This window comes from Bactrocera latifrons, unplaced genomic scaffold (genome assembly GCF_001853355.1).
Source record: "Bactrocera latifrons isolate USDA-ARS-PBARC rearing strain unplaced genomic scaffold, ASM185335v1 scaffold_236, whole genome shotgun sequence".
Lineage (NCBI taxonomy): Eukaryota > Metazoa > Arthropoda > Insecta > Diptera > Tephritidae > Bactrocera > Bactrocera latifrons.
Genome location: NW_017535919.1, coordinates 187,152 through 312,052, shown reverse-complemented (window position 1 = coordinate 312,052; position 124,901 = coordinate 187,152). Strand labels below are relative to the sequence as shown.

Below are 124,901 nucleotides of genomic sequence, written 5' to 3'. Positions count from 1 at the left end.
TCGTGCTGTCGAAAGCAGCTTTGAAATCGACGAAGAGGTGGTGAGTGTCGATTCTCCTTTCACGGGTCTTTTCCAAGATTTGGCGCATGGTGAACTCACTACTACTCCATTATCTGTGTAAAGGTGTTCTATTTAACCTAAAAAATTTGATTTTACTCTGTACAAATGATTAGATTTTGTCACAGATTTTCATTCAATTAAATTTATGTTTAAATTTTTACATAATTATAACAATTTTGTGCACTTTACAATTGTTCAGGAAGTAGTTATTTACTGTAAAACATGCGCTTCAGTCTGCGGTCACATGCTTCAACAGACTCCGTTTTCCCTATTGGGTGTTCGCCGTCTTTTCGCAGTCTGATTTTTACTGCCTACTTTCAGGCGTGAAGAGATAACGTAAACTCGCGCCTATTTAATATCGTTTTCTGTTTCAAACAATATTCAAATCTAAGCAGATACCTAGTTATATACACCCAAGTGCATACATATATACATGCAAATATGCTTGCAATCAAATATGTGCTTACTTATTTCCTTTAGCTGTGTGTAACAAAATGTATGGTAGGTGCGAAGGGTTGGTGGGCAGCCTTTTAGCGTTTATCAATAGTCAATTAGCACAAAGTTGTTAACTCTCGCTACAAATTATTTCAGCACCCACAACGGTTCCTTTGAATTTCGAATATTAGCTTACCGAATTGCTTCGATATTCTCACCATATTGCAACAGTTATTTCAAAGTAAGTGCGATAAATAGATAAATACACAAGTGAGTGCGCAAAAACTTACCAAATTGTACTATTTTACAACAGCAGTGTAGTTTTGCAAGCAATACTGTGTAATATAATATTAGACGCAAGGATTTGTTGGTAAGTTGATTTAATTCATTTAATTTGTTAGTTTAAATATTGATCCACTTTGGCAAATTGGCAAAGTGAAAATATTTGTATTTTCATAAAACACTTCAAAAATGTTGGTTTTCTAATTTGTTAATATATTTAGAAAAATTTTATTTTTTTTTATCATAAATTGGGACACCAACCGTTTGAACTGAACTAATAATTTGTACCGTTAACCAAATACGCAAATTCACGCAATTTTTAAACAGTAATATTCAGCTATAATTTTTTCAATAATATTTTTTATATGTCTTTCACTGATTTATTAAATTTTTTTTATTTATAATGTTACTGTTATCTCAATAATTAAGATGTAGGTACTTTGTTTGTAGCAAATGCGCACATTTGGTCCGACAGTATTAGCGGGACTACACCAGCGACGTTGACAGCAGGACAACAAATGTGTCGGCGAAGTCTCTTATGCCTGCAGCCAAGCAAATAAACAGTTAGCGACATCAAACATATGGTTGCACAGTACTTATTTTTATTTTTATATTTCACTTGAAAAAGCTCCGCGCACTTTGCAGCCGCAAATGAAAAGCTCTGCTTGCCATTCGGGTATTCCTTATCAGCCAGTGGGCGAATCGCTACGAGTGTGTTATCAGTGGACGCGAACCGACCATTCCCGATGTGCGCAATGTTTCATGCTTTAGTTGTGTTGAAAACTTTTCCTAAACAACCGCTACATAAAGCGCGCCATTTTCACGCGTAATGGCGTAATTTGAAATAAATTTTGGCGCAGCCCATGGTAAGTAGTCTTATTGAAGTGATAAATGTATGTACATAGTTCCATGGTAAAATGGAAAACCATATAAGAGGGAAAGACTAATAGTTCCTGTTTAAGCAAAGCAAGAAAGGTAAAACAAGGTATTTTTCTTAATTTGATACAGAATCAATTCATATTGTATACTATATGTACATACATATGTTTGTAGCCTGGCGATGAATGCTGTACCAAGGTAAGTATAAAAAAACTCGGTGTCCTAATATCTTGTCACCTCGCTAATCCGGTAAGTGATAGCTTCTTTGTTAAAAACAACTTTATCTTTTCTACGACTGAGTACAAATCTCAGAAATAAAGATTTATGAAGGTTAAAAGTTAAGTGCGCCATATATTTGTGTGGCAAGATGCTAAATTGGCATTTCCTAGCCGAATATAATTTTTTCCTCATTCTGTCAGTGACCACGGAGAAAACTAGAATCGGTAAATCGCTGGCTAGACAGCGTCCTTTTAGACCCTATCGGTAGAGAAGTTATTGACGATCTTCCAGTGTATGTACGTCAATCTTGATAATAAATTGAGAGTTAAGCAGTTACAAATCGGCCACGGAAAACTGAACATTCTATAATTGCTAAGGATACGGTTAGATTTAGTTGCCGTAGACAGCAAAGAGATACTCGTATTATCATATAACGTGGATGGCCGAGAATGCTAGCCAATGTGATCAATAGAAAGAGACTTTTTGCTGGCCTTAGGCAGTTTTGATTCAATCATATTGCAGAAGTCCTTTGAATATAAAAAGTGCTATAATTCGAATTCGTAAATTTAGCATAAATTTGTTTGATTAAAACCCGTTATTTAGAAATTTGTTGGCCATCACAGTCAACTTTTCGCATGAAAAGTCTTTCAACATTCATGTCTCCATACTTCTTAATCGCAAATTGCATGCAAATTTAATTTAAAGACGTTCATTTTTTCGTTATTCATTTCCATTGGACACTTTCGCATCCTCTTCCTCTTTTTGCGCGATGTCTGTCTGCGGTCGTCACTTTTTACTTTTTGCTTCGCCGTCCTCGGCAATGAGGACATGCAACTAACTGTTAACTCGTGCCGTGCGTCAAGTTGAAGGCCCACTGACCATCAGCGGCAGCTGTTAGTTGTTTACTTTAGCATATGGCACGCAGGCAACATTAGTCTTATGTACCTCAATGCTTTTTCTGTTTATCTATCTTTTCCACCTGTTGTAAACACATTTGTTTACACATACATATTTGCTAAAATGTAGGAGTAGAAATACGTCCGCAAGGACTCATCTATGAGTGGAGATAAATTGATTTCAAGTTCGTTTACTTTCTTGCGGCATCCGCCTCATCTCAACACATTTCCTTTTCCTCGTATTAAGCTGAGAGCTGCAATGATAGAGTTGCTCATTCTAAAGTCATCCACATTAGAATTCTACTTTCTATATTGACGACTGCGGATTTGTAATTATGTACATTAAAATCACTAACATATTCGCCATAAAATCTATGGCCGTAGACAAGTATGTATAAATGAATTCTTTTCGCCAATAGAGCCAGGAGAATTATACGAAGTGTGTTCAAAAAGTATCGCAAATTTTGTGTTTTTTTCAAAAATTATTTACTTATTCATGAATATCTATTTTGTCCCTTCAAAGTAATCCTCATGAGATATTATACACTTGTGCCAACGGTTTTTCCAATCTTCGAAGCACTTCAAAAAATCATTTTTTTTTTTATCTTCTTCAGCTCCTCCTTCGATGCCGTCTTTATCTCGTAAAGAGAAGCGTAACGTCGTACTTTCATGGGCCTCTTCAGTTTAGGGAACAGTTAGGGGCCAGATCTGGGGAATACTGTGGCTGCGGCGTCATTAGTATGTTGTTTTTGGCCAAAAGGGCGCGCACAAGCAACGATGTGTGAGCAGGGGCGTTATCGCGGTGCAAAAGCCAATTTTTGTCACATCTTCTCGGCCATCTGAGAACATTTTGTATCACCGATAAACGTTCGGTCCAAGGTAGCGTCTCCGCATGCCACAGTCAACATTCGGAATGCATCCGCGCACTTAATTTCGTTTTTCACACAAATTTGATACAGGTTCTTTGATCCATTTTTTTGAATAGGTAAAAATCGAACACGATCCAAAACACGTGCAAGCAAAGCAGCTGTCAACAATTAAATGAACATTCAAAATGGCCGAGCTTGTCGGCATAACCGAGAGACATGAGTACCAACATAACGCCACAAAAAATTCGAAATTCGAATATACGTAACCCTCGAAAATTCAAAATTCGCGATACTTTTTGAACACACCTCGTATACAAGCTAAAATATTTATATTATATCTACATAAATTATTATATATACATAAAATTGACCGAAATTGGGCATAAACCCATAAGTTATCATATTCCATATCTGGGAACTAGAAAATGTAGAGTTCATTTTCGACCATTTTTAGATGAGAGTTGAGTTAATGTGTCTCAACTCTCAACTAAAAATGGTCGATTCTGTTTAGGGGACTTGCAAAACCATAGCCATTTGTCATATTTATTAATGCAAGACATATTTCAAATCTATATAGGGATCGAATAAAAATAATAACAATGCAATCTACTACTATATAAACAACGAGATTGTGGAAAAGTTACTGTGAACTCACATCGTTGTTAGAACTCCTCACGCGAAATATGTATATACAGTTTTGACTCCTAATATACAAGGTGCGTTTCAAAGTAAACAGGACTTAAAAAAAAAAGGTTTTTTCGGCAAAATCAATTTATTTTATTGAAAATAGTCTTCTCTTGTACGGTCCAAAAGCATGTGGAAAGCGTGTGTTTTAGCTCGTTGGCCGGTATGGCCATCGATTTTTTTGAGAGGAAAAGAAATAATTGATTCAAGCGAAATTTCTAGGCTTTATAGTTATATATTTGAACATCTTTCACAAATTTTTTGGATATGAAATCTTTGATATTCTGCGTTTGGGAAGCAATTGCCCTATGCATCTCGCATGTGCATTTTTCGGACGGCGGGCATGATGCAGGTCTCAATTTCTATCGGAAACAAAAAATTCAAAAAGATTCATATTTTTTAATAACTTATCTTTTAGTTAAACAAAGAAAATGAAAAACCGAGAAATCGAAGTTTTCGCTTTCTGCCCAAACGCTTATATGTATATCTGTTAGACGCTCGGTCACTATTTCCCTTCTAGCTTCGACAATATTTCGAATTCCAATCTATAACTGGGGAAATATTGTGAGGTAATTTTTAAAGAGATTAAGCAAAAAAAAAAAATCGAATGTTTGAAGCTTCTAAAGCAGGATCCCCCTCTTATAAAGTTTTTTTATCAGAATTTATTGATCTTTTAAAAGTGATAAATATATTAATAAAATTGAGGAAAATAAAAGCTGGAATAACTTATTAACGAAATACAAAGAAATAGATAAAAGTGCTACATTAGAAATAAATGCGAATAAATGTTCCGCTTGCCTGTCGCACATGTTTACCGTGTGATGAACGAACGAAAAATGGATTTGTATGTCGTGTATGAGCGAAACGAATTAATACAGATCGAACGCACATGTGTGTCGGGTATGCTCAGTCAAAATGCGACAAATCGATGTTTTGGAGATGTTCAATTCCATTTCCATGAATTTCAATGACAATTTCGGCTGATTTTTAATGAATGTACGCACAGTTTCAATGGTGATCGCGGATTTTGATTGACCCAAATGTTGACAGCGGCATTTGCAGCAGCTTCCCCCATTGCACCGGATTATGTGAAAAAAATTCCGAAAATAATGAACCCATCTTCTTCTGACTAACCAAACGTTAAGATAGAGATTAAGGTTTCAATATAAAAAATATTTTTTTGCGAATTTTTTTCTTAAATATGTATTGAGTAATTTTATTCGGATCTTTTGTACATTATAGAGCACACTTTTGGCAATATAGGGTAATTTTTTCGTCACTTATTTCGTTTGATTCAATTTCTACTTTTTCAAAGTCCTTGTTCACTGTCATTTCAAAATTACTTGACCAATTCATTTCAAACTTTGTACAATGACGGAATTTTTAGTGGAAAATAACAGTTTACAATTTAATAAAACAACGTTATCAAAGAACGTTGGGGGGAAGATTTGACTATAATTTAAGTAATTTTTTTCATATTTTATTTTCAAACCGAATTATATTATACCATATTTAAGAAATAAATTCACAAAACAATATTTTTTGTTAACATTGGCACCCTAACCCCCTAAGGTTATATACAAATAAGAGGTGTGTTCAAAAAAATTTTGAATAAAACGGTTCTTTCAATCGTCAAAACACTCCTCAAACTCGATTTTTTTTAAGTAGGCGTATTGCCCAAACCCGCGAAGTTTTAAATTTTCATTATTTTTGGCATACACCTTGTATAAATCAACAAAAATAAAAAACTTTTGGTACATCTCTATACAAACCAGGTGACACTTTATTATTTGTTCATTAGCATTTATTCAAAACACTTCAATTTTAACAACATTTTAAATATTTGTCTGTTTAAACATGTTTAATGTATACAAAAATATTTTTACAATATTTTCTTCCATCTGTAATAAAAGAAATTAAGGCACTTTGTGGAAGTGGTTGTGGTCTCGACAAAAAGTAAACTGAGAATTTGAAAACACAAGATCATCCCAACGAACGAAAAAAGAAAACAAACAGCCAAAATATATTTGTAATAAACAATTCACTTTAATTTAAAAAAGATGTATGTATGTATCAATTGAGATGAAAATATGTAACATAATAATAATAATACGAGTAAAGTACAAATTGAGTTAGTAAAAAATAAAAACATAAAAATAATTTGTTAAATCACTGAAACATACTCTAGTTTAAAAGTAGTTCAAGTAAAATACTGGATAATTATACATAAAACATTACGATTCGTAGACGCATAACAACGCGCGGATATGACAAGGACAATAAGAATATAAACTCCTTAACAGCTAGACTTAAACTAACGATTATGAATAAATTTACACATTATATAATTAGGTTTGATTTGATACAGAGGCTGCATGGCCAACACATGTTGCTGTTGGTTTATTCATCATGCACTACTTATTTTATGCTTATATGTATGTAAACATTTTCTTATTCCTATGATACACAAGAAAGGTAGAAATGCGCTTGACTTCACGGCTATTAGCAATACTAATCGTTATGTTAAGGGTCTTATTTGAGCATTTACAGTCATGTACTTATTGGGTAGCGTCAGGGCTCTGGTCGCACTAAAAACTACTGTTGAAAAGACTGTATACGTGGCCAATCGAATATTGGCACCGGGTTCATGTTTGTTGTAGATGTAACGCCATCGTCTACACTTCCGCCATTTAAATACTCATGAACCAGTGCTGGTGACTTCAAAGCTTGGAATTGACGCTCTCTTTGTCGCGGATACGACATTGTTGGTGGCGATTTTGGGGACGTTGTATTAACGGGGGCACATGTAAGCATTGGCGGTTGCGATGGTCTAAATAAGGAGGAAAAATATTGTTTAATAAGTTATGCATTTTGAAGTAAACCAATTGAAAATTAGAATAATAATGGTAAATATGTGAGTGTTAGCTAGAAAAGAGTAGAAAGTGCGTTTCAACTGTGAGTTTTCTAACAGATGAGAATGATGTGCGCAAGCTACTTCAAATAAGCGCTGGAGACCAACTACGGATGCAGAATGTCTACCTACTCAGATTCAACTGAAAATCGTAGAATTGGGGATTTACTCACTTAAACCTACGCATGAGAGCTATCTTTTGATTTTTTGCTGAGTTTAACTTGTAGATTAACAGTCACAGAGGGTATTTTATGATTATTAGCACTTAGGGAGATAAAAATACGTTAGATAGAAGGAAACAGCCCTTTAGAATGGCATTAAAAAATATAAGTAAACAGGACAGGCTTTACAACACTAAACTCCATTAATAACTAAGTATACGACGCTACGATTACTCTCAACTTACTTCTGTTGTGTTATTGTGAAAACTGATTTGGAAACGATCCGTTTGCCTGTGCGCCAAGTGCGGCCAATATACTTCATACGCTGGATAGCAACAACAGCCAAAGCAACAGTCCTGCAACGGAAAAGTAGACAATCAGTTTACTCTTAAACAGAAAAAATAAAATAAAACAAAGAAGTAAGGAAGGGCTAAGTTCGGGTGTAACCGAACATTTTATACTCTTGCAACTTCTAAGAATCCAATTCATTCAGGCGCTGCCCAAAATGTATGTTAGTAAATGCTTCAAAAGAATTAGGATCCATTATTCGAAGAAATTGTGAATATATGGTATGTATTACATCAACCAAAGGGGCGAAATTTAATAAATATTGCGTTGATGTGGAAAATTTCAACAAAAGGCTCGCAATTCATTTTGTTAGAGATATCCGGTTTACTCCAAAGTCTAGAGCAATTGCAACAATTTTTTCACCATTTCTATGGTTTAAAGTCAGGTGGAAAGACGGAGATCATTATGTAGAGTATTGTATTGGAAATTGGAGGCAGAGAATAGGACTGTCTCATTGTCTTCATCATTTTTACATTGCTCACGTGTACTTATGAATGTATTTTCAAGCAATATTTTAAATTTTTTAAATCGATAACTTATACAGTGAACGACATATTCTCCATAAAACTTGTAAGGAAAAACATTATGTACATACTATATATGAGAGTTGTTGGTATTGAACCGGATTTATCTATTTTTTCCAATATTGCATAAAATTAACATGTCACAGACTAATAAGGGCTTCATTAAGGTGCTTCACATACCATCACCACCCATATGGAGTCAGCCAGATGTTCGAGAATCCTGAATCAAGTTTTCGTCCGATTTTATCCATTTTAGGCACAAAGATACATTGTTATGAATAGAACACACTCTCTCATTGTCACTGAGATAACTATTGGCCGATATATGCGGTATAAAGTCACCCGGAAGTTCGAAAATCTTTGTATTAGTATATAAGAACCAAGGGAAGTATTGACATACAGACAAAATATTGTCAGGAAAAGATTATGCCTGAATTTCAATTACATTTATCACGCACCAACCGATATTTACGGTAAAAAGTGAACTATTGGTACTGGGGTCCAAATATTCGGTACCTAGGGGATTGAATAGTTTTAGTTAAAATTTGACAACTTTTGATCATAAGATGGCATACTTCAAAGGCAAAGTTTTATTCCGTTATATTAATTGCTTCTTAATTTGTGCAAAGTGAAAGTCTCAAAAGGATTATGGTTAATATTAATATGATGTTATGTCGGTTGTAGACCGATTTCGCACTGTAACATAGGAATGTCACGTACAAAATTTTGTTGAAATTGTTCTGGCGGGTCCCGAGATATGTGATTTAACTTAAGAATATGCGATGCCACGCCCATTGCCCAATTTTTACTCCGGCTCCTATAAAGGCCTCTTATATCATCTCTAGAGTAAACTTTAATATCTCTGACAAATTTAGTTATTAGTTTATCTAACTTTTAGTAGTTGTTAACAAAATCGTTATATGGCGAGTGAACAGGGTTATCATCCCACTTCACCTACTTTAACACTATCATAAGAAGGGCACTTTACACTTTTTTGATTAATTGCGTTTTGTAGGCGTGGCTGTGGACCAATTACGTCCTCTACGAACTTTTATGTCTTTACTCTTTTGCCAATAACATATGTACCAAGTTTCATCAAGATAACGTAATTTTAACAAAAGCCACGGCTTGCCGGGCAGCCAGGCGGATCCCCAGATTTCAACCCGTTTTGTCAACACGATCCTTTATATACACATAGATTAGTTTTAGGTGATACAAACAACTGTTAGGTGAACAAAACTATAATATTCTCTAGTAACATATTCCAAGTTTAAAAATTGCAGGGCGCTACTTACTTGAATAATTTCTTTCTATTGGGTTGCGTGTGTATCATGTGACCACCATTGAGGGCGGCCAGCGCGCGCTGTTCGCTCTCTTGATAACTTTGGAGCGAAATTTTCAAATAACGCTTTTGATAGACAAGCGCTTTGCGATGAGATTCTAAGCGTAAATAGCGTCCTAACAGCTGATTGCAGCGCTCTTCCAACTCTGACACGTTAGCCGCGCCGCCGAGCTGCGACTCGAGCTCTTCGCACTTTTTCTGCAATTGACGGCGCTCCTCCACGAGGAATTGTACCGTTTCGGCCATTTGACGGTTCTCTTGCGTATTCTCCGCAAGCAGCGCGTTTATTTCCTTCATTTTTTGCAAAAACTGTTGTGGCACAGACGACTCGGCGGCGCTCATATTTGCATTGGCGAGCGCTTCAGCCAGTTTGGCTTCTCGCTGCGTCGCACGTTCGACGTCGAAGCGTAGCTGTGTAATGGTCTTGAGTAAATTGTCACGCTCTGCTTCGGTAGCTAAAAGCTGCGACTTAACTTCCTGCATTTCGCCTAACAGCTGTACGCTTTCTTTTTGCTGTCGGTCACGCCGCGTCGTACGTCGGGTTTCAGCCTCCTGTAGTGTTGCAAGTCTAGCCTCCAAACTCTCTATCTCCTGCGTTTGTATAGTTAGTCGTTCTTGCAAGTGCTCGCACTCTTGTTCAGCTAAATCTTTATCACGCCCTAATTTCTCCATTTCACGCTTTAATTTCTCACAATAATCCACGCGTTCCTGCAATTCGTTTTCATAGCGCTGCCTTTCTCGTTCGCTAGAACGTTGTGCATCGGCGCAGCGCTCGCGTTCGCGATCATTCTGTGCCGTCAGCAACTTGATTTCACTGCGAAGGCGCTCAGCCAACTCTGACTCGAAATCGTTGCTTAGTGCGCGCGGCGATTTTCGCGGAGAATCGGTTGGTGATTTCAGCAACAGTGAATTACGACGTGACTCGGCGCGCTGCATGGCGGTCAATTGCGTTTGCAAACGCTCACAACGCTCGCGTTCAATATCCAGCAATTTGTGCAGCTCGTCCTCTTTTTCCAGCGCAGTCTCGAGTCGCTTGCGCATTGCCTCAATAATGAGTACATCTTGCTCTTGTATTTCCTGCGAATGTTGCTTCTCAATGAGCAACTCCTGGCGTAAATCTTCATTGTGTTCACGTTCAACGGCAATTTGAGCCTTGAGCGCCTCCAATTGGTTTAACAACTCGCGCTCGCCGGTGAAATTTTCGTCGTCTGTGCCTTGCGCTTCAGTCTTATTCGGTTCTTGCGAAGCCTTATCGCGACTCTTGCGGTCCAAGTTATTTTCTTCTTCACTCTCAATGGCTTGAAGTATATTCGAGTCTAGTTGCACGGAATAGTTCAGTTCCTTTTCCACTTGTTGTGCTATTTCATCGACTGAATATTGCTTTGAACTGTTGTCGCTGTTTGGTTGTTGCCGCAAACGTTCCACCTCCTCTTCCAGTTTTGAAATCTTTTGTTGCAGCTCAGTGGCGTTCTCATCAGCTTGTCCCAATTTATTAGTAAGCATCTGCAATCTCTGTTCTTTTGCTTTTAGTTGTTCGTTTAGCTGCACGATATCAAGTTTGCGAGCCTCCAACTCGCGCACAGTCTTCTTGCACTGTTCGTGTATTTCACTTACAGCACGCAACTCTTTACGCAAGCTCTCGCGTTCATTAACTTCCTGTTCGGTCGCCTGCAGAACTTTCTGTTGCAATTCGATAATGCGGTTTTGGAGACGCTGTTCATTCTCCTTGTAGTTAAGCAGCTCTTTCTCTCCTTTAGTCAAGCGTTCTTGCTGTTCCTTGTTCTCCTTGGTTAAACGCTCTTGGGAGCTTAAAAGCAATTCAATTTCGGCCGTCTTTTCAGCGATTTCCGTTTGGAGAAGTACGCATTTCTGCGCTTCTTTTTTCAACTCGCTGATTTCCATCTGGTGTTGCTCCAAGTCATGCTGCAGACCGCCCAAACGTACTTGTGTGCCTACCAATTCTTCCTCAATGGCTTGCATTTCTTGATCCTTTTCGCGTATAGCTCTCTCTTTCTCAGTGGAAGCGCTTGTCAGTTTCTCCTTCAAATATTGCACTTCTTGTTTTAGCTTCTGGTACATCTCTTTTTCCTCTGCTAGCCTCTTATTCATTGCGGACAATTCCAAACCGGGTGTCTTCAGTTTTGAGTCCTCTGTCAATGCGGAGAAATTAATTTGACGTGGTACAATCGGTGGCGTGGCCGTTGCTCCGGACTGATCCGTCATTGTTAGCACATTGGGATCTTGGAAGTAATGTGGATTATCGAAAGTATTCACAGGACGTAAAGTGGCGAATCCAGACAAGTCCTCGCTACGCTTATGCGTCAAATTCGCCACCACTTGTTTTGAAGTGTCCTAAAAACAAATAAAATACTAATTTCACATAATTTTTTTGCTTCACAGCTCTCTTACCAATGATTTCAATCCAATAACGCGGTTACAGTTGGCCAGCTGAATTGGTGTTGCCTCGTGCAACACAGCTGCTCGACGCATCACATCGGGCTCATCAAACTCGCTGATGGACACTATGTCACTCAATGTGTGAGCACTCAACTTTGTGCTTATTTCATCTTTGCCAGCAGCGATACCCTTCCCAGCAACAACACCACCACCTAAACTGGAAGCCTGGCTCGAGTTGAGCTCCTGTATTTCTTTATCTTTCGATTCCAATTGCTCGCGCAGATGATCAATCTCTTCATTCTTATCAGCCAGCATTGTCTCCATTAAGTCGGGCAAAGCTAGCTTGTTTATCATCTCATTCTTGATTTTCTCCTTCAGCATTTGTATGGCGGAATTTTTCTGCTTCAATTCCGCCTCTAAACGTTCCACAACACTACGATCCGGTTGATGCTCCACAGCCAACTCTGCTTCAAGCCGATCAATAGCAACCTTACTCTTTTCCAATTGCTGCTTCATTGTTACTATTTGCTTGTCACGCACAGAGACGGTTTCGCGCAAGTTTTGGACCTCGGTTTGGAGGTCATGAATCCGTACATTGAAGTCGGTCGAACCCGCACGCTGCAGCTCCATCGCTCGTTTTCGTTGCTCTTCCAGTCGCGATTGCAATGTGGAGATCCGTTGATTTTGTTCAGACATGCGATCTTGAAGAGCTTCCCGATCATGCTGGAGTTCCTAAACAATAGCAGAAACAGAAAGAGAAATTATTGCACACTATGTTATGTTATAGTTGTTATTAGATATGTTTTGTTACGATTACGATAATTTAACCAATTGAGCAAATTAACTTACTTTTATTCAATAATAATACCAAATAACTGTTATCACTCCACGCAGTTCATTGCCTGTTGATGTGTGGAGTGGCTGAAATGCACTCCAGAATCAAATAATAGTACAAAATTTCATTGCAACCATTGAAATTTGCATCTTCTCATCTGATTCAAAACACTAGGGCGCAGAAAAAAAACGTTTACACTCAATTGATTGGATTGTATTTGCCAACAACTCAAGTGGTTAATGGAAAAATTTTAAATAACCTACTGCATATCGTCATCATAATATACAAGTTCAATGAACAAGATTAGTAGACGCGGAATTGCGTGCGCATATTAAGAACTGAGGCTGTGCAAATAGCAGGAATATTTATTGTTGACAGTCCGACCTTCGGGCTGAACGCATTTGAATTCTCTCTGCAAAGAGTCTTTTAAACTATAAGATGTTTTAAAACTGAGCATCTAAAAGGAATAATGCCATTGAAATATGTTATGATAGATGAGACATAACAAAACGAAAAAAACAGACATTATAAAAATGGAAAGGTTTTTCTTTTTTTTATCTATCAGGGCATTTTATTGGAGATCCTAAATCATAGTGTAGGGAATGCCGAAAATTGGGATTGAAAAGTTTTAGCGGCGGAAGCGATGACATTGAACAATTTTTTAAATTAGAAATAGAAAGGACATGCTCAGATCAGTTCCCCAGCTGACAAAAATGCCACCCCGTAAATAGAAAATATAAAAATATAAATTACTTGTCAAAGTAAGCAAAGATTAGAACGATATTTCTAAACACCAACTTTGACACTACACTAAGATGCACAAATATTACGAATTTTAATGACAGAAATTTTGTACTTTTGTGATTGGATATCAGAATGAAATTGTTAAAGCGCCATAGCTATCATTTGGAAGGTGAATAAGAACAGAAAATAAATGACGTGGGTAATATATTATACAAAAACTAGAAGACACCGATCCAAATTTATTTTATTAATTTTATATTAATTATATATATGTATAACATTTAATATTATGAGCAAGGTAGATAGTTTAGATCATTCATAATTTTTTTTTTTTTTCAATTTAATTCATTTCCGTATTATTCAGTGCTTTAACAAATATTCAACCGAAGATTATTATGTGGCATTCCGGTTACAACTAAAAAAAATTAAAATTTTTGCTTTCATTTTCATTAGCAATTTCAGTTGTTTTAAATAAATATGTGCATCAGTTTGCGTGGCAATAATTGAGTCTTGAAATTTGTTTTTGTCAATACCTGCTTTTTTGGTCAATTAGCGAGAATACTGGTCAGTTAGTGCCCGAGAAAATACTGGCAATGGTCCTGGATAGTAAAAACAATGTTGCAACCAAGTGACATATCTCCAAATATGCAAGTGTAGATAAAACATAAATAAGCCAATTGGCGGCAATCGGTAGCCCGGAATGAAACCAAGCACGGTGCCAGAACCTGCGTTCAGGCCATTTAGGCCATTAAAAAGATGCGGTGACTGAGTGTAGTTGTGTGAGTTTATGAAGTGTTCGCTGTGACACTAACTGAACACTAATTATGTTCTTGCTTATGTACTTGCACATACAATACATATGGGCTAGGCAGCAACATTTGCATGTATATCAATTTATCCAAGTGATGCCCCAGCAGTGCAAGCATAGGAAGCTGAACCGTATGAAAATGTGTATAACGATACTGTATTATATACATATGTGCCTATGTATAAACATTCGAATTGGTACGTGTGAAGAGGGGTGAAATCACCGAGATATCGGAGACAATCTCAATTGTTATTAAGAGAGTAACCGCAACAACTATTTCATCAACATCAATGACCCGCATTCATTCACATGTAATGCCGCAAATCTGTGGATGAAATTGAAAATTCCCAAGCTATAGGGAACAAACAATGCAAACATCAAACATAGCTAGTACCAAACGCTTTGGTTCCTTGGCTTCTACAGTGATAAGTGATGGCAAACAAATGTCTAGTGAAATGCAAAAGAAAAACTCGCACCAAAAGCACGCGGTGGCAATATATCACCAACCGCAGAAAATAAAGTGAGCGCATCCGAGAATGTAAACAAGCAGTATACTGCTTTGCCCTGTGTTTGACGTTTGACGTTTGACGCACCTCTAGTCAGAAACTCACTTCCTTCTTCTGCTGCGTGGTTGCATCATTTGGCTGGAAATGCGAGTTGCAAATGTAAACAAAAACATTAGAGACTGACCTTATTTTCTCACTGCCTACACCAAGAAGTTGGCGCTGTAACAACAGATACTCATGTGTTGCGTTTAATTGCTGGAATTAACGGCAGTTCACTGAACTATTGTTTGTAAATATTAAACAACTCTCGCAGCATTCCCTCTGCACCTAATAAGCCCAAAGGTATTTTTGAAAATACTGGATATTATTGTATTATTTGTAGTAACCTTAAATGTTTTAAAACTTTGTAATTACAAATAAAACAACTTGACTTTAGTGGATGTATGCACTAAAGTCTGCTAGAGATTATACTTTACTTTCGACATAAGTTTTTTGACGCCAAACTTCACATTTAACTGTTTTACCGTAATATAGAGCTGTACTCATTGAAATAGCAGCGCAGCCAAGACGAAAATATCTATAAAGAGTTTTTTTGCTATTCCTTGTCGTTGGATACACATAGTTTTTGTAAAATAGAAAAAAAGGGTTAAGGAACAAAGAAAAACCTGCTCTGCCCTCATCAAATTTTCCTTAGTTTTTATGCTTTTTTGCGCACATCCACACATTTTTGGCTGTTCACTGAAATAGCAGTTTTGATCTTTTTAGACGAAAAGTGCCGAAATAACTTGTAAATTTGTACATAAATAGTTTTATTGAGTGGATTACAGTTATTCAAATTACAATACACTACAGCAATGAAGTTTTTAATTTTAATTTTTAGAAGACTTCAATGTTTCAAGAAAGATATGCATTTTACTGTTGACATAAAAAAGGAGGTGAAAATATATACAAAGTTACAAATTCGTTTAAAATGTTCTAGTCAGATGACATGCAAGGCCATAATTATGTCTTGAACCCCCAAAACCATGGTACCTTACACAAAACTGCAAATTTAGAAGACGGAAGCATAGTGTAATTCAGCAAAGACAATCCTTTTGCATCCTTTAGGGTAACAAAAGTGCAGCTGAATTCGGGGATCAACGATATAAATATTCGATGTCGACTGTTGAATGAACATTTGTAACCGTGACGCCCACGATGGCGCATTTCCTTAGCCAAAGAAATATCAAAGCCTTTGTAGGAGTTTGCCAAAAGTCTTTTGAATTGGCCAATTTCATAATATAAGTCCCAACTGCTCATTTTCGGTGTACACTGGAATACTGAATAATGGTTCTATACAGCAAGTCCGTGGACCCCAAACATGGGTTATCCTGCAAATTATACGGCTAGGCAGCAAAGCACAGTGGGCTTTAATGTTTTGTATCTTTCTTGAAACAGTGAGGTCTTCTACGCACTATTCCACTCACTCTATTGGTATAGTCAATTGTAACTTAAATAATAATAATCATAAAAACAAATTATACAGCTCAAAATGCATGGATGTGTGCAAAAATATCTTCAATAAACACAGCTGTATTAGAACAGCTGATTTATTTGTAAAAAGTTGTCTTAAAATTTTTAAAATAGTTTGTGTTTGGTCTCTATCGAAGATGGCAGAAACAGCATTTTCGGAATATTTAACTATCAAAAGGGTAAAATGCTAAATTTCGCTCTGGCAAAAATACGTTTTCTATGCGCCGAAATGTAGGCTGTTGAAATTGATTATATAAGTCTACAGTTGTGGAATAAGCACACGCCATTATATCTTATTTGTACCTGTTCATGTTGGTCTAAAAGTATCTTACATTTAATAAAAGCAATAAAACGCTGTGTGTGACTGTTTTGGAAACCCTTACAACGACATTCGGGATTAGCCAGAACAGAACACTCGAAAACGCTCAAAACGATAGCTTTTCCAAAATAATATTTATTGCCTATTCACTTAATAGAGGAACCGTTGTATATACAATTTTTTGCTATTGATACGATCTCATATGAGCTAAAATTCTAATACATACATATATATGTATATATATTAGTTTCAGCCGTGTGAGCAAATTAATAACATTTTCGTCTCTATTCGGCCACTGTTTAACTTCCGGTAATTTCGTACCTCACTTATGCAGTGAGTTTCATTTGTCAGTTCTTGTAAATTATATCCTAAGCAATGTATTAATTTAAGGGACTTTTTCGGTTTTTATATTGCATTCTAATCTTTAAATGTATTTTTCGAAATAAAAGATCTATATTTAAAAAAGGAACATAATTTTTGAGAGGGATATTCGAGCGAGTAACATTTTCTATTTTGGGACGAAATCTAGGAGTCTACCATATCATAAATGAATCTTTCGCACACATATACACTTTGCATAATATAGATCTTATGCATTTGCTCCATTTTTCTAAAATTAAAATTCGAATAACGCGGAAATGCGTCGCACAAAATTCTGCATAAATTCAAATATAAGTAAGAGTAACCATAAAGTACGCACTTATGTAAATAGAACATATGTTTAGAGCTTAGGAAAGCTGTGAGAACTCATGTTACATAGTGTACTTTAGTAGTAGTTTTAAATGCGAAACAACAAAAAACAATATAAAATATCCAAAACAATTTGCTTTTTACTATAAAAAAAATATGTCAAAAACACATACAATAAAAGATCGTAAATTGTATGAAATTGACTTCGAAGCGAAAAAGACAGAAATTTGTCAAATATTAATGGAATTAAAGAAATATACAGACATGATATGTAAATATGTATACCTAGGCAAACATATTGCACAAGTATTAAAATTTAGTTTCTCACTGCATTACTATATTTATGTCTTGCTATCTTACCTTCATCGGACTCAATTGGAAGGCAACGACGCCTTTGTTGGTCTTATTGAACATAACTCGTCCGTTTATAAGATCTTATCATACCCGTGTGTAAGATCTTAGAAATTCATTTTCTAACGCGAGAAGTAAATTGATAAAAAAATAATGACAACAGGAATGGTTATTGCACTACGTTTCGCGAACCAAACAAAGAATATTTTTATTTCAATGATAATTTTCAAGGCACAACAAGAAATGTGTGCAAAACAGACACGTATTCAGCATCACAATAGCAAGGAAACTAAATTGCGCGCACACAAATCGCCGACGCTAATGGTTCATGCCACGGCAGACACCCCAAAAGAGAACGCACTTATACACCCTCCTACAAGTGCGAGGAAAGTGTTCTTATCGAATTAATGGAAACAGAGACCACAGAGATCGCAACTGAAGCAATTGAGAGAATAAAGACCACCAGCGCACAGTGGTTCCGTCCATAAGTCAAAAATACGAAAAAGTAAAAGCGAAAAAATAAACCAATTGTCTCCTAAATGTTTAAACATCTTAATGGCAATTCAGTTTTATCTGGAAATCTAACGGGACTTTCTAAAAAAATAGCGTTGAAGTTGTGATTAGTTGTTCATTTTTTAAGAGCAATTCCTTGTAAAGTGAACGTTTACGAATTTTAATTATTTGGATAAAAGTATTTATTTTATGTTACAAAATTGACAAAAACTAACTTGTATTGCAGATATTCTTAAATCAACACCTTAGTTTACCCTGTATTTTATGCAATTTATGTCCAATAAATTTTTTGTAATTAACAAGGTAAGTGTAGCTGCCCAAATTTGCCTATATGCGTATAATCTACTACATATATACTAAGGTCATCCTTTTCATTAAAAGTCAAATTTGCCATTCAAACCAGCTGCAATATTTTTGTGCTTTTCAATCATATCTGCCGATATTACGGGAATTGGCCAAGATTTAAAATACAGAGCCTCAACTTTGTTGAAAGCCATGTCTGTGGGTTACAAGATTAATTAAGCAAATTTTGTGGAACTTTGATCTTGAAGCCAAATATCCCTGGTGTACATACTTCATGCTTTTGAAATTACAAATAATTCTAACTACAGCATACACGGAAAATGTCACGTGTCGATTCCAATACAGAGCCATGCAAGCGAAACCACCGTGCGGCGCTCCGCACAAAAGAGCACAAATGAACAGAATGTTGCTTTCACTTTCGTTCAGTAAAATAAAATGCTACCCGCAGCGCCGAGATACACATACATACACATCCCAATGAAGACATAACAAAAGCGCTGCGAACTTTTCAAATTTCAAACTCAATGATTTTCTGCCTTAAAAGAGCTTTCCCCACTCCAAAATTGGTATATAGTATGAAAGTTCCGTTACTCACCACACAGGCATCACGCATCTGCGTCACTTGCATCTCCAGATCACGTATACGTTTGATGGCCGCCTCTTCGACACGCGTGTGTTTGGCAACTTTATCGGCAATGCGTTGAACTCCCTCCATGGTAAGCGAATGCTGTCGTGGCGATGGATGCAACGGAGAGCCTGGAGTGTGCGTTATTGTTACTCCATTGTCTGCACCACCTGTTAAGGGCGCTGGGTTGGCGGGACCTGCGCCACTTACAGACACATCCTCGGTGACACTATTTGTATTTGAAGAAATCGAGTGATGTACAGATTCTAGCGTTTTCGTTTTCTGGTCAAGAGTGTTCTCAATGTCGCGGAGCTGCAATTGCGCCAATATTAATTACTTATTAATAAAGTGTTGAGACAATCAAAATTAGAATTGAATCATGTAAAAATAAATTTAAATTATTCAACGTAAAATTATTAACTTTATTCAGTCAACAAAATCCAATCCGTTATAGCTTCAGCACGCCAAATTTTAAACGTCTTTTTCTCGAAATTGCATTTTTCAAATCGGTCGATGTTGGTACTCGCTACTTTTTTACTACGCCTCACAGTTATTTGGTAGAGAATGCAACCTTTTATTTAAATATCTTAAGCAAAGTATACATATGTACACTTTACTAGTAATTCTATGGTATTTTCGAGAATTTAGCAAAATTTAATAGAATCAACGACGCTCATGAAATGCATTTCGAAAAAGGTTATTTCGCAGATTGGCTTTTTTATTATTTTTTTTTTAATATATTTAATAAAGCTTTATAGAGAAAAATTCGATTCCTTCCTCTTAGTCCCAGAATAAATTGTCTGAGTTAGGCCTTATATGAAAATAAAATTTTATGATAGATAAAAAAGCATATACATATGTATGTAAAATTATAAACTAAATAAATAATAAAAATTTACCTGCTCTACAACTTGATCCAACACCATGCTTTGCTCTGCAGATGGACGCATGTTTTGCATTTTCTCTTCCAAAAAACGTATACGCTCCTGGTAGCCCGCACCAATTTCCACTTTTAAACTCTGAACCTCGTGCTGAAGTGTTTCGTTTGAACGCGTTTGGGTGTTTATGTACTCCTCCAGTTGCTACAATTGTTCAAGAAAATTATAAATTTATTAAAGAAATGTTTTTATAATAAATAGAATTTTTAATCCACGTGGTAGCATTAAAATATATATATAATGTGAAACTATCCCGCTATCTCACCTTGTTCTTTTCACTCAAGACATGCTCATTTAGCGCCTTGGTCTCCACTTGGGTTTCCAATTCGGTGATAATTTCACGCAAAACGAAGATTTTATCAATAGAAGCCTTCAATTCAACTTCAAATTTGTCACGTTTCGCAATCGACTCGTTGAGCCTTTGTGTTAGTTCACGAATTTGAGCCTCCAATTGCTCCTTCTGTGTTGTAAAAATTATAAAAAGTTAATACCATTCAGAACAACTGTAAACAATTGAATACAAGAGTTACAATAGAAAATAAAAATTTAGTTTCTTGAACAATAATATCATAAAAACGGGTTGGTTATTTAAGAAAAAAATCACCCAAGTTGGCTTAAAAAATTATAAGTAAAAAATATATAATATAATAATAACAAATTTGTATAACTATAAAAATAGAAAAAAAAGAATAGATGAAAGGTCAGTGCTTATTGTACAAAAACTCTATCGTTTGTATACATATAACAATTTCGGAAGAGCTCTTTAATTCTTAAATTTATGGCTGCTTTTAGTTAATTTAGTAAATGATGAAAGTGATGAAATATTCTATGTTCTACTCAAGTAAATATATATGTACATTGTGACGAAAAAGCACCCGGAAATTGTAACTAAATTAACCGGGTAAATCATATGTTAAAAAATTGTATTTTACTAAGTTGGCAGAACTACGTATTACTATGCCAATTTGTTTACAGCAGCTGCTTAAGTCGGTATACCTCAATAGTGCGTCCCGTTTTTCATAATTTATAAAATATCGAACAAAGAATTTGTCTAAAATTTTGTATTTCTAAAGAAATTTCGTGTGCGAAATCGTTGGGGATGTTGGAAAAGGCTTTCGGCGTCAAAAACAGAACCCTAGGTGAATCGTTATGGACGACCGTTCAACTGGTAAGTGCTAGAGAGATGGCAAGAGAGCTCAACATCTCTCGCGAATTCGTTCGAATGATATTGCTGGATATTTTGCGTAAGAATTCACCAGATTTGGCTGTGTGTAATTTCTTCCTCTTCCGTGGAACCCGTTTTCAGTCGATCGAAGAGATAAAACAAAACTCGCTAAAGCAGATGAAGCTTATCACAAGCGCTTATGAAAAGTGTTGATGAAAAATAAAATATTTGCGTTTTATTTACAATTTCCGGGCATCAATTTTGCCATAGTGTATATTAAATATTACAAAATTACATGTGCCCTTATACAGTCATACATATGTATATAAAAAGGTATGTGTATGCATATTTGCCTTTGGACTATCCCGCAGTCGTGCGGAAAGTTGCCTAACACTCCTTAGTTTCAGAAGCTGTTTCACGACCACAGTACGCGTCAGAGGCAGGGTGCCATAAAATTCGAATAGGTGTTAGATGTGTTCGACAGTTTGTTTACATGCATACAGTATATAGCATAGAGATATAATGTAAATAAATAACTTTTTTTGTTTTTTGTATACTGAGACTGCACCAAGTGTTTTCTAATTGGCTGAAGTATATTTTTTTTACATAAAAGACATAATATTTCTACATATTTGCCTTATGAAAACAGTATTAAAATTGTTTGTAATTTTTATTTTTTGAAATTTCCCATACAATTCCGTTATAATTAAGAGTCTTATAGACATTTATGTGAATAATCGCCGTTAGTCCTAAAATGTGAAAAGTTTCATCAATATATGGATTACATAAGACGCTTCTTTGCTCACTATGGCAAAAACTATACATAATAAAAAACAAGAAACCAGATTTGTCAGCTACTTGTTTGATTCACCACAAATATACGAATGACTTATGTTGAATTGACGACAGCTGTTATCTTCAAATTGTATATACCGTATTGGTGTCGGTGCACATACTACTACTTAATTTTCAATCAGAATAGTTTTGGACACCCAATCACCACATCTGAATCATCTTGATTGAACCTTATCATTATTTAGTATATAATTACGTAAACATATAAAATAAACATGCAAGTTTAATTTTATTAATGAAATCAACATTTTAAATAAAATAACAATTTGTTAGTAAAAATGGAATGAAAAATAAAGATAAAATTTGTTAATTCGAGTTATGGTAATATGAGTAATTAATTGTATTATTCGTAACATTTCCGTTCATAAAATAAATTCATAATCCCATTCATAGTACTAGAAATAGAAAATCACAATCAATTGTTAGCTTAAATTTCAATAAAGTGTGAAAATATTAAATGAGAATATTTGAAAAACATTTCCTTGCATAAAATACATAAACAACAACTTAAAATACAGAATTACATCAACAACAGCAACAGAGAGAGAATGCAATGAAGAAATGAAGCACCAAACACCGAATCAATAAATCCAATGGATATAACACTGAAAGTCAGAGAGTCGAATGTGTGCATATGCCACTCACCTCCTTGGACGCATTTTCGAAAACATTGCGCTCCTTCTCTTTATCGCGTAGCTGCGCCTTTAGACACTCAATTTCGCGTTGAAACTCATCACGTTCTTGTTCCCGCTCGGCAGCCTGCTCTTCGAGGAAATGACGAGTTGCTTTCAGCTGTTTATCCGCCGCGTCGATCTGCATATTGTCCATTGAGTTGCCAAACAATAATTTTTTTATATTTATTATAAGACAAATGGTTCTTATTACACTAAACTAAAATGTGTACTTATATATTTAAAAAATAATTGCGATGTAATGTTGAGTAATATTTTCTAATGAATCGTAGTAGAATTATTTACTCACATGCCTAAATATGAAAATTAGGTATAACTGTAATGAAATTAGTAATTTATTGCATGCGACATATGCATACACGTACATACAAGTCATATATTCTACCCCATCGTATGCAACTAAACGATTATTCTAGGAAGCTACTACACTCACCTGCGACTGCAGATCGTCGCGATCCCTCTTTCCGCATTCCATCACCTTCTCGCCTTCGCGGCAAAAGTCTTCGATCATTTGCAGCAACACAACGGTGGCATCATTGTTGGGTTGTTGTTGCATAGGCGATGAGAGTATTGTGCGCGCCTTCTCCTGCAATTGTGTGAAACTGGTTGAGGAACGGTCCGAACCGGCAGCGCGTGGCGGGCTCCTAAGCGATCCGTGGCCATAACCCTCTGCATAATCGGTGTTGTTGAGTGAGTTTAGCTGTGACAATTGATCACGCAGTGCCTGCAGTTCTTGTCCCAATTCTGCATTCCGTTGGATTGTGTGCTCCAGTTCTTCCTGCAGCTTGACGCGGTCGGTTTCCGATTTGACTAGACGATTTTTCAATTCATGCACTTGGAAATTTAGCTCGGATGCATTGCCACCTGGCGTGGAAAAGAGCTCATCATTATTATTCACAAGGTGTTCAGTGCGTAGTCGATTCAAATCGGGCGGCAGCGAATTGAGCAACTGTCCTTGCTGGTGTTTTATGTGCTCTTTGTAGGTTGGTAAGTTTTGCTCATTCAGCGATGAGGTGCGTATAAAACGATGTACCTGATCGCCAATGGATGGCGATTTTTCACCATCGCTATCGCCTTCGCAGCAACTATCAATTTTCTCCAAGCCACTTGATAAGCTAGATAAACGACGCCTTTGGCGCTTGCTTAGTTCTTCCGAGAGATGCAGCAGATACAATGCTTCGGTATTTAACCGTTCCAAGCATTCGCGCAAATCAAAATCCTCATCTCCACTTTTGTTGCTAACGAATTCTACCAGACTAGGATCTTCTACCAATTCCAATAAATTGTGTACATCAGGTATGCAACGGGACTGCTTATTAGAGGAAAGTGAGGCATTCAATATTGAAATATTGAGATCCACTTCTGGCATTTGCTCGCCTAAGGTGCGATTGTGTGCTCCCATTAGGCGCTGCACCTCTTGCAAGAGTGTGCTATTTATGTCTTCCTCGCAATTCACAACGCATTTGGCGAGCTCGGCTAGGACACTGCGGAAAGTTTTGCACAGATCTCRCAAATTATCACGATCACTAATTATCTGTTCCAAGTTTCGAGCTGAATCGAACGTAGAATTGCGTTTATTCTTACGATTCAGCTGCTTTTCATAATCCATTTTTAGACGCGACATCTGTGAAATAGCAAACAGATATATTTTAAGTTTAACATACTCTATAAAACTAGTAAAAAGTCAATTTTAAGTAAATTCAAAATTTTTACTATATTTGGTGCTACTACCATTTCACATTTTCACGGTCATCCGATTCAAAGAATATAACCTGTTATAAGGATTTCTTCCTTATGATGTTGCGAAATTTTATTTTTTACGGAAAGGCAATGCTTACTAACTGAGAAGACCAGTGGACACAAAACTTAAAATTATGAAGAATTATTTCTAAACATGTGTTCCGATTACTCTTTCCATGCTCTAACGGTGGGTTAAAGGGCTTAAAAAGGTGACGATGAATAGTACTCATTAGGAGTCGTAATAGTGGTTGAGCTTCTTTGAACCGTGTGTAAGCAAAACGCACTTATTATTTGGCTCAACCTACTGTCCTAACTCAGACTGGTGTTGTCGACTGAATTTTCACAACGTAGAACCCTATGTCTTTAATAGTTCTAAGACGTGAACCGACAAGAGTTCAGAAGATCCTGGCACTATTTTTAATAAATACAGGCAGGATGAAGAATTTGTATTGTTTTTACAAGGTGCGTTCCAAAGCAAACAGGACTTTTTGAATCTAGCGCCCTCTATATCGACTGCATTAAAATCTACTATCTTTATCAATTGTTCAGTGAGAATTGCATGACATTTCAACGACTGGTAGTGTAGTTATTGCGTGTTATGTGTCAGTATGTTTGTGTTATCGGTGCGAAAATGAGCTTCGAACAAAGAGCCAACATTAAATTTTGTTTTAAAATTGTTAAAACATTTCCCGAAACGTTTCAATTGATGAAACAAGTTTATGGCGATGATTGCCTCTCCCGTAGCAGAGTGCACGAGTGGTGTCAACGATTTCAAAGTGGTCGTGAGGACATATATGGGCCAATCAAAATCCGTGATCAATTCCATCGAAACTGTCCGTGAATTCATCAAAAATCTGCCGAAATCGTGATTGAAATTCATGGAAATGGAATTGAGCATCTCCAAAACATCGATGCATCGCATTTTGATCGAGCATTTGAGCTTACGAAAGGTGGGTGCATGGTTTGTTCCGCGCAAATTGACTGACGACCAAAAATTGTTTAGAATCCAACATTCGAAGGGCATCATTAAAGAGGTCAAAAGGACAAAAATTCCTTTACAATATTGTAACTGATGGCGAAAGGTGGTGTTTCCAATATGATCCCGAAACGAAACGCCAGGGTGCTGAATGGAAGGACCCGGACGAGCCGAAACCCAAAAAATCGCGCATGGAAAAGTCAAAAGTGAAGACAATGCTGATTTGTTTCTATGATTTCAAGGGCATTATCCACAAAGAATTTGCTCCACCCTGCCAAAACGTTAATGCGGTATTCTACCTTGGACTTTTGAAGCGCCCCAATATCGCGAAGATGAAAGTTAGCGTTTGTTGCACGATAACCATTAACGACTCCCCGTATTCACCTGATATGGCACCATGCGACTTCTTCCTTTTCGGAAAAATGCATTTGCCCATGAAAGGAAAGCGTTATGCAAACGGAGAGGCCTTTAAAAAGGCTTGCACCGTCTTACTGGCCAACGCTAAAACATTCGTTCGACATACTTTTGGACCGTGCAAAGAGCTGTGCTGAAGCAGAAGGAGAGTCTTCTGAATAAAATAAATTGATTTTGCCGAAAAAACCATTTGTTCTGATTTTAAGTAGATATGATTTATATCCATCTGTTAGCATATAACTACTATACAAAGTGAACGATCAAAATCGAGTTCTTGTATGCAAAATTCTATTTAGTTGAGAAGTTATCTTCACAAAATTTGGCGGAAATTATTGGGCAAGGCAATGCTGAAAGCTCTAAATATATAGTTCAGATCAGACCATATAGTACATAGCTGCCATACAAACAAAAGATAAAAATCAAATCCGGTATGGACAAGGTTTTTATTTGTGAAGGATATTATAGGCCATAGGGTACAATCGATGTTAACATTTTTTCTCTTTTCAAACAAACTTTGCGGATATCTAATTTTATACATAAATTCAAAAAAACATGATAAACTGAATACTTTTAAACAAATTTCACAGAAAAAATATAAATACGCACGTATTTAAAATTCATACCTCCTCTTCATGTTTGATTTGAAGCTGTGCGATTTTTAATTGACTCTTAGCGGTGAATTTCTCGCGCAATAAAATCAGTTCCGGCGGCCAATGTTGATCATCCGTTGTTGTTTCCGACAATAAAGTCTGCAAGAAAAACACAAAATTTAAGATTAATATTTGGCATTCAAGTTGTTGTTCGATTTAAATATGAGCGGAAATACAACACGAGCTTTGTGAACATTTTTTCGATCGTTCCCTTAAAGTGGTAATACTCGAAGAAGAGACAGAGGAAAAGATAAAGCACTTTCAATAAGGAAATATTCTTAAAACTCTACAAACCATGATCTCAAACACTTTTCCGAAAACTTAAGCTGGCAACATGACACCATACATATTGATATATTTAGAAGTAACATGTGCCACACCGTACATGTGCACTCTGTTTACATTGCAAGAATACGAATTGATGGCCACGGCACCCATAACAAATTTATATGTACAAATACTTTTCGTTCTCTAATGTCTTCTTTCATCAAGAGATTTCAGGAGTGGCGGGATTCGACACTGAATTGTGGCTTGAGTTCACAGCAATGAAAGTTCCATTTTTACCCCCGCTCTTGTGTGTGTCTGATGTTTTATCAATTTCTTAATTAGGGTGCCGCAAATTTCCCTTTGGAAATAGTTCAACGTTCAGTTCCCCTTTCAAGTTACAGATTTACCAAAAGTTCGCTTTGTTGACAGAGGGCTGGCATACAGACAGATGCAATAACACATTGTTTACATGCGTCTTTTAGGAAAATTTACATGGGGTTTTCAACGGGTGTCAGCGAAGTAAACATTACGCTTAAACAAAGACACTGTATTGAATTTTGATAAAAATAAAACCTCAAATATGGGCCATTCATCAAAGGCTGACTGGCCCGCAGTAACCAAAGTCGTTGGCTAGAAAAGCTTGAATTATCTTTCATCATGTAAATCCATCTGAAAGACTACTTGAAGTGGGAATTTCTTTTAATAACCGCATTTTAAAGATCGTTACCTTCTTATCTTCTTAAAAAATATAGAGTAACAGGAAAATATTTAATCATAGAGTGTGTGTGTATACAAATGGCAAGCATCTATTCTAGCTGTCTTCGATTCGTCATTTCTCTGCCCACTTGTGAAAAACTTCATTTGTAATAGCAAATTTTATAAATTCAAGTCGGAAAAATATAGTATCTCAGACCGCTTTTTTAAGATTTGTTTTCCAGATTTTTAAAAACTTTTACAATTACAAATGGCCCAAACAAATATTACTTTCGAATTGACAAATGCAAATTAATACAACTGATTTGTGACAATAACATTTTTTTTTTGTCATAAAGCACTATGTATATATGTTCGTGAAATACATAGCTGGTATTTTTCGATTCGCTACTCTCTAACGTTTGGCGAAGCGAATACAGTTTATATTTAATTATACTCTCCATAGTTTCCTGAACCGATGGCAGCTCTTATAATGTGTATGGTATACAATTTCCAGGAAGATAAACAATTAAGTACAAATAATCTGGCAAGTGATACTATAAAAAAAAAAATAAATGTATAAAGCAAGTGTGTGTATTATATTCCGATGACGTTCGCAAATGAACGACTCATTAATATTATTCAGGAAAATTCACGATTTTTTATTCTTCTGTGGAATCAATTTATATCCCTTTTATTGAACAAACAAGTACTGGCAATCGAAAATATTTGATTTTATTACTAATTATACTATGTAAGTAGTAAGTAAACCGTTACGCGTTCATATAATATTGTATATAGTACATACATACAACAGGGGGCAAGGGAGTATCGAGAGCAAACGCGAGAAAGTAAGACGTGCAACTTTGGTTTTTAGAGCTTTACGTTTAATATTCTTGAATTATATACTAAATTAAACATTCTAATATTCACAATTAAATATAAATATACTCGGTTAATAAACGGTGTTTTATTTTGATCAATACCTTCACAATACTGATATATGCAAAATAAATGAAATTGCGCAATTGGGTAATGCTGTGAATTTCCGAAACATTTAAATTTTTATATTCTATGTATGTATGTATACCTATAAGTATAATAGATGAAACATTTAGAAAAACGTTAATGCGATGTACTTTTAAACTCACTGCAAATATTTTCGAAAATAAAGGAGTACATCATTACCAAAATTATGTTAGTTCTACTAAATCGGTCGAGAGAGAAGCGAAATTTTTGATAAATCTCTTCTACACGAAAACGAAATATTCAAAAGGTTTCTCTCAAGGAAAATTATATGCACATATATAAAGTCAATGGATGAAATAAATTTATTAAGAGTAAAAAAGCTTCTGACGCTCCGAGCTTTATTATTGCGAGCAGCTGATAATTTGACATCACTTCACCGACATCGAGTGAAAACATAATGTATGGGTATTGCTAATTTTGGTGAATTTTCTTACAGTTTATAAAGCAGAAAAACTCGAAAATATTTTAGTGCCTTTAAAACATAGCAGATGAAGGGTATTGAAGGGTATATACATACAATAAGGTCTAGTAAAAAGAAACCCATTATTTTTGCATTAAATTAAAGGATTTATTTAGCGTAGCTAGAAAGATCAAACCGTTGGAGGGACGGGGGTATTAGCAAAAAATTGCGACATGTGATTTTCACAAACTTTTTTTGAGGCAAATTCAACCAAATTAATCACCATAAACAGAAACAGATGCCAGGTCCGACAATAAGAATTTCCCAGCGAATGCGAGAAATCAGCTTCAAAATTGTACGCGTACATTTTTGTACGAAATCGCACAGGCAGCGCAGAGTGGACGCTGATCAGAGTAGAGGCCGAAGCTAATCCATCTATCGGAAAGTATTAAATACTACAATATAATAAGGGTGTCTTCTGCAGAGTGGACGCTCAAAGCCGAGCCGTGTGCAAAGCTGATTTTTATTAGCGTTGATCGATACTAGGTACCGCTGAGTTGATGCAAGTTCAGCGCAGAATTTAGAGCGTACCTTTATATTATACTGGTACATATTTGCTTTTTAATTTTAATTTGGCATTTTTTATGGTTATGCAAACGATAACTAAGACATAGATTCCTCAGATAAATAGTATTTTTCTTCAACAAACCCGGTATTTTGTAGGCGCGAAGACAACCGGAAAGACACTTTGTTTTCTTGTTCGTAACAGTTTATTTTAACTGTAAAAGCTTTAGTTCGAATAACATTCTATTTAAAACAAGAAATGTAATTCATTGCTGAGTATTTAACTTCCCAAAGGATTAGGAAACTTGGGTAATAAATTTGGCCTTGAAAATATTATTAGCTGGTATTCTAAATATTTTTCTACACATCCATTTCTCGTATGTAAAATATGAGATCACCATTCCAACATACAAATGCGAGACGGAACTGAAAAACGCTTCAAAACTGATTTCTCGTTTCGATCACTGGACTTGGAGTCGCCGATTTTCATTATTTTATCCATTTTTTGACAATTGGCCTTCGAGAACGTTTGGCGTCCTGTCATAAAAAAGCAATCTACCAAACCGAAGTTCGTCATGTCTGGCCGTTAAAGTGTCAGGACCATAAACACTATTCACATTTCAGCCAAAATATGACCTATTTTTTTGCTGTTGTTATCTTTTAAGCGTGTTCGAACCGTATTACTGCGTCTGTGACGTTTTTCAAATACTGTGAACTTCAATTCAGCAATCTAAATTAGCTGAAGATTGACGCAATGAAGCCATGAATAGATAAGTATGTGTACACAGATGCTGAGATATTATGCACATTTTTAACATATCGACATACATATACACATTCATCTAAGCCTCTTTATACATTTATACAAAATTGTGTATGATTTTCAACGAATAAACCAGCAGTTGCCCACCAATAATTGGCCTCTAACGGTCAGATATAAATCAAATTAAAGTATCCACACATACATATAAATATTCTATTAGGCGCATAACATTAATGAAAGCTAAGTGACAACAACGATAGAAGTGTCCGTTAAATTTCGATTTAGCACCAAAGGCACTGGGTGTTAGCAATGAAAAATAATTTAAATTAAATTTAGAACGAAGAGACAAGCAACAACAGATGAGACAAGGAAACAACAGTGACCTACTAAAGTTTGAAAGCACCAAAGTGTTAAGGGGTTTTGATGAATTTATGGCCTAATGGCCAAGGGTATTTATTTATATACAGATTTCTTTTACAGTAAATCATAGTCATCTCATTTTGAAAAATTTTGGTTTGAATTTCCACGCAATTCTTTCGAAGCACTATTTATTTAAGGTATAGAGTTCGAAAATCGGCATTTTTCAACCATTTCTAAAATTCCTCTATTATTTTTTCTCCCTTAATTTCTAGGTGATAGATATTTTCTTTATATTTTAATGAAATATTATTATTTAACCGTTCATTAAAAGAAAAAAATCTAACTACGGGCCTAAGTGACAACGAAATCAATAAAATTGCATCAGAAATTAGTGAAGAATTTCCGCCGCTTTGGCTTTAAACTATTCCAACTAGCGTCATTAAATGTTTACTTTCAAATGTCGCGTTGCCTTGATTAATAATTTCATTTCAGTAATCGCAAAACTGTTACTACCATTGATAAAAATGTATAGGAAGAACATAATTTCGTAACTATTATGCAAAGAAACTTTGATAGACTATAGTCCTAAAAATCAGCCAGAACGTAGGGCATGTGCGAGCAAGCAAACAACTGCACCAATATAGCAACCCCGTGATTTTTCTGCAGATTCTCAACTGACACTTAACTTAATCAAAGCAAGTATTTTCGCGACATTTGAGAAGTGAAAATCTTAAAATTAATTTTGCCTAGAAAAAGTATTTCAAGTAATATGCATTAGTATATGCAATTAAAACATAATAAATGATATTAATTAATTATAAATTAAAATAAACAGCGATTTCACTTTACTTTCTTCTGCCATCATAAAATTTGCTGACGACGATTGTGTCAGTTTTGTGTTCATGAAATGTCAAAAAAAGGAACTGCTCGGATAATTGGCATTTTTAAATGTTACAATATATTTAAGTCGAATATGAAAGCTTGCTATATTGCAGCAGCAGCGTTTGAAAATCTACGCTACTCCCGTAGCATTTCTTTTTCCTTTTGCTACCGCTCTCACTTCGACGGGAGCCATACAGAACAATGTAAAAGTATTTGCTCCGCTCTGAGTTTTGTTAGGTAAAAAACTATAGCTGTAGCAATAGCCAAAAATTAAGTGCTGTGCTCTGCTCTGGCGTAGCCGTAGCAAAAAATTAGGAGCAGAGCTAATAAAAAATGTTCATGTGCTACAACTCTCGCATGTGTTTGTTGTTTTTTTTTTTCTTTTTTTGCTATAAAGATATTGAGATTCATCGATATAGTATATAATTTAAAATTTGGTAAGACATCATTTTTTTGAGACCGTTTATGTTATTATGTCCGAAAAGATATACATAGATCCTGCAGCAGCTGTTTACAAAGAGAAGTGACAACATCTCTGACATTATAGCACTCGCACGTAGTAATTTAATTATGTACATGCCCTTCAACACCACAAAAAAGACACACAAAAGACCTGGTCTTTTTAACCGAGTTCTGCCCACGTGCCACTTGAAAAACTCATTCATTAAAGCGCATGTCGGCGCATGTTTCAACACCGATCAAACCCTGCTAAGCCACACATGATTGTTGTTTGTGTTATTCTTCACTTTCGTCAATTTTGTTTATTATTGTAAGTTTTGAAGGGATTCGTACCCAGGTAAATGTCAATTTCTCTTCACATCACTCGTGACATAATAAACAAAACAACGGGTTAGACATGTTATTGTTTTTCTTCATGAATGCATGAAGGCTCGTGTAAATCTATAGAGTGCAAGTTTTGTAAACAAAGCATCGAAGTGATTTGAAGAAAGAGCCATTTAAATAGTGACGTAATGCAATTGAAAGATATATAATAACGGTAAAAACAATACAAGAATAGTAATCTTAAAATAACATTCGGCTTTTGCCCCTATTTGTACTAGCTAGCGAAGCTAACTTCGATTCGTCTATATTTGAAGAGTGACGAGTCGAACCAGCAGCAAGTTAGAATAGAAAGATGAATATTCGAATTCAAGGACCTTAAATTTGAATTTGTTTTTTCTTCTTATTTAATTATATTTACATGTATTTATGTACATCAATTTCAAGCACCTTGCATATATATTTTTATATAACTGTCGAGTGATTTATAGAAAATCGAGGAATATTGGTTTCCACATACAGTTTTTTGTATAATATACATAAGTAGAAATAAATAAGTATATGAAATTTGTAAAAAACAAAACATATTATATAACAAAAACATATATACATATGTACATATTTTCTTCGTTTTTCTATAAGTGCTATATGTACATATAAGAATAACAGTCTATGATAGAAACTAAACAATCCCTTAGTTAAATTTTTCGTAGATAACTTCATTGCTTTGTCCTCGCGGCCATTTGAAACCCATTGACGGTAAGCGATCGGACCCGTCGGAAACTACCGCTGGGGAAACAGCTGAGTCAATAGATTGCAGTGCCATATCCGAAGTACTTTAGTCTTTCTTGATAATGACAACAAAGTTCTTCGGCTTTCTTTTTGGAAATTTTTAATGTTTTCGCGCATTTCCATTTCGCTAGCCATTTTCGCGTAAAATAAATTTTTATTGAGTCTTACGGACGCAAAATATTTTCTGACATTTACTTCAGAGCTATTAAAATAAACAATTTTTTATTTGAAATTTTTAATTGCACAGTATGGAAAAAATGTAACGGACAATTCTATTGGCGCAAATTTTTTACATAAACATATTTATTTATTTTAACCATTTTTAGGAATTCGTCCGAACCAACAAAATATAAGATTTTTGAGACGCGAACCCATGACCTAAAAGCTCTCAGCCTTAATGGTCGCGTAGTAATTCGTGTACGCTTAAATATAAAAATCCAAACAGACTATCCTCAATATCTTCCAACTTTTTGCATCTTAATTGATAATTTAACTGTAATTCTTATCTAAAACTTCTACTCAACCTAAAAGTCAATTAAACATTTGGCCATGATATCCCTCTAACTTTGCCTTAATTGACTTATTACTTGTGCTGCAGTATTTATTTCCTCTCACAATTAAAAAATATGATTTGCTTTTAGTTTTGAGAACTCTCATTTCGCCAAGTGCACTTTTAAGGGAAATCAATAAAAGATTAAAGGCCAAAACTTCGTGAGATTACAGCACTAATGAAATGTTCATCAATCAGGAATGGAACTTTTTGTTCTTGTTTGCAAGTTAAGTCGTGCACACGTACATACATTTTATGTACACACATGTGCAACGTGCTAGTTATGCGCACAAAGTCTTTGTTTTTGTTTTTAATTCCGCTTATCGGCTGTTTTTGTGTAAGCTTATATTCTTTGTTCAATATAATCATCAATCGATTAAAACGCATAAACGATTGCTTCAGTCACTGACTAAATTAATTTGGCGCGTTCGCACTCGCAGAGCGCTCCTTTGGACCCGGAAAATTGCATGAACTTTGGAGAGTCCAACAAATGGCTGTAGCAACATTTATTCTTACCAGCAGCATACAAATTTGCGGTATGCCGAGTGTCTTAAACACATACTTATGCTTATACATACATACTTAAATAGGCATGCAACATAAATATGTGAAGAAGAAAGTACATGCAACCGTTGCATTAGTGTTGTAGTTTTATTTATAGCTGGACACGCGGACACGGTTTGTATTTAAAGAACAAATATCCTCAGTCCACTGAATCTGGAATACCCTTCACATATTTTATGAAGATCTTTCTCTTGATTTTAATCGGTCAATTTGACCGTCAACTACATGATATAGTGGTTTGAGCTAAACAATTTGTGATTGTAGCGTTCCCTTGAACAATAATATATGCCAAATTTGCTGAAACTATCTTCCAAACAAAAATGTTTCCTTACAAGAACTTGATTTTGTTTAATCATTTTGTATAGCAGTCCGATGTCTGCACTTTCGATAAACGATCAATTTCTTGGGGAAAAAGGATACTTAAGATTTATACATACATATGTAATTTATGAGGTCCCCGACGTTTACTTCCGGTAGTTGCAAAACTTGTGGTAAATTTAATAAACCCTGTATAGAGTTAAATAAAATATATTATCAAAGGAAGGTGTGGAAGATGGGAAGACTTTAGTTTACCGTCCCACGATTTCGGGAATAAAATGGGTATGGTCGGATAGAAGAAATTCTCCAGTTCAAGAATATATATAGTTTAGCCACAGGAAACCAATAGTTGTCGAGATTTTTTCATTTAAAGTTGAAAATTACCACTATTTGAATTACGTATTCTTTCGATTTAAAATTAATATTACACTTATATTTTTCACTCGAAATCCTGGGACGGTATTCTAAAGCCGACCCAAGTCCCTTATTACAAGCAAGGAACATTGGTATTATTTGGTGTTATTCAATCCGAGATTTCAAATATTTTAAATGTCGAAATCAAAAAATTTAATGTCAATGCTGGGAAAAAAACGAAATATTTCAACACCCCTCATTTGCCGAATGTCGCTAAGCCGCTTTTACTCAACTAAGAAATTATTGTTAATTCATATAACTTTTTATGATAACAATTATGAAATTTTCAAAATCGACTAAAAATTCCATCTAATCTCCATGACAACCTATCTAACAGTTTATATTTATAAGCTTAAGAACTATCACACATTCGGCTGCCGAGACAGGATCACCGAAAATCATTTTTAAATATACGTACATATACCGGAACTTTGACTGCTAATTTTAAGCATACTTTGTGGAAATAAGCTCATAGTTTTGCTTCAAATTGAATACATTATGAACCACTAATTTTGTCTGAAAGAAACCTAAAAACTCGCTTGATAACTAGTTGAATTAACTGCAAGAAATGTCAACTCTATAAGTACAAACTATACGTATGCCTTCATCATCAAGAGATTGGCAAAAATTTATATGTTATACTCAAATGGCGATAAAATGTATTTTAAAAAATTATATTACCAAAGAACTGCCAAAATATCACCGTTAATCACAATACATCGACACACAACGTCGATTTCGATTCTGCCGGTACTTGGTTATATTTATAGAGCTGTCACCAACAATTTTCCACACACAAGTTAAAAATTATTTCAGTATTTATTTTTAAGAATTTCGTTGCCACTGTTAGACAGAATTTACGCACAGGTCAAAATCTGATATTTATTTTACTTTTGTATTTGCATACATTGCATTAATTATTTTAGAAAACGTGTTTACTTTTTTCTAAACATCATTTCACTTTTCACCACACGCGTTCTAATTCAAAATAGTACGTATTTAAGCACTTTAAATGACATAGACACGATTTGTCTTCTATTTCGATCAACATAGAATACGAGCATAACACTAGACCGTTTACTCAATGAACGCACGCAAACAAATCTCACGATGTACTGATGCTGTTCACTACCAGATCGAAAACTTTTAATATTGAAAAACAACGCGCAGCGTGAGAGAGAGGAACGTTGAAGGCATCTTCACTGGATGATAACAGAGCGCAAAAGTGGAGAGTTGGAGAGTGAATGGAGAAAATCTGGACCAACGAAATGAAATTAACTTTGGAATGATCATTAGTATGAGAACAATATCAAATAGAAAATCAATTGCTGAGGGACAATGTCGAATTAGAGAACTTGCAACAAGAACTTTGGTTTATTTATTTGTAATTATGTACTGCGCGTAATGACACAACAAGTTCAATGGCATTAAATAAGTGGATCTTTTACGCAATAAACTCTATCAAGGTCAAGCACTGAATGTAATAAAATCGTTCTTTGCAATTTTTTGCTCTTCTATTGCTAAAAGTTGAAGTTTGGATGAATTGGACCCTATGGATACTAACTTAACAGGATAGTGTTCATCTAATTGCATTGAGATACCTTAAATATTAGCGGAAATGAGATTAAATACAGTACTTGTTATGTAAGAAATAAATTACCAATTATTTCCATTAAAGCCTTTCCACATATTTATAAATACAAATTTATTGTATTGGGTACAAAAAATAGTAAGGCTTTTTAATTTAAATTTCCAGAACGGCCATCAACATCAAGTGATGATTAACACGTCAATAAAATAAAAGAATTGCCCCAGTCAAGGAGAGAGTGAGACGTCAAAACAGATCAAAAATCAAGGTTATGTTGACAGTTTTCTTCGGTTGTCGGGGTGTGATGCACTAAGAATTCTTTCCGACCGGCCAAATTATCAATAAGGAATACTATTTGAGTGTTATTCATCGTGGCCAACCATTCTTTTTTTTTTTTTTTTTGCACCCCAATAATGCACAGAGTCGCATACTACATTGATTCTTCGTGAGTTTTTCGCCAAATTTTCAACCAATATATCATGCATTATTACTGTTGAAACAAATTTTGATATACTATATCAGTAAGCTTCAATTAAACTCAACGCCTTAAAAACTCACCATAATATTCTGGAAAGCTATTTTGTTGGTTTTGTGGTGTGGGGAGGATTCACCATATTTCATCTAGTTTTGGTAGTAAACTCAAGTATGCATGTGTTAAAGAAAACATTTACTGCCACTGTCATTGGCATATTTTACATATTCACCGATTCTTAAGATATATAGTAAATTCAACTAAAACATTTTCATGTTTGGTATAATTTATAATATTATATAATATCAGCAAGAATTGGTTGTAGCCGTTCGAATACTGTTCGTCTTTTTCAAAAACAGAGAATAGTGATGTTTTGTATTTGTATATTTCAATAATGTGTGTAATCATGAGGACTTGATCAGTCATATTATGGTTGGCTCGAAACCCAAACTGATGCGCTGGAATTATAGTTTTTCGTTCAACTATTTTATTGATACGTTTTATGAGAATTGCCTCAAAAAGCTTCGATGTTATCGGTAGAAGTGGTATTTGCCTGTAAGAAGATACATCATATCCAGGTTTTCCTGGCTTTGGAATCATGATAACTTCAGCAATTTTCAATTATTTGCCACATATTTAAGATGAAAAGCAAATAGCAAGAATAATGTTGGTAATTTTTACTATACTTATTTGAGGAAGCTGGTTTAGGACGTCGGCAGTAATCAAGTCGTAACCGATGAATTTTTTGTTTTTCAGATTTTTGGTTTCCTCAGTTATCTCATTGCTTGTGCAACTTGAGATTTCTTCGCTTTCTTGACTGAAAGCAGTAGGATAATCTACGTGTGTTTCATATTTGGAGAATATTTTAGCTAAATAATCCGAAAATACTTCTGCTTTCTTTGAGTCGTCTCTGGCCCAGCGATCAGCACTTATTTTATTTGACATACTTGAGTTTCTGGTGTTGGTAGTCTTTTACAGCTTTTCCAAAGAGAAATATTTTGCAAAACTTTCATTTTTAAACCTCTTCATTTTTCAATTAGATCTTTAGAAACTTTATTTACAATTGATTTATCAGCTGGGCAACGAGTTTGGTGCCACTTACGTCGTAGTTTCTCTTTAATTTAATTATTTCTCTTATATCATTAGGATATTGAGGGTTTACAGCAGTTTTCCTTAATTCCGGGCACTTTTCCAAGCTGCGTGTTGCATACTTGTTGTAAAGTGTAAAATTTCAGATTCCAACTGGTCTGTATTTAATATATATAGTCATATTTACTTTCGTAACATTCCATGATCGTTTTAAAGTATTCCCAATCCTTATGTCCTTAAAGATGACGGTTTCACTATAGCCTAAATAGATTGGGGAATAATCCGAGTTAAGGTCATAAGGCAGATTGATCGACAAATAGTTCCGGGTCTATCAGGTCTGGAATCTTTTGATTATCTGATGACTAATATGATGGTAAGTTCGTCGAGAATGCGTAACTTTCGGTTGACTGCAATGCTTTATAGAGTTCTCTCCCCTTTGTAGTCGTAAGCCTTGAACCCCAGTACATGTTCCTTGCGTTGAAATCCCCACCATTTATGAATCTATGTCTGTAATCTGTGTGGATTTCATGCCTTGGAGGACTGCACAAAGAGGTAAGTGAGAGTGGATTATAACTCCGTAAATAGTCACTGTTGTAGCTTGAAACTTATCAGTTGAAAGTTTTTCTTCCTTAAAATGTTAAATCGTATTTTTAATTAATTTTGCGCTTCCGCCACGTGCGCAATTGCTAGGATGAATTGTATGGTAAGTTTTATAGTTTTTAATTTTAATATAAGTTAGTGACGTAAAATATGTATCTGATATCATACATACGTCAACATTTTCCGACGACTTTTCAATGAAAAATTAAATTTAACAACTTTCAACTTATATAAATGTATTAAATATGTTCAACTATTTAAAAAAAAAATCCCGTCTTTGTAAAAAAAAAATAGTCTGGGTTTATATGGAAGAAGCCCTGCCAAAATACCATTACTAACACAAAGAATGAAGGATCTTGGTTTTTTGAGCTAAAAAGTATCATAATTGGGATCAAAATGTATGGGAACGGATTATGTGGTCTGACGATATTTAATTTGCTAAGCTCACTCAATTTTCATTACGTGCGCCGTTGAGTTGAAAGGTTCTAGGATAATTGTGTGGTAAATAAAATTAAGTTTCCTCAAAGAGTGGGCTGCTTTTCATACCATGTATTGGGACCTCTGCCCCTAGTTGATGGGGCACCGCCATGCCAATCTATGAAGCTATTTAGCTCGCACTTTTATTTTTAATTGGCCATAAAAATTAAGGGTCTGGAAACTCGACCGATTCTAACCCTATTGAGCACTTAGGGCACATAATGAAGTTTGCAGATACTAATCAGAAGCCAGCAAATAAAAATCAATTGACAAAGATTTTAAACCTGGTTTGGTATAATTCCGTTATAAGGAAATCAATTATAGACGCATAATTCGCGTAAATATAGACAAACAGAAATACATGCCTAATTCATGACTCAACTCGACACCATGATCACGTCTCCGACGTTTCTTTCTGGGTTTTACAAAGTTCTTTGCAAACTTAATATGCCCATGATCACGGTATAATGACACATTCTAAATTGTTGACATCTGATGAAAATATTCTTCTTGAAGTTATAGTGAACTTTACTTTTTACATTATATTATGTAACAGCAGTCCCATCGACATATGTAAGTATTTACAATATGAAGTAAATGACGCTCAAACACGTGAGCACTCGAATACCAAAATAGACTCTAAAATTAGGAACAAGAAATCAAAGGCACACAAAGGAAAAGAGGAAGTAAGTGCCACTTCTTTAAATGAAAATGAAACCAAAGATGATGCTAGTGCACGAGGCGAAATGTAGGCATACTCATCGTGGATATTTGCTTTGAAGCCGGGGGAAAAAATAAATAAATGCATTAGCGTAAAATCCTATGTTTTGTATCCAGATAGGCACCGATATGCATCTCATTTTGGAAGCAAAGGCGAAAGGTACAAAAGTGCTCAACAATTTTTAAATAAAAGTTAAGGTTATTTGGTTGTATTATTGTTTTTATGATTACTAAAATCCAGTATAAACTTCTAACTATAATTAAATTTATTCCTTGTCGGTTCTTTAAAGGTTTCACCAGCTACTCACTGAAAGAGTCCAACAAGTATGTGTTCGTTGAATTATTTACCTAAAACATTAACTGCAGGAACTGCTAATCAGGTATCTTACTATATTATTAAACTGATCTGTAAAATATTTATTTCAATTTAATAGCAATACAGAGGTATAACCGTATTATTATAACTTTTTGAGCACGATTAAACAAATATTGAGTTCTAATACTCAGCTCAAACCCTTAAAATATGTGGTTTTGAGTATTAATATCCGGTTGAATTGTATCAATTATGAAACACATATAAGCTGTGTTCGAGAAAAACCTATCAGAAAGATATCTTTTCCAGATAATAGTATCACCGTGTATCAAAAATGTTTTGAATACGGTCAATTTTCGAGCTTCCGGGTGACTTTATAGCTCATATATCGGCCAATATGTGTGTTATCTCAATAAAAATTAGAGAACGTGTTTTACTCATAGCAGTGTATCTTTGTGACTAAAATTGGGCGAAAACTTGACCCAGCCTCTATATAACTAATATCAAAATTGTCTAACATCCGGCTGACTTTACTCCATATAGATTGGTTATTGTATGTGAGATACCTTAACGAAACCGCGGTAGCACTTTATAAGCCTGTTATTTATAAGTATGTTAATCATATGTAGTATTGGCAAAAATAGAAAAAATTTAGTTCATATTACCCAACTCCCATGAACTAACTCTTCGCAACATTTTCTTAATATAAAGTTTAGCTAGCACTTGAAGGAAGTTTGCCTGCTTTAACTCCGGTAAGTTGTAAGAGTATAAAATGTTCCTTACTTATTATTTTAGTTAATTGTAAAAAAAAAAACTTTTTTCGTGTTACTTTATGGTTATAAACTTTAATGATGGTAAAACTCCCAAATATCATTTCCGCTTTCTGTGCTTTCATCTCTAGTTCGAGTGAATCTATTTACTGATGTTCACATGGAAATAAGTTACAACAAAATTCGTGACTGGTGGAAAGGGAAATCATAAGTTATGGAAATGCAAGGGTTTCAGCATAATTTTGTTTGGTATGAATTAATTTTTCATTAACAGTGAATGTCAGTTGAGATTCTAAGTGACAGATTTATGATTTCGAAATATTTTAAGAAAGATTGATATTCGATATTTGGCCGATCACCTTAGGAAATGTTTTAGCCATGCGTTATATTATTATATCATACTGAAGAATTCTATAAGTTCACACGAACCGCTTTAACGCGTATATTGTTTGATGTGAATTGTTCTATGTAGTAGAAGCCTTTTCAAGCCGAAATATATTCGCTATATAAGTTTAAGTTTTTGTTAATTTATATAATAATTAAGGCAAGATACTTAAGGGAGGATTTGAACCTGCAGGGCACCACATTTTAAAAATAATTAAAAAAACAAAACGATAGTTTAAGAGAAAATGTTAAAAATTTCTTTTTTCTACTTTTATTTCTAATTCTTGGTAATTTCTTGTTCCAGAGGATTCGAGTAGTAATGTCGAAATGTTAAAGCAATAAATAAAGTCCATATTACCGGCAGTAGCGGTACACCATTTTGGCAACACATCAAAGAAATGCGTAAAATCTCACCGCGACGCACATTTTTCACACACTCCAATGAATAAATCTCTACTGAATTGTCAAATGTGTGCTGAAGCAAAGAAGGAACATGGAAGTAGTGGATGTAATGTAGAATGAATATACATATCACAAGCAAGATGCCGCTGCATGCAAGAACTAAATTGATGACTCACAAAATGTAACAAAAAAGCAAAAATAATTAAAATAAAATAAAAAGGTATACACATAGAAAATAAACAAAATAATTAGGAAGCTATAACACAAAATTCAGTTGCAAGTAAAAATTGTAAGCCATTTAAAAAAAAAATCTTAAAAAAGATCACCTTAATAGTACTGGAACTTATCACTCGAGATTGGGATTTATTTTTGGCTCAAATGTAATTATTTGTAATTTTGTAAACAATCGGGCGAGAGATTGTAAGATTCTTCTTAAAGAAAAATTTTACTAAAGCAACTATTTCAAATTGATAAATAAATAAACGGCGTAATTGAGTTAGAAATATTATTTAATGATGCTTGTCCAATTAACTGATAATATTAAATATAAAAAAAAGTTATTATGAATATAATATACAATGCGTTACGTTTTTAAATTTTACTAAATGCTTCAAAACATTAAATATTTGAGAAATGTAGTTAATTATATGGAAAAACCTACCTGTATCTGGGTTTCCAACTCATGCACAATATCTTCGCGAGCCAAAGTCAATTGCTCCTGTAAGCGTTTTTCGTACTCTTCAATTATTTTTTGTATAACTTGTGATTCGTTGTGTAGATTCAGCTCATCCTGGTCAATGATTATCAGGGATGTATTGGAATCGCGTACTTGTAATGATACTGATTCTTGATTGGCAATATTGTTGATGTTTTGTGGTTTTATTTCGCTGTCGTTTGTGGATTTCATATTATTTGTTGTCACATTTGTTATTGTTTTATTAAACATATTTCTGGTGCAAACATTAGCGGGCGAAGTAGCTCTTGTTTTATTAACCGACTAGATATATGCATGTTGTTTCATTTTTATGTATGGACGTATGTACATGTATGTATGTATTCATGGAAATTTCGGATGATGGCGTTAAGGCACAAAAAGGAGGATGCAAAAAAGACATGCGGTTAGCGTTTATAAATAACAACATATAAAATTAGTAAGGACTGTATTGAAGATACTTATGAGCAAGCCACAATACAATAATAATATAAACATACTATATATACAAAGGTTATTGAGTCGGCTTTAATGCTTTAAGTGTCATTATGTTTTAAACTCTAATTCCACAATTAAGAGAGCTGTTCCGGATTTATATATTTTCATTTTTAATCATCTACACAAACCAAAAATATTTTTTCATGTCTTAAACAACTAATCGGTTTTCTGATAGAAAAAACACCGTTGATGTAAAGCAATGGCTTGATAAGTGTTACGGCAATTTTCCTCCGCGTATTCAACTGTCAAGCAGTGCTTAAGAGAACTTCTTAGTTCTGAAGCATTCCCTTCAGAAATTCCACGAGAAGCAGTAATTTCAGCTAAACGCGCAAAAATTCGTGTAGCTACGTTCGGTAATTGTAAATGTGCTATTAAACCTCATTAGAATCGAAAATTAATAAGCAGTTTTACAAGTCCCCCACCCACTGTATTAACCAGATTTGGTCCCCAGCGACTATTACCTCGTTCCCATACTCAAGAGTGGCTCACCAGGCTGATGAGAATGCATTAATTTTGTAATCCGAACAGATTCGCGCTTATATCCGACAACTGTCACCACAACAGTATTTTAAGCCGATACAACAAAATAAACTATTTTATGAAATATAAACCTAATCTACAATTTTTCACTTTAAGGCATTTGAAATATACATATGTAGTATATTTAAAAAGTTTTATACGTAAAAACTTACCAAAAATTCATCGTCTGGATAGCGGCCCTCATAATACTTTAGTTTCTCGGTAAGGATGCGCACTTGTTCTTCATTCTTGAGTTGTATTTCTTGTAACTTTTGCTGATAGAAATATTTCAATTCTGAAATTTCGTTTGTGCTCTGTAATAAATAAATGCAGAATAACAATTTATTCGAAATTTTTTTGTTTTGAAAAACTTACGCTGACATCTCCGTTGAATGCGTCAGATATTGGTGTAATTTGACGGTGACTTGGGCTAAGTAAAAGCGCTGCACGTGCGCGTTTACGGGGAGAAATCTCTTTGGAACGTGACTGGGTGGCTCCTGCGGCTCGGTCCTCGGGCAATTGCTCCTGATCTGAGCTTTCAGAGGAAGATGTGTCACCTGGGTGGTGTTGCGATTTTTGCGAAAAGACATCGTCAGAAAACCTGAAAGGAAGAAATTGAGTTAATGATTCCAAAAAATCTACATATATGTATAATTATAATTTATAATTTTAAAGCAACAAACTTACTGTTTCTCGAGTTCGGCACATTTAGTTTCAAAATATTTGCGTAATTCTTCCACTTCTTTTGCATGTTTCTTGTCTTGTTCCTCGCGTAAACTTATTAATTTCTTCATTTCAATGTCTTGGTTTTGTTTCTGCGCCTCAAGTTGCTCAATAATATCCTTTTGATCAATTTCACATTTTATTTTGCACTTTTCTAACTCTTGACTTAAATAATCATCGAACTTTTTCTGTACCATGAAAAAAAGACGTACTTCATTCGGGTTGAGATATTTCTGGAAATGTTCGATTTGCTTGCTGAAAGGTGGTTGCGACCATTCGGATACTGTCATATCTCCTCCACCACTACCGTACATTTCCGTCGTTTGACGTGGCACCGAGAACTGACGCTCGCGAGAATTACGTGAATATTTGTCCTCATTGTCTGTGAAGACATGCCGTTCTAAATCATCATCACTTTCGCTTATTAGATCCATTGATATCTCTGATATGCGTTGGCCATAATTGCTGTCCAAATCCGTGCGTGGCCAATTCGGTTTGCGCAAAGTGTCCAATGCATCGGTTAGCTGCTTTCTGAGCAATTGAACTTCACTGGCCAGTTTGTCGCTTTCCATTTGCAGGTTTTCACGAACGTTCATTGATTGTTGAAGGGAATCCGTTAGTTTGGCGATCAGTTCGTCCCGCTTCGACACTTCCATGTAAATATCCATTGTCTGTAAGTGTTTCATTGATTATTTGTAATTAATAACATTATAAAAGTGAAATGGTTTTATTTTTTACTTACCGGTCCACCAAATTCTTCTTGAAATGTGCGATACTCAGTCGAGCTTGTCACCAGCGAGCTGTTCGTATCTCTTCCCGAGCCAAGTTGTTCTGCAGAAAACGCGCCACTTGATTCGCGCCGCTGTGCAGTTTCCAACTGCAAGTTAAGCGCAGCCAAACAAGCGTCCTTACCGGCCACCATATCCTGCAGCTCAATCACTTTGCTTTCCAACATTTGCAGCATATTCAAACTAACTGTACTAGTCGAGGTGTTCGTTAAGTCTGCCGTTTGCGCCTCCCCTTCGGCACGTATAGTTTTGCTATGCTCCTTACCCTCCGTTGAGGTAGCAGAACGTTCCATCGACAATGAACGATGCTCTTCGGCGGTAGAAAGTGAATTTCGCTCACTCTCTTCAGTGATGTCTTCGAGCACATCTTTGGTGTACTCACTTAAGGGTACACGCTCCATTGGTTTAACGATCTGCACATCCCCACTGGCATTGGCATTCACCATTTCTACTTCACTCTGTGAAATATTGATATGTTGTTCTTTGCTCTGATGTTTCATGGAGAGAATGCGTAATTTCATTAATTCCAAAGATGTGTCATCATCATCGTCGTCTTCATTAGCACCAACGTCAAGTTCCGGGGAAACACTGGTCACCTGGTTTTTGGCACCAAGCATCTCGTTTAGAATGTCGCGCAAAGCATTTGTTGCTGAATTTATATCACATGTTGATGATTCATCGTCTTCTACTTGCTCTACAACGGTCTCTAAAGTCTCCACTTCAATGTTGGCCATTCCCTGCAGCTGCAGTGTTTCGGAGATAACCGCTAGTTTTCTTTCTACAAATTCGGTCTGAAGTAATGGCACATTTTGTAAGTTTTCTGTGGAATGGGTAGTTTCGGCTAAAATATTATGTGTGAATTCAGTCTCTGTTGAGTTGGCATTTTGGGCCGTTCCTTCTAAAAAGTGTGTTTTCAGGTTTATTTCTTCTGATTTTTCTACATTTGTTTTTGTATCAGTCTGACCCGCATCCAAATCGGTAACTATACGTTTTGATTCTACATTTTTGTGTTCCAATCCGATAGGAAGTATTTTATTTTCGGGGTTTGTCAAATTGGCACACGCATTATTCACTTTTTTAACATTTTCCAGTTGTTCTTCAACTGTGTCTGCCAATAGGCGGTTCACAAGAGATTCGTTATGCATAATAAAGCTTGGATTGAGCGAGCTTAAGTCTCGGTCATCTAACGTGCATTCCAAACTATTTTTCTCTACAATTTCTTCGTACGAGTGGTCTTGTTCACTATGTTCGGGCGAAATTCTCTCCACTCGTTTCTCCAACGCTAGAGATTGACGATCAGCTTGAAGTTGCTGAGAAGTTGAAATCACTTTTAAATTTTTGGACGTCAATGATTTACTTAACGATGTATTTACCTCATTTTCTTCATTATCACTAGATCTTTGTGTTCCATCCGGCTCTGCCACTATTAATTCTTCACTCTTGATCGAGTCTTCACCTTGCCGTGGTTCTTCTAGAAGATCTGATACATCATTCGCTGTGCTCTCGTTGGATAAGCTCAGCTCACGTGGATCAGCTTCCTGCTTTCTTAATGCCGACTCATCGTGATGAGAATGCACCATTATTTTCTCTAATGGTAGGCTTACATCCAAATCATCAAACTCAATTTCCCCCAAATCACTTGCAGAAGCTTTACTGTGCGGAATACTGGCTTCACTAGACGTTTCATGTCTCGAGTGCGCTTGTACCTTTTCTGCTGGTATACTTTTATCAATATCATCATCATTTTCGTCTTCGTCATCATACTCAGCCAGCACAAAGTGCTGTGCTATATTTCCACCAGACAATTGAGCGTCGTCAATTTTGAATTGTTCGTCTTCTTCTTCACTGGCATTTATTTTATTCACATTCCTCATTGAATGGAGGAAACTGTCTTCCTCTTCTAAATGTTGATCAGATTGCATTTTTTGTTTATTTATTGAAATTGGCTTTATATAGCCTGCTGATTTTGATGACTCCAAAGAATGCGCTACGGACAATTCTGGTACATCCTCTTCACTAATTTCAATGGCTTCTTCAATTTCCTCCTCTATACTTTGCTCACCACTGCTGGACGTTGTGACTGTGGTGATGGCACTTGGGTTACTATTCTTACGAGACGTCGTGCTTGTCGTCTCAGGCACTTCATCGGTCGTTGTCGGCGTTGTTGTTGTTGCCGTTGTTGCACTTTTTCCTAAATTGTCCATTTCAATGGATATTGAGCTAGTTGGCTCGTAAACAAGTGAGGATTCCGTCGTAGTGTCTGTGCGAGTAAAAGGGATTATCTCCTGTCGCAGTAATTCCTCAGTATTAGTACTGCTGCTATAGACCTCTGTACTACCAACGCGGTTAATTACATATGTGTGTGCTGAATTATTATCACTGTTTTCATCATCGTCGTTTGTCGAGTTATTTGTAGTGTTGATGTTGAATGTATCGAGTTCGAGCTGTGAGAGTATATCGGCCACATGTTGAACGTCGAGCTCTGTAGCAACAGGTTCATGTATCACAAAATCTAGTGTTGGTATAAATTCTTCGCTTCTTGTCGGTGGCACTCGTGTTTCGAATTGTTGCGCTAATCCGACAGATATGGCACTGCAATCTGTTGACTCTGCTGTTTCCTCAGCGGTAGTTTCCGACGGGTCCGATCGCTTACCGTCAATGGGTTTCAAATGGCCGCGAGGACGCAGCAATGAAGTTATCTATAAAAAAATTAAACAAAGGGATTATTTAGTTTCTATCATACATATATACATATGTATGTACATATAGACTGTTATTCTTATACCTGTGCCCAAAAAATAAGGTGACATTGTATTTATTTTGAAAATTCTTTATTTAGAGCGGTCTTTTGAGCTCGGTGAACARCCAGAAGTCGCACGGCGCCAGATCAGGTGAATACGGTGGTTGCGGACCGATATGGGTTCAGTTTTTGGCGAAATGATCACGAAATACGAGGGCAGTATGGGATGGTGCATTATCGTGGTGTAAAAACCAAGAATGTTCTTTCCAGACTTCATTAAATTTTGTGTGCGGAATCAAATTTCTGGTGCCAAAACGATCAGGATGTTCAAAAGGGCCTTCGCTGATAATTTTTTGTCTCGAGCAAGTGTTTTTAAATGGTACAAATTATTCAAAGAGGGTCGAGAACACATTGATGACGAATGACGTCCAGGACGATCATCGCCTTCAACTGATAATAAATACGTCAATAAAATAAAGGATTTGGTGCTTGAAAATCGACGATTTTCAGTCAGAATTCTTACTGGCCAGTTGTTTCCAAAATCGCTAAATATTTTCGAAACACAGCGTAGGGTCTGTCAAATAATGCTTTCCAATTACCAGGATGTGATGAAGTCTTGATTCTATGCTTATGTCCCGGAAACAGACGATCAATCACCCGAATATCGTGAGCCGAAGCCGAAAAAACACTCAAAACAGGTCAAAAATGAAAGGGGTTATGTTGGCAGTTTTCTTCGATTATAAAAGTGTGGAGCACTCCGAATTCTTTCTGACCGGCCAAACTGGGCCGAAAACTTTTCAGTTTTGCACCACGAATACACCGTGAGTTTATCGGCAAATTTTCAACCAATATCGCGCCGCAACCGTCGTATTCGCAAGATTTAGCTCCGTGTAACTTCTGACTATTCTGGAAAATTACTTTAACAACTCGAGAATTGATATAAACTGGTTGTCGGTCAAGTTTGTGCCATTTTACACTAGCAAAGAAGGAATAAGAATGCGCCAAGGGGTTTGTGGGACTAATATTCCATCTAAAATGAGGCAGCGTCATGCTTATGGCTCACACTTATGATATAGTAATTAATAGTATGTACATATGGGCATAATATTGCAACAACTCTGCTCAGACATCCATCTTGATTGTTTAAAGGTGCTATAAATTACCGTTAGTTGATTATGATAGTATTGTGAACATTTTGCGATAAATAAACAATCGGGTAAAATTTATTTTAACTCTTATTGAAATTGTATTTTCTTATAAAAAAAAACGTATGAGAGGTATAAGCATACTGGGAAAATGTATTACTGCATCTTCAAAAGAAGACAGAGAATGAATTCATAACCAATGAAATCTGCTCTAATTAAACGATGCCGAGAGCATACTAAAATTATGGAGGGAACACTTCTCCAGCCTGCTGAACGGCAGAGAAAGTATAACGCCAGGAAAAAAAGCTGTCTTTATGCGGCGATGTCTGCATTTGGTATCCCGCAAAACTAATGCTGATGTGTAAACTGACATTGAGCTATATCAAAAGCTACGTCAGGATCCTGAAGGACTTCTCTGAGCCGTTCAATACCAAAAGAGGTTTCAGACAAGGCGACTCCCTATCGTGCGACTTCTTCAATCTGCTGCTGGAAAAAATAATTCGAGCTGCAGAACTTAATGGAGCAGGTACAATCACAGGTACGAAAACACTCCAGCTCTGAAAGTATTCGACGCAGTACCCACCGGGGAAGCAGAGGAAACGGAAGACCTCCACTCCGTTGGAAGGACCAGGCGGAAAAGGACCAGGCTTAACTTGGAATATTCAATTGGTGCAAGTAGCGAAAAGAAGAAACGACTGACGCGCTTTGTTAATCGGCTATTTTCGCGTAAGCAGCATCTACGCCAATAACGAAGAAGGAGAATCTTTTAAATACAACATAACTACATTTTTTGTCATAATATCTGAATTCAATGGAAATTTAGTATAAATTAATAAAACAGTTATTAAGAAAAATATCAAAATGATTGCGTCATCGTTGTCAAAATGTCAAGAAAGGAGTTTATTTGTGATACGCGATTTTAACTGTCACTGTCAATAGAATACCGGGTTAATGAGCCTCAAAGCATTATTTAACTTCACAAATATTTCGAATGATTTACAGAACATAATTTTTTCGTATGCATTGCAACGAAGTCGAAAGACGTTTTCGAAGTAAACCATTGACATTATTTATTAAAAGAAAGCAAAAATGTTAACTTTGGCTGCACCGAAGTACGGGTATAAAAAGAGAGTGTAGTGTTGCCTCGGGGAATTACTTATGTCAAAGTCTGAGAAGATAACTTACCAAAACAAAAAAGTTTTCCAAAACAAGGACATGACTTTTGCCGCTCTGTTTGTATGGCAGTATGTCTTACGTTGGCTCGACATCAGCTGCTTCAACGAATCAGCAGCTTCTTGTGGAGAAAAGGATATGCGCAAAATGTCTGATTGTTTTCTTAAAAGCTAAGGAACCAGTTCGCGTATATACAGACGGACACAGGCAGGCGGACACGGCTAAATCGACTGCATGGATAATATGATACGAAACTCTTTGATTCGAGAGAGAGCTGTCAAAACTCGCATTTTTTATAACATTTGTCATTGATGCCACTGCTGAAAAATATTAGATTGGGTGTTTAATAAATTATACAAAACACTAAGTTAAACACTTTGAAAATGCATACATATATAAATGCTAAAATGCAAAATCATTAATTAATTTACATAAACATTTATTTTGCCAAAATATGTTCGCACAGTTCAATGAAATTTCATTTCCCGCTAATTTTGTCAGGTAATTATAGCGGTTTACTTCTGGCATCATGCCTTTTCTGAAATCAATTGTCAGCAATTCCCTGATCTTCATCGCTGTCAAATAATCAGGGAACGCGTTTGAGAGAAAAAGAGAGCCAATGCTAAAGTTTCGTATCATATTATCCATGTCGACTGAGCTAACCGAGTGTTACAAACTTCGCGGAAAACTTTATATAGTTTATTCAGGGTATAAGAATACACACATTCCGAAAATTCCGCTATTGTTGAAAAATATTTTCTCTACCTGATTTGGAAACTAAGTAAATTCAGCTTTTTCTGGTGGCAATTTTGTAAATTCCGTCATGTCTATCATTTTTATTGATGCAATGCACCATTCCATTACATACCATAGATAAATAAATTTATGTATGAATGTATGTAAAGCACATTACTAAAAACTTAGGCACAGTGTACTCGCAAGTAAAATTGACTCTTTGACCTCTGGCTTGCGCAGACAGCATGACAAAAATCATTCGCAACTTTTATAAAACAAATTAAATTCTGCAACAATATTTAAAATTCCACACTTCCATAGAAATTGCACACATATGCTTGTTGTGTGTAAAAATGAAAATTATAAAGGAAATTTATCGTAATGGAAAAGGGTCTAAAACGTAATGAAAATAAAAAAAATGCAAGTAACTGAAAGCAAACGCACTTTTATTAATGTGACCTGATTAAATAATGGAAATAGAGTTTCTTAATAATCTTTTAATCAGAAGCATATACTGTTTAAATTGGCATAGTGAAGTAAAATAAATTCCACATTTTCCAATTGATGCGAATTCCAATAAACAATATACAACCCAAATGGTCAAAAAATAGATTAATAACAGCTGTGCAACCACAAAAAGACCAAATGGCAGAAATTGAAATACTTATAGAATCTTACTGCCACATTTGTGTTTCAATTGTAAGTACATATATATCTGTATGCATGTCAATTGTGTGCACATAAATACTTACAGTACAATATATTCGATTTGTGGTATAATTAACAAACCGACTCGTAAGAAGAATACCTGCTTTCCACAAAATCGACAAAACTATTTCTAGCTAAATTTTAATTATCGTACACACAACTTTGCATGCGCTTCTACATATGTACACATATGATTTATGGATAGCAGATCTGGACTAATTTGGCAAACGAAATCCGTTTGTTTCTTTTTTAATAAATACTATGAAATTAATGTACTTTATTAAAACCAACCTAACCGCTCTATACATAAAGTTTCTTTTAAATTTTTAGGAATTGATAACAATATCAAAGTATTTAGTAGTCATTAGTTCAAAGTGTGGCAATACGGTAAGCCTTCGGTGAAAATTCAGTATGTTGCGTTGCCTTCTTGCAATCACGAATCACTGTAAAAAAAACTAAAGTTTCACCAAAAAATGTGTATTTTCCCAAAAAGAACAAAACTGATTTTTCATTTAAATTAACTACCGTCTGCAGTATCTGAAAACGTAACCGGTCAGCTTCGTAGATTAATTTCACATATTTGCAGCTTTAAGGGGCTATACCAGTATAACCCAAGAAAAATTTGGCGATTTTATATATATTTCAAGATTTTTTTTACAAAAGTTTTGAAAAATAACGGAGCTCTTGCTGATTGTGCTGACATTATTCCGGCCAAATGAGTAGCTGAAACAAAAAAATTCAAATTTAATTAAACCTAAAGATATTTCCTATACAATGATCTACGATCTTCGAAAAATATCAATCAATCAATAATTATCAAAATGGCGTAGTTTTGTAAAAAGTGGTCTTTTTTTATGCCAAACTGACAATTTTTAACCAATCAAAACGATCGTAGGTCTTTGTATAGTAAATTTTTTACATTATTTAGTTTTAATTTGAAGTTGATCGGTCAATTGCTCGTTGATTTAAGATGTCAGCAATTCTGAAAAATGTCGTTTCGAGGCATAAGGTCCCTTAAACGTTCAGTATACATAATGACTATTGACTACTATACCGCGTACTCATAAAATGTTCACTGAGTTTTTAATATACATACATATGTACATATATGGAGTAAAGTTAGCCGGATGTTCGAAAATCGTAATATTAGATTTGTATATGAGGCTATTTTGAAATTTTAAGCAAATTTAAGCAAAAACATTGTAAATAATTCAGTAAAAGGGATATGAATGCTGCTGTTCGCAAGGATTTGGGGTTTTGGGGTGCTTTACAGAAAATCTGAATGCCGTTACAATGTTAAAATGTACTGAAGTCAACTCAAATGCTTTACGTCAAAAATAATCAGATTGGATACTACAAAAATTCAATTCCAAAACTAGAAATCATCTGACGCCAATCCAATGAAAAATGTTTGGGCTTTAATGAAAGCCAAAATATCAGGAAAATATTTGATCCAACAAAAGTGTTCATTTGGCTACTTCAACATACCTGGATGTCTCTTCCTGTGGAAAATGCCGAAAATTTAGTTGCAAGTTGTTAACAAAGACACGTAGATTGTGCTTTATATTTCAGGATTGGGCAACCCATAATAAAGTAAAGTTTGACATACTCAGAACGTTTTGACAGCGCTACTTATACAATTTGTTTATAGTTACTTAAAATATTCACCTCGGACAAAAAATGTAATTAAATCACGAACATTATCGCGCGATAATGTTTTACAACTTTCGCCGTGAATTAACTCATACAGAGTGCATAGACAATTTTAATTAAATGTTTGACGATTAAGCTCCATAAGGACCAGTGTTTATCGATGGTGGGATGAATTCAGCCGAGGCCGTGGATCACTTCAACACGAATTTCGCGAAGGTCGTCCAAAATCAGTTTTTGTTCCGAAAAGTATTGATGCAAACTGTTATTGCAGGATCGTCAAGTCATGTGATCTATCGTGGCATTAAGACAACTATAGGCCTTAGTGGGACTATCACAGTTACAATATTGCATTAACATTTGAATGTAAATAAATTTGTTTACGGTAGATCCCACACAATTCGTCAATGATAAAAAAATACCGGGAATTTGGAAAAACTGGACGTGTCAGAACGCATATGCTGGAGATAACTTAACCAGATTGGCGACAAGAGGTTCAAACGCATGCAAAAGTGTAATGGAAACCATTCAGCCATTTTCGATGATCAATATTTTTGTTTCTCTAATTCCGAAATAGAAAAGGCAACCATTGTATTATAAATTCAACAACAATTTCTTCTAATCGCTTAATATTTAAAATGTTGAGAAAAAAATGGGCTCATCTAAATTTAAATTAAATAAATAAATAAAAATCTTAGTCCAAATATTGAAAGGACATCCTTACTTACAATTGGTATACAATAATTTATGAGTTATGTGTAAGGCAAGGGCTTGTTTTATATTGTTCCAAAATAAAAGCATTTGTAGGAAATGTCTCTATAACTTTTAACTTATTACGACAAAATCGTTTTGCGAAATTAAAACACTATTGACACCAATTAAAAACCATTCATATTTATATTCAAATTACAGATATTTAATTACTCCATGTTAAAGAACAATTATAGTCAAATACATATATTTCAAACCCATTTTCGGTTTATAATTGCATAAACGACTGATATTCTTTATACTTTAAAATATTACTTAGACTGTAAACGTGTATCCTACGAATTATAGAACTTGTCGAACATTGTTGACTGTCTTGCTGAATTATGTATGGCAACAAACTGAATCCAACGGATGCATCACCCAGATCGGATTGAGTTTAGAAACTCTTTCGTTGCATAACACATATACACCACTGCACGTATTACCTTTTAGATCGTTCCTGAGGAGTCACTAGTCATTACACAAACGCAATGAGGTACTAACAACTCTAAGATTCAGAACTTTCATTGTAGTCTACATTTGTTTCATAATACTTACTGTATATAATTATCAGCATTCACACATGACCTGAAAATGACAACATTCAAATCTCGTACAACTTATTTGGTCGCGTTCGAAATGATGTCACCAAACAAGAGCATCGCATTGTCAGAATTAAGAATGTGCAGGCAAGTGCATTGCTCAATAAAAAGCGACGATTATGAGCGTCAACACACGCCGAAAGTTAAAAGGGAACTACGCGCACTTGTGCCACAAAAAACGGATTTACATAAAATTAAAATTTAAGAACAAACAATCACAACTGTGTAATTTTAAAATTTGGCAGACTTAGTAAAGCAACAATAAGACAAATAGAATTGTCTCGCAGCGAGATTTCCTAGCCAAATGGTAAAGTTCTCGTTTTTTTAGCTGGTGTAATTTTTTCCTAGTTGCTGAAGCAAATTGCGTTACGCACAAAATTTCACACCAAGAAAAATATAAAAATTTTAGAATTCGAAATTTGTCACACGCAATTCGCGCAAAAAGAAAATGGATGAAAGCTACAGGCGTCACAGTAAAATTCAAAAATACTCGAATTTATGCAATTTATGAATAAGCAAAAACAAACATGAGTGTAAGGGGATAACGGTTGAAATGAAAGTAACGCATAACGAACGTCCTTGAACTTGCCAGCCACCATAAACAACCTCCTTCCTTTAAATAAACAGGCCGCCGTAAACGACACTATGTAGATATGTAAGCAGCCATGGCAACAAACAAACAAAAAGGAAGATATCGGAAATACACATATAAAATCTATGAAAAAGCTTCGGCACAAATTTCGTGAGCTAGTTACAATTAATTGCAAAAAAGTATGTTATATATACTTATGTACATATTGGCAAAACGAAGATCTGTCGTACGCTAAGGACATGTCACCGGTATTTGTTTTAAGGTGCAGATTTCACTTTCATTCCTTTCGCTTAGCTTCGAAATGTAGGTGAATATTCTCAAAAGCAATATAAGAGATAACGGGAATGGGAATGCGACTTTTTAATCCATATGTGTGGTACAGTTTTCTTGATAATATGAGGCAAGCATGCGAAATGACTGTTGAGCGAATTTGAAACGATAAGCATACAGAAGTCCATATGAAGGAAATGTATATATGCATACGAGGTTTGTACCAATAGTATCGCGAATTTTGCATTATCGAGAGCTCCGTGTTATTGCTTTTTTTTTTTTTTTTTGCGCTATCTTGGTACACATATCCCTTGATAGCGATTTGGTCACTTATTGGTTCGTCTTTGATTTTTACTTATTCCAAAAACAACATCAAAGTATCTGTTTAAAATTTTGTGTGAAAAACTACAATAAGTGCGCAGAAGCATTATTGTTGGTACAAAACCTTTTGAAAAGGTGGACGCGGCTGGATGCGAGAGCATGTCAAAAAAAAAACAAAAAAAAAGGGGTGCCGTGGTGCATCACGAGTTCTTACCAAACAGCCATGCCGTCAATAAAGAATACTACCGGCAAGTCATGCGCAATTTGCGCGAAGCCAGATTTGATGAAGAAGAACAAAAATAGCCGTTTGCACCATGATAACACGCCTGATGAAGCTTGTGCGCGAATATTTAATAGGCCTGGCTACTGTGATTTTTTTGTTCCCAAAACTGATTGAGGAGATAAAAATTGCATCAAAGGAGGAACTAAACAAATTCACAAAAAATTACTTTTTTAAGTGCTTTGAGGATTGAGGATTATTGCTTTGAAGGGGAGAAACTAGATATTCATGAAAAATATAAACTTTCCTCAGAAATACAAAATTCGCGATACTTTTTATACAAACCTCGTATGTACTGTTTAAGTTTTATTCTGAATACACTCAGAGAAAATTGGATATCCCGCCTCTGTGTGTGGCTAAAGTTTATTTTTGTAATAGTTTCAGCATTTTTGAAATATCGGTACAAAGATTTAACAAATTCAAATCAAATCCAAAAATTGTATTATTATATATCCCCAACAGAATTAATTTTTAATCTATGGTAAATATTTAATAGGATAAAAAACAAATGGATACCGGTTAAATTTATTAAAATCGATTGAGTATGATGCTTAAACTTTTGAAACTTCATTTGTAGTAAGATGCCAAGAGATATTAGAAAACTTAGTCTCCATTATGAGTTACATTTGATCATTGACATTGAACATATAAGGTCAAGTCTAAGTTATTAGCTTTTCAATTCTGTCAAAATTTTAATTGAATTATTGAATATTTCATTTTACTTTTTGAATATTGATACTTTGAACCAAGACGACTGCGATACGATGAATTTATAAAATGGCAAAGGTCTAGGAGGCATTATTATACTAATTCTCGTTCAAAAATTTACTAACATTTTATTCTTGCAACATGATGCTAGAGAGGAGTAACACATAACGGTTTTTTGTATCACCTAAAACCAATCGAAAGAGATATAGATTTACAGGGTCCGGCACACCAATTAAAAAAGCCATAAATTCGTTTGGAAAATTAGGCTTGACCTTGAGCTAATTTTTCAATATGCGTCGGATGCTGCACTTCGTCGTGGATTTCGCTCAAGTCGCTTCTTCACTTTCCGAACCATCTCACGTGATGTTGCAGTCTTTTGATGACCACCTCCATGGCGTTTTCATTGTAACGAGTGATGGAGCGATAAACAAAAACTTTATTTGCATTAAGGTGTTTGAGCTCAAACAATTGCTGGCTGTAATTTTCCAGCTAAACATAAAGCAATCACACTATTACGTTTGAATTCCATCGCCGATCACTTTTTTTTGCGTGCACTTTTGTGAACAATACTCCGAATTGTCATTCAGCAAATTTATAAACAGCTGATTCCAGTGCGACAGCTGCGTGAACGGTCCGAAGTGGGTTACACTTCGAGTGCCGGACCCTGTATATAAGCGATCAGGATGACAAGACGAGTTAAAATCTGGATGTATGTCTGTTTGTCCGTCTGCCTGTGCACGGTGTAAATTTCATAAAAATTGATATACGGTAATGGAAATTGGTACACATGTTCCTTGACAAAAAATGAAGACCGGTTCCTGATAGGCGTAGGCTTAATTAGCTACTGCCACGCCTACAAAAAGCTATTAAAGCAAAACCTATAAAGTGCCACAACTAAGTAGTAAGTTAATAAATCTCATTACCCACTAAAGCTACAACAACCAAATTCGCCTAGAGCAAATATTACAAGAACACGGATCGTATAATGACCCCTCCCACTCCTCATATATAATAATACTCTTTAAAAGCGCAAAACATCAATAACTAAATACACCAGAGACATTAAATTTTGCAACCGAAATGGTATGAGGGCTTTAAAAGAGCCGGGGTCAAAATTGAACGTGGGATTGCCCTCCTTTAGGAGGAATCACATATCTCCGGCCTTGCTCGATCGATTTAATCGGTGTGAAATCGGGCTAGACCCAAACCTGCTTCTCATATAACACAATTTTAAACTCCATCTCATTTTTTTACTTTCCAGTATGCAAATCAATCACCAATTAATGTATCGGGATAAAACTTTGCCCGAATAGTGCGCTTTAAGTAGGCCACCTTATGACCAAAAATTGGAAAAACCGGACTAGAGGTGTTCAAGCATCCAGATACCGAATATGTGAACCCCTATACCTATCGGTCAAAATGTAAGATATACACATAGTATATGCTAATTGAAATACAGTTGGTATCCTTTTCTATTAATAGTATGTACATATGTGTGTCAAAATACGGTGAGTTGAGTCGATACTTCCCTTAGCCTTATGGCTTTATACCGCACATATAGAACAATATATAACACAATTGAGAGAGCGTGTTTTACTAAGACCGGTTCATCTTTGTGTTTAAAATCGCGTGAAAACTTGCCATAGACCACATATAACTAGCAAATCTAATGTACCTGAAGAAATTACCCTCTCTTTAGTCCATGCAAGTTGCAAGAGTATGAAATGGTTGGTTATATCCGAACTTAGCTCTGATTAAAATATAAATCTGTTTAAATAAATATGCATAGAAACAGTAATGCTGTGAAAGTACGAGGTGGAAGTGATAATACAGTATTTGGTGTTTTTGTTTTCTCTTTGTAATGTTAGTATTTGACTATTTAGAAAAATGTTTACGATATTGGTAAGTAGTTAGGATTTAAACAAGGTCTACTTAAATTGACAATTCCAACAAAATCACGGCGCCGATGTCGGTTGCCAGTTTATACCAACAAAAAGTATTTTATTAAAATATGCTACCTTGTCTTATCTAAAATTATAAATCAATATCTATCGCTTGTGAAACGACCAATTGTAATTACTAAATCCTAAAAATAGCGCCAGAGTTTCAAACCCGAATTTATGCGCCGATTTGGTTCACGTTCGAGATATACTTTCTTGTATCACAAAATATTTATAAATTAAAAAAAAAAAACATAAATACAATGACATGTATTAAACGATATCCTCAATGAATATAAATCACTATACATTTCACTGCACATTTATTATTGATATTAGGTAATAAGCCCCCATAGGAAAGGTATACAAAAATACACAACTGAATAAACTCTTAAACACATTGGGAACTCACATGTATTTTTGGCATTTTAACGGTACACACATGCGATGAATTTATATTTCATATTATAATTATTTTTAAATTAATTAAACTCTTCTGGTCTTATTTTCACTTGCAAGCGCTGTAATTTCCGCAATTCGTTAATTGATGAAGCTAAACCAACCAAATTAAAACAACTTATAAAAACTTCCTTTTAATTAATTTCAGTTTAATCGCTTTCTTTGTGAATAGCGTTTTTTTTTTTTTTTTTTTTTTTTTTTTTTTTTTTTTTTTTTTTTTTTTTTTTTTTTTTTTTTTTTTTTTTTTTTTTTTTTTTTTGCGAAGCGGTCTTCTCTTTTTGTAATCTACTGCAATTGCTCCGGCCGTCGCCGCGGCACGTCACGTCACCAGAAGGTACTACACGATAAGCGAACGCACCAACGACCACCACCAGCCAAAGCGCGACCGTCGAAAGCGAATGTTTTATTATAAATAAACACACGAGTTGCACCCATTCAGCACCACCGACATCAAATATACAATAACAGCAGCGGCAGCAGCAACATCATAAACTATACTGTCGTGTTACTCAGGCCCCAAATGTTTCTAAGGCGCGCATTGAAATTTTGCAAGTAGCTGAAGACCGTAGTGAAGAAGCGAGGCGTTGTGGCACCCAATGCGGCGCACACCGTCGGAAAAGCTGAGCGAGCGCGGCCGCCGTTATCGCTGTGAGCGGCAAGACAGCCAATGGATTGTTGAAAGCGGCGCGGCCGTTGCTCAGCGCTGTGGTAAATTTATATTTATGTTCCATTTGGTTTGTCTATCAAAATGACTCCTTGACTTTGTAGCCTCAGGTTGTAAGCTGTAAGCGTTGCGCTGTGAGTGGCAGTAGTCGCTGCAATAGCGGTTCAGCGGTTCCAAGCGGTTCCGTGCACCGTTTACTTATGTATTTATAATCTACTTGTGGAACTTATGTGAGTATTAGGAGTACGCTTCGCGTGTGTGTGTTCTTGTGCTTAGAGTATTTGTTTTTATCGGTCTTGCGAGGAAGAAGCGTGAAACCATGTGCTTGATAACGCGATTATAAGAAAATCAGAAATGGAGTTAATGAGCCTAGCAGTGGAGTATGTGCGTACATATGTATACTCGTATTTGTGAAAAATTGCGTGGAACATTGTTAGAGGAAAGATCAACTTGGAAAATCAGCTGCATAATTCCCCTCTTTGACCCTACCTTTTCGTACTTTATTCGGAATTTTTGATTTTGCAGAAATATTTATAAGTAGCTGTTATAAAATTTCGTATTTTATTATCTTCTTTGAATCAAGAGGCGAATTTGCTTTATATATAGCAATAAAAATCGGCGTCAGACTGCTACAGGGAAATTTTAAGTTTTAAAATGTTGTGCCTAAATTAATGAGAATAAGAAGGTAATCTAAAATCGACTGGAGAGGAAAAAAACTCCTGAAGTTTCTGTGGAGTTTGGGAGTTTTTTGTTTTGTTTTTATTGGCGATGTCATGTATAGCTTTTTAAGAATTGTTTTTTACAGCTCTTAAGATAGATTTGACGTAGTCGAGTTATAAATATTTTATCCAAACCGATATATTCAAAAATTTTAATTTGAACATCCAGGTATTATCATACTTTGCTTTGTAAGAAATATTTCATAAGAAAATATTAGTTTTATTTTTTTTATTTAAAAAAAAAAAAATTGTGATGTATTTGATCTTCACTAAAGTCATACATACCCAATCGTAGAGTGTAAAAAGATCCATCGCTGTTAAAGTTTATAAGCCGAACGCGCACTTATCAGTTTCTCTCACTGCTTTTCCGCTCTTCTTTCATTTCGACAAATCTGTTAAACAGCATCCACAAAGTGCAATATTACAGCTCATCGCTGTGCCCCGTCCTCCATGGGTGCACATGTGGAGCGGCGTTCCACAGAAACACATCACAGTGTTCAGTGTTTTTCAAAACTTATTGTTTCACATACATATACACTTTAGTATAAATATGTATATATGGGCAACTACGAGCTTATAGGGGACTAAATGAAAAGTGTGCGGATTGCACAGCTCTCAGCAAGCAAACGCGGAGTGGGTGAATACGAACACAGGTGCTATATATAATTTGGAATAGTTTCGTGAGTCTGCCTCGTTCAACGCGACAGGTGATTGGGAAGAAGAGCGATCAAGTCACTTTTAAGTTAAATTTTAGGCATTGACAGAATTGATTCAAGTGCGCGAACGACTAACGGCCATTGCTCCGAGTGCCCGACAACGGATCATCATTCGTTAGTCGGTCAAACTCTTGACTTTATATTGATACATTATTGTATACATCAAAGCATGTATGTACAGTTGTGCTGATTGAGAAAGCAGCGCAGCAGAACCAGAAGCGGAAATATACTCTACAACGGTTTTTTGCAGCACAAACCCCATCAGATTCGTTTAGTTTATATTTTTTTGGCCATTCACGGAAATAGCAACATTTAAATTTCTTTGACGATAAGTAAACTTGTGAATAACACATTTCAATTAGTAGATTATTTCATTTAATACTTTTAAGGCCACCGTGCTTTACTGTCTGGCTGTGTCTGTCTAGAAACTACTCAAACAAGATCATTTGGCATTAATCTGTCCTAAATATATTACGACATTTTGAAACTCGCCAAGTCAAAGACTTTTGGCAGTACTAGGCTTTGAAATGCCTTTGGCTAAGTAAATGCACCTTTCGTGGACTTCACGGAATCAAAGTTTTATTCAACAAACGTCGCCAAATATTTATAACGCTGAATCTCAAATTCAGAGCAAAGCGGTCTCTAAGTTTATAGTTTTGCGTATGGTAATATATGTTTTGGGCTTCAGTTCATAATGTGAGGCTTTACATATCATCTGGTCAGATCATTTTAAACGGATTTGTATTTCTGTATATATTTTATTTTCCTTTACGCATTGAAATTAAAAATTTTCCATTGTTATAGTGCATTATAAATTAATTAATAGTAATCGACTCAATAAAAAGCTTTAGTGCGCAAGAATATAAAAAAACAAGTAAGACAGGCCTTAGTTCGGGTGCAATGGAACATTTTATAATGTTGCACTTGAAAGAATCAAAGCCAGGAAAATACCTTAAGATGTAAAACGTCAAACAGAAGATTGGAATCTAAGCAACTTTATATATAAATATACTCTGTATAACTCATACACTGACCGACATATAAGTATTCGTCATAAGATTTGTTAGAAAAACGTAAATCATTATACATATGTAGTATATGGTGCCAACTCCCATATACTACTAAGTATTGACCCGATTTTATCTATTAACTGTTATCATGCCACATACTACAATTATTTTCCCTGGGTTTCACTGAGTGTATGTAAGGTACATACAATCACCAATCATATCTAGCAAATTCCGCTGGATGTTCGAAAATACTGATAATAGTTATTTGAGCGTAACTCGAATATTGGCCGATATATGCACCATAAAGTCACCTCGAAGTTTAAAAACTATTATTTAAGGTATATGGGGGCTCAGGGAAGCATTATTCCGATTCAATTCACTTTTGATACACATAATTTCCATTGGCAGGAAAGGATTATGTTTGGATTTCAGTAGTATGTCTCACACTTTGACCGATATTTTCGATTAAAAGTCAACGATAGATAATGAGGTCCACATATTCGGTACTTCGGGGCTGGAACAGTTATGCTTGGATTTGAACAATTTTTGCTCACGCTTTAGAGGAATTATTAATGCAAATTTTTAACCCGTTATATTATAATATATCACCACAAAGTGGGCGGTGTCATGCCGGTCGTCCAAGGCCCTCTTATGCCATCTTGGAGGTAAAATTTAATGTTTTTGGAGCAATTAGTTTTTTTTTATTGCTCATTTAGTAGTTTTGAATCGTATCGTTATACGAGGAGTGAGTGGGGTCATCTTCTCCATTTTCACACCGTCGGTAGGAGTTCTTATAATATTTGTGCTGATTTGGTTTCCATAGCCTTAGTAGTTTAGAAGATATGTAAATTAAACTTATATCTTAACGGACGGACAGACAGACAATTCAACTTTTCTCATCATCCAGATCTAAATGATATTATATGTTATATGTATATAACAATATATCTATCTCGCTAGTTTGAGATGATGCGTACAACCGTTTGGTTAACAAAACTATAATAAATACTTTTTAGCAACAGGTTGCAAGAGTATAAAACCATTAAAACTAAGAAAATCTGAAGGGATTTTTCTTAACTCTACTTTACAAAAACTATATAGTTTTGCAAGCGATCACCTAGCGAGAGGAAATATGCAATAAAAACGTTATATATTTCTGCGTCGGCTGCGATGCTACATATATAAATGAACACAACTGCATGCATTTAAGTTGCTTTAAACCCAATAGTAAATCGCGTTGGCTTCACAACATACAAATGTATTTTGAAAGAAATAAAAATGAGCGAACTATTGTTGTTCTACACGGCTGACGCAGCATCGTCTCCGTAAACTTCACACATTTCATTGGTGGCTTGCGTGGCATTCTTCCCTTTCTGTTCTAAATAACACGAATTTCTTCATTATTTTCACTCATTTTTGAGGAGCTGCAACAGCTTTTTTTCAACTTCCTGAATATATTTTTTTAATTAAAATTTCACCTTTCCCCTCACTATATGGTTGTGAGTGATGATACATATGTGACAATGTGATTGATAGTACTGGAGATATACGACTGCAACGACATCTATTCACAAAATACGAAAGGACGCTAAACACGCAAGAGTATAAATGTATACCCTGACAAACAGAGCAAATTAAGTTATACACTTTGATCGGTCCCCTAAATGCGGACAAAATAATAAACGTCATGCTTCATAACGAGGAAAACTGGAAGAACGTGAAGAATTACATAGAAAATGTTCTAAGGATAAAAAAAACGGGAGCTGAGAGAAACGTGGAATGCCATCCTAAAGAAAGAGTTCCAAAAGTAGGCTCCTTAGAGGAGGTTTTTAGTGCAAGTGGCTCATGCCATTCATAAAAGTTAAACAAAAATCCATAAGGCTTGGCTAATAATTTATACAAGAAGTACACTGTAACTTTTTAAACATATTTATAAACAAAAACGAGATCGACTACTAAATATAGCTGGAATTAAGATAGGTTAACGATTATATCTGAAGTCTGGCTTCATATTGTCGAAATCTTTGAAAGGCTAGGACTGCACTAACTTCGGCTATGTTCCTTTCAACTAAACAGTAGCGCCTGAGTATCTTTTTAAACAAGGTAGAAGAAATGTGAAAATATAGATTAGAATGCATAGTTTAACTTAAGCTGCCATCTCTAATCGCAGAAGCATACTTGAACTTATAAATTTGAAGTATTTCTAGCGAGCTTCTGAGATCGCAAAATATAGTGAGAAAATAGAGTTCAATGCTATAACTTTTTTCTCCATGGATCCTTATTATTAACTTAAAGTATTAAAACTATTTTGCTTTGTGAATTAAGAACCATTTGAGACCAATATTAAAAGTGTAAACGGAGCATTATGATATCTATGTATGTACATTAGATGTTCTACGTTATATGGAGATTTTTGAAATAGTGTTTTAAGTTAACAGAATGGGCTAATTTCTTCCCTTTTATGTAAAAAGATTTAAAAAAGATTTGGGGACCATCGGATGATGGGAAGACGGCGCGGAAATGTTTTAAAATTAAAAATTTGCCTTCCTATAGGAAAAAACAAGTTTTATGTATTCAAGTATCAATTTTTCTTTTAGTGTATTTATTAAATGAATACGTATGCTTTAATATGTCTCAACTAGAACGATATAAAGAATAATTTTAATAATATTTTGTTCTTATTTCGAGTGAAAAAACGGTAAATAATATTTTTTTATCGCACCATCGTCGTAACTGTCGATTGCTTTATTTTTGCAACATGAACCAGCAATATCTGCAAAAATAAAAAACGAACGACTGCAGACTTTGGTAACGGTATTTTTGGGCAGCAAAATAAAACAGTAAATGGACTGTGTTCTTTTTTCAATAATTGTCACTCTCGTTTGTTTGGCATTTGAAATCAGATGAGTTAATTTGTGCGAAATTATGATTATTTAATAAATAAAAGAAATGAGTTAATTACCAGCAACTGCGAGTACATTACATATACAAACACGACAACGTTTTAAACTAGTTGTGAATATTGAACTAATTGGAAGAATTTCTCATCAGATAATATATGCTAAACTACCATCGAACAAACAAATACTGCAATTACTATTTTATAACATTAGATTTGTGTATCGGCAATTGAGAGAAAGTGCAAAATTAACAATAAATGCTGTATTAATATTTTGGCAAAAAGCTCGAATTCCAACAAAAGATGTAGCTAGGTGTGTCGATAAATTAGAATCTCTGTACAAATTATGGCAGAAGATTCAAAAAACCGTACCAAATAAGAGATCTGATGCGCAGAAAAAAATTGTTGAAGACTTTTCTGCAGAATTGGATAATTTGTTTGACATTGCTCAAAGAGATGGCTTACAAAACATGCGTATTAGCGAAAACAAGGAATTTTTGATTCTACAAAGGCAAAAAGGTCGCCCTGGTAGCATGGCCGGTGCTGACATGGTATTGCATCGGCGACAAAACAGAGCAGATTACCGCATTGAGAAAGAAATCTCTAGAAAAAGGAAGCATCAACAAATGTCGGAAGCGAATCGTAAGTTTATCAAATGAAATCAATTTTATTTATAGTGGTCATGGTCAATTTTAAAATGATATTGTGTAGTCGAACTCCAAGACGATTTTGGTATGGACTTTGAAGAAGATATTGGTGACAGTGAGTCTGAAGTAGCGGAAACCAATGTGAAAAAATACATAACAAACTGCTTCAACTTGTATTAACAGGGGAAGAAAACATTTTATCACACCGCGATAGCACTTGATAGCGCCAAAGTAAGCGATGGAAAGGCGATGCACATTCTAATGGCGACTGCAGAAGCATTGGGCCATTGCACTAGTGACTTGGTAGTCAATCGTTCTACTCTCCATAGATTGAGGGAAGAGCATCGCATTGACAAAGTATACCATGCTTGAAAATATACGTATAGGTTATTTAAATACTAATAAATACTAATAATATTCTATTCTAGCTAAGTGATACACAAGCAATGGTCGTCCACTGGGATGGTAAAGTATTGCCAGATCTAATTGGAAAAATAAAAGTTGGGCGAATTGCAGTGCTTGTTAGTTATAATGGCGAATCCAAATTTTTTGGCGCTCCAAAACTTATATCTGCCACTGGTGAAAATATATGTAGCTACAGCCGTTTCTGATACACTTAGTAAATGGAATATTTTAGATCGCGTAGAAGGCATGTCTTTCGACACCACGTCCACTAATACTGGTCCAATGAAGGGAGCATGCGCTCAATTGCAACGCATATTAGGAAGAAATTTGTTGACGTTACCATTCCGTCACCGCATTCTAGAAATATACTTGCGTAGTATATTCGACCTGCACTTCAAAGTGACTCAAGCACCAGAAGTCTCAATTTTCGAGAGATTTGCCAAAGCCTGGCCAAATATTGACACTTCATCATTTAAGAGTAGGCTCGGCTGTGAAGATATAAAATCTCATATAAGTGATGGCATCTGCAATGACATCGAACAATTTTGTCATTCGCAATTACAAAAAACTTTTGTTCGTGCTGACTACGAAGAATTTTTACGTCTAGTACTTATATTTCTTGGTGACAATGGTGGTAAATGTAAAACACCCGGAGTTACAAGTCATGCACGTTGGATGTCAAAGGGAATATATTCCTTGAAAATATTCCTTTTTCGTGATCAATTTCACTTGAGTACAAGCTGAATTAAAAGCTTTAAGTCACATTTGCGTTTTTTTAGTGCGTTTTTATATAAAAGCTTGGTACAAATGCTGTAATGCAATTACCTCTCCCTGCATGATTTAAACTTTGTAAAAGAATGCATTAATTATGAAAAAGTGAACCCAAGTATTTCCTCGGAATTGCTGAGAAAAATGCAACAACACATGTGGTATTTGTCAGAGGAAAAAGTCGCAATGGCTTTCTTTGATTTCAATGTTTCTGTAGATGTTAAGAAAAAAATGGTAAAAAAATTTTAAATCAGAAGAGCCAACTAATAAACTACAAAACAATCGCAAAATAAAAAAAATTAAGTGACTTAGGCAATTCGGATTTAAGCGAATTTGTATCCAAAAGAACTTTAACAGTTTTTATGAAGCACAAGTTGTCAACCAACTTTTTGTATTTGGATCCAGAGTCTTGGGAAACAAACGAGGAATTCCAAAATGGTCGCACAATATGCCACAAATTGCTTGTTACTAATAATACAACGGAAAGAGGTATTAAATTTATAAAGGATTTCAATACTATTCTTACAAGTAAAGAAGAAGAAAAACAGTTCCTCCTTCAAGTTGTTGAAGAATACAAAAAAAAAAATAAAATAAAATATAAAAAATCAGAATCAATTTAAGTTTTAATATTTCAAGATATATGAATAAAAATATTTCCTTTAAGTAGTAGTTTTAAGTTAATATAATGCAAAAAATTGGAGAAAAATAATACACTAAAAGAAAGATTGATACTTGAATACATAAAACTTGTTTTTTCCTATAGGAAGGCAATTTTTAATTTTAAAACGTTTCCGCGCCGTCTTCCCATCATCCGATTGTCCCCAAATTTTTTGTTAAACATTTTTACATAAAAAGGAAAAAAAAATAACCCATTCTGTAAACATAGAATACGTTTTGAATTTTAAGGACAGGTCTAATGTACATACAGTCAAAGAAAAAATTCTACATACACCCCCCAACTTTGATTTACCAGAAAATTAGGAGCAATATTTGAAAAAAAAAATTATATCAATTAGTTGAAGGAAAGAAAATATATTAAAAAATAAGCGGGGAAAAGTCTACATACAGCATGGCAACTCTTAACATCAAACAGAAAATTAAGAGGAAAGAAAGCCTAATAACAGTTAGCATTGATCTCCACATTTTAAATTACAAGCAATGAAATTATTTAAGTGGATAAAGCGATAATTATAGCGGAGTTCCTTTTACTTTAGTCACTGAAAATGGATAATCGAAAAGAAATACACGCTTCAGTTAGATATATAGTGGTTAAAAGAAAAAAAATTGTATGGAGAAATTGCTAAGGCGGTGGAACTAAGTAGTGCTACTGTACAAACGATCACTAGAAATTATAATAATAGAAACTTTCTAGACGCGATGTTAGTAGTATTATTAAAGTAGTCAACCAGGATCCAAAAATAAGTGCCCAAAATTAGCGGAACACATCGAAAAATGTTCCAATGTAACTGTTACTTATCGAACAATAGGAAATGTTCTACATGACAATGGATTTCATAGCAAAGTAGCAGGAAGAAAATCACTAATTTCAGCCAAAAATCATAAACTTAGCCTTCAGTTTGCTAAAGCCCATCTAGACAAGGACATATATTTTTGTAAAAGTAAGTATATTTTCAGAAGTGATGGCCGTTCAAAGTTTGGAGAAACCCAAATACTGCACTTGACCCAAGGAATATTGTACGCACAGTTAAACATGGTGGCGGTAACGTTATGGTTTGGGGTGCCATTCCGTGGTCTGGAGTGAGACGTTTGGTTTATATATATATATAAATATGGACCGTTATCAATACAAAATCATATTGGAACCAAATCTGAAGAGATCTGTAGATAACTTGGGTTTAGGAAATCAATGGATTATCTAACAAGATAACGACCCGAGACGAGCTTCTATACTGCGCTCCAAGGCAGCTGAATTCACCCCCACCAGATTTAAACCCAATAGAACACATTTGGGACGTTTTGAAAAATCAATACGAAAATTTGTCATTAGTAGCCGCGAAACATTAAAAACCGCCCTTATTCGTATTGGGGCCGAAATAACACCCAATATAACGGAGAATTTAGTGGCATCAATGCCTCGTCGTCTTCAAGCTGTCATTGATGCCCAAGGTGGACAGACCAAATACTAAAAGATAACAAATTATCAGTTTATTTAAAATTTCTTTTAAGGAATACTAAGTTTTTGTTTCTGTATGTACACTTTTTTCATGAATTTTTAATGTTTTTGTTATTGTTGCCTTTATTATGTAAGTGAATTCCTTTCTTATTTTATAAATAAATAAACTTAAAAGTGCTTTAAATATTGACATAATTTTTTTTTTTCATTTTCTTCGCAAACTCCATTAAACTCATGCATTAAGGGGTGTATGTAGACTTTTTTCCTTGACTGTATATCATGAATTTGATTTGGATCAAACTATTTTTTCAATTCGTGATTACATGCTACTGAATTTAAAAATAGCCAAACTAATTATCTCAAAGTAATAATTACTTCTTAGAGTATTAAAGCTTCACTGTCTCTGCTCTATACTATTAGAATTTATCGGAGCTATTTAATAATGATAAACTTTGAGAAATATTGAAGGAGATCTCGTGTCTACATGCCCACTATTTGTTATTGCCTTAACTATGGGATAGGATGCTCTAGGGAGCATATCGCAACTATTTTAAAGAGATTTTCTTTGTACAAGATGAAGAACTGAAGTTATATAAAAAATTTACAATTTTATAACTACTGTCGAATGCCAAAATATTTAAACTTCTCATTCAACTTGAAATTTTACACAGCTGACTATAGCGATAAGCAAAAACAACCAGATTTACAACGAGCACACTTTTTACAGGTTAAGTTCAACACTTTACGTAAATTTGCACGCACTAAAAGAGTAAGAGAACCGCGAACTGAAAGTTCCAAAACTTATGAAAAACGAGCCGTAAAATTATGCAATCGGCGAAATTATAAAACTCCGAATATCCATTGGGAACACTTAACGAACTACACAAACTCCACAACTGCTGTCCAGTGGATTATCAATTATTGCAGCATTATTTTGATTTTCTCCTTATTGCACACAGTGACCCTGTGTCTTAAATATTCTCGTGCCGATCAAATCAAAACAATCGAGCTACGCTCGCCGATACGAACGCATACGAGAGCAAGCGACAACTGCCGCACACAAGGGCTATTGATTTCGATATTGGCCACAGATTCACTGTCGCCAGCGACAGAGACCCAGCACCAAAAGAATTATTGAGGCGAAACCCAATGCAGCGAACTTGAACAAAAGTTCTAATTTGTGAACTCCCGAAAATGGTTTTCGAAAACACAATGCTTAATGAAAGTGAAGCGGCAGACATAAAACTCGAAACACTAAACAACAACAGCAAAATAATTTAGTTGCCAACATACCTAGTGGTACATTCAAGTGAAAGACATTGTTATTGTGGGGAATATGGAGAATTTTTTTGACACCCATAAAATTGTGGTCGCTGCATGGTAATCGTAGCGGGAGCGGAGCGAGTTCATTGGAATATTGTAAAACGCTCCCATTTCCGCATATAGAGAATGCATGTCTTCATTTTATGAGCGATTCGGAGACTAAAAATAGTTTATTGTATTGAGGGCGACATACACATGTTATATACGTCAGTAAGAACTGCTGCTGGAGCATTAATTTACACACAAATTCTTAAGAATTTGAAAGTTATTACTATTGTTTATGATTATATAAGGTTTGTTTTTAAAAAAAAGTCTATCTAAACGCACGAACAAGGATTTTTGTCTCATCAACAACAGGAATAGTCCTTTACTTGAACGCGTTTTATATTAAATTTACCATGAAGTGTTGAACATGCAGAAGGAAACGTGAAATTTCCATAGAATATTATATATTAAATATAATATATTAATGTAAAAAAAAAAAATTTTCTGAAAAATCTGACTACCCCTAACCCCTTAAGTAACATTAATTAGAAGGGAAGGTACTGTGCCCAAAATGGTGACCATTGAATTTAAACTGCGCGCGTCGAAGGATTTGGAGAATTATTTTTGTTTTTAGGTTGGTAGTACTGTCAGTCACATTTATGTCAAATTTCATGTCAAAATATTCATTAGTATTTGAGATACGTGTCCTTTTGTGAACTGCTAAAAGTGAGTTTTTCGTTTTTTGCGATGTCGAAATTTGTTAAGCAAAGAATTTGCATTAAATTTTGTTTACGGAATCAATTATCTGCTGCGGATACGTTGAAGATGGGGCAGAAAGCCTTTGGTGATGAGGCCATGTCTAAAGAAAAGGATGTTTTGGGCCTCAAGCGCGTCAAATCTCGACTGGTACCGAAAACATTGAATTTTTTGGAAAAAAGGCGTCGCGTTGAAGTGTGTGAAACGATGCTTTCCGACTACCAGGGTGTCATGAAACGCATTATAACTGGCGATGAGACTTGGATCTATGCTTACGACTCCGAAACAACCGATCAGAGCCGAGACCAAAAAAATCGCGCCAAAGTCGCTCAAAAATCAAGGTCATGTTGACTGTTTTCTTCGATTATCGTGGTGTTGTGCATTATGAATTCCTTCCAACAGGTCAAACAGTCAACAAGGAATATTATTTGAACCTTATGCTTCGTTTGCGTAACGCTATCCGTCTAAAAAGGTCGGAATTGTGGAAAGACAATTCTTGGTTTTTGCACCGTCCCATACTACCCTCATATTTCGTGATCATTTCGCCAAAAACTCAACCCATATCGTTCCGCAACCACCGTATTCACCTGATCTGGCGCCGTGCGACTTCTGGCTGTTCACCAAGCTCAATACTTCATACTTTTCCCTTCCTTGTACAGTTTCACAACCATTTTCCGTTCAGAGGAGTTTCTTAGAATGCGCGGTCAATATTTTACTTCTCTGTCTTTTATTTTCGAACACACTCTGGAGTTTTATTTATTTATTTATCATTAATGTACCCACTATATTATTGAAATGTTTTTATTCGATCATCCCTATTATTTTCGACAGCTTAAAACGAAAACGAAATAATTAAAAGAATATATATTAAAAGAAAAATAATTATTATTAAAATTGTAATAATTCAATATTCATATTAAAAATTATTGATTTAATTTAAAAAAATGTTCGACTTCTAAATATATAATTCTTTTAAAACTTTCCATGAAATTTAATAAAATATATTGCAATTGATCAATGCATTAACACTCATTTTGTTTATCATATAATTTATTTATTTAAAATTTTTAGTTTGTATATAAACAAAATACAATTCAATTAATAACTACATTTCATATAAAGTACTTATGTACATATATTACATATAAGCTACCTATGGAAAATGTAACAATTTTAATTCGTATAAAAATATGTATGTATATATATTGTCGCTATAACGTGTTTATATGTACATATATCAATTTGGCAATGATGAGCACAGAGTCGTTGTGAAGTAAAGACAAGTAGTATAAAATCCTAACAATTGAAACATCAAAACATAATTATTTTTGCAACTAAAATGTGTGAGTTAATTACTACAAATATTGAAAATATCGTAAATCTACAACAAATGTTGTAAACCCCTTTTTAATTGAACAATTTCTGTGCATTTGTTTTTTTAATTGTATAAATATCAAATTTGAACAAGTCTTTAACAAAAACGTTTCGTTGGGTATATTCGCACTTAGTGTTAAGGATACTTATTTATTAAGGCATATTCCGTTGTATCGTTAAGACAGCGTATTATATAACGCGCCTACCGCAAGTTGGCGGTCGTCAGTCATTTGAATATTTAGCTGATTAAAGAAACTATGAAAAATTTAATAACGCAATTCTATAATAAACCTAATTTATTTTTTTTTTTATGTTTTATGAGTAACACAAAGGGGGCAATAATTGAAATTGGTTGCTAAAAAAAATGTGAAGTCATTGAAAATGTGATGTTTGTTTATATTTATAAAATAATTTACATCCACTAAACTATTTCAGTGTTCTGCATTCGCTGCTGATGGCTCTTTCTGCCGAAATTTCGTGGAATATTTATAGAAGTCGGACATTTCAAATGGTTTGGTTTCCTCCTGATAGGGTCGGAAAGTGGCCGGCTTTACAACAGTTATATTTTTGGGTGACTCAATTCGTATATCGGTTGGTGCTAGAGTACTGGGAACAGACGCAATACCAGTGATCGTTGTGCCAGTACTTATACCCATAATCTTTTCGCTATCTCTCGGTGGTGGTCGTGGCGGTGGTGGTGGTGTCAGCTGTGTCGGAGTATTAGATGGAGTGACAGGTTTCGGCGGTATATACTTGAACGCCGTTGTAGGGGTTGGCAATTCAATAGTGGTGCTGTTGTTACTACCGTCCAGTGGATATGCAGCTGATATTGAAGGCGACTCCCTACTGTTCAAATAAGAGGTAGACTGACTAAGTTTTGCGTAGCGACCATCATCATCTTGTAGCATTTTAGTTTGCGAATAGGGGTGCTTGTGCGAAGCAGCCGACATAGAGTAATGACGAGGCGCACCCGACATCGATTGAGAAGATAGTTTTGCGCGTTCACGAGAGCCGCTTAAAGCAGCAGTGCTAACGCCAGCGCCAGACGAAACCGGATGCATTTTATTTGCTGGTAGGCGTAAGCTAGTTGTGTTATGAAATGTGTCCTGTCCATGCACATTACTACTAGCTGGTGACTGATGTACTACCGGACCGTCCAAAGAGGATTCCAACCACTGCTTTGGCTTGGGCGGTTTCGATTTTTGCATTTCACTATTATACGACGAAATAGAAATTTCATCTAGGGGTTTAATCAAAGATTTAATAGAAGCTGCTGGCAGGGCGGCAGACGTATTATAATACGCATTACTTGATAGCATATCACTTGATTGCGATTTGACGTCAGCGCTTATTTGAGTTGAATTGTAAGCAATCCCCTTGTGTGGTGGTGTGTGCGGGGACACAGGTGGCAGATTACTTTGCGAACGCCAGCGTAGATTATGCACCGCTGTACTGTCCACATCAACAGAAATGTATGAAGGAGCCAACGAAATAGCGTCTAACTGCCTGCTAGATATCTGTGTTTGAGGATGCGAGTGCAATAAATTGTGCGGTTGCAATTGGTGTAGTGTCAAAAACTGCTGCTGTTGTGGTTGTTGTTGCTGCTGCTGATGCATATATTTCTGTTCGGCCCCTGCTGCAGTTACCATTAACAAATCTTGCTGATAAGAATGACTCTGCTGCAAATATGGGAGCATTTGTGTTGTTGCGACACCATGATGTGTTGGTGATGCTTGTGGCGATACATACTTCTTAATATTCTGACTGGACTTAATGAAACCACCATCGCTATAGTTCTGGTGCGTGGGTGATAAATAGTAACGATCACATTGCACCACAATCGGTTGCTGTTGAGGCGAAATATGTTGCTGTCGTAAAGTGGCAACATTAGCTGAATTGACCGAATATAAGGAAATGCCATCGACTGGATACTGGCGAAGATGCGATTGTGATGGCGACATTTGTTGATGGTATTGTTGCAGTTGCTGCTGTTCGTCGTGCGTCTGATGCTGATGAAACTGTTGTTGCTGATGGTGATAATGTTGATGTTGCATCATAGCAGCATATTGCATCTGATTCTGCAACATTTGATGTTGCATCATTTGCTGTTGTTGTTGTCTTTGCTGCACTTGCAGATAATTGTAATTGCCACTTAACGTTTGTACGGTAGGTGTGGTATTGCCTCTCTTCCTCAATGATTGGGACTTAGTTAGCTGCATTTGTGTTGCGTTGGCATTTAAAGCTGGTGGATTAGATTCACCATTGTTAGTACTACCACCTGGATAGTTGTCGTACTCCGATGAACGATTAGAAATTTCCGACTGTCGATTAGTAGTGTTGTTATTATTGTGATTCAACTGATTTTCCTTGCAGCTACTATCGCCAATTGTCTTTCTCCGCAAGACGGCTGTACTTCCAATGTCACTACTTCCATTTCCACCGTGTTCCTTTTTATACTGCCGCGCCAGCATTGCAAATATTTCATTTACATTCAAATACTCATAGTTTCCATTCAGTATTTGAGTTTCTTGCTTTTGTATTTGTTGTAGCAACCAATTTTTTTCGCTCAATACCCTTTCCAATTCCTGTTTACGTTGTTCTAGTGTTTGCCGCTTCAACTTTAATTCTGCATCATCCATAACCTGTTGATTATTACTCGAATTATCGTCATTGTTATTGTTGTTATTATTATTGGTATTGTTGGCCCTTGTACCACTCCCCCCGCCCTGTGGATTTTCATCATTTGCATTGTTTCTTGTAGTGGCAGCCATATTCGGTATTCTTTCTTCTTGGCGGATTGTCCTCTCATCAAAATTATCTCTAATGATAGATTTTAACGTTCCTACAACAGTCGCGGTCTTTAGGTGCATTTGTGATATCGTTGTTGAGAGTTCCGTTTCTTACTTTGTATATCCCTTAATATCTTTCAGAAATAGAAAGCATTAAAGGCTGGGCAACTTTTGGTTTTAAAGCTCTATAATTCCATAAGCTCCGCATTCCGCTTCTCCTAAAAGAGAACACAAGGGGAGTGGTTCAGCAAAATCTGTTGACACTTTAGATGTTTGGTTTGTTGTTAGTTTATATACAATGTTTTTCTTTAAATATTTTACCACAACCCGTTAAACGTAATTCACTTTTTAACATCATAACCATAATTTCAAATATATAAATACAAACTCATTACACACAATAATTAACTTTAAGCAACGAAAATATTCTGTTTAACAACACAAATGACATTGGTATTTTTCAAGATTGAATATCGCAAAATATGTTCTATTAAAACTTCAGTCGAACTTTGTGATGGTTTTACAAACTTAATTTATGAAACATGTTTAGGAGCTTCTCCAAAAAGAAGGAAATAATTCTCGCCTCATAACTTAATTCATGTGTCTACAGAGATTAGAGCATTAATTCAGACGTACATATACGAAAAAAGTTCCAAATCAATAGAAGACCAATTGACAAAACTAATCTAAATAACGCCACTAAAGTGCTAAAAGAAAAATTTATAGATTTCAAAAAAAATCGATTTCTAAATATGTTGACAGCTTAAATTATAGAAACAATGAAGACCATAAGGTATGGAACAAGATATCTAAAACGACCTTAAAAAGAAATGAACTAATTAAATTGGAAAGAACTTTCACTGCTTTTGGTAACAGTGATAACAACAATGATGCTGATAGTTTAGAATTTTTTTACGCCCATGAAAATTGTTTGAAAAAATATTTTTGAGTAGAGTATTGCCAATACTAGAAGAGAATAAGTTGGTCCCAGAACATCAATCAATAGAGCTTTGGGCTAAATTCAAAATTTAAAAAAAAATGTTAACATTTTTCTTCATTTTTTCTATATTTTTTTTTTTTAACTTACTTTTTAACGACACCATATATGTTTTTTCATTAAAATCAGTAAAACTTCTGCAATGTAATCTGTGCCATTTATGTGTCCACGCAAAATCAACTCTGGTACAATAACTCAAAATTAAATACAACTTATTTTATTTAAATTAACTTTCAATCAAAAATGTATACGAAATGAAATGTTAAGCCATTCATGGGTCCATGGCTGTATACCTAGTATCTATACATATAAATGTATTTATGTACAAACATATGCAATTATATCTATACATTGTATTCTTTATTCCAATATGAGAAATACATTATCTAAACTATTTTCCAACCATATTTAGAAACTTGAGTGTGCACATAATCACATATCGGAGTTATTTACATGTACATATGTATGTATGTATGGACATATTTACGGAAAGAATATAATATATTATACCCTTAGAATTAATGTAGAAACCCACTTTATCAAAAATAATAATATCGCTTGACGTTCGGAGTGCACACCCCAAACTTTAAACGCGCTTTTCTCAAACACACACTTTTTTAAACTGGCGGACATGATTGCGGTTGGTGGTACCGTTCCCGCGACAGTCGGGTCTACGAAAACCGGAACGGACCCGGATTTTTATCCGGCGAAGGACTGTCAACTCGGCAGAATTCTGCCGTTACAACAACAAAAACAAGGGCTAGCGTCTCTGCTAGATTCATTACTTTTTTATAATTTGTTAACAATGTTATGACAAAATTTATGTAAAAAAACATGGGGGAAGATTAAAATATTAATTACTTTTTAGGGACGAAAGCCATTCACGTGGTTTTTAAGAATAAATTGGGTTTTTGTGTTTCAGATGTTCCAAACATGAGAAATCGTGTCCGCTAGTGAAAAAACGCATCTCATCGAAAAATTCCCAAAAAAAATATTTCTTTATACACTCCACGATATACCTCATGATATGTTAAAAAAAAATTCTATTGTAGAATAAAAGTTTCTACGAAAACAATGCCAAAAAACAGGCCAGATTACGATAAACTATAACTAATAGTAAGATAAACTATAACTAATAGTAAACGCTGGCAGTTTGCAGCGAGTTATAAAGTTGTAAACAAACAGGTAGGTTAAGTCTGGATTGAAAGGCGTGAAAATTTGCAGTTAATCGTTTATTCCTGTTGATTTTAAAATTACTCTCGATGAAATAAATTTCAATTCAAGAAATTCCATTCAATTCTGTTTGTAAAATAAATTTCAAACTTTGAAAAATTTATTTCGGCAGATATTAGTGTCGAAAAATTCAAAATGTGACAAAACAAAAATATATCAAAAGGATCAATTTAATTAAATTTGGGTCAACACCACTACCACTAAGATGATCATCGCGGTACATAATATGAATTTAGTCTTTTGGAATTGTTAATAATCTTTGATATTTAATTTCCAAACTTACTTTACCTAATTTTATTTGGATAAATGTATTCTTTAGGTCCCCAAAGAAAAAAAAATCAAATTATATTTTTTTTCGTCTTATTTTGACGCGAATATTACAAATCCGTGAGCAAAAACTAAATATTTTAATTAATATCTATTCTTTTAATATTTCAAAAAAATTCTTAATTCACTCGCGTCCAACTTCTTTCAGCATGCAAGTGAACAATGATACTGTTGGATAGATCAGTTTCCGATAACGAATTTGTAATGTTTGAGCCAAAATTAGGCGACATAAAAACATCATTTGTTGGCCTCCTTCATGGGTCGACTTAAACTATACATTTACCTTTATTTGTTCAAAATAAGGGCCTTGACTTAGCAGTATATAATATTTATGTGTCTTGCAAATACTTCGAATTGCGTAAAACCCATACTTACCTTATGTTAGAAATCTCGTTGAACGTTGAATAAAATCTTTACACAATAAAGGAGAATTCTTAGTTTAAATTGCATCTTCCTTGGCTATAGACGGATGGGGCGAAATGAAATGTGACTAAGCTCGAATTTGGTACTTGTGTTCAATGTACGAAGAAAACCCAAATAAGGTAAACTAATGATTACTAACTCGCATAACAACAAACATACATATAAATCAGTGCACTAACATCATTTGAAATCTAAAAAGAAAAAAAAAGTTACAGAAACAATGTACATACAAATGTAACATATCTATTTTATTAAAACGGCATTATATTGATAATTTATCTTTGACAAATTGTTATTCCATTTAGCATCAAGCACCTTTAGCAGCTGCTTCTATACGAGTTTTTTTCATTTTTTGCCTTTGCATTGACAACGCTGGCTATAAAACTTTGTTTGCACTTCACTTTATCAATTCGAGTTTCTTGTAATTTAATAGTCAATTAAAATATATTTTTGTTTAATTTGATTTAAAGTGCCACATTAACCTAATTTAAAAGATTTTAAATTATTTGCGGGCAATCTTATTTAATAAAACTAATTTGAAGTCAATACGAGTATAAGAGAAATTGAAGAAGCGGAAAAACTGGAAATTCCCTCATAAGAAATGAGAAAAAGATAGAGAAGCTAACGATGTTGCCACATAATTTTATATGTACATCAATATCTGTTAGCTATTAAAGTTAGGGATAGCTGTACAAATATTAGAAAAATCACGCACATAACGATTGCCCTATTCTTTATCTTTTTGAAAAGCATATGATATTTAAACACATAGGGGACTGTTACATGTTCAACACATATATCGAGATCAATGAATCATCAAAAATGAGTAATAAAGCCGTTCCGGAACGGACCGGGATTTTTATCCAAATTACTTCAGAAATGTTTACTGCCTCTACATCAACAACAACGTACAAAATTCAACAACTAGTATGAACCGTAAAGCACAGAAAGGCAAAATTTCGATTTGAATTGAACGGATATGAGAATAGAATTGAATTAATGATAAATATGCAGAATTAACTAGACAGGTATATTCCTAATTTCAGAATGTTCGATTGGCGAGTTTGTGTGTTAAGAGCAAATGAGGTATTAATAGAATTTGTTAATTTATCAAGAATATCAAATCGAGATTGGCATTTAAGCTTCATGAAAGCAGGATGTCTTTCAATCGGTACGAAATCAATTCGCCATAGATAACTTACAAGTACCTTTAATGCATCATATATTATGATTCAATTCAACATTGTTTAAATAATTTTAATTTATTTCTTTTCAATTTAACTTTATTTTTATTTCTTAAATGCGAAATTCTGCCAGACATGTATGTCTTATGTATCTACTTTAAAGAATGAACGGTTGACACATTTCTCAACTCATTATTATTATATAAATGTACTTATAATCTTATAATTCATAGTAGCGTTTATAATATTGTTTATTTTTAATCGCATTTATTTTGAATCTAATTATTCTAAGGTAAGACAGTGATTAGTAAGAGTCCAAACGCTGTATAATAAGAATACCTGCAACCCTGATGTAACGTCATCCCAAAACTTTGTTATGGACATATCGATGGAATTATTTGCACGCGTGTTAAATCCCTTCACTTAAACGGTGGGTCTTTGGAAAAAAATATGTAATATAAAGTTAAGTAAAAATAGTTTGTTAAAAAAAGAATTTATAAATGTCGTTACAGATAATTGGAGCATTCCCACTCCTACGCTCCGCTTCAGTGAAATTGTGGAAAAGTCATCCCCATTACTTGATATCCAAAACCAAATATTGTATTAGCGGCAGCATATTAAATTTTGCCAACAAAGCTCCATTTAGTGTCCAAAACAACATTGTAAATTCGATTAACAATATTAGCATAAAACCTGACACAACTATACTTAATTCAAAAGACTCAGCTGCAAATTGTAATTGGGGCACGAAGAAAAGCAAACGAAAAGTAAGGTTACGCTTTACAGACATGAGTAATCCAGAGATAGAAGCAAAATTAGCACCATTGCGTGCTGCTGTGCTGGAGCAAGGAAATTTAGTTCGCGAACTAAAAGTGAAAGGTGCGCCTGAGATAGACGTAAAACGGGCAGTGGCTGAATTAAAAGCCCGTAAAAAGGTATTGGAGGACCGTGAGCTAGAACTAACTCCAAGTGTCGTAACTTTCGATCGATCGAAAATGGAAGACTTGCTAAAACGTCGTTTCTTTTATGATCAAAGTTTTGCAATTTACGGTGGTATAACAGGCCAATATGACTTTGGTCCAATGGGTTGTGCACTAAAGTCAAACATCATCTCACTGTGGCGTCAATTTTTCGTCTTGGAAGAGCAAATGCTTGAAGTAGATTGCTCAATATTAACACCAGAACCAGTACTGAAAGCTTCTGGACATGTCGATCGTTTTGCGGATTTGATGGTGAAAGATGTCAAGACTGGTGAGTGTTTCCGGCTTGATCATTTGATAAAGAATGCTTTGGAAAAATTATCAAAGGAGAAATCTGCAACTCCAGAAGTAAAAGCCGAATGTGAAGACATTGTTATTAAACTTGATGGCATGAATAAACAAGAGATGTCTGATGTACTTGCAAAGTATAGTATAAAGTCACCTTTAACTGGTAATGATTTGACTGAACCGATTGAATTTAACTTAATGTTCGCTACTCAAATTGGGCCTACTGGTTTAGTAAAAGGCTTCTTACGACCAGAAACAGCGCAAGGTATTTTCGTAAATTTCAAGCGATTACTTGAATTTAACCAAGGAAAATTGCCTTTCGCCGTGGCTCAAATTGGTAATTCATTCCGCAACGAAATTTCTCCCCGCTCTGGACTTATTCGTGTTCGGGAATTTACAATGGCGGAAATTGAACATTTTTGTGATCCATCCCATAAGAATCATCCAAAATTTGAAAGTATTGCCGATACTCGTTTGACACTTTATTCTGCATGCAATCAAATGGATGGCAAATCAGCTCAACAAATATCAATTGGGGAAGCTGTAAGAAACAATTTGGTCGCAAATGAAACACTAGGTTACTACATGACAAGAATTCACCAATTCCTTATGGCAATAGGTATAAAACCAGAATGTCTTCGTTTCCGTCAGCATATGAACAATGAAATGGCCCATTATGCTTGTGACTGTTGGGATGCAGAATGCCTTACCAGCTATGGCTGGGTAGAATGCGTTGGCTGTGCTGATAGGTCCGCTTATGACTTAGGTCAGCACACTCAAGCTACTGGGGTAAAACTAGTGGCTGAAAAGCGTTTACCTGAACCTAAAACCATTCAAATCGCCGAAATTGTGCCGAACAAACAAACGTTAGGAAAAACTTTTAAAAAAGATGCTAAATCAATTACAGATGCATTATCTAAACTTTCCTTGAGTGATGTGAATGAAGTAGAACAAAATTTGAAAGATAAAGAAGAATACGTTCTCTCTCTATATAATGGTAGTGAATTCAAATTGACTCCTGATACTATATCCGTCAAGCACAGCACTAAAACGGTTCACGTAGAGGAAATTACACCAAGTGTGATTGAGCCATCTTTCGGAATAGGTCGTATTATGTACGCATTGCTTGAACAAAATTTCCAATGTCGTGAAGGTGATGAACAGCGTTGTTACTTCACACTACCATCTGTGGTTGCACCATTAAAATGCTCAATATTGCCATTGTCAAATAACACCGAATTTAATCCATTCATACGTCAGTTGTCCCTTGCGCTAACCAAGGCAGAGCTTTCACATAAAGTGGATGACTCAAGCGGATCTATTGGTCGTCGCTACGCGCGAACTGATGAAATTGCCATACCATTTGGCATTACCATTGACTTTGATACACTAAAGGAACCACATAGTGTAACTTTAAGAGATCGCGATTCTCTTAAACAGGTGCGAATTGGCATCAATGAAGTTACAGAGGTGGTAAAGGACCTGTGTACTGGAAAAGTACATTGGTCTCAAGTTATTGAAAAATACCCCGTATTTGAACAGCAGGAGGCTACTAAGTGAAAAACGTGCATTTCAAATATAATTATTTAAACTTTTATAAAATATTCGATTTTTGTAATTTTAGAATTTTTCGTTAAACGGTATTTAAATCAAGCTAAAAGCATAAACAAAAATTTAAAAGCCTTTTAATACATCTATATAGTTTGGTGAATTTAATTAATTAATAATGTTTAAAAAAGTTTTTCTTAAGTATCTTATACACAGTAAGAATTTTCTTCTAATATACATATATTGACCTCTTACTTTAAAGGCCGTTCTCTTAATATCTGGCTTGCAGCTATCTTGTTAGTACACATAAAACTTTAGCTTCGCTTTGCGTCAGACATTTGTTTTAACAGAGAATTAGGCGTATGCTTTTGGAAATGCGTTCACATAAAAAATGTATGCCAAATTAAATTTTAAGTCCTCGTCAATGACAACAATGAGCGCGACAGACTGCAAACGAAATCCGTCTAATTTTAAAATGCACAAGTTCTTATGGACAGACCTATTTTGACAGCTGCACGACTGCAGACCGACAGTTGCCGCTCTCGCTAACTTCAATATATTTTATATTTGCCAACGATAGAGTGGTGATGCCACCAATATGTAAAATGTAAAATTATTCAGAGCTCTAACAAACCAGACGTTATTTTAGAAATAAAAGCATAAAACAGCTCTGTGACATCATTTATAATAACAATTGATAAATTAAAACGAATAAATTTACCTATTTTCTTATTTTTTTCATAAAATATTCCACTTTGAACAAAATATTAAAATTACATTGAAGTGCAAGGTATTAGTATGGCCACAACGAAATTGTGTACAAGCAAAATGGAGAGTTGTGTTGTATTGTGTACATGCCGGCCATTGTTAGGGTGTTGCTGCTTTCTCACAAATGTCCATGTAGAAGGATTCACAACGCCATTTTCAGTTCATTGTCGTACTGCTGGAGTCTGTCGCGCTCATTCACTCTTATAGATGCCAAAGATACCTTCTTTGCCCAACCTGACATTAAAGTCGCCAAGCACGATTTTGACATCGTGGGGGGGGGAACAGCTCTCATAAGTGCGCTCCAAGCACTCATAAAAGACATCTTCCTTCTCTTCCGTCGGGGCGTGGGCGCAAATCAGCTATATGTTGAAGAACCTCGCTTTGATGCGTATTTTGGCTAGACGTTCATTCACCGGAGTGAATGGTAGTACTCGGCTACGGAGTCTCTCTCCCACCATTAATCCCATATCAAACTTGGGCTCCTTTATGTGGGCACTACAGTAAATGCCACAAGGACCTACTTGTCTCTGTTCTTGTCCTGTCCATAACATTTCTTGGACGGCGGTGATGTCAATCTTTATTTTCACGAGGACATCAACCAGCTGGACAGCGGCACCTTCCAATTAAGGGACCACACATTCTAGGTTTATGCCCTCAAAAGGGGGGTCTCTCATCCGAGGCTTGTTATAACTATTCACTGCGAGTGTTTTATTACGTGGCGGGTCCCAAACCCAGCACACCACCCTATGAAGGGTACATTTACAAACAAAAAAACCGGATGCGGGATTGAACAAATAAACCACTACATAAAGAGTGGCAAACTAAAAAGGTATAACAGATCTGGGAGGCCAAACAAATTTTTAGGACGGGAGGAGCGATGTATTGTTGGGGCATTGACTCAAGAACCATAATTTTCAGCAGTAAAATTAAATGAAAAAAAATTCAGGAACAACTTGGAAAAACATTTAGTCCGAAATACCATACATAAAGCCGGTTACCATGGTCGTGTATCTCGACGCAAGCCTCATATTTTTCACCAGAAGAAGAGGATGGATTTCGTTAAAACCCACCTAACCAATCTTGAACCTTATGGAAAAATGTCATATTCAGCGATGAATCGAAATTCAACGTAATTTAGTTTTTAAAGATGAGAAAATCATATGTTTGTTTTTTGAACCTTTAAAAGATAATTTACTTTTCAGCGTAATTAAATTAGGATTAAAAGAAAAGCAATGACAGTTTTTTCAGCAATGCAATGATCCTAAGCACACTGCATATTTGGTGCAAGAAAGGATAATTTATAACAGCAAGCAAAATAAAAACACTACCACAATCGCCGGATCTTAATCCGATAGAGCATATTTGGTACTTATATCCAATTCCAATCCGTTTACAATCAGTCGCAAAAGCCAAGGGAGTTCCAACAAATTATTAAGCTTCTTAAAATTGTATTTTTCACCTTTTTATTACAATTTTCCTATCCTGTTCCTACTTAGTATATGAATTTGTTATTTTTAGTTTTTGTATATATCAAATAAACTTTATTTGAACAGAGATTAATAGCTAACTCAAAAGTTAAATTGATTCAAATCCAAGGTGAGCTAAAACTAATTGACTCACTGTACAAATATACCTATACAAAATGCTTGTTTTATTAAGCGTTTTTTACTAATAATCCCCCGTTTTAATTGAACAGATTGTTTGTAATATACATTATGACTTTTTTGTCATATCATAGTCACGCCAATCGATAATTCTGTTCAGATCAGTCGTTGTGTTTTTATAGCCTCTTCCCCCTTTTGCTCATACTGTGGTGTATTTTTGTTTTCGAAGTTATATTTTTCGATGTTCCCTCATTTGAAAACTACAAATACAAATTAGTACTCAAAAAGATTTGGTTTAACATTTTGCCTTTTCTATTTATTAATATTCTCTGCTTTTTCATTCATGCTCAGCCCTGTTCAGGCGCCATTGTTAAAATTTCACCTTCCAGGCAAACCGTGGTGAAACAATATGTTACTTTTCTGAAACACGTTTCAATATGTCAATTCGCTCATAGCATTATGCTAGCTTTTGACAATTCACACACTTATCCGTAGTTGGACCTTCTGTACATGTATTCTCTTTACACTCCTGGTAACACGATTTTAGCATGTTCTATTTGTATTGTGTGCAAGAATTTCTATTAAAGCATGTGGTATATTTCTAATAAAAGTTTCTGAAATACGCAATTAATTGTTTATTGTTTTGATGTTGGTGCTGTAAATTTGACAAAAACTACGTAAGTGGTAAAAACGAAGTGGATATCATTAACCGGCTGACATAAAAAAATCACTGCAAATTTTATGACCACATGCTTGCTTGGCTAGAAAACATCATCGCAGTTGTCAAGTGTATTTATCGAAAAATATAGAAAAACAATTCTAGTGCGCCTTTTTTACTTTTTCGTTCAGAAAGTGGAAACTTGCTACTTTTAAAAAGATGAAATACATTTTAGTAACTGGTGGTGTTATCAGTGGTGTCGGTAAAGGTGTTATCGCATCATCCTTTGGAACCTTGTTAAAATCATGTGGTCTTAATGTAACGTCAATTAAAATAGATCCATACATCAATATAGATGCAGGAACATTTTCACCTTATGAGCACGGTAAGTAATAGAATTCCATACTTCAATTACATATTTTATTTATATATGAGGTTTTCAATACGTCAACATATGTATGTATGTACATAAGTAGTACATATGCATGTGAATTGGCAAGCGTACAAAATATTTTTGCGTACATTTTAGCTTCTTTCTGTTGCCATTTATAAATTCCCAATTTGGCACCATTTGTTGAGTTAAATGTTCACTACTGCACACGTGGTAAATATCGCTACTAAAGAAAAAAGCAAAAACATTTCAATGTAATTACATGCACTTATTAAAAAATATAACTTTCGTTTTAAATAATTGGACAACCCTTCAAGAATCTTTTGAGGAATTAACCACAGCACTTAAATTTTCTGCGTGTTGAAAGGAGTTCGACGCGAATGAATTATGATCACCCCGGTTTGTCCACTTCACAAGCGGCCTCGTTTATTAAAAGAATGGCTTAAATTTTAGAATAGAATTTAGGGTATATACGGATAGAGAAGGTTCTCCATATTAAGATTTATTGTTGCCGCTGACTTTTGATATTTGAGATATTTGCATTTCAAGTTCAAAATTTCAACAATTTAAAACGCGTGTTGCTCCGATTTTTAATGAATTTTTCATCTATATTTGAATTTTTTAGAGCCAAAAGCAATTAAGTAATTTGTTTCTACCCATTTATTTTATATTAAATTGAACTAAAATAACTTCTATTCAACGTTTAACTTTTGTTCAATATTTTTGTTCACACAATAAGAAAAGTACATACACATTCTGCATTGGCGAACGTCGCGCGTCATATGCTGAACACAACGCTCGCGACAGACTGCAAACGACATATGTCAAATATTAAAAGTCACACGTCCTTAAGGACAGACCTATTTTGACAGCTGCACGACTACACGACTGCAGACCGACAGTTGCCGCTCTCGCTGACTTCAATATATTTTTATATTTACCAACGACAGTAGGACGACAGTAGAGTTGACAGTAGAATGGAAGATAGAGAGATGAGGTAGAGTGGTGATGCTTCTTCTTCTTCTTAATTGGCGTAGACACCGCTTACGCGATTATAGCCGAGTTAACAACAGCGCGCCAGTCGTTTCTTCTTTTCGCTACGTGGCGCCAATTGGATATTCCAAGCGTAGCCAGGTCCTTCTCCACTTGGTCCTTCCAACGGAGTGGAGGTCTTCCTCTTCCTCTGCTTCCCCCGGCGGGTACTGCGTCGAATACTTTCAGAGCTGGAGTGTTTTCGTCCATCCGGACAACATGACCTAGCCAGCGTAGCCGCTGTCTTTTAATCCGCTGAACTATGTCAATGTCGTCGTATATCTCGTACAGCTCATCGTTCCATCGAATGCGATATTCGCCGTGGTCAACGCGCAAAGGACCATAAATCTTTCGCAGAACTTTTCTCTCGAAAACTCGCAACGCCGACTCATCTGTTGTTGTCATCGTCCAAGCCTCTGCACCATATAGGAGGACGGGAATTATGAGTGACTTATAGAGTTTGGTTTTTGTTTGTCGAGAGAGGACTTTGCTTCTCAATTGCCTATTCAGTCCGAAGTAACACCTGTTGGCAAGAGTTATCCTGCGTTGGATTTCCAGGCTGACATTATTGGTGGTGTTTACGCTGGTTCCAAGATAGACGAAATTATCTACGACTCGTCATCAAAAGGGGGGTCTCTCATCCGAGGCTGTTGGGGTGTTTTTTACGTGGCGGGTCCCAACCCCAGCGCACAACCCTATGTAGGGAATATTTCGCCTTCTCACTTTAGCTCGCCTTCGAACGGATGTTCTTAGGCTACCCAGAGGATACTTGGTCAAAGACCGGAAGTCGTGAGCTGYTTGAGTCATATGTAAAAGAATCGTTTCTGGCCATTCCCAAGTGAATGGCGATCAGAGACTTTCCTCACTGGCGTGAACTTCTACACATGACCCCATCCCCCGAGTGGTGATGCCACTAATATGTAAAATGTAATATTACTCAAAGCTCTAACAAACCTGATGTTATTTTACAAATAAAAGCATAAAATAGCTCTGTTACATCATTTATAATAACAATTGATTTAAAACAAATAAATTTACCTATTTACTTATWTTTTGCTTAAAAATTTCACTTTGAACAAAATATTAAAATTTCATTGAAGTACAAGGTATTAGTATGGCCACAACGAAATTGTTGTGCGTTGTTTTGTGTACATGCCGGCCATTGTTATGTTGCTGCCCCTCTCACAAACGTTCTTGTAATAGGATTCACAACGCCGTTTTTAGTTCACTGTCGTGCTGCTGCAGTCTGTCGCGAGCATTGCGTTCCGCACATGAAGTTAGTTTGCAAAATTTTGCTAAGAAATGCTGACCACTAGTTTATACAATGGAGCCAGCAACATTCAGATTTAAAATTTATTTTTTCTAAACAATGCAATAAAACTTCTTCAACCCATTTAAAAAATATTATTTTAATAAGAAATTCTCATAAAAAGATTGATATAGATAAATGTATTAACGATATAACATTAAACAATTAGTTGAAGCTATATTTATACTACATATATAAATTATTCCCTTCATTTCGAGAAACTGCAGAACTTCTTATTTATCTGTTCATTATTTGCTCTGAGATTTGAATAATCGTTTATTTATATATAGCTTTTAGTTTTATTGAATATTTTCATATATTTCTGCTCCAACGTAGTGAAAACATATTTAATTTTAAAATTTTATTGCACAATAATTTATTTTATAATTTTGCTTACAAAACTTGCTTAATTTTAATTCCAATTTCTCACTGGGCTACTTTTTTTTTCGTGCTCACCAACACAGTGACAGATCCTCTCATGCCGACCACTGATGTAAATGAACACTCGCCATTGCTTCTACCGTCCATGTACGGGTATATCCACAAAAATTTCAGTAATTTACAAGGATGTTATGTTTTACTCAATTAATAATTTTTATTAAAATAACTCAAATATACATATATTAGGTACATAGAGCTCAGGGAAGTACTTACTCGATCCAACCCATTTCTAATATTGTCAGGAAAGAATTCTCTCTAAATTGAAATTGTATTCTCACACGTTTACCGATATTTTCGGTCGAAGGGTCCACATATACCTAGGAGCTTGAACAATTTTGGTTGAATTTAAGAAATTTTTGGTGGGACACTTTAAAGCAATTATTAGTACAAATTTATCCCATTATCGCACTGTGACATAGGAATGTAAGAAAATGTTACGTACTAAATTTAGTCGAAAAGGGTCGGTCGGGTCCTAAGATACGTGATGTCACCAAAAAGCAGGTACCGTTATATGGGGAGTGAGCGGTGTGACCTCACGATTTCATTAGTGTAGCTTTAGTGGTTTAGGAGATACATATGTACTTTAAACATGTTGCTAGAGTATAAAAATACTTTACCAATTTATAAATAATAATATCCGACTGTGATTTTCAGTTAGTTAAAGAATATTTAAAATATATTTAAGTTAATCTAATTATAATATATTGAGACAATCAGCCCACTTGTTTTCGCGGATATCCCAAGTTGCGGACGGTAAAAGCGGTGGTGAGTGTTATAGCAGAAACAGCGAATTCCGCTCCGGCCTTTCTTAGTTACTGCCCGTAGTGAACAAAATTTGTCAAAAGTTGAGCTCGTAGTAGCAACGTTGAAATCAGATGTTCTCTTTTGTTTGCATTTGAACAACGTTGCCATTGCTCAATACGCATATATAACAGGTTTATATATTTATAAACAATAGCATTCGACTTTGATTTTGAGTTTGTTTAAAAATATTTCGAACATATTGAAAAAATTTTTTATAATTAGTACAGTATATCGAGACTGGCAACTACGTTTTGAGACAGCAATCAGCCTCGTTTCTATGGGAAAAATCAAAATCGTGGGAAATTCTACGGTAACTTACGGTAAAGCGGGAGGTAGAATCGGTATTGGCTAATCATTTAATTGCGTTCTCATAAAATAGGACGCATCAGTTGATTCGGATTACGTTTGCGGTGAGACAACGCAACAAAATTATGAGCGAGAAAAGTAAACAAAATACGACAAGCCAATTATTTCTTAGTAGATATTGAGTATCATTATATACATATGTATATTACACTAACTTAAATAAAGTCACAATGAAGTTGGAAAGAACCATACCACGATAAATTGAAGGTACTTCATCTAGAGTTGCTGGTAGTATTTCATACCGCCAATATGTCCAATCAGGACGCTTAGACTTATGTTTCAGTCAGTGACCGATGAAAGCTCACCACCGCTACTACTGTCCGTAACGTGGATATTTGAAATATTCTTAAACTTGACAACATTGTTCAAATATGATCAAGACAGAACAACTACGTTGTCAATACGGAAGGAACGCACGTCGATAACTAACGGAAGCATTATGGTCAGATTTAGACGTAATTTTTTTTTTTTAATCCCGATATTCTGAAATAGTTGAGGTCTTTTATGAAATAGTGAGTAAAATGATCGTGTATACAATTAGCAACGTGTGTTGAATGTTTAAGATTTCTGAGAAATTGGTTGTGTTTAGATAACTAAATCATCATATTTTTATTGAAATATCTTACTATTAAGAAATTAAATAATTTTAGAGAATAAAAATCAGTAAGCAAAATTCTTGTGATAAGGACACTTGGGCTGTTATTGCCCAGATGTCCAAGGATGGGAAATACATATTACGGAGACGGAGACATTGCAAAGACCCTGATTTTCTTCAAGCGGTTGGCTTTAAATTTATGCAGGCAGGTATTTCAACAATAATAAAATGACAAAATAAATTTTAAGAAAGAAGAGATGTCGGAAATCTACTCATTTGGAGGGCAAGTTAATTATCCGCGAGTCAAAAAGGAACCCCGCATGACGGCAAATCAAATTCGAGTTGCTGTTTTTGGAGAAAACCTAAATGCATTACCTGTAGACACCGTAAAAAGACGACTACGCTAGTCAGGACTCTTTTGAAGAGTTTCAAGGAAGGAGCCATTACTCTCTGAAGGCAATCGAAGAAGCCGCTTAGAGTTTGCAAACAAATACCGCCATTGGACAGCAAAAGAGTTTAATTTTTCAATGAAACCATATGCTGATGACTATATGTCCGTAACGTGAGTTTATCAGCAAGATAACAACTTGAAACATACTGCGCGAGGTTGGTAATGATTTCAGGTAAACATGGTGCCTCTATTAGACTGACATTCATACATCCCGGACTTAATCCTAATCGAAAATCTTTAGACACATTTGAAAAAAAGAGTTCGTTCCCATAAATGTTGGAAATTTCCAGGAATTATACGAAAAGGTTAATAGAATAATATTCCAAAGGGCGCCTTTCCAAAGTTTAGTGGAGTCAATGCCTCTTAGATTTGAAGCCGTGATTGACAGTAATGGGTTTGCAACCAAATATTAACTTTAAACCCGAAATAAAATAATTTTTCCAAAAAAAAAAAGAAAGCGTTTTTAGTAGTTTTGACTTTGAAGTCGTAAAATGCTTTTATTTTATAAAAGCTCTTTTATTAAAATAAAAAGGCTAATTTACAATAACTAAATATGCACAATTTTTCTTTAAGACATATAGATATATTTTTTTTTCGGAAATGCAAATATCAACCGATTTGGATTTTTCCTTCTAGCGTTGTTAACAAAGATAAAGAGATGTCCAACTCCTCTCTCACTGGAAGGGAGAGAGTAATTGCTAAACGTAAAAACAACTTTGACAGCTAATCGAGTTCAGTAGGTTTTGGCGTTTAGTAATTGAAAACGAGCGATGGCCAGATTGAAATCTTACCAAAAAAATATGTAAACGGAGGGATATGTTGCATCGTTGAAGACCACTTATAAAAAATGTTAAACAATGAAAATTAAATAAATTTGTGAGACTTAAAGGTATTTGATGAAACGTTTTGTAATTTGAACCATCATAGTATTATTTTCAATGGAAAATTATTAAAAACATTTAATCATTGAGAGCTAACAAGCTTAAATCCTTCTATTGGGTATTTAAAGGTCAAAAGTCATTTGTTCTAATATACTTTATAAATAGTTTCTCCATATAATAAATAACCACTACATAGTAATTTTTATTCGCAATAAATGTTGTTTGTTGTAATTTAAATGCCCAAAAATTATTATTTTGTCTAATCTGGCCATAATAGAAAATGTTATAAAAAAAGGTAATTTTGCAGTGCGCTCACACTGGAATAAGTTATACATCCCTTTATTCCTGGTTGTTAATTATTTGCCCGCATCTGTACATTGCGCTCTCATAAGATATGTCGTATCAGCTGATTCGGGCTACGGTTTTGTGTTGCTCGCTGTTTCTGCTATAAGGTTGAGTACAGTGTGACGAACACGAATGCTAGAACAAAACAGAAAAGATGATAAAGTGTTAAAATCAACCAGACAGTGAAAGTCGCAGTTGCCAGAGTGTTAGAGTGGCATAAACACAATTCGAGTTAGAGTGTTGCTTAGTAGAGCTGGAGTAAGAAGTTGTAAACTCGAATAACGAGTAATAAAGCGTTTAGTTGTTTGAATTAGAAATAAAGAATCCAATAAATTTGGAATTTTATTTAGCAATGCCGTGATTGAACTCAAGGTAAAGTTTCAAAGAAGATAATTCATCGAGTAATCCAGTACAATATGTACATTCGAGCTGTGTTGAAAAAGTATCGCGGATTTTGGGTTTTTCAAAAATTATTTATTTATTCATGAATATCTATTTTGTCCCTTTCAAAGTAATTCCCATGAGATATTATACACTCTACCCTACTTAAGAGCCTAACAATAAATTTGCGAATCTTAAACTACTCACTTAATTTTTTTTTTTTTAAACTGGGCCTAGAATATATTACGTCTGGGAAGGTAAGTCGTTTCTACGTAATCTTGAGCTCCTGTTCAAACGCAATAACGTTCTTGCTAGTTGGTTTGGGTGAACCGATAGTTTCAATGCATATTTTGCGCTTCGGTGCTCTATTTCAGTTCGTACGTCTGGAATTCTTAAGTCGCGTTGGATGTTCTCGTTTCGGATATACCACGGTGCTCCGGTGATTGTACGAAGAATTTTTGATTGCGCACGATGAAGAATTTCGATGTTGCTGCTAGTCGCGTTTATTGAACAAGAAAAAGTCACAGGGGGCCAGATCTGGGGAATACGGTGGCTGCGGCATCATTAGTGTGTTGTTTTTGGCCAAAAAGTCGCGCACAAGCAACGATGTGTGAGCAGGGGCGTTATCGTGGTGCAAAAGCCAATTTTTGTCACATCTTCTCGGCCTTCTGAGAACATTTTGTACCACCGATAAACGTTGCTTCGGTCCAAGGTAGCTTCTCTGTATGCCACAGTCAACATTCGGAATGCATCCGYGCACTTAATTTCGTTTTTCACACAAATTTGATACAGGTTCTTTGATCCATTTTTTTGAATAGGTAAAAATCGAAGACGATCCAAAACATGTGCAAGCAAAGCAGCTGTCAACAATTAAATGAACATTCAAAATGGCCGAGCTTGTCGGCATAAGTGAGAGACATGAGTACCAACATAACGCCACAAAAACTTCGAAGTTGGAATATACATACGTAACCGCGAAAATTCAAAATTTGCAATACTTTTTGAACACACCTCGTATGTATATACGTATGTTCCGTCTGCGTCAAAAGAAAGTGAACGACACTGGCTTGTTTTGTTTAAGTTTATGGAAAAAGAAACACAGAATTCTTACAACAACAAAAGTTAAGAACAGAAAACTTAAAATACTTCATATTTCTGGGGTCAAAAGAAAGTGTACAAAAGAAAAAGAAGTGATGGAAACATATTTAAGTACTTGTGTGTTAATTAGAGAATTGAGATTTCCTGTTACTTCCGATAAAATTGTATGCCATGTCCTTCCTGCTGATCGTTTTTTTTTCTAGTTTGATCGTGATCCAATAAATGCGCGATGGGATTGAGGTCCGGTGAATATGAGGTGATCCAATTGCATGGATATGTGATAAATGCGATAAAGCATCCATTCTTTAACAATTTTCGGAGTGTGGTTAGAATCATTGTCCTTTTGAAGAGTATTAAATGTCATTATACAAATATAAATTGTTAAATTATATTACTAAGTAAAAACATATATAAAACAAGTAATGGAATAAACAAGTGTTGTACACTTTCTTTTGACTCTGATTGTATTTACTCAAGTTATGCAAATCTGTCATACTTCATTATGGTGGAAAACAACACACTCTTCAACTCGCCCACTTCCGTTCGCAATATCATCTGCATTCGCAACAACGTCCCAATACACGTAGTTGAGTTTCCTATCTGCCCAACCGCAACCGTTGGCGTTTTGCGCGAGTGTTACGCGTTTACCGAATATAACGGCTCGTATCTGCAGTCGGTTTGCCGAAAAGCGGACACTAGTCAAATCGCCCTCTACCTTGCACTGACCCATGTGCACGCTCCTCGGAGAGCTATTAATTTTATGGGCATACAAGCTGCAATATATTGGCATGTGTTATTTGTATATATGTATATATATATGTATGTTTATGTATCAGTTCGTCATATGCCGCGTGTCTGGCTTCACGATTCATTTTGCCGTTCGTCAGGCGGTTGTGTGCTGCTACTTCATCATCGTAATCACCATCACCATCATCACGTTGCTAGTCAGTAATATACAATGTGCGATTACAATAAAAACAACACCCATCGGATCCTACTTTCATCCAGTGACAGGCTGACCGGTCACTCCATCTACTTCATCATGCCCCACAACTATAGCATTTTTGCTTCGTTTCGCTCTTAATGGCTGGTTGGCTTCTGCTGCGAGCGCTGTTTTAATATTGCGTGTGTGCATTTCAATGCATACATACATACATACATTCATATGCCATGGTCGTGTGTCTGTCTCTTATACACATCTAGATGTGTATAAGAGACAGCTTAATGGCTGGTTGGCTTCTGCTGCGAGCGCTGTTTTAATATTGCGTGTGTGCATTTCAATGCATACATACATACATACATTCATATGCCATGGTCGTGTGTAATACGCTTTCGCTATATACCCCCCCACAGGTTTATCAGTAGCGCGTTTGGCTGCTGTCGATTGTGTTGTGCGAGAATGTCAGCTGTAACATATGTACATATGTACAGTTGCGAGCATTGAAATAGTAGTGCCTATTAGCCAAGAGAGTTTTGCTTCTTTTATGATATTGCCGATCATTATTTTAGTTATATTCTCTGAAGTATAACGGCCCTGTTATATACAACAATAATTGTGAATTACTTGCCGTTACTTTTTTAAAGCCAATTTTATTGGGATATCTGTTTTTATGAGCGAGCAATAGAATATTAGTGAACGATGAGATGATTGCAAACAGATAATTTTTAATAAAAAAAATTTAATTTTATCAAACAAAAAGTAAGTTTCCAGATCTTTTAATAATTATTCAATGCAAAAAGCAAAAAAAAATATGACTTTGCACTGTTTTTAGGCCGCGGGAAGCACTGCAGTGACGAAAAACGAGAATGTATTCAATCCAACGTAAATCCTACAAGGGAGTGGAAAGAATTGTAGGGTGTTAAGCCACAACAACTCAAAAAAGGGGCGCAATATGGATTCTTTCCGAGAATTTTACACCAATAGTTGTAAGATGGGCCAAGACTCGACCTAGAATGTCAGCTATGGAGATTCGGAATGAACTGAACCTGGCCTACGGTGTTCATACAGTGAGAAGACTTCTACAACATCTTGTGGACAGACGTGTCGAAAGTTATTCTATACGGCGGTAAAGGGTCCCTTCAGTATCTAAGACGCTCCCTTAATAGAGAGTACACCCCAGATTCAGCACAAAAACTATGAAGCTTGGCGGTTTGAATTTCATGGTTTGGTGTGTTTTTCTTACAGGCCCAATTTTTTTGTGCAGTCCCAATTCACAAGATTGCTAGCATAACGGACCGACACAAATTCGTGGATATAATGCAGGCTATTATGATACCATTTGCTGAAGAGGACATCCCGCTGAAAAGGATACTTCAGCAGAATAATGACCCGAAGCATACCAGTAGGGTGGCAAAGGAGTGGTTTCGGGTCAATGGAATTGACGTCATGGATTGGCCAGCTCAATCCCCTGATCTCAATCCCATTGAAAACCTATGGGCAGACGTTAAGAAAGCCGTATGGAATGACAAACAAAAAAACAACAATGAGTTGTGGACCGTAGTGCAGCAAGCATGGTAGAACATACCACTAAAAAGATGCCAGAGTCTCGTAGATTCTATGAAGAGGCGTTATATTGCTGTTATTAAAAATCATGGCCATGCTACCAAGTACTAATATCTCGTATAGATGGAACTTACAAAAATCCTTCAGTTTAAAAGAAACAAAAATTTATTACTTTACTACTATTTTACTGCTCCCATCAAATTTCATATATAAACACAACTTTGTGGATAAATATATCTTACACCCATTCAAATAAAAATATTTATATTAATAAACGTAGCCAAGGAAATATGATAAACTTTTCCGTTTCAATTGATGTTAAAATTGTTTAGAATTTTGCCTAACTCATAGGTATGTAAAACACCCACTACTATTTCACTGCTCGCAGCTGTATGTGTGCAAAAAGGGAATGTTTAAGTAAAAAAAAAACATAATAATCATAAAAATTACAAAAATAGAAAGAAACTGAATTACGTTTTGCGATTTTATGCGCCCCGTTTTTCTGCTCAACAGCAAAACTCAACGCATTTTTACTGTCAACCATTTGGCAACGTTGCGGCCAGAACGATACTAGCCACCACCAGTCTCAGCTATAGCCGCCATAGTCAGGAACAACATTTCTGTGCGGTTAGGCTTCAGTAATTGCGTCTCAACCCTTGTTTCCCTCGGCCAACGCAGCCTTAGCTTAGATCACCCTGCTCGGAACAACGAGGCCATTTGTGTTGCTGTGATTATTGGTGTGCCGTCGTCAACCGTAATTTGCACGCCGTGGCTGCGGCAGCCGTTCCCCACATTCTGCTTATCCGTCTGCCTGTTCGTCATGTGCCCATGCGGTCATGTGTTGTTCCCCTCCTCCATTTTTGACTGCGAAAAGCTTTTCGCGTTTCTGTTTTCCTTTTTCACAGCGCTTTTGCTTGCTACTCTTTCATATGCACGTCATCCAAACCCCTCGCGTATGCACATTGCACACAACTTCCTTCGGCTGACTGCTTGCGCTGGCGAAAATACGTGCCGCGTTGCCGCTCTGTTGCTTTGAGATGGCTTTGCCAACAAGCTTGGCCAGCCGTCGCTGCCACAGCAGTTTTAATGCTGGTTATTGTTCGTTCGCTTCACGTTGTTGGTATTTCTGCTGTTGCGCGTTGCCAAGCGTTATTTACCATCGTCATTGTCATCATCACCAATTGCCGCACCATTGCGAACGCTGCTCAAGTAGCCGCCACTGCTCTCCTGCTTGCGTGCTAGTCATTAAATACATACATATATGGCATTTGTACACATATGCATACAGACATTCGCACATAGATGTGCATACACCGCCACTCTTATTTACATTCAGTCGCTTATTGGCAAATAAGAATAATGTGCCATTGAAGTCGTCGCTTGCTTGCGCCGCCAATGAACCAGTCGGTAGGCCACCAAGCCAGCGAGCCAGCTAGGCAGTCAACCATTCAGTTAGGTCGTTGCGTTGCTCTTTTTACTTTTATTTCTTATTTGCCTAATGGACAGTCGGCTTGCTGGGCAATTTTCGCGTTGATTCGTCGCCATCACCTCGCTATTGGCGGCGACGTCGTAGTAATTTCCTTTTGCGTGCTTCTTCTTTGTCGTTCCGTTGGATCGCACATAAATTCTGTGCTGTTTGAATGGGTGTGTATGTCGATAACGTCACGAAAAACGCCACTACTGCGCTTGCTGGTGATTGCCAACACCGGCAGTTAGCTGCCCAACAGTCGCCAAAGCGTTTTAATTTTGCTGTCTCCCGCGTTTTTCTTTGTCTTTGACTTTTTTGTCACTTCATTGCATTTGTGTTTTTACCTTTTACTCTTTTTGCTTCACTTTTTCGCCACATTGGTGCGCACCTACCCTGCCACAGCGCCACTCAAAGACGCACACTCTTGCTCTAGCATTTTTTACTTGCCTGTCCGCTCACTTTGTTTGCTGATTTTTTTCGTTTCCATTGGGAGCTTTTAGTTTTTTTGTTTTTGTTTTTGTCTGCTATTGCGTTGCGGTAGTGCGCTGCTGCGGCACTAATTTCTTTTTTGCTTTGTTGAGTTTATTTTTCGCTCGCCAGTGCCAGCCTGCCAACCGTCATTTGGAATGATTTTGTCAGCCAACCAACCGACGAGCCATGCAACCAGCTAGCCAGCCATCGAGCCGGAGCGTGCTGTGTCGTCGCGCCAACTGCTTGTTTTTTCGATTTTTTATGCTGAGCCTCCATTGCTGGCGGTTGCTTGTTTTCACTTTGTTTTGCTTCCATTTCATTCGCTTTTGAAATTTGCGCTTGGCGAATTTCAGTGTGCGCGCACACGGTGGCCGAGTTCTACCCCTCACGGCTCGGCCTTGTTTGGTCTGGCGAACAGCCGCGCGCTGTGCCAGTCAGTCAGCAGCGTCCCCTCTTTGACTAGTTGCTGTTGTTGTGCTGCGTCAACTTTTGTCTCGGCAATCACCCCGCACTCTATTCCGTGGAGCCAAACAGCCAGTCAACAGCCATCCATCCTCATTGCGTTAGCGTCATCATTATCGTGGCGTTGTGAGCAGTAGCAGCAGCAGCAGCAGTGTAATGGCAGTAACTAAAACAAAAATAACAACAAACGCCGCACCGTTGCGGCTGGTACTGTGTTGCTGTGTGCAATCCGCGGTGAGCCGTGTGCTGCGGTTTTGTTGTTTTGTTATGCTCGTCATTGTTGTTGGCACCGTTGTCGATGTACATATGTATGTATGTATATGTATATGAGTGGTATGCGCTCCATTTGAAAAGCCCAAATTGTATGCTCACTAGCCGCACAAGCCTAGCGTTCAAAGCGCGCAAATACACGCCATTCGCGTCTACCCTTCTCAACATGTCGCGCCGCGGGCTTCACCTCTCTCGTCTGCGTCGTCATCATCATCATCATTGTCGTCATCGTCAGGCAGGCGCAAGGTTTGGTTCTGGTGGCGACGTAGCCTTATGGCGGCTGTTGACTGTCTGGCTGGAGCTGACGTTGGTAGCGTTGGTGCTGTTGCTGGCGTGCAAGGAGGAGGCAAAAGCGTTTGCGTTTCACAAATGTGCTTCCACACGCTACTGCTTGCTGTTTGCTGCTAATTCAACGCCTGCCCAACTGCCTCGCTGACTTTCTGCCTGCAGCCGCATGGTCGAATGTGTTGGCTGCCTTGCTGGCTGGCTGGCTGGCTGGTGTGTGACTCTGCTCAGCTGAATTTTCAATTCAGTTGTGAGCCGACTGCAATCAGCAGTGGAAGTGTGTATATTTTAACACGTGATAACGCGACGTGGACGCGCAATTCAAGTCTATTTTGTGTTCTGTGTGTGTTTGCGCGTGTGAGCGTGTCACCATCGTTAACGTTGCTACATCGTTCCGAGTCCAACTGGAATTCATAGGAATATATTCATTGGTTGTTAGCCAGTTATTTGCTTGCGTACTGATTCGTTAGTTAGCTGACTTGATTGAGGCGTTGCGCGTCCCCACCATGTACACCCACGGTTCGCGCACCATCACCTGTTCCAAAGTCATGCTGTCACCCGTCGCCGACACTTTTATCATCGTAATCAGCACGTAGTGATGTTGTAGCAAGGGCTACTACTTTTTGCCAGTAGCTCGTGGTACTGACGGGTCCTTTTGCTTTTGTGTGCTGCGCGCGTGTGTTTTATTGATTTTATATTTCATGCGACGCCTGCATAACCGCCACCAACGCGTGCACGCGCAACGGCCACCTCCCTGTCTGCTTGGTAGCCCGACTTCCTTTCACCATATATCATACCACGGCAGTATATACATATGTATAAACTATATGCTGGAACCGCATGTATACATTTATACATATATATTTAAATATATGCATGTATCTTTCCTGCCTATTGTATTGTTACATGGCGGTGCCGTTGATTACTACGTTTGTTTAACTGCACCTCCCCCTGGGCTCTTCAGTTGGCATGCACTTGCCACAATATTGTTTCTATGATTACTTTACAGCAATTTTCGCTCTTATTATTCATACGCACATACATACTTACATATGGATTTGTGTTGGTTCGGTTGATTTCATATTTCAAAATTTTAAGGATAACAAAGCCTCCTGTTGCCAAGAAATAACTTAGATCAAAAGAAATCTATTACGATCCAACATAATCAGATGGACCTTTAACAGCCCAGTAGAGGCCTAGTGGTTGTGAAAAAAGAAGAAATAAAAACATTTCACAAATATTTTATAGGAAGCTACCGAACGACAAGCTGGGTCCGTTCTAATTAATAGAACCTACAATTGTCGGAACACAAACAATTCTCTAAAATAAGTTTACTGACCTCATAATTTCGATTTAATGGAGATAGTTAATATTCACAGTAAGTGCTACAAGAGGCTTTGAGAAAGCAGTAGAATCTAATACATATACATATATTCATATGTATGCATGTGTAAATAAAACTTATGAGGTCGGTAACATTGTTCAGCACTTGTAATCTAATTATCCGTCGTTAAGTCGTCTTATTACGAGTAGATCCCATCAAAAACAAATCTCAATTTCTCCTATTTTTTATTGGTGGATTACTTTTTCTTAAGTACTAAGAACGTTTATAAAAGTGAATAGTTGAGTGATTCCGGTCGTTCAAAATCTCCAACCAGTAGCTGAACCCTCGCGTAATAAAGTTCTCAAAATAGGGATTTTCTCCTAACAAATTTTATTCAACTGGAATAAAGAGTGAGGTTGAATATCAAATTTAAATCCTTAAATTTTTGAAAGAGTTATACAAACTAAGTATCTTACAAAAAGAATTCGAATGCCAAAATTTAATTTCTATTAAGTCCACGATAAAATACGTTATATTTTATTGCGGGTTGAGCAAATTTTGAATGACCCTCACTCACGGTACTGTGGAGTGATGATTAATAAATAATAATATATATATATACATATGTACATAACTATATACAATAGTTTTGGAGCGAATGTTTATAAGTGCAACATCTTTTAATATCCGTTCAATCGTCTTTCTAGATATTTTTTCGAACATGTTTATTCTTTTATTTTTACTTAAGATGGCACAGATCTCTAATTTGCAACTGTTGCAAGTTTGTAAAATTTTATAGCGCTTCCTTTGACGTTGTTGTGTGCGTCGATATGCGCTGCGGTGTTAGTGTGGTTTTTTCTTTTATTTTAATTTGTTTATGCTCTTTAGTTGATGAAATGTTGGGTAGAAAGAACCTGCTTAGCTTTTTGTCGGCATTGCGACGCAATACCTATTACTTGCTGGGCATTTGGTCACAGCCGATGACGACGCCATTCTGGTTGTTTTTGTTAGTACATTCCGCTGTGAATGCCCAAATGAACGCTTGCCAACGTGTACTTGCTTGGCCGCGAATTACCTGTGCGTCGCAACCTTCTGGTTTCCTTTCAGTTTGCTCAGTCTTATCGCAAGCTCCCACACTTTTCTACACAACTTCACAGCTATACATACGGTACACAGCAAGCCTTCGAGAAATGCGTGTGTTGTGTATGCATGTACCTTTGATACTTCACTGTGTGGCTGCGTCATGCCGGGAGTAATTTACTTTGGTTTGATTTCAGTATGCGCCTCCGGTGCCAGACTGCGGCATTTCTGCTTTAATTTTTTTTTTCAACTTTTTCTATGCTCTGCGTTTTCAGCTTATTTTCGCTTTTGAGTTTTGCGCGCTAGTGCTTTTGCACATATCCATTTGCTTGTTGAGCCGCCATAAAGGCGAAGCGACAGCGTGTGCGCCGTTGTTGCTGTTGTTATGTGTTTGGATGCGAACGAGTGTGAAAGCGGCGAGGTATTTCCTGCTGTCGCTATAGCGCGAGAAATAAAAGTCACAAAAAATAAACAATAACAATAAAAACGACATCGGCAGCGACGAAGACGAAGGTGATGGCGACGACGAGAACAACAACGACAACAACAATAATAACATAATATTAACGACAACGGCAATCTGGCAGTCGAAGTGAACTTTTGTTCACGGCACGTACAGCCGCCAGCGCCAGCGACAACACACGCGATCAACGCCGCCTTCATCATTCGCAAAGCTACCAAACAAAGTGCCAAACTGACGCCGCGACTTTGCGTGGACAGACCGAAAAAGCAAAGGAAATTGAAGGAAAGCAAAGTGTAGCGCGGTAGACGGAAGTGTGTTGATGGTGGTGTCGGCGGTTGTGGTGTCGGCCGTTTTCAGGGTCGCGACGTGAGGTGGGGTAGAAAATATTGCAAAAGGGCATGGAAAATTTGCGAATCGCTTATGGAGTGTGGAATACGACAAAGATACTTCACCACCACGGCGAAGACCAACAACAACAGCTATGTTACGTACAACATCATGTAAGCAACAAAAGTGACAGTAGGAAAGGAGCGCGAAATAGTGGTAACTGAGTCAGCAGCAAACAGTCAGAAACGGCACATAAACTCAGCAACGACTAACGACAGCAAAACCCATCAACGGTATACACGGATCCCAACAAAAGCAATAACGACAGCATAACAAAAGCAACAACGGTCAAAAAGCGCGTGCAACGCATAACGCTAACTTCGGATAGGACTGTGTATATTCATACACACATACTTGCATCTGTAGATGGATGAAGCAATGGATGGAGGCCTGAGCGCAGACACATGCGGCGCTTCGATCGACTAGCTAACTTGAATATATCTGTGTTGTTGGGGCGCAGGAACGCGACAGCTGCAATTACTGCTGTTTGAAGCCTTCGTCGCCAATAACGGGAGACCATTCACCTTCACTATGCTGCATTGGCTTTGACGCTTCGCTAGCCTTGGTGTTGTTTTCTGTGTTTTCGAGGGGCAGTGAAGGCTGGTGCGTTTGTGGTAGTTACGGTACTAATATTGCTTTTAGTATCACCAGTATGTATGGCAACGATGATGTGTTCGTTGTTGGCGGCATTGCTTGTCTCCAGCAAGCGAGTAAATTGTACAGCTGCGGGTGTCGGCATATCCAGTCTTATATACATACATACATACATTTGATGCTTGTGGACATACATATGTATGTACATTCATATATGTACTGTATGTATAATATTTTTGAAGAATGGGGATTGGTATTGCTTTTTTTATTCGGCACCCTCCTGACTTCTCCAGTCCCATTGGATATGGTCTTCTAACGGCATATGCACATATATATGTATATGCGCACTTGCATGTTAAGGTAATGGAAGGTGATATGGCCTTTCCTACACATCTTAAGTGCTTTCATCTGCACACTATAGAAACTTACATATTTACCTAGAACAGTTCTACGCTCAGAAATGCGTAATATTCGCTAAGGTTGACTACTGCGTTCGTCCAGACGCTATTCTTGGCGTCCGCTGGCACATTGTCTAGAAATCGAAAGTAAAAATAATACTACTGATTTAGATACTACCAAGCAGGGTATCTATGCAATATGACTACAGTATTTACATATATAAAGCTGGTATGCAACTCCAAACAACAATTCAAAATTATGCCTTTTATATAATATTATAATTTGACCGCGCAGAACACTTTTACGTAAAGTTTACTTTCACAGTATGATGTTTTGTTTTTGTGAACATATGTATGTATAAAGACAAAAATTTATAATTATAACCGAAAAGTTTAATTATAAATAATTTCTTCCCTTTCATCGAAAATACAAGCGCATCATCTTTAAACATGTAGGAAAATATACATACATATGTATTATATTTTTGGTATAATAGCTATCTTATTTGTAATAATATCTGAATTTAATGCAAACTTGGTATAAATTAATAAAACAACTAATAACAAGTTCTGAGTTCAATCTGACTCCCGCCATCGCTCCATATCCTTGGCAAAAAGCATGAACTTCATTTGTGATGCGCGATTTTCTTAGCAACTGCGTGGCGATTACTGGACATGATGCAATATAACAAATATTTTGGGTGTATTGAAAAAAAAATCAGTGTTTATACCTTCTTTTTCCATCCCCCGTATATCAAATATCAATGATTTACAACGCACCTCTTATTTAGTAATAGTATATCTCATGTAAATTGTAAACTCTGACGGTTTGTTGAGCCAAATTTTGTGCCAAAAATGCTTCCAATTGGTCCACTTTGCCTTGCCATCTGCATTCGCTGATATGCAAGCGACATATTCAAGGAGTTGTTGTTTTTTTTTTAATAAATTTGTGTTTAATTTGGCGAGTATCTTGTGCCAATTTACCTAAGCGTTTTAAGTTATTTGGCGCTTTTCAGATGGTTTATGTTAGTATGAATAACAGCATATAGTAAGTATATACTTATGCATGTATGTATAGTACATACATATGCATACATAAATCTTTGCAGAATTTTGTGTGCCGTGTTGTAGTATGAAATTACTTTTGCAAAAGTGGTCCACCCAACAGTCAATCGTTGTCCTGTTCAAATTCCCCTTACTACCCCCCGTTAAGCCATTCACATGTTCGTTTTAGGCCTTGTCGATTCTCTGCATTGAAGCGTGTCGTGCGCTTTTGTTGTGGCTTCTTTCATCTCGCCTTCGCCTCCTTATTCAACACATTCACTGTCGTCGCCTACATCGCGATGAACGTGTCAAATTATTCGCCAGCTGCATCTGTTCTTTGGCGCGCAACTAGGCGTCGTTATCGTCGTCGCAGTCACTTTGCTTACTTAGCGCTCTGCGCGCAGCAAACGCCATCATCATTATCGCCGTCCTCAGTTCCGACGTCCGATTCACCGTTTCTTTTTTGCTCTTCGCGACCCGGCGGCTGGTACTCCAATTTTTCGTTGTGTGTCAACATGCACACATATAGCGCTTACGTATGTACATACGTATTTATGTAGGGAAACGTACAAGAAGGGTGTCATTATGTGTGTACGCTTGTCGTTCGCACTATCGTGCTATTTGCCATACACCAATCTACAGCTAAGTGTTGCCTTCGCTCGCTAACCGTCTGACTGTAGGACTGTGTGGCCAGCCGATATAATTCGCTTTGCTTGGCAAAACCTCCGTTTGGCGGTGCACGTCTGTCCAACCGGCAGACAGTTAGCGATTCAGCGACCTAAGCGGCTTTGGCTCCCCTGCCGCTTTCATCAGCATTTCGCCTTTTTATTGTCGGCTTGTGTGTGCCTGTCTGGTCGTCGGCAGCGTTTACTGCTACTTTGTCTTGCTTGTATACGGTCCTTCTTTCATGCGTTGCGCTATTCGCAGGTTGGTAAGGTTTTGTTTGATTTTATTATTTTCCCACTTGATTTTGTTTTTGAAAAATCGCTGCCGACATTTTGCTTTCAATTCGAGCGCAGTGCTTGCGGCCGGGATGTAGTTAGCAGGCAGCAGTCATATTCTTCGTGGTTGTTGTTCATCATTGACGTCGCTGCGCTCACACGCTCACTGTTCACTGTTCACTTATGCATATTGTTCTACCCCACTCCATCGATCCTATATGCCGTTGTACCATCCAGCCTTCTAGCTAACTGGCCGTTCAGAGAGGCAGTTAGGCAGCTCAGCAATCAGTCGGAAATGAACGTTTCAATCAGTCAGCAGTAATAAACGAATCGACGCGCGCGTCTCAGCCAACTTGTTAGTATAAAGCTTAACTTTCGATTTACTTGGATTGTAGGGTAACGAAGTGCAAAACGAATCAACGTTTAAAACTGGCGTCACAAAACGGCCCTTTACTCATGGCACCAAAGAAGTCTACAATCGTCCTGAACGTTGAACAATTTATACGCGACGTTCAAGAACGGCCTGCCATTTGGAATCGTAATTTTCATTGCAACAAAGCATTTCTAGAACAAATGTGGGATGAGTTGTCTAGCGCACATAAATTGCCCAGTGAGTATTTGGTTACTATTTGCCGAATAAGCACATTTTTCTATGCTTGTTTTGGTTTTTGACTTTGGACTTACTTAGTTTCTTTCGTCGCTGATTTGCTTGTATTTTGTTTGTTTCACGTTGTGCGTTCTTTCACATCTCGTGTGGCTTCTGCAATTACCGGTTCGCTGCTATAGAAGTGGTGCTCAAGGCTAAATGGAAGGGTTTGCGTGATAATTTTCGTGTAGAATATAAACGCATTCCACGCTCGGAACAAGGTGATTTCCTAGTGGAACCCGCCACATTTGAATCGAAATGGCTACACTATTATGCTTTGCTGTTTTTGAGTGAGTTTTTAAAATAATTTCAAATTGATTGAATTGACTTGTTTTGTGATAACAACAGAGGATAGTGTTAAGCAGTTGAACAGTAAAATGTGGAATTTTCTTATTTATTTTTAAATTTCTTGCAATATAAAACTTTTGGTTGTGAACAACACCTGTATCCACATAAGCTTACTGTTTATTGCTGCTTCTCTGTTTTCGCCTTTAACTCATTTTTAGTGCACACTCAAAAGTAATTCGCTTTTACAGCTGATCATATGCGTCATCGCATGCCCAAAAGTGAGCCGGATCAGTCTTACTACTTTACGCAACAAAGTCAAGATTGTGAGAAGACTGTGGTTGAACCTGACCTCACCAATGGGCTCATACGTCGCATGCAGGACAGTGATGAAGAGTTCGATGAGGACGATGCTGATGAGGATGATGATGACGTGGCAATACCAACGCCACCAGCTGCTCATACACAAACTGTGACTTCCATAAAAACCGAGGATGCCCGCTCAATTCTAAAAAACGCTGGCGTACTACTACGAGCTGCACACCTTTTAGATGATGACGACGAGAAGGAGGCACAAGATTTGTCCAAGAAATCCATGGAAGCTAACAATAATAATAATAGCGTGAATAAAAATTGCAACAACACCTTGTTGACTAGCAACGGCAGCTCGCCCTCTTTGCTGAGCGCTTGCATGGGCAACATAATTACCACCATTGCACAAACAACCACCTCCATTACACCACCCTCAACACCCAACTCCAGTATAGTCAGCGCAGCAAGTGTGACGACCAATTCGATGGCAGCCGCGACACAACAACACAAAAAACGCTCTGTTTCACCGCCCCCACTGTACAATAAAGCACACCATCCACCCCCTACAACAACAGCCGCCGCATCCGCACTTACCACAGCTGTGGCCGCAGCACTAAATAATGAGCGCGATGAGTTCTCTTTAAATGGCAGCAGCAGTTGTTTACACGGCAGCCACGAACACTTGAATTTCACCAAGCACTCATATGCGAATGGTTTAATACCGGCTCTAAAGTTGAAACGTCCGCGTTTGTCGGAGGATAGCAATTTTAATGGTTCATCAACGATGGACAATACTGCGCCGATTGTGCCAGAGGATGACGATTATCATTACCTGCTGAGTTTGCATCCATATATGAAGCAGCTGACAGCGGCACAGAAGCTGCGCATTCGCACCAAAATTCAAAAGTTAATATTCAAGGAACTCTACAAAGAGGATTTGGAAGAAACCAAATAAACCGTAGCGTTGTTGTTTATAGTCATAACAGAATTAGTTGCTCATTTAATTGAAAATTGTGAAGACGACTTCTTTCTTTTTAGTTTTGTAACTTTAAAGCTCACTATATAAGACTGTATATATACATATATGAATACTTGGATGTATTACTTAGTTGTAAGTGTACCTACATACATACAAAAACAGATAATTCTACAATGTGTGGCATCCCCACCATGGGGAGCTCAATCTAAAAATCTAGTATTAACGTTTTCGAACGTTATTTGCTTAAGCCAGAAATAAAACATGAATTTGTGCAAAGAAATGTGGGTTATTAAATATTTTCACACGTTGAATATCGAACAGTAGTTGAAGGTCTTTTGGTGAGGTAAGTGCTGACTAAAATATGATGAAATGAAAGAGAGTTTTGGTGGAGGAAGAAGTATTTTACGATGCTGTCAATATGGATTCGATGATACATACATGCAACTAATATTTATCTAAACCTCAAATGTACTCTAATAATTTTTTTTAAATTAATATTTTCTTTTTTCCTCCCAGGTGAGGTGTATGTCCTGGATGATGGCGGTGAGGTCGACTTGGATTTGGGCAATTATGAGCGATTTTTGGATATAACTTTGCATCGCGACAATAATATAACAACTGGTAAGATTTATCAGAAAGTTATTGAGAAAGAACGTACTGGTGAATATTTGGGCAAAACTGTACAAGGTAATTATTCACAGTTTTTATATAAGGTATTCATTCATAAATTTAATAATTATTAAATTGCATTTCTAGTTGTTCCACATATTACCGACGCCATCCAAGAGTGGGTAGAACGCGTGTCTCAACGGCCAGTACAAGGCGACTCACAGCCGCAAGTATGTATTATAGAATTGGGTGGCACAATCGGTGACATTGAGGGTATGCCTTTCGTGGAAGCTTTTCGCCAATTTCAATTTCGCGTAAAACGTGAAAATTTCTGTGTAGCGCACGTCTCACTTGTACCCTCACCACGTTCCACTGGTGAACCGAAAACAAAACCAACACAAAGTTCTGTACGTGAGTTGCGTGGTTTTGGTTTGAGCCCTGATTTAATAGTTTGTCGGTCGGAGAAACCAATCGGTCTCGAAGTGAAGGAAAAAATTAGTAATTTTTGTCATGTAGCGCCAGATCAGGTTATATGCATTCATGATCTTAGCTCCATATACCATGTACCATTATTAATGGAACAGAACGGAGTTATAGAGTTCCTCAATGACCGTCTGCAGCTGAATATTGAGTCAGTAAAGCGTGAGAAGTAAGTAAATGAGTACCATGTTAGATATTAAATGTAGATTATTGTTGCGCCTATAGTGACTACAAATTTCCAATGTTGAGTTACTAACCATTTCGTTGGTATATAATATTGCTTTACAATATTTTTTGGAATTACAGATGCCTGCAGCAATGGAAGGACCTTGCACGCCGCTCTGAGATTCTCCGCGAGGAAGTGAATATTGCCATTGTGGGTAAATATACGCGTTTAGAAGATTCGTATGCATCCGTGGTGAAGGCACTCCAACATGCCTCACTTGCTGCTGGATTTAAGTTAAACTTGAGATTCATTGAAGCTTGCCACCTGGAGACCGGTACGCGTGACAAAGACCCTACTAAATATCATGAGGCTTGGATGCAGCTTTGCGATAGCGATGGCGTAGTTGTGCCAGGTGGATTTGGTTCACGTGGCATGGAAGGCAAAATAGTTGCATGCAATTGGTGTCGCGAAAAACAGAAGCCTATGCTGGGCATTTGTTTAGGTCTGCAAGCGGCTGTTATTGAGTTTGCACGAAATGTGCTGGGCCTAAAGGACGCAAACACTACGGAAATCGATCCCAAGGTCGGCAATCCACTTGTTATTGATATGCCCGAACATCACACTGGTCAAATGGGTGGCACGATGCGTTTAGGTAAACGTAGAACCACTTTTTCGGATGAGAAAAGCATTATAAAAATGCTCTATGGCAACCCAAAAACGATTGATGAACGCCATCGACATCGCTACGAAGTAAATCCAAAATATGTTCCTACGTTAGAGGAACATGGCATGCGTTTTGTTGGATATGATGATGAAAAACGTCGCATGGAGGTTATTGAGTTGCGTGATCATCCTTATTTCGTTGCCACACAATATCATCCCGAATACTTGTCACGGCCGCTTAAGCCATCACCACCATTTCTGGGGCTAATATTAGCTTCGAAGAAGCGGCTGGGTAACTATTTGGCACGTGGATGCCGTTTGTCTCCACGTCAGCTCTCCGATGCATCATCTGATGAAGAGCTCTCGGCCGAGGAGTGCGAAAAACTCGTGAATGCTGTGAAGCCATTGCAATTGAATGGATATTTATCGCCGTCAACTCCCGTACGTCTGCCAAATGGACGCGCTAAGGATGCAAAACCAAATGGCAAAGGGATAGCATCGGAGGAAAAACAGCTGAATGGAGATCCTAAAGCTAATACGCCTACTGGAGCTACCAATGGGTTTAGCAGTAATGGCAACTTGCGTTAAACATATGTAGAAGCGGTTTTCCATAATATATAAGAAATGGTTAGATAGAGATAATTTAATTAGTAAAATATTTCAAAAATGTTAATTTTATTAGTTTATCTTCAGTTGCTTATGTGTGTTACACTTTTTCAAAAATGCTCACATTCTCTTTTTTGGTATTAGCAGTTTTCAATTAAACATTTAGCTCCGCAAAAAAATTTGCGAGTGTCCATTTATTCTGTGGTACTGGTGGGTGTGCATGGTGGCGAGCCAATGTTTGAAAATACTTTTACCTACCTACCCACTCACTCGCTCGCTCTTTTAGAATAGGCTGCGCTGGCCTTCAACAGATGCACCATTCATTCACCGCCATCAGAAGCACTCACACCAGCAAACATAATAAAAAAACAATAACACTTGTAGATATGTAAGCACATTTCTTTTTGAATACTGCTAATACATTTTGAATACTGTGAGTGAGGCGTGTAACAATTCCACAACAATGTTATCGCTAACTTAACTATGTATAATTATTTTTTAGATTTCAAATTGAAATATTTTATTGCTGTAGCATCGTTAATATTATTATACAAAAATGAATTCAATTTGGCAAAGTCCTTACGGTCTAACATTGGATTAATATTCAGGATAGATTATTTCCTCAGTTCTTTTATAAGTAAAAAGTTTTTATACTTTAATACAAAAATTGTTGCATTCTAGGCAGTATTCGAAAGTTAGAGTTGAGTTCAGAAACTAATTAATTGTATTTTCTTGCTTTCTTGCTTCTGCTTTCAAACTACAGACATAGTTAGGCCGTAAGGTCGCGACCAATGAAATATATAATTTTTTACTTACGATTTTTTATAGTGTAAGATCTAATTAAATTATATTTGCTTTCATAATCTGTAAATCTTGTAATAGAGCATATTGTTAGATTATAAGAATTATATATGTTAAAAGTGTGCCAGTTTTTAGTTTTTTTTTACTAAAAAAATTAGTATGCTTCCCCTGTGCCTAAATAAGGCAAGTAACTAGAACCTGAATTGAATTTGCTATAAGATTGGCTCATTTATGAAAATCTCGTTACTTTTTCTAAGAAATCCACATTGAATTGTAATTCGGAATTATAATTAAACCTATGACACTAGGTTATTAATAATATAAGTTAAAATAATCGGTAGCGTAAGTACAGTTGCAAAATAAATTAGTTTTTACTCTGATGGAATTATTCGCGCATTCGGAGAAGTAATTGGCGCCCAATTTGAAGACTAATTGATTTTGTACTTAAACATTTTTGTATTAAAATATATTTTAGTCCTGTGTCTATAAAAGAATCTGAAATAAAATGAAGGTCAACGAAGGAAACGAAACATTTCATTCTAATTATTTTGCTGGAGTTATGTTTGGTCATTTCACCACCAAGTGTTTCTATGTGTAATTTTGTGTATTTAATAGCGAAATTATTCACTTAATTTCCCTAAAAAAATTAAAAATATATACTATTTGTTCACAAGTATCTTGTAACTTGGTAAATTTCGCATCGTGTATGTATACTTACAATGTGAAAGTTATCAGTTATGGGCGATTCGAATTTAAATGGCTTTGATTGTTCTAAGAAAATTTCGAATCCTACCGATTACATGTTTTTTAACTATGCCGTGCCTAAAGATATGCAACATTGTTTACTTAAGTAAGTCTGGATAAGGATAAACAATAATTGCACTAAAAGTAGTGGGAAAAGAAATACATTAAATCGAAATTTTAAATTAAAATTAAGAAAGTATGGTTTCCCCGCAAAACTAATACGGCTGTATAAATTGACGTTCAGCAATACGAAAAGATCCGAGAGGATCGGAAAAGACTACTGTTAGCTGTTAGCAATACCAAACGAGTCTTCAGACAAGGTGACTCTCTATCGTGCGACTTCTTTAATTTACTCCTGCAGAAAATAATTTGAGCTGCAAAGCTGAATAGAGAAGGTACAATCTTCTGTAACTTTGGTTCGGCTTTCTCCAGACTGGATAAGGAAGCGAAGCAAATAGGTCTGGTAGTGAACGAGGACGAAACGAAATCTCTTTTCATCAAACAGTCGTCACACCCGCGACTTAGCACCCACGTCACTGTTGATAGTCATAACTTCGTCTATGTTGGAACCAGAGTTAACACCAACAACAATGTCAGCTTCGAAATCCAACGCAGAATAACTCTTGTGAACAGGTGCTACTTCGCACTGACTAGAGAGACTGAGAGTCATGTCGTTGGAATGGCTGAAAACGCTCTAGCTCTAAAAGAATTCAATGCAGCTCTATACAGATCTCAAAAGCATTTTAAATTCCATTGAAAATAATTTAGCAATATAGAGGGTAAAAGACAGAGAGACAGAGTGTGGGTTATGAATATTTTTCTTTGGCTCACCTATTATTTGGGTACGAACTTTCAATACTTCGAAATTGTTGTATATGTAATTGGCGGTTCAGATTCGCCATACCTTCCAAATGTTTACAAATTCCAATTCGCGTGGAATAACAAATAACAAAATCAAATAATGAAAATGTGTAAAATCCATGTTTTTCCAGGTCCAATTATATGTTGTGTGCCCCAGGGTTGGAAAATATTCGATCCTTCTTTTGTCCTCAAGAAGTTGTTAATTTTTCATAAAGGGGGCTCTATAGCCTTATAAACTGAACGACAAGACCGATTTCCTTCATGAAAACCTTTCTTTTTTCAACGATATATCTTCACGAAATCTGGCAAGGATTATTGTCAAAGTCAACGGAGCAATCTCTCAAGTTCTTGTACGGAAATACTTTTGCCTTTTGTCTTTCAACAAGATAATGACCTAAAGTACAAAAGCAAGTTAGCTCAGCAGTGTTTTCAGCAAAATAGGAATCATGGAGTGACATGCACATTCCGATGCTAATCCAACTAATAATAATTAAATTTGGGAAACTGTTGAGCGTGCAAATTAATAGTTGGATTTATGTTTCGTGGGCAACTACGGGCAACTCCTTCGTTTATTTTTTCTTTCCTTAAATACAATATTTTTCTTGAGCCTAGATACAAATATTACTCTTACATTGCAAGAAGTATTGCAGATATGATATGTGTCCACTCAAGATAGACCATATGTTATGAGTGGAAAGGTTCATCTTATAATCTATGAATTACATCATGGGACTTAAGGCGGACCGTATTAGCAAAGTACAATGATGTTACATATTTATGAAAAATAAAATATGAACTGGTGGTATTAACTTGCATGGAAATAAATACTCGAGGAACGATGTGAAAATACTTAAGTTAATGCCATGGAAATCTTTAAAATTTAAATTATTATCACAAAGTTTTTACTCAGTTGAGCTTGGATCTATGCTTACGACCCGGAAAGAGACGATCAATCAGCCGATATCGTGGCAAAGGGGAGCCGAAGCCGAAAAAGCCACGTCAAAAATCAAGTTTATGTTGACCGTTTTATTCGATTATCGAGGTTTGGAGCCCTCCGAATTCCTTCCGACCGACCAAACTGTCAACAAGGAATACTATATCGTTTTTATTCGTATTTTTTTGCACAATGGTTCATTACGGTGCATATTGCATTGATTTTTTGTGAGTTTTTCGTCATATCTTCTACCAATATTCGCCCGATTTAGTTCCGTGTGACTTTTGGCTATTCAGCAAATTTAAACGACCGCTCCGGAAAACCCGTTTTGAGACAATTTACTAATTTTTGGGACCAAGGTGGATTACTTTGAAGGAGACGACAAACTATAGATTTTGGAGAATAAATTAAGAATTCTACAATTATGAACAAAGTCTTGCTGTTTTTTTTTGCTCATAGTAGCATGTATATCCTTTCAAAATTGAGTTTTAGTAATATTAAATGAACTAATTTCGTAAGTTTCCTTTCATGAATAACATGTAAATAGAATAATTTAGTAAAATAAAAAGCAATGTAAACATTTGGCTAATAAAATTTCGCCATTATCTTTATTTATTTTCTACATTGTGCGCACTACTATTATTTTGACCGCAACTGTATATGTACCATATGTAAAGCAAGTGGCTTCATTCTGTTCAAGATCAAAAAATAAAAAACAACATATAGTAGACGGGTTAATATAAACAAATACATGAATCGTTTACTTTTTTTTTGTGAAATAAGCTTAAGTTAAATACTTGTGAATATGTTACACTTTGTGGTACTGTCAAGTGTTTTCTATATTTAAGTTCTAAGAAATCCTGAAACCATTTTCAGTGCGTCCAAGGCTACGAAATGCACATTTAGAACATACCATAACCATTGGTGAATGCCTTAGGAAGGATGTGCACCTAAGACACAAACCCTCTGTTTATTTGCAAGATTTCTTATAGGAGCATGCGCATTTCTTGTACACATTATGTTATGTACATGCCTTATTCAAATTTTGTATAACTGTTGCATTTGTTTTTTACTTTCTTCAGAGCTTTTAACTTATTACCAACAGTTCAACTGTTGTAGCCGAAAGGACGTTATTGTTGTGAAACTCCAGTTTCTTTTTATACAAAGTATAATAGTTTTGTTCACCTAACGGTTTTTGCTATCACCTAAAACTAATCGAGATGAATGGTTTATATATATTATATAAGCATATAAAAGATGAGGAAGAAGATACGAGTTGAAATCGGGAGGTCTGCTGTCCATCCGGCTGTTTGCGCAAGCTGTAAATTGAGTAACAAATTGAGATACCGTGATGAAACTTGATACATTAGAGCCAGAATAAACCGGCACCGATTTTAACCTAATTTGTGACAATTCTACATTACAGTGCAAAAATGGGCTAAATCGTACTCCAACCACGCCTACTTCCCATATAACACAATTTGAAATGCCATTTGATTCTTTCAGTTTCCAGTGCACAAATCAAAAAGAAAACATTATAACGGGATGAAACTTTGCATAAATTGCTCAAATCCAATCAACTCCCGGGCAATGTGTAAGATAAGTAATTGAAATTCAGGAAAATTCTTCCCTGATAATAGTATGTTTGGTGTTAAAAATGCGTGGAATCGGGACAATACTTCTCTTAGCTTCCATATACCTTATAAAAAGAGGGATTTAAAGGAAGCAGTGTCAAAATTTGACATTTGGGCGCAGGGCCACATCTTTTAGTTAAAATCAATATCTCGGGACCTGCAATTGTTAGTTGCCATTTACCATACTTAACATTTGTTGCTGCTCCTGTTCTTTCACTTTCCAGTATACAAGTTAAGGTAGTAGTCTGGTAACTTATGCCTATTTTCATGACTTCGTTGGAGTGTGCTTTTTTATACGAAAATAAAAATGAATTATCTTGAATATTTAGAGTGTTTTTATTTACATATTGAACATATAAAAAAATGTATTTGAAAAAATTTAATGCTTTATTACTATTAATATTGTCACTCGAAGTTGGAACCTCAAAAAAAATGCACGTGGTCCGGTTGATTTTCTCTTGATGTTATCTGAAATCAAATATTCTTGATTATTCTTAATCTATAGACATGTCATTCTGGTTGGAACTACTGAAGTTAAATTTCAAGTGTAAATAACATAATGGCGGACTTTGAAAAAAATTCCTTTTATTTTAGCAACGAAAGGGTTGTCAAATAAGAAGTTAGGGATAAAAAAAATGTCGTTAGTACCGACAAGAACTATAAAGTCGTAGAACAGACTGTTAAAAGTTGAAAGCAATCGGTACCAGAAAAACAATGTTTTGAGAAAAACGCGTTTAAAGTTCAGTCGACCTTAAAAGTTGGACTCTTATGCGCTCTATGAAACTCGTTATAACTGCCGAAATATTTCGAATTCTATCTGAAATTTTCACAGTATATTCTCTAGCCATACGTACTTTCAAATTAAGCAAAAAAAAAATTCAATTTTTTAACCCAAGTTACCAGACTACTACCTTAAGCAACAATGAATGTATCGGGATAAAACATTGCTCGAATACTCTATTTGAAATGCTCCAGCTTATGTGCAACAATTATTCAAATCGGCCAAAACTATTCAAGCCCCCAGGTGCTGAATATGTGGGACCCAGTGCATATTGCCAATATTGGTCAATCTATGAGATATGTATATTATGGAGACTGAGAGAGAATCCTTATGTGATAATAATATAACCATATGTTTAAGAAGGATTATCCTTTCTACCGTTTATGAAACACTTCCTCCTACAAATTAATATGCTAAATATTTGTATCAAATGCAAGGTATGTGAGAGCTCTATGGGATACAGCTAATATATCGTACATCAATCATCACGACTCATTGGTCTTGTTTCCAGAAAATACTAAATTTCTGATACTTAGTTAATTTTTTATTGAATTGAATGCTTATTAGCGTAGAATTGGATGAACTCTCCAGAAACACGCAACATAGATGTACACCACAAATCGTAGTATTATTGATGTTTAATTTGTTCTCGGTGTAATCAATTCAAACCCCCTTTTTAACAACAAAATGGTTCAATAAAATTCAAACAATTTACCTTGAGAAATTGTTTTTTTTCTAAGTGTTTAATATCCACACTATTTCTTTTACTTGGTTTTGACAACTTTCTTATTTCTTTACTAAGTACTTATTATATTTATTATATTGAGGAAATAATTGCTTAATTCTTCTTAATAAATTTTGGTGACTTCTTTTGACTTCCTTTCAAGGGATTTTGACGGATTTCGTGATTTTTCCAAGCCATCCATTTCTATGTTTTAAAAGTTTTGAAACTAAGTTCAAGAGCTATATTAGGAAATTCCGAAACAGGCAGTTCCTTTGTTTTGTTTGATTCCAATTTATTTGGGATATTTCATCGCTTTTGTTGTTCTATGCTCTGTAATGTTGATGGGTCTATATTTTTTGCAAAATTATGAAACAAAAATTGTTAAGATTTTCTCAAATGGTCTGTTCTATAGAACTTATAAGTAAAGAAATCATTTTGTCCAAGCAGAATGAAACTCCAGCTGGTTCTCAGGAGGTGCTTTTAAAAATATAGTCTTTCTATCAAAATTAGAGATACATATGGGTGTTCTTATAGTAATATACATATTTGTATATTGTTTATTAACTCATTTTTTTACAGTATTACTTCTACATAATAATATGCATATGTTTTTACTGTTGCTTTAAACTAAATGTTCATATCTACATTTAAAATACTAATTGTAAGAGAATTTTTTACATTTAACGTATTAACGTGTGTGTATACAAGTAAGAACAGTTCAATAATGATTTATATTCGTATAAGTATAGTTAATAATGGTATATTCTTAGCGACGGATTTGCAATGAATGCAGTTCTTCTCAGGGTCTCAATAAAGAGAGCCTCGGTGCTGCAGGTGTTGCATAAGATGTCGATCCAGCATATTCGGTTCATTGGACAAAGTCAGCGTCGACGATGAGCGGTGAATTTGTGGGAACCCGTCGCGGGCAGCAGCGGCGGCAGCAACAGCTTGTGAGCGCAGCAAGTTATTACGATTCACCTGACGATAGAGATCGATACCACGGGGGCGGGAATTGCGACGCACGGAATTGTTAAAGGTTATTTGTAACGAAAGACGTTTTTGTGACAGTGCCGCCAATTGTTCGGGTGATAGTTCGATGACTTGTGGTGCAAGTGGCGATGGCACAGTGTATATCGGGTTTGTATTGTTAGAATTTGTATTGTTTGCCGCTCCACAGGTGCAGGTCGAAGTTACTGAGACGTTGTCGTTGTCGGTACCCACGCCACTTTCCATATTGAAAATTTGATTCTCTTTGCTTGCATTGTCAGCGGCCGCTGGATCTTTTTCGAATATCTTCACCACTGGCATGGGTGGAGCTAGAATAATGCCCGCTTTTCGAAACTCTTCCAAAGCGTCATCGTAGGTTGGCAACCCTGAGACAATGGTATAAGACGGAAGTGATTCCACTTCGTAGTTTGGTGGGTAGTGACGACATATCTCCAAGGGTTCAGGATTTGTCCGATCTGCAATGATAATAAAAAAATTGTTATTATATTATATAAGCAAACTTTTGGAAGTTATGGACACAATCAATAAAATAATTACATGAAGCAATATTTAAGGGTTATTCAAGTATACATACAACACTATTGGCTGGATTATATTAAACTTTTTCATATCAGAAAAAAGGACTTTTGAAAATGTTTCTCCATATAAAGATACTTTATGTGACGATAAACTTAGTCTAAGTTTACAAAACGATAAACTTAGTCTTAGTTCGGGAGTTACCGAATATTTTAAGGTGTTGCAAAATTCCATGTTAAACAAGTAAGGAAGCTTCGTTGCCAAAAACTGAATTAATTTCATCGATGCACAGTTGCCTATTTAATCTACACTGAAGGGTTGCAAAAAATAATCGCGCATTAATTTTAGCGACTTAACTCTATTTTTTATTTGAGATGAATATTTTAAGTAACTGTAAACAACATATATAGCGATATTATGTTAAAACATTTTTGATAAAGTTGTGAGCAGATTGCAACAATAGTGTGGTCACGTGCCGAAATATAAAAAGGCAATCTTCGTATGACAGTCATATACTTATATTTCTTGTAATGGAAAGGCAAGCAGCCGCCACGCTGTTTCGTTGCAAACGAATTAAGGACTACGATTTGAGGGCATGACCTGGAATGTCCGGTCCCTTAATTGGGACGTTGCCGCTGCCTAGCTGGTTGATGTCCTCGTTAGAGTGAAGTGACATCACTGCCGTCCTAGAATTGTGGCATTTTGTGGCCTTTACTACAGTGGCCATATAAAGGAGAGCAAATTTGGTGTGGGATTCATGGAGGAGGAGAGACTCCGTCGCCGAGTACTTTCATTCACCCCGATGGATGAAAGTCTAGTCACAATCGCTGATCTGCGCATGCCTCGACGGAAGAGAAGGACGATGTGACCAAAGATGCCTTCTATGAGCGTTTGGAGCGCCTATGAGAGCTGCCCCCGCCACGATATTAAAATCGCGCAGGGCACTGCGGTCGGTAAATTCAGCCTCCACGATGAAACCCCCCAAAATGGGTTGATGCTGATCGACCCCGCCGTGGTCCGAAATATGGTTATCTGTAGTACTATATTCCAGCAAAAGAATAATACATCAAGCTGGTTGGCTGTCTCCGGATCGAAAAGCCACCAACCAGATCGATCATGTTGTGCTAGTCGGAAGATACGTCTCGAGTGTTTTAGACGTGTGTACGCTCCGAGGTCCTAACATCGACTCGGACCACCATCTTGATACCCACCCGCCTCTGTGCAGCTAAAAACGCACGTCAACAAACACAAGGAAGGTGCGAAGTTGAGAAGCTGCACTCGTCAACAACTCGGTGTAAGGAAACTGTGGGATGGCATTTCAAGCTTCTTAGGTACATTTGCAACGGAAACCAGTGGCCGGCCGAGCTATTTAAACACGGTGGCGAAGAACTGATAAGAAGCATGCATCAGCTTCTTTGTAGAATRTGGTCGGACAAAAGCATGCCCAACGATTGGAATTTAAGTATGATCTGCCCAGTCCACACAATTTGCGCCAACTACCGTGGGATAAGCCTTCTCAACATCGCATATAAGGTTCTATCGAACGTATTGTGTGAAAGATTAAAGCCCACCGTCAACAAACTGAATGGACCTTATCAGTGTGGTTTTAGACGTGATCCATTAAAAGAGAATCGACACGCACCACTGATTCGTCGATTTCAAAGGAGCATTTGACAGAACGAAAAGGAGCTGCCTTTATGATGTTACGTCTGAATTTGGTATCCTCGCAAAACTAACATGACTGTGTAAACTGAGCAACTCCAAAAGCTCCGACAGGATCGGGAAGGACCTCCCCGAGTCGTTCGATACCAAACGAGGTTTCAGACAAGGCGACTCCTTTTCGTGCGACTTCCTAATCGAACAGGTACAATCTTTAATAAGAGTGTACAGCTGCTGGCGTACGCCGATTATATTGATATCATTGGCTTTGACAACGTTAGTTCTGCTTTCTTCAGAATGGATAAGGTCATAACTTCAAAATCGTTGATAATTTCGTCTATCATGGAACCACATTCAACACTAAAAACAACATCAGCCTCGAAATTCAAGGCAGAATATCTCTTGTCAACAGGCGCTTCTTCGGACTAAGTAGGCAATTGAGATGAAAAGTCCTCTCTCGACGAACAAAAACAAAACTGTACAAGTCACCCATTATTCCTGACTGATGATTCTGCGAAAGATGTATGGTCCTTTGCGCGTTGGCCACGATCTCATTCGATGAAACGATGAGCTGTATGAGACATACGACGTCATTGACATAGTTCAGCAGATTAAAAGCTAGCGGATGGCCGAAAACACTCTAGCTCTGAAAGTATTCGATGCAGTATCCGCCGGGGAAAGCATAAGAAGACCTTTACTCCGGTGGAGAAGGACCTGGCCTCGTATGGAATCTCCAATTGGCGCCACGTAGCGAAAAAAAGAAACGGCTGGCGCGCTGTGTTAACTCGGCTGAAGAAGAAGAATGTAACGCATCATAACATTTATGAGTATCGGTTACGCCTTTATCGTATCACTATGTTTTGTGAAGAATATGGGTCATCAGTAACATAATAACGACGCCCATGTTCGCCACTTTGACTCCGATCAATATGAATGAACTTTGTAATTATCAGAAGGCCAGTTATCTGCTGCACTTTTAAATATATTCATTAAGTAATTGCGTCTGTACAAAATTCATTGAATTTTAAATACTATATCTTTTACGACTTATTTGATATACTGACAGCGCCGATTCATTTCATTTTTTATAAAATACACCTGCAAAAAATCCTGGGAAAAGTGACTCAATGTAATGATAGATCTGCACTTGCACAGTGGTGAAAGTTGGTGACAATCCGGGCAGTTTAAAACTTAATCCATCAAAAGAACGCAATTTGAAAGCAAAAGTGTTATTTGCAATACCAACCTTCTCGTGGTGTTAAGGTGTTTTATCAAGAAGTCTGAATATTTACTCAATGTATCGCTTCCACGGACAGATTTAAGGAAATAAGGAATGTCGCAATATATTTAGGAACAATTTTGGAATATGATAAAAAAAAATTAGCAAAAGTGATTCGTAGTTTAGAATTTCGTTCTTTTAAAGAATTGCACCTTATTTTGAGGTATTAAAAATGAAAATTTTCGATATAATGTTTGCTAAAATAATATCTTTATGGTCATATCGTGCTTTTGTCATTATTTAAATATCGTACACTTAACAGTCTTTCTGGGCTCCACACCTCTAACTAATTATTTTAACAATGCATCGCTAGAAAGTGAAAGAAAGTGAAAGATAGGGACGCCAATTGCTTTGTCTCAAAATTATATTTTCTATAAATCCACCTTGTAATTAAAAAAATCAACCGAAATTTAATTGAAATGCAAAAGAGATACAACACAGCATTTTCATGCATAGAAGTAAATTTGAAGAGGAAGGACTAGGAGATACTGGTAAAAGAATATGACCTGTTGATTTAAATTTTGTATATTACTCAAATTAAAAAAAAAAAGCGTTCGAAAATTGTATAATTAAAGAATTGTTATTATTTTTTCACTTCAAAACTGACCAGATGACCGCTGTCAATTGCTAAATTTCCTGTTTTCAAGGCTCCGATCAACCGTCATCCACCTTACGTTTATAGGCATTCACATATTTAGTGCTGCTTCGGCTGGAGGTTTTCATTGGACCAAGTTCTGTTGCAATTGCATAACGTTACTCACACTTTCATAACAATTTAGCCCTCAAGTAGACGCAGCATGGCGCGCTCGTCACAATAAAAGTAGTAATAAATGTACATTTTAGAATATCATCAATTTCCAACGACCCTCACCCCCAGGAGGATACCAGTGGGATGAGGTAAAAAAGGGCCATACGACAGAACGTAGCATCCCAACAAACTTACATATATACTATGCATACATACAGTGGATCGCTTAAGTTATTAGTACACCATACTTTTGGTTTCAAATTATATGAAAATTGCACCCAATTTAAAAAGATAGCACGAATGTTTAATTTCAAGCCTATGTTATCATGTTCTGTGTCCCGTTATTCCTAGCTAACACTTTCAGGAATATCTACAGAAATTATATCACGTAACTAAGTGCGTAGCGCTGAACTTGCTTAAATCAACAACAAATATAAAAGCTACTTCTATTTTCGAAGACAGTAATTTCAATGTATAACAATTTATCTCATAAAATATTTACATAAATATTTCAGTAATGGCTTAGTGGGGAAAATAACTTTCAAATTATTTAAAAAAAACTAATTCATTCATTCGTTTATTGATAAATTTAAGAATACATGCTCTGGATGTGGGTTTAGAAGAGTAAACTTTCTTTTACTTTGAGCAAAGTACTCAACTTTAACACTAAAATAAATATTATTTGGTCCAACTTAAGTGCTTCACTGTATATTATATATTTCACAAATATGCAGGCACAATTGCGTCCTATGACATATGCTCTTGAGCGTACGACCTTTGTTGCTTTCTACTCCCGGCAGCATTCTCAAAAAACGGGGTGCGTTCCGACACGAGACAGCCTTGTCGTCCCCACTCAATTGAATGCGTAAAACAAACAAAAGGGTGTGAAACGAAGCAGGTACAATGAGTTTTGGATTTGCTTATTTTTACCATTCTCATTCACGTCTCCCCCTGCCCTAACAATGCACACCCCCAAAAACATAGCAATACTGTGAAATCCGCTCGCTTATACGTCGCAAAGTATGCTAGATGGCAAAATCAGCAAGAAACTAATCTCCGAAAACGAACCAAAACACCGTTAACGTTGGCACAACGTCTGTGTAGCATAAAAGTAGTAGCATCTTTTTCGTTTCTACTTCACTTTTTTTAAATTTATTGTTCACTGCGAATTAAGAATGAGTCATCCTTACGGGCGCTGAGGGATTCCCCACTAACGGGGCTTCCCAACAATCACATCCCCCGCATTTAGCGCAGTTCTGTTGTTGAATTATAAAAAAAAAATTATTGTTACCAAAAAGTGTGACTTTGGAGTATTTGAGTGTTACAAAATGTCAGCAATTACAGGGTTGACTTTCATTCCAGTGAAGTTTAATCGAAAAAATGCGTTTAAAATATAATGGTTGTGAGCATGCTTTGGAGAGGGTGCTGACTTTTACAAATAAAACACTCTTTCAAGTAGGAGTAAGAGTGTGCAAAGAATTTCAATCTTATTTATTATAGTCAATATACTCATACATATGTATTTTCGGTATTGATAACTAAATTTTTTTGAAGTTTGTCATGAGACATGTTCTCAAAATATTTCGAAAATTTTACCTAGCAACTATAAGTATTTTTTGGAAAAAATACAATTTTTTAATTAACAGATTTGGCTTTTGCTTCAATATAAACCTCAAACTTGGCGATTGTGTCTTTATTGTCACAAAATTAATTTTTTCTGGAACCAGGTCCGGAGAATACAGTGGCATTGTTTTCATCGAATATCAATGTCATTTCTAAGAGCTTCAACATTTGATTTTTTATGCTTTAGTCTCTATCGGATATCTACTTCATCGACTTTGGTGCTCATATACTCTATACGGAAATTAGCAAATCACTTCGCCAAGTTCGGAGCCCATACAATAGTTATACTAGATCACAAATTTGAATTTGTTTTTTGTTCCACGGATGCCACTATCCAACTTGTATGTGAAATGGCTCGCTGATTTCGAAAATCGGGTAAATTTTTTTTTATGAGATATTTGCAATTTACCGTTATTCGACCAAAAAAAAAAAGGTGTCTTCATTTAATCATGTATATCTCACTGACCAGTTGAGCAATCTTTCTACAAATTATAGAAAATAAAAGTGAATGAAATTTCCTAAAAATATTGTCTACTCCATTTTCCATAGGCCTTATAATTTCTGAGAAATTGATTAATCACTTCGTGTTTTTAAATTTTTTTATGAAAAAATTAAAAAAAAATAAACTTTGGCAAGGAAAAAATTTTAAAACATAAGATATTTTTTAAATTTCTTTTGATTCTATATGAAGTCCTGTTTCTTTATAAAAAACTAAGCTACCAACGAACAAAATCCATGGACAAACATGATAAATATATCCAAAGTCAATGTATACGTATATGCGTATGTAGTKTGTAAAGTAGGGGTGGGATTGTTTTCGAATATCATTAGAATAAACTAATAACGTTTAAAAAAAATCAAATAATACTCTTAGAACAATAATACTCAAATACTGTTGTGGTAGGTAGTTTGCATCGAAAGCAAGCGTGTCAGGTTCGAAACCCCTGTAGTCATGTTAATTTGCTTAACATGTATGTAGGTATACAGGCAGATTTTCGAAGGGTAATTAGTTGCGGAAAATTCCTAATGCAAATAAATTTAATTCAAACAAGCATACCTACATGCACACACACATATCTTGGTAAATTCATTAATTTTTTTAAGGCCAACATCAACAGCAGGTAGTATTTTCTTTTCCCGGCTCGTTAATCTGAAGGAACTTTTTTGTTTAGGTAGGTTTTGCCTTTTTTTATTTTTTCGCGATCAAGCTATATAAGGATAAATGCCCCTTGAAAGTTCATAATATCTGTAAGGCTCTCCGGTTCCATATCTGTAAGGCCCGCCGGTTCTTGTACGGCATCGGAGGCAGTTTAGAAATTCGATCCAATCTATATATTCAAAATATTTTGGTATTGAGCCTAAAAGTATTGATAAACCATGGACTCCGAATATTTTGTGTTCCTTGTGTCGAATAATATTGGTTCAATGGGAATCAGGATCAACAAAGTACGTATTAAATTATGAAACTATGCTTCTTTTTATTTAATAGTAATTTTTAATTTTTTTCTTTTTCAGGCGATACATGATATTTAATGTACCAATGATAGGGCGAGAACCTACATGCCACTCAGAAGATTGTTATATTTGTATGACAAAAGTACTTGGCTTTGGAAAATCAAGAAAAGTGAATTTTTAATGGAAAACGAGAGAAACGTTCTATCACAAGCGCAACTAAACGATTGGATTAGAGATTTGGAATTATCCAAGGAAAAA

The 124,901-nt window shown here is 36.0% G+C and overlaps 5 protein-coding genes and 1 long non-coding RNA gene across 25 annotated transcripts in view; 2 read left to right on the top strand and 4 right to left on the bottom strand.

Moving 5' to 3' along the window:
* Positions 1-6,590: 6,590 nt before the first annotated feature.
* On the bottom strand, positions 6,591-62,232 carry LOC108968990 (pericentrin). 8 transcript variants are annotated; one of them, XM_018933416.1, is made up of 17 exons: positions 60,816-62,229; positions 46,448-47,773; positions 45,029-46,384; positions 44,251-44,957; positions 43,939-44,164; positions 43,737-43,877; positions 42,496-42,831; positions 26,617-26,742; positions 23,297-24,487; positions 22,817-22,984; positions 20,417-20,611; positions 20,113-20,295; positions 19,184-19,525; positions 12,020-12,739; positions 9,564-11,962; positions 7,642-7,752; positions 6,591-7,154 (listed from the first exon to the last, which is right to left on the bottom strand). In XM_018933416.1, exons 1-17 carry the CDS (start codon positions 60,840-60,842, stop codon positions 6,920-6,922), a joined length of 9,789 nt encoding a protein of 3,262 aa, XP_018788961.1. In that variant the 5' UTR covers positions 60,843-62,229; the 3' UTR covers positions 6,591-6,919. The 8 variants fall into 8 exon arrangements, with proteins under 8 accessions (XP_018788961.1, XP_018788958.1, XP_018788959.1 ...); XM_018933413.1 differs by having other exon boundaries at positions 45,029-47,773; XM_018933414.1 differs by having other exon boundaries at positions 12,020-12,730; positions 45,029-47,773.
* On the bottom strand, positions 51,860-52,289 carry LOC108968994. The gene is made up of 2 exons (XR_001993369.1): positions 52,101-52,289; positions 51,860-52,030 (listed from the first exon to the last, which is right to left on the bottom strand). It is a non-coding gene; the product is annotated as an uncharacterized LOC108968994 (long non-coding RNA).
* A 10,056-nt stretch (positions 62,233-72,288) lies between the features above and the next one.
* On the bottom strand, positions 72,289-78,821 carry LOC108968992 (bromodomain-containing protein DDB_G0280777). Its single transcript, XM_018933421.1, has 3 exons — positions 78,632-78,821; positions 78,269-78,507; positions 72,289-75,554 (listed from the first exon to the last, which is right to left on the bottom strand). The coding sequence occupies exon 3, from the start codon at positions 75,415-75,417 to the stop codon at positions 72,979-72,981; it is 2,439 nt and encodes an 812-aa protein (XP_018788966.1). The 5' UTR covers positions 75,418-75,554; positions 78,269-78,507; positions 78,632-78,821; the 3' UTR covers positions 72,289-72,978.
* Positions 78,367-82,441, top strand: LOC108968993 (glycine--tRNA ligase). Of its 3 annotated transcripts, XR_001993368.1 has the most exons (3): positions 78,367-78,435; positions 79,793-79,930; positions 80,013-80,082. XR_001993368.1 is itself a non-coding variant. In XM_018933423.1 (2 exons), the coding sequence occupies exon 2, from the start codon at positions 80,001-80,003 to the stop codon at positions 82,326-82,328; it is 2,328 nt and encodes a 775-aa protein (XP_018788968.1). In that variant the 5' UTR covers positions 79,793-79,930; positions 79,992-80,000; the 3' UTR covers positions 82,329-82,441. The 3 variants fall into 3 exon arrangements, 2 of the variants coding, with proteins under 2 accessions (XP_018788968.1, XP_018788969.1); XM_018933423.1 differs by lacking the exon at positions 78,367-78,435 and having other exon boundaries at positions 79,992-82,441; XM_018933424.1 differs by lacking the exon at positions 78,367-78,435 and having other exon boundaries at positions 79,978-82,441.
* Positions 82,442-85,158: 2,717 nt separating this feature from the next.
* LOC108968998 (CTP synthase) lies at positions 85,159-111,207 on the top strand. Of its 7 annotated transcripts, XM_018933432.1 has the most exons (5): positions 99,337-105,116; positions 105,209-105,448; positions 105,526-105,740; positions 105,917-106,066; positions 106,313-107,632. In XM_018933432.1, the coding sequence occupies exons 1-5, from the start codon at positions 105,097-105,099 to the stop codon at positions 107,326-107,328; spliced, it is 1,641 nt and encodes a 546-aa protein (XP_018788977.1). In that variant the 5' UTR covers positions 99,337-105,096; the 3' UTR covers positions 107,329-107,632. The 7 variants fall into 7 exon arrangements, with proteins under 7 accessions (XP_018788976.1, XP_018788978.1, XP_018788982.1 ...); XM_018933431.1 differs by lacking the exons at positions 99,337-105,116; positions 105,209-105,448; positions 105,526-105,740; positions 105,917-106,066; positions 106,313-107,632 and adding exons at positions 85,159-85,731; positions 107,869-108,039; positions 108,109-108,610; positions 108,748-111,207; XM_018933433.1 differs by lacking the exons at positions 99,337-105,116; positions 105,209-105,448 and adding an exon at positions 97,037-99,279.
* A 5,671-nt stretch (positions 111,208-116,878) lies between these two features.
* The window catches only part of LOC108968996, an 86,399-nt gene continuing 78,376 nt past the window's right edge, over positions 116,879-124,901 (bottom strand). For all 5 annotated transcript variants that reach the window (XM_018933430.1, XM_018933426.1, XM_018933429.1 and 2 more), the window contains one exon: positions 116,879-117,818. In XM_018933430.1, the coding sequence (XP_018788975.1) occupies positions 117,163-117,818 (656 nt within the window). In that variant the 3' untranslated portion in view covers positions 116,879-117,162. The remainder of the gene's footprint in view (positions 117,819-124,901) is intronic.

Bases quoted from the DNA above. Each gene is read 5' to 3' on its own strand.
- LOC108968993 (XM_018933423.1), top strand. From the start codon at position 80,001: ATGTCGTTACAGATAATTGGAGCATTCCCACTCCTACGCTCCGCTTCA.
- LOC108968992 (XM_018933421.1), bottom strand. From the start codon at position 75,417: ATGCACCTAAAGACCGCGACTGTTGTAGGAACGTTAAAATCTATCATT.
- LOC108968998 (XM_018933431.1), top strand. From the start codon at position 85,566: ATGAAATACATTTTAGTAACTGGTGGTGTTATCAGTGGTGTCGGTAAA. The intron at 85,732-107,868 runs GTAAGTAATAGA...TTTTCCTCCCAG, and splicing joins ATTTTCACCTTATGAGCACG to GTGAGGTGTATGTCCTGGAT. The intron at 108,611-108,747 runs GTAAGTAAATGA...TTGGAATTACAG, and splicing joins GAGTCAGTAAAGCGTGAGAA to ATGCCTGCAGCAATGGAAGG.